The sequence below is a fragment of the Pseudorca crassidens genome, chromosome 2 (genome assembly GCF_039906515.1).
Source record: "Pseudorca crassidens isolate mPseCra1 chromosome 2, mPseCra1.hap1, whole genome shotgun sequence".
NCBI lineage: Eukaryota > Metazoa > Chordata > Mammalia > Artiodactyla > Delphinidae > Pseudorca > Pseudorca crassidens.
In genome coordinates, this window is record NC_090297.1 from 139,090,658 (window position 1) to 139,204,162 (window position 113,505).

At 37.7% G+C, this 113,505-nt stretch overlaps 1 protein-coding gene across 4 annotated transcripts; it reads right to left on the reverse strand.

Annotated features, from left to right (window-relative positions):
- Positions 1-6,644: 6,644 nt before the first annotated feature.
- EDEM3 (ER degradation enhancing alpha-mannosidase like protein 3) lies at positions 6,645-104,455 on the reverse strand. Of its 4 annotated transcripts, none has more exons than XM_067728904.1 (21): positions 104,083-104,455; positions 99,517-99,562; positions 86,385-86,485; positions 85,813-85,852; positions 81,411-81,523; positions 80,056-80,209; positions 75,255-75,389; positions 72,458-72,563; positions 59,889-59,986; positions 58,147-58,272; positions 57,860-57,943; positions 56,693-56,776; positions 56,029-56,153; positions 51,819-51,984; positions 51,412-51,566; positions 49,981-50,137; positions 47,734-47,925; positions 46,259-46,424; positions 43,992-44,177; positions 42,671-42,718; positions 6,645-10,606 (listed from the first exon to the last, which is right to left on the reverse strand). In XM_067728904.1, exons 1-21 carry the CDS (start codon positions 104,241-104,243, stop codon positions 10,197-10,199), a joined length of 2,853 nt encoding a protein of 950 aa, XP_067585005.1. In that variant the 5' UTR covers positions 104,244-104,455; the 3' UTR covers positions 6,645-10,196. The 4 variants fall into 4 exon arrangements, with proteins under 4 accessions (XP_067585005.1, XP_067585006.1, XP_067585007.1 ...); XM_067728905.1 differs by having other exon boundaries at positions 49,981-50,134; positions 104,083-104,454; XM_067728906.1 differs by lacking the exon at positions 42,671-42,718 and having other exon boundaries at positions 104,083-104,454.
- Positions 104,456-113,505: the final 9,050 nt, after the last annotated feature.

Here is a 113,505-nt window from a genome sequence, read left to right on the forward strand (position 1 = left end):
TTGGGATGATTTGTTGTTTATTCATGTATTCCACAGATGCAGGGTACATCACGTTGATTGTGGAGCTTTAATCCGCTGCTTCTGAGGCTGCTGGGAGTGATTTCCCTTTCTCTTTGTTCGCATAGCTCCCGGAGTTCAGCTTTGGATGTGGCCCCACCTCTGCGTGTAGGTCACCTGAGGACGTCTGTTCTTCACTCAGACAGGATGGGGTTAAAGGAGCTGCTGATTCAGGGGCTCTGGCTCACTCAGGCGGGGGCAGGGAGGGGTACGGAGTGCGGGGTGAGCCTTCAGCCACAGAGGGCAGCGTGACGTTGCACCAGCCTGAGGAGTGCCATGTGTTCTCCCAGGGAAGTTGTCCCTGGATCACAGGACCCTGGCAGTGGCGGGCTGTTCAAGCTCCCTGGAGGGGAGGTGTGGATAGTGACCTGTGCTCGCACACAGCCTTCTTGGTGGCAGCAGCAGCAGCCTTAGCGTCTCATGCCCGTCTCTGGGGTCCGAGCTTATAGCTGCGGCTCGCTCCCGTCTCTGGAGCTCCTTTAAGCAGCGCTCTTAATCCCCTCTCCTCGTGCACCAGGAAACAAAGAGGGAAGAAAAAGTCTCTTGCCTCTTCGGCAGGTCCAGACTTTTCCCTGGACTCCCTCCCGGCTAGCCGTGGCGCACTAGCCCCCTTCAGGCTCTGTTCACGCTTCCAACCCCAGTCCTCTCCCTTTGATCCGAGCGAAGCCGGAGTCTCAGCTCCCAGCCCCCGCCCACCCTGGCGGGTGAGCAAAGCTCTCGTGCTGGTGAGTGCTGGTCGGCACCGATCCTCCGTGTGGGAATCTCTCTGCTTTGCCCTCCACACCCCTGTTGCTGCACTTTTCTCCCCAGCTCCAAAGCTCCCCCTCCGCCACCTACAGTCTCTGCCCGCGAAGGGGCTTCCTAGTGTGTGGAAACCTTTCCTCCTTCACAGCTCCCTCCCACTGGTACAGGTCCCATCCCTATTCTTTTGTCTCTGTTTTTTCTTTTTTCTTTTCTCCTACCCAGGTGCGTGGGGAGTTTCTTGCCTTTTGGGAGGTCTGAGGTCTTCTGCCAGCGTTCAGTAGGTGTTCTGTAGGAGCAGTTCCACGTGTAGATATATTTCTGATGTATCTGTGGGGAGGAAGGTGATCTCCGCATCTTACTCTTTGGCCATCTTCTCCTCCACGTCTTGTTATTGAGCTGTATGAGCTGTTTGCACATTTTGGAAATTAATCCCCTTTTGGTTGCATCATTTGAAAATTTTTTCCCATTCTGTAGGTTGTCTTTTCATTTTGTTTGTGGTTTCCTTTACTGTACAAAAGTTTGTAAGTTTGATTAGATCCCATTTGTTTACTTTTGCTTTTATTGCCTTGGGAGACTGACTTAAGAATTAATTGGTACAATTTATGTAAGTTTATATTTTGCCTATGTTCTCTTCTAGTTTTATGGTGTCATGTCTTTAAGTCCTTAAGCCATTTTGAGTTTATTTTTTGTATGGTGTGAGGGTGTATTCTAACTTCATTGATTTACATACAGCTGTCCAACTTTCCTAACACTGCTTGCTAGTGATGGACTGTCTTTTCTCCACTGTATACTCTTGCCTTCTTTGTTGAATATTAATTGACCATAGGTGAGTGGTTTATTTCTGGGCTGTCTATTCTATTACATTGATCCTTGTCTGTTTTTGTGCCAATACCATGCGGTTTTGATTACTGTAGCTTTGTAGTATTGTCTGAAGTCTGGGAAGGTTATGTCTCCAGCGTTGTTCTTTTTCCTCAGGATTTCTTTGCCAATTCTGGGTCTTTTATCATTTCATATAAATTTTAGGACTATTTGTTCTAGTTCTGTGAAAAATGTCATGGGTAATTTGATAGAGATTGCATTAAATGTGTAGATTGCTTTGGGTAATATGCCCATTTTAACAATATTAACACTTCCAATCCAAGAGCATGAGATATCTTTCCACATCTTTGAATCATATTCAGTTTCCTTTATTAATATTCTATAGTTCTCAGCATATAAGTCTTTCAACTCCTTTGACCTAGACTGTTTTTATTTTTAAGACCATAATGTTCATTTTGGAAATTTATCCAAACACAGCTAGTTATAAATAAACAGAAATTGCCTATAATCCAGAGATAACCATTATTAATATTTTGGTTATTTAAAGGAGAATTGTTTGCTATGCTGATATCCATCACTATCCTCTCACTGTAAGTTCTTTTTCTTCATGAGCTCATTATCATATTTACTTACTACTTTGTTTTCTATCTTCTTTACTATGTTTAGCCCACTGCTGCAAACCCCAGGCCCTATAATAATGACTGGGACACGGGAGGTGCTCAGTAAATTTCTGTTGAATAAATGAGTCTCTTTTTATATATAGAACAGAGCTGAGGTCATACTTTACATACAGGTCTAAATTTTTATTCATTTAGCATTATATTTCATCATGCCACTGACTAGTTTAAAACCCTTCAGTGAAGGGTTTAAAACCCTTTCTCATTACCCTTAGAGCAAAGCCTAAAATCTTTACTACATCCTGAAAGATGTTGGTCTTTGGAAAGACACACAATCCTTATCTTTGGAGCTACAGCATCTCAAATCCTCAGAATCAACATAGCCCAGCTCCAGGCTTTCCTTCCCATTTTCTCCCTTCCAGCCATGCTGGGCTCCTTATAATTTCCACCAACACACCATACCCTCTCTTGTCTTGGGGCATATTCGTTTTCTAGTGCTGCTGTAACAAAAGTACACTGGGTGGCTTAACAACAGACATTATTTTCTCACAATTCTGGAAGCTAGAAGTCCAAGACCAAGGTGTCGGTAGGGTTCATTTCTTCCAAGGCCTTTCTTCTTGGCTTATAGATGGCTGTTTTCTTCATGTCTTCACGTGGTCTGTCCTCATGTGTATCTGTGTCCCAATCTCCCCATCTTATGAGGACACCAGACACTCTAATTACCTCATTTAACCTTAATTACCTCCTTAAAGATCCTGTGTCCAAATACAGTCACAGACTGACGTATTTGGGATTAGAACTTCAACATAAGATTTTGGGGTACATGATTCAACCCATAACACAAGGCTTTGAACTAGTTGTTCCTTCTGTCTCTCCTCTTATTTGAGATCTCAGCTTAAATTTCACTTTTCAGACAACTTTTCCATGACAGCAACCAGACTAGGTCCCCACTTTATATGCTCCCATAGCATCAGTGTCATCCCCTTTTAAAACCCTTATCATGGGCTTCCCTGGTGGCGCAGTGGTTGAGAGTCTGCCTGCCGATGCAGGGGACACAGGTTCGTGCCCCCGTCCGGGAAGATCCCACATGCTGCGGAGTGGCTGGGCCCGTGAGCCATGGCTGCTGAGCCTGTGCGTCCGGAGCCTGTGCTCCGCAGCGGGAGAGGCCACAACAGTGAGAGGCCCATGTACTACAAAAAACAAAAAAACAAAAAAAAAAACACAACCCTCATCACATTTGTAATTACTTGTTCCATGTCTGCCTTTTGGATTCGACTGTAAAATACATGAGAACAAGACTTGGAACTGTGTTGAACATCACCTTCTTCCCAGAGCTTAGTTCAGTGCATGGTGAATAGGAAGGGCAATAAATCTTTGCTCAATTAATCCAAATTGAAGAGCATGCTCTTACATATTAAAAAACTTTATAAACATTGTTTTAATGAATTCACATTATTTTTATTGATGGGCCCTACTGTTCTTAATATTTACTCCACAGACATCTATATTATATCCAAATTTTTACTCTTATTCACAATATTAGGATGGAAATCTGTATCTGTCCCTCTATTTCCTTAGATTCCTAGTAATAGGTAAACTGAGTTAAAAGGAAATAAACCATTTTAAGGCTTTAATGTATACTGCTGAGTTGATTTCTAAAAAGATTGAACGAACTTAATACTTCTGTTAGCAGTAAAAATAAAACAAAAATAAGCATAAACTAATGAAAAGTATATGGAAAAGAGCTTGTTAAATAAAATTTTGGTGAATATTTTATTGCCCAGTTTCTCAGAAAGGAATGTAAATCTGTGTTTTGTAGGTTTGGGGGAGAATTAGATTTCTGGATCTTGAGGCATCCCTGTGTATGTATGGTGTCCGATATTTATTTTCACAACTCCCAGTGATGGAGATAATTTAATGTTCCCTTCAGTATTAGAATACACATATGGGAGGGAATAGTAAGGCGGGGGTGGGTGGGAATTCCTTCACCTTTGTGTTCGAGTCTAGCGGCCTGATTCTTCTATTTTTCAGTACCTCTAGTTCGAGTCTGGGGGTTCCTGCTCTCCAATTATCAAAGTAGAAAAAGTGGATGATTGTCCTAGAATATGTGTAGGGAAATTTCCATCAAAATAAATGCAAATAAAGTCATGTGGATTCAGTAGGTAGAGAAGTTGGTGGAAGCTGAAGTCATTCTCATCTGCATCTATTTTCTCAATGAAATATATGTGGTGAGGTCATCACGTGAGTGACGGGAGGAGCATAGGATATTTGAAAAGAAAGGTGGTGTGAAACTGTAGTCTCAGAGTGGGAAAATAAATTAGCTAGAGAAATGTGGTTGGAATTGCAGGAAGTATTGAATCTCATTTGAGATTTGTGTTCATGATTTAAAGTCAGGCCAGTCAGCACTGGTGGTGTGATTTCATCCAGTTCCAACAGCTACTTAAGTTTAGGTGAAAATCAGTGAGTAGTTGGGTTTAATAAGATTTAAAGTTTTGCCAAGTTTGTTCAAAAGAAGAAGAGACATTAATGGTGGGTAAATTGGGAAGTGAGGTCATGGGGAGGGGTGATGGATTCTGAGAAACTGGAAGAATCAGTAGATTGGAGGTCCTGAAGAACTATCCAAGTGAGTGGACAAGACTGAGTTAAAAGTAATGATTAGAGACTGAGATCACAGGGCTTAAAAATATTTACATATTTTATTATTAATATTAATGTAATAAGACAATTGGGGCTGGAATTCTCTTAGCTTAAGACCTCACGTAATAAAGGACTAATGAACAGATTAGTCCTTCTAAAGGTAGCAGCTGTCTAGGACTGCCTTGAGAACTTCATCTACTCTACAGTGGAGGAAGCTGGATGGGAGAGTGGGGAAAGGTTTAGGACAAGCTAGCTGGCAGTGTTTGTCAGATTGCCTCTTGACCCAAGGTCAATGGCTTTTCCCAGAAATTGGGAAAAGATAAAGTAGGGGGTTCTTGTGTAGGATGTGCCTCCAGTTGCTGCACAACTCCCAACACCAGCGTGGTGGTGGTGGTGATGGTGGTGGGAGGGTAGCAGCCAGTCCCTTGGTGTTAAGTTCTTCTTCCTCTATTTAATGACTTTGGTTCTCTCCCTTAACCTGTGAGGAAGGTTTTCAATCTTTTAAGAAACCCCATCCTACTATTACATCCAAAGTATTTTTTCGTTATTACCTGCTGCTGCTATTTCTTAAGACAGTACCACTTCTTAGACAGCTGAGACTGAAATAAGGATAGAAATGCGCTCTAACACCATAGGACTTCTAAAGTTATTTCTCCCACTATCATCTGGGATGATGAGTGCATTCTTTTATGGATTAAGAGAATCACCAGGGTTCTATCAATCAGTGGCCTCCCATTGACTACTTCACTGTAAAGGATGGATAGAAACTATAGACCTCCAGGCTTATTAGCCTAAGTTAAGAGCAAGGCTTTGAGAAGTATAAACCTTCCTAGCAGGTAGATGCTGACACTTACTCGTTTCAACCCTTAAATTACTTAGCTTCTCTTAGTAGACAGACCTCTTAAAGCTTGCTTTACCCAGAAAAGAGAAGCAACCTCCCCTTTGAAATCTTCCAAGAGATACTCCTGGATCCTTTAACTCTTCCTGAAATAGCGGTGTTTTGTCCTAGAGGAATGGAGGCATGCTGAAACTGGAATTAATGCCCAGAGAACCTGAGAATGGATGCTAACATTTCTAAACTTCAATCCCAGGTGGGGAGAAAGTGGTCAGGTGGGAAGGTAGTGGCTGAGCAAAAGGTGAGCAGAAACTGAAATGGGGATGGAAGGAGGGGTGAGAAGGGCTGAGAAAGGAAGGGAGAGGGTGGCACACCGGAAGGAGCATAGGCTCTGGAAATAAACCAGGGCTCCTGTTCCATTGCCCAGGCACAAAATGTCGGACTTCATGTAAGATGCTTAGAACTTGTTCAACTCTCAGCTTGCTGATCTTAAAACAATTATCAATAAATAATAGTGATTATTATCAGATCTTTCAAGATATCTGTGTTCAGAAACCCTGAAACAGTACAGATGAAAAGCATAGTATCACAGTATCTGAAAGTGGCTGCTAAATGAAATGGTCTCACTGGAATTAACAAGAGAGGTCAGTATTACTCTTGATGACAATATTAAAAGGACAAGTGATTTTATTAAATATTAGTAAACTCAAAAAATAAACACGTTACCAATATTGACACTGTGAATTACTAACTCCACTCTGAGGGTCCTAGTTGAGTTGTGGAACTGTTCAACATATGTTTGCATGTCTATACTCTAAGTTGTCCCCCAAATTTACTCTCGTAGGGTAAAATGAAAATTAAAGGGAAGACAGTGGTGAAAAAAATGTAAAGATATCAAAGTATAAAGATATGCAAAATGATGCTAAAAATTAAAATTAAAACTAGACCAGGATATTTACATATTTTATTAATCTTTACAATCAGTCATTATAATCAAATACACAATTATATACAAGGATTATATACATTTTGCCCAGACTTTTACATCACAGTACATAGTTTCCCTTAGAAATATTGTATACATTTATCACCAAACAATAAAATCCAACAACAGTAGTGTTACAGCACCTGTTAGTACAGACATCTTTTTCATAAATTACATCATAAGAAAATATACGGCTGTAAATTGGGCTTTTAAAAATGTCTTTTATAAAATCTGAACATACAATATTTCATTCACAGAATGTTATTTTTTTCTATGTTCTGACTGAAGCCTTGTGCATAAAACGACCGGTTGGAATATTTATTAAATGCCCCCACCCCCGCCTCTACAATTATAAGCACTATTTGAATTACGGACGCTGAGCTTTCTTTATGATGAATTTGGCATGGGGTTTGGTGAGGGAACAAATGCTGGTTTTACTATTATAAGGGCTGTGAGATGGTAATTTAAATTTAAAAAATCTCGAGAGCATATTAGAGAAGTTAAAATCACAGAGTGCACAATTTTTTATTTTACCCTCTTAACACTGTGAAGAAAAAGGGAAAAGTATAATGTTAAAAAAAATTGTTCTGAAACAACTGTATTCTTGTTGGAAGCCTATTAAAAGTTAAAAAGAAAACCTACCCAACAAAATATCCCATCCCAAACATATCTGGTAAATTACAATTCTTTCACATCTAAAACTTTATGGGAAAAGCACTGCAAATTAGGGTATATCATTTTAATGGACCTTCCTAAGCAGAAAAAACTATAACTATTTTTAGTAGGTAAACAAGTGAAGTTTTAAAACTTGAAAATACCTGAATTAAATACTTTCTCTAATATCTAACTTTTAACTTTCAGATAAAATCCTTACTTGATTCCGGGTTTGTAAACACTGTATAAATCCTTCTTAGTCAATCAATCTTATGGCTGTGGTGATCACTTCAGCTCTATCTCTATGCAGTCAACATCTAACTGAGGTAGACCAGATGTTTCTAAAATTCAGGGTTACATAGAATCCCCTGAACCTTTAGGAAGTAAATAAAATGCTATAAAAGATTTAAAAACAAAACAAACATTTTTAAAAATGCCTAATGTTGAAATTTTTTAATGAAATAAAAAACTTTGTGGCAGTATGTCAATTAAGAATGGAGAGTCAATGACAATGTTGGAGTTTTGAAGCTGAACACTATACCTTCTTTTCCTAGCTAGGGAAAAATCACATATAATTCCTTCTGGGTATTAAGTATAATTTGTTAAATAATTTTTTTCCTTTCTTTTTTTTTAAGGATTCATTTTTCTAAACAAGCCAGCAATTTGCTTCTAAATCACAATGAATTGCAACAACTCCCCCTAATGGCCAAAGAAAGGGTAAGTGGCAGTAAGCTGGCTTTTCCTTGTATGCCACAAGATCTCTGCTGGAAATAAAATTATGTTGCTTTGATAACTTAGAAAATTTAGATTTAGACAACAATGGCTCTGAGATACAAAAAGAAAATCAAATAAATGTATATAAGGCTTCTGTAATCCAAGTCTTAAAAGGAACATCTCCTTTTCTCCAAGCCCCAGTCCTATAACTCAAGGCAAGTCAAGTAATTAAGCTTCAGCTATTTTGGCAGCTTTGAAACTAAGATGAACAAAGCACTATGTCTATCCTTCTGTATACTATATGTATTATAGTTCTATCTTCTTACACCAAATTTCACATGCAGAGAGACTAAAAATATCCATTTTGGTGTCAGGTTTAATTAAGGGCCAATAAAGGTCTGGTATACTACTCTTTTTTCCCCCCCTCAAAGTGAATTCTCTATTAGGTTTATTACTCACTGACCCAATTAAGTTTAGCTGGAATTTTTGAAAGCAGCTATTTATCCCCTTATAAAATAACATGTTTACCTGGGATCTAAGACATACTGTACATGAATATACACAACTACAATACAGCACTGCTGTTCTTTTAACAGCTCCATATACAGTTTAAGTTCATCAGTACCTCAAAAACTGTTTTAAGAAAAAGGGTTGTTATACAATGTCATGGTACAGGAAAAAGAAATTAAGTCTCAAATATTCCTTTAGAACTGGTTCAGGTAAGTTTAAAAAAATAAATAAAATGAGTAAAGCCATGATTTCAATTACAGGGCTGTCTACAGATATCAACAACAAAGTTTTTAAAACTTAAATGTGGCCAGCACCAGACTGCCACACACACACACACACACACACACACACTCAGGCAAAGGAAAAAAAATTCTCATTAAGCTATATGGCTATATGTTAGTTGCTACTGTGTGTTTTACACAGGTTACTGTAGACTAATTTTCAAGTCCATATCAAAAGGAATATTTGTTTAAACAAAAAGCAAACTTAAAAAAACCATGATTCAACAGAAAATGTGACAGACTCCTTAGGTGCAACTTTAGAAACTAGTTTCAAAGGAGGAAAATAGTAGTTACTCCAGAATTTTTAGATCACTACCACAGTTTTATCATGGCTCCCTAAGATAGAAAAATGGAACAAAATGTATTCAGCTATTGGCAACATAGGCCTTGTGGCTCAAAATGCATTCTAAACATGGGATGGAGTAAGGCTGATGGCTAGAGGTAATCACCTCCAATGAAATGAACTGGAAAAGATTTATAATTTACCCTACAAAGATATTAACTTTAAGTTCCATTTCAGAGTAGTCACAGCTTTCCTTACGGAAGGCCCAATGGCAAGTTCATATTGCAACGTTATAGTTTCTCCCTTGCTCCATTTTTCGAAAGTATTAAGTAACCAATTTCCACGATATATGACCTTTTTACCTGGTCCCAATGATTAGTCTTTATGCAGAGAACTCACTGAGAAAGTACACTGGCTTCACCTTTGGTTTAAATGAAAAGGACACTGTTAAAGAGGGAAAAAAAAATCAAGTCATCTTGATCATGTTACACAATGAAGCAAGTGAAAATGATGAGCAAAGACTGTTTTCACCATGAATGTATTTGCTTCATAACCACTTAGGTCACTTTTGAGTGTTTCTGTGAAGGCAGCATAACCAGAATGCCCAAAATACTCCTATGTGTTTTCCCCAAAGAGCCTCTAACCCCAGAACCAAGAAAACCGAGAGCTTCCTTCAATTAGAAAGTTGTACAAATTCGTATTCCCCACCTCACAGTTAACTGAATTTGTTTCTTATCTACCATCTAGAGAGTGCAGAAATCTGGTTCCTAGAAACGCCCAATAATCTTTTCCTGGCCTGAGATGCAGCAGGATGGTGCAATGCTGTCACCTGAGGGGGAAACTGTGAGTTTGCATTTTTGATGGGACAGTTATAAACAAGGTCAGTTCTAACACAGCATGTTCCAGATTCCTATGATAACTAACTCTCCCAGTCAGAACGTGGTTGTTCATCACCATACTCAGAGCCTCCCATGAGAGAGCCTGCTTAGTATCAGGGTATCTATTATCCACAGTTTACCTTTTCTTTTGAAATACCTACCACCAGGTAGACTTTAGTGAGTCAGAGCTCATCCTTCTCCATCATTTCAAATGCTTCTATATCTTCATTCCAGTCTGCTAATATGGAGTCTATAGGTTGGACCTTTTTACCCCAGCTAACATTAGGATTGGAATCCTCCTCAGTTTCTGATTGTTCTTGAAGTTGGTTATCTAAATCTGTACATTCACCATCAAGACTTGTAGTCTCATGGTTTTCCGTGGGATTAGAATTCTGTTCAGAAGGAGAAATGCTTGCAGCATTGTCCGTATCTGCTGGAGACAAAGATTCTGGGTGAGAGTTTAGAGAACTTTCCTCAGGAGACTCCTGACCAACCAAATCAACCTCCTGAGAACTTGATGCAATCTGTTCAGCACTCTGATTCTGAGAATCATTTTCAGAGGATGGTTGTTCTTCATTTTCCATCTCAGGATCTGTATATGAAAGAAACAAACTTCATGCTACTTTCCCCACAAAACATGTACTATCACATTCTCAAAACCATACTGGTTTTGATAATAAAAGTTAAAGAAAATCATGTTAATGCAGAATGACTCTAATAACTAATAAGACTGCCTTCAATGGGTATTAGTAAGTGCCAAGAAATATACTAAACAATAATACTATGAAAATGCATATAAATTTGTATTATGTCTCAGATTTATTAAATATTTAAGTTCAGGAAAGCCTGCACATGAGAACATATTAAATAGAATACATTTTATTTATTTTAATTATTTATTTTAAACATCTTTATTGGAGTATAACTGCTTTACGATGTTGTTAGTTTCTGCTGTATAACAAAGTGAATCAACTCTATGTATACATATATCCCCATATCCCCTCCCTCTTGCATCTCCCTTCCACCCTCCCTATCCCACCCCTCCAGGTAGTCACAAAGCACCGAGCTGATCTCCCTGTGCTATGCAGCTGCTTCCCACTAGCTATCGATTTTACATTTAGTAGTGTATATATGTCAATGCTACTCTCTCACTTTGTCTCACCTTACATTTCCCCTCCCAGTGTCCTCAAGTCCATTCTCTACAACTGCGTCTTTATAACTAGAATACATTTTAAACAGCACATGACATTGCTGTATTTTAAGATAATATTCTTTGAAAAATGAAATTCCCACTCAGTAAACCATGAAAATGCAGATAATACAAAACTTTGAATGATTCATGGATATCAATGTGATTGATCAAATACAATATTTTCATAAACACAAAACCAGTTTACAAAACTTCTATTTCATTATTGGAGATCTATGAATTCTAAGATATAATCATCAAATCCACTGGAAAGATGAAAAGCAGTTTAAACTTCTTGTAATGAATATAAAATAAAACCACTAGAGGCATTTTATTTAGGGTTCCTACAAGAAAGTGCTTAAATATTAGCGTCGACACCCACATGCTGCATTCTCAGACTGCAGTCAGTTGGTAAAGATCTCCCGAGTGTCCACCGTGTGGCAGACACTGTGCTAGGGATAAAACGAGGTGAAAACAAACATCTGACCTGCCCTTCTGAATCTTATAGTCCAGCTGGGGAAAACAACGTTTAGGAATAATCACACAATAGAAAACTCTGTGACACATGTCATGGTGTTAGGAAAGAATATGGAGATTTGAGGGCTTCCTTCAGAAAGTGATACTTAACTGTGATATAAAAGATAATCAGAGTTAATTAGTCAAAGAAGAAAGGGAAGATGGACTTATTATAAAACCAGAAAAACTGAAGGAAAATACAGGCATTCAGGGAGGTAGAGGAGGGTGTGTATACATATACCCTAATTAGGTAGGATTACCTGACTAGGGAAGTTTAAGATAGTTCTTAGGTGGGGTTTGTCAGGGGGAAGGAGGGCAAGGGGGAGGAGTCCCCACACATTCTCTCAGCTGTGGAAAGGGTACATTTTAATTTGACATCAAGGCAAACTATGGTGGGGCCCAAAGAAGAGAAAGCAGTGTCTGGCTGCTTAGGGCTCATTTATGCTAGGCTACCCTAAGTTTGAGGGAGAAGGGAGAAGAACCTTCAACTTTGTTTCTAGATTGCATTAATCTAGCTTAGAAGAATAGGAAAAAGTGTAAGGTTATTTCTTCTAGTAATAAAGACTGATTTTGGCAAAAAATCACTCTAGGGTTACATGTTATATAATATTATTTTGGAAATCTAGTTAATAAAATGGAATAAGAATAGTATAGGCTCCAATCAAGATGGCAGCAGTGAAGAACGTGGAACTCACCTCCTCCCACAAATACATCAAAAATACATCTACAAATGGAACAATTCTCACAGAACACCTACTGAACACTGGCAGAAGACCTCAAACACCTGAAAGGACAAGAAAGAGCTCTACGTAACCAGGTAGGACGAAGCGGGAAAAAAAAGAGGAAGTGGGACGGGACCTATGCCCCTGGGAGGGAGCTGAAAAGAGGAAAGGTTCCTGCACCCTGGGAAGCCCCCTCAGATCAGCTGGGACAGAAAGGCAGCTTCAGAGGCGCAGAGGAGAGTGCAACAACCAGTTTGCGGCAGGCAGGAGAGAGATCCACACAGACTGCTGTACCGCTACCCTGCGCGCCCCAGCCTGAGACATGTGCCCGCTGGTACAGGCAGGGGCCGAGTGCTGATACTCAGAGTTTAGAGGACAGACCTAGGGAGAGGACTACTGTTGGACGTTCAGAGAAAGCCTGAAGGGGCTGGAGCGTGGTATGGCTACAGCCGGGGGTGTCTGCAGAAGCCCAGACCTGCCACAGAACTGAAGAGCCATTGTCAAGTGGGGCACAAAGGGAAGGGTGCCATGGCAGCCCCTTTCTCCACATGCCAGCCTCTGCCTCCACAGACTCTGGGACACTGCACACCAGCCACAGCCTCAGGGGCTCCACACTCAGCAGATTCCTGCAACCCAGCTGCCGCCTCAGGCTCCCACCTGGCCGGGCTCAGGGGTCCCAGCCACCGCCTAGGCTGGCACCTGCACCAACCACCACCTCGGCAGGCCCCAGGAGCAGACACCAGTGAGCTGCCCACGCACAGAAACAGGCCTGAAACCACAGCTGAGCCCCAGGGGCCGCGTGACTTAGGATGCAGGGTTGCAATCTCTCCCTGCAGCCGTGTGAGCCGTGTATTTACACCTTCGCTGCTGGCTTTGTAAATTCAGCATCTGCAGGACATCTGAGTAGACCATAGGTGCTCCCATGCTGGGCTGGGTCTGGCCTTAGCAGCTGTGGGCTTTGCGGGCGCGTGCACATGGGGGCTGGGCTGGGCCTGGGTTTGAGCTGCCTCCATAGCTCCCACAGCAGGTCCAGGTGTGCAACTACTGCAGTCCTGGGACCCGGCTTTAGTGGATCTGTGCTGGTGGCCTTGTGAAAACAACACCTGAGGGACACCAGGGCTGACTGCCAGCATTCCCAAGGTTGAGATGGGGCTGAAGGCAGTATACTTTGTGAGCCCACACAATGGGTGACAGGTGACACAACAGAGCACACTCACTGGTGAACAGCTCTGGTAGAGGAATACTCAGTGGCTCCTCTCCCTGTGGGAACGCTCCAATCCCACCTACCTCACACTGCAGCTCAGAAACGGATCTGGGGGCTTCTACTCCAACAGCTAGGGAACAGACCCAGCCCCTGACAGGGAAGTAACAACCACAGAGCAAAAGAGGAGGCCCCGATCAATATCCAGTGCAGGCTCTGGTCACCACAACACCAGTCACACCTCCTATCAAGGGGATAACAGCCAGCATACACAGGAAAGAGGCAACAGGCATCCACACTAAAAACAGCCCTCACACCAAAAAATATTAAACCCACACAGGCTATACAGGGATGCTCCCACATAAAAAGAGCCCTCCAAGACCACACAGATAATTGTTTCTCCTAAACTCATAGAGCAAGAGAAGTATAAGTAAAATGAGGAAGCAGAGGAACCACTCCCAATTATTAAGATCAAGAGAATTCCCCTGAAAGAACAAACAATGAAACAGGCCTCTTCAGTCTAATAGACATAGAGTTCAAAAAGGAGATAAGAAGGACTATTGATAGAAAGATTACTATTACTATTACTAGAAACTATTACTATTTTTTTTTACTATTACTATTACTATTACTAGAAACTATAAAAAGGAACCAAGAAAAATTAGAGAACTCATTCACTGAGACAAAAGCTCAGCTAAAGGCAATGAATAGCAGAAAAAATGCAGAAGAACAAATAAGTGATCTGGAAGATAGAATAATGGAAATCACCCAGTCAGAACAACAGAAAGCCACATGAAAAATAAAATGAAAGCAATATAAGAAAGCAATATAAGAATAAATAAAGCATGCCAATGTACACTTAGTAGGGATCCCAGAAGAGAGAGAAAACAGGATTGAAGATGTCTTTGAAGAAATTATGGCTGAAAACTTCCCAAACCTAACAAAGGGAACAGATATCCAGGTACAAGAAGCACAGAGGGTCCCAAACAAGATAAACTCAAACAGACCTACACCAAGACATATTATAATAAAAATGGCAAAAGTTAAAGAAGATTCTAAAGGCAGCAAGAGAAAAAGAGTTAATTAGAAGGGAAACCCCCATAAGGTTATATATCAGTTGCTTTCTCTACAGAAATGTTGCAGGTCAGAAGGGAGTGGCAAGATACATTCAAAGTCCTAAAAGGGAAAAATGTGAAATGTAGGATACTCTGTCCAGCAAGATTATCAAATTTAAAATCAGAGAAAGAATTTCCTGGACAAGCAAAAACTAAAGGAATATAGCAATAGTAAACCTATCCTAAAGGAAACATTGAAAGGTCTTCTCTAAATAGAAAAAAAGTTAGAATCTTTACGGAAAAAAATCATAAATGGAAAGTAAATCATTTAAATAAGCCAATACACAGATTTTTAAAAATCACAATTAAAAAAAAATTTTCTGTGAAAGCAATGATAACCACAACGAACAGCAAAAGGATGAAGATGTAAAAGAGGACATCAAAATCATAAAATGTGGGGGAGGAGAGTAAGAAGATGTAGATTTATTTTTTCTAGAATGTATTTGAGCCTACATGACTACCAGTCTAAAGCAAGCAGATATAGGAAGGGGTTAATATACTTGAAAAACAGGGTAACCACAACTTAAAAACATACAATAGATACACAAAAACCAACACCAGATTTTATGAATCTATCACATACAACAGATTCATAAAACAAAAGAAAATCATCAGACCACAAAAGGAAAAATGGAAAGAAAGAGAAAGGGACAAAGAAGAAATATAAAATCAACAGGAAAACAAGGTTTAAAATGGCAATAGGAGATTTCCGGGAAGATGGCGGAAGAGTAAGACTCGGAGATCACCTTCCTCCCCACAGATACACCAGAAATACATCTACGCGTGGAACAACTCCTACAGAACACCTACTGAACGCTGGCAGAAGACCTCAGACCTCCCAAAAGGCAAGGAACCCCCACGTACCTGGTTAGGGCAAAAGAAAAAAATAAACAGAGACAAAAGGATAGGGACGGGTCCTGCACCAGCGGGAGGGAGCTGTGAAGGAGGAAAAGTGTCCACACACTAGGAAGCCCCTTCACGGGCGGAGACTGCAGGTGGCGGAGTGGGGGAGCTTCGGATGCGGAGACTGCGGGTGGCGGAGTGGGGGACCTTCGGAGCCGCAGAGGAGAGCACAGCAACAGGGGTGCGGAGGGCAAAGCGGAGAGAGCCAGGAGAGGACTGACGGCGGCGTTAACACAGCCTGAGGAGGAGGACTGTTGGCGGCGTGAACACAGCCTGCAAGGCGTTAGTGCACCGCGGCTAGCCTAGCCGGGAGGGAGTCCGGGGAAAAGTCTGGACCTGCCGAAGAGGCAAGAGACTTTTTCTTACCTCTTTGTTTCCTGGTGCACGAGGAGAGGGGATTAAGAACGCTGCTTAAGAGAGCTCCAGAGACGGGCGCGAGCCGCGGCTAAAAGTGCAGAGCCCAGAGACAGACATGAGACGCTAAGGCCGCTGCTGCCGCCACCAAGAAGCCTGTGTGCGAACACTGGTCACTATCCACACCCCCTTCCAGGGAGCCTGTGCAGCCCGCCACTGCCAGGGTCCCGGGATCCAGGGAAACTCCCCCGGAGAACGCATGGCGCGCCTCAGGCTAGCAACGTCACGCTGGCCTCTGCCGCCGCGGGGCAGCCCCGCACTCCGTGACCCTCCCTACCCCCGGCCTGAGTGAGCCAGAGCCTCCGAATCAGCAGCTCCTTTAACCCCGTCCTGTCTGAGCAAAGAACAGATGCCCTCCGGCAACCTACACGCACAGGCAGGGCCAAATCCAAAGCTGAGCCCCTGGGAGCTGTGAGAACAAAGAAGAGAAAGGGAAATCTCTCCCAGCAGCCTCAGAAGCAGCGGATTAAAGCTCCACAATCAACTTGATGTACCCTGCATCTGTGGAATACATGAATAGACAACGAATCATCCCAAATTAAGGAGCGGTGTGGATGAAAGGCTCTTGGTGCTGCAGCCAGGAGTTAGTGCTGTGCCTCTGAGGTGGGAGAGCCAACTTCAGGACACTGGTCCACAAGAGGCCTCCCAGCTCCACATAATATCAAACGGCGAAAATCTCCCAGAGATCTCCATCTCAACGCCAGCACCCAGCTTCACTCAATGACCAGCAAGCTACAGTGCTGGACATCCTATGCCAAACAACTAGCAAGACAGGAACACAACCCCACCCATTAGCAGAGAGGCTGCCCAAAATCATAATAAGTCTACAGACACCCCAAAACACACCACCAGACGTGGACCTGCCCACCAGAAAGACAAGATCCAGCCACATCCACCAGAACACAGGCACTAGTACCCTCCACCAGGAAGCCTACACAACCCACTGAACCAACCTTAGCCACTGGGGACAGACACAAAAAACAACAGGACCTACGAACCTGCAGCCTGCAAAAAGGAGACCCCAAACACAGTAAGATAAGCAAAATGAAAAGACAGAAAAACACACAGCAGATGAAGGAGCAAGATAAAAACCCACCAGACCTAACAAATGAAGAGGAAATAGGCAGTCTACCTGAAAAAGAATTCAGAATAATGATAGTAAAGATGATCCAAAATCTTGGAAATAGAATAGACATAATGCAAGAATCAGTTAACAAGGGCCTAGAAGAACTAAAGATGAAACAAACAATGATGAACAACACAATAAATGAAATGAAAAATACTCTAGATGGGATCAATAGCAGAATAACTAAGGCAGAAGAACAGATAAGTGACCTGGAAGATAAAATAGTGGAAATAACTACTGCAGAGCAGAAAAAAGAATGAAAAGAACTGAGGACAGTCTCAGAGACCTCTGGGACAACATTAAACGTACCAACATTCGAATTATAGGGGTTCCAGAAGAAGAGGAGAAAAAGAAAGGGACTGAGAAAATATTTGAAGAGATTATAGTTGAAAACTTCCCTAATATGGGAAAGGAAATAGTTAATCAAGTCCAGGAAGCACACAGAGTCCCATACAGGATAAATCCAAGGAGAAATACGCCAAGACATATTAATCAAACTGTCAAAAATTAAATACAAAGAAAACATATTAAAAGCAGCAAGGGAAAAACAACAAATAACACACAAGGGACTCCCCATAAGATTAACAGCTGATCTTTCAGCAGAAACTCTGCAAGCCAGAAGGGAGTGGCAGGACATATTGAAAGTGTTGAAGGAGAAAAACCTGCAACCAAGATTACTCTACCCAGCAAGAATCTCATTCAGATTTGATGGAGAAATTAAAACCTTTACAGACAAGCAAAAGCTGAGAGAGTTCAGTACCACCAAACCAGCTCTACAACAACTACTAAAGGAACTTCTCTAGGCAAGAAACACAAAAGAAGGAAAAGACCTACAATAATGAACCCATACAATTAAGAAAATGGGAATAGGAACATACATATTGATAATTACCTTAAATGTAAATGGACTAAATGCTCCCACCAAAAGACACAGATTGGCTGAATGGATACAAAAACAAGACGCATATATTTGCTGTCTACAAAAAACCCACTTCAGACCTAGAGACACATACAGACTGAAACTAAGGGGTTGGAAAAAGTTATTTCATGCAAATGGAAACCAAAAGAAAGCTGGAGTAGCAATTCTCATGTCAGACAAAATAGACTTTAAAACAAAGACTATTAGAAGAGACAAAGAAGGACACTACATAATGATCAAGGGATCGATCCAAGAAGAAGATATAACAATTGTAAATATTTATGCACCCAACATAGGAGCACCTCAATACATAAGGCAAATACTGACAGCCATAAAAGGGGAAATCAACAGTAACACATTCATAGTAGGGGACTTTAACACCCCACTTTCACCAATGGACAGATCATCCAAAATGAAAATAAATAAGGAAACACAAGCTTTAAATGATGCATTAAACAAGATGGACTTAATTGATATTTATAGGACATTCCATCCAAAAACAACAGAATATACTTTTTTCTCAAGTGCTCATGGAACATTCTCCAGGAGAGATCATATCTTGGGTCACAAATCAAGCCTTGGTAAACTTAAGAAAATTGAAATTGTATCAAGTATCTTTTCCGACCACAACGCTATGAGACCAGATATCAATTACAGGAAAAGATCTGTAAAAAATACAAACACATGGAGGCTAAACAATACACTACTTAATAACGAAGTGATCACTGAAGAAATCAAAGAGGAAATCAAAAAATACCTAGAAACAAATGACAATGGAGACACGACGACTCAAAATCTATGGGATGCAGCAAAAGCAGTTCTAAGAGGGAAGTTTATAGCAATACAATCCTACCTTAAGAAACAGGAAACATCTCGAATAAACAACCTAACCTTGCACCTAAAGCAATTAGAGAAAGAAGAACAAAAAAAACCCAAAGTTAGCAGAAGGAAAGAAATCATAAAAATCAGATCAGAAATAAATGAAAAAGAAATGAAGGAAACGATAGCAAAGATCAATAAAACTAAAAGCTGGTTCTTTGAAAGGATAAACAAAATTGATAAACCATTAGCCAGGCTCATCAAGAAAAAAAGGGAGAAGACTCAAATCAATAGAATCAGAAATGAAAAAGAAGTAACAACTGACACTGCAGAAATACAAAAGATCATGAGAGATTACTACAAGCAACTCTATGCCAATAAAATGGACAACCTGGAAGAAATAGACAAATTCTTAGAAATGCACAACGTGCCAAGACTGAATCAGGAAGAAAGAGAAAATATGAACAGACCAATCACAAGCAATGAAATTGAAACTGTGATTAAAAATCTTCCAACAAGCAAAAGCCCAGGACCAGATGGCTTTACAGGCAAATTCTATCAAACATTTAGAGAAGAGCTATCACCTATCCTTCTCAAACTCTTCCAAAATATAGCAGAGGGAGGAACACTCCCCAACTCATTCTACGAGGCCACCATCACCTGATACCAAAACCAGACAAGGATGTCACAAAGAAAGAAAACTACAGGCCAATATCACTGATGAACATAGATGCAAAAATCCTCAACAAAATACTAGCAAACAGAATCCAACAGCACATTAAACGGATTGTACACCATGATCAAGTGGGGTTTATTCCAGGAATGCAAGGATTCTTCAATATATGCATTTCAATCAACGTGATACACCATATTAACAAATTGAAGGAGAAAAACCATATGATCATCTCAATAGATGCAGAGAAAGCTTTTGACAAAATTCAACACCCATTTATGATAAAAACCCTGCAGAAAGTAGGCATAGAGGGAACTTTCCTCAACATAATAAAGGCCATATATGACAAACCCACAGCCAACATCGTCCTCAATGGTGAAAAACTGAAAGCATTTCCACTAAGATCAGGAACAAGACAAGGTTGCCCACTCTCACCACTCTTATTCAACATAGTTTTGGAAGTTTTAGCCACAGCAATCAGAGAAGAAAAGGAAATAAAAGGAATCCAAATCGGAAAAGAAGAGGTAAAGCTGTCACTGTTTGCAGATGACATGATACTATACATAGAGAATCCTAAAGATGCTACCAGAAAACTACTAGAGCTAATCAATGAATTTGGTAAAGTAGCAGGATACAAAATTAATGCACAGAAATCTCTGGCATTCCTATACACTAAGGATGAAAAATCTGAAAGTGAAATCAAGAAAACACTCCCATTTACCGTTGCAAGAAAAAGAATAAAATATCTAGGAATAAACCTACCTAAGGAGACAAAAGACTTGTATGCAGAAAATTATAAGACCCTGATGAAAGAAATTAAAGATGATACCAACAGATGGAGAGATATACCATGTTCTTGGATTGGAAGAATCAACATTGTGAAAATGACTCTACTACCCAAAGCAATCTACAGATTCAATGCAATCCCTATCAAACTACCACTGGCATTTTTCACAGAACTAGAACAAAAAATTTCACAGTTTGTATGGAAACACGAAAGACCCCAAATAGCCAAAGCAATCTTGAGAACGAAAAACGGAGCTGGAGGAATCAGGCTTCCCGACTTCAGACTATACTACAAAGCTACAGTAATCAAGACAGTATGGTACTGGCACAAAAACAGAAATACAGATCAATGGAACAGGATAGAAAGCCCAGAGATAAACCCACGCACATATGGTCACCTTATCTTTGACAAAGGAGGCAGGAATGTACAGTGGAGAAAGGACAGCCTCTTCAATAAGTGGTGCTGGGAAAACTGGACAGGGACATGTAAAAGTATGAGATTAGATCACTCCCTAACACCATACACAAAAATAAGCTCAAAATGGATTAAAGACCTAAATGTAAGGCCAGAAACTATCAAACTCTTAGAGGAAAACATAGGCAGGACACTCTATGACATAAATCACAGCAAGGTCCTTTTTGACCCACCTCCTAGAGAAATGGAAATAAAAACAAAAGTAAACAAATGGGACCTAATGAAACTTAAAAGCTTTTGCACAGCAAAGGAAACCATAAAGAAGACCAAAAGACAACCCTCAGAATGGGAGAAAATATTTGCAAATGAAGCAACTGACAAAGGATTAATCTCCAAAATTTATAAGCAGCTCATGCAGCTCAATAACAAAAAAACAAACAACCCAATCCAAAAATGGGCAGAAGACCTAAATAGACATTTCTCCAAAGAAGATATACAGAGTGCCAACAAACACATGAAAGAATGCTCAACATCACTAATCTTTAGAGAAATGCAAATCAAAACTACAATGAGATATCATCTCACACCAGTCAGAATGGCCATCATCAAAAAATCTACAAACAATAAATGCTGGAGAGGGTATGGAGAAAAGGGAACCCTCTTACACTGTTGGTGGGAATGTAAATTGATACAGCCACTGTGGAGAACAGTATGGAGGTTCCTTAAAAAACTACAAATAGAACTACCATATGACCCAGCAATTCCACTACTGGGCATATACCCTGAGAAAACCATAATTCAAAAAGAGTCATGTACCAAAATGTTCACTGCAGCTCTATTTACAATAGCCCAGAGATGGAAACAACCTAAGTGTCCATCATCAGATGAATGGATAAAGAAGATGTGGCACATATATACAATGGAATATTACTCAGCCATAAAAAGAAACAAAATTGAGCTATTTGTAGTGAGGTGGATAGACTTAGAGTCTGTCATACAGAGTGAAGTAAGTCAGAAAGAGAGAGACAAATACCGTATGCTAACACATATATATGGAATTTAAGAAAAAAAATGTCATGAAAAACCTAGGGGTGAAACAGGAATAAAGACACAGACTTACTAGAGAATGGACTTGAGGCTATGGGGAGGGGGAAGGGTAAACGGTGACAAAGCGAGAGAGAGGCATGTACATATATACACTACCAAACGTAAGGTAGATAGCTAGTGGGAAGCAGGCGCATAGCACAGGGAGATCAGCTTGGTGCTTTGTGACCGCCTGGAGGGGTGGGATAGGGAGGGTGGGAGGGAGGGAGATGCAAGCGGGAAGAGATATGGGAACATATGTATATATGTAACTGACTCATTTTGTTGTGAAGCTGAAACTAACATACCATTGTAAAGCAATTATACTCCAATAAAGATGTTAAAAAGAAAAATAAAATTTTTGGTGAAAATAAAATAAAATAAAATAAAATGGCAATAAATACATATCTATCAATAATTACCTTAAATGTCAATGGATCAAATGCTCCAATCAAGAGACAGAGTGGCAGATTAGATTAGAAAAACAAGGGCCTAAAATATGCTGTCTACAAGAGACCCACTTTAGAGCAAAGGACACACATAGATTGAAAATGAGCAGATGGAAAAAGATATTTCATTCAAACAGAAATGACAAGAAAGCAGGGGTCGTAATACTCTTTTATCAGGCAAAACAGACTTCAAGACAAAGGCTATAAAGAAAGATGAAGAAAGACACCATATAATGATAAAAGGATCAATACGAGGAGAGGTTATTACACTTATCAACACATATGCACCCAATATAGCACCCAAATACATAAAACAAACACTAACAGACATAAAGGGAGAAACTGATGGGAATACAATAATAGTAGGAGACTTTAACACCCCACTCACATCAATGAAAAGATCTTTGAGACAGAAAATCAATAAGGCAACAGAGATCCTAAATAATACAATAGAACAGTTAGACTTAATTGATATTTTCAGGACATTACACCCCAAAAAAGCAGAATACACATTCTTTTCAAGTGCACATGGAACATTCTCTTAAGATTGACCACATACTAGGCCACAAAACAAGCCTCAGCAAATTTGAGTATAAAAATTATTTCAAGCATCTTTACTGACCACAACAGCATGAAACTAGAAAACAATCACAAGAAAAGAAATGGGAAAAAATAATTACATGGAGACTAAACCACATGCTACTACAAAACCAATGGGACAATGATGAAAAAAAATTAAAAAATACTTTGATGCATTTCCCCAGTGGTCCAGTGGTAAAGAATCTGCCTTCCAATGCAGGGGACGTGGGTTCAACTCCTGGTCAGGGAACTAAGATCCCAAATGCTGTGGGGCAACTAAGCTGGGTGCCACAACTACTGAGCCCACGGGCCACAACTAGAGAGCCTATGTGCCACAACTACACAGCCCACACACTTTGGAGCCTGAGTGTCATAACTACAGAGAGAAAACCCACACGCCACAACTAGAGAGAAGACCGCGTGCCACAACTAGAGAGAAGCCCGTTTGCTGAAATAAAGATCCCGCGTGCCTCAACTAAGACCTGACACAGCCAAAAATAAAAAATAAAATACTTTGAGGTAAATGACAATGAAAACACAACCATACAAATAACATAGGATGTAGCAAAAGCAGCTCTTAGAGGGAAGTTCATAGTGATACAGGCCTTCTTTAAGAAACAAGGAAAGTCTCAAATAAACAACCTAACCCACCACCTAAAAGAATTAGAAAAAGAACAAACAAAACCTAAAGTCAACAGAAGGAAGGAGATAATAAAGATCAGAGAGGAAATAAATAGAGATTAGAAAAAACAATAAAAAAATAATCAGGGAGGAATCAAGATGGCAGAGGAGTAGGACGTGGAGCTTACCTTCTGCCACAAATACATCAAAAACTCATCTACAAGTGGAACGACTCACACAGAACATCTACTGAATGCTGGCAGAACTCAGACTTCCGAAAGGGCAAGAAAACCTCAACGTAAACAGGTGGGATGAAAGAAAAAAGAAAAAAAAAAAAGAGAGAAAGGAATCACGATGGGACTTGTGCCCCAGGGAGGGAGCTGTGAAGAAGGAAACGTTCCCCCACCCTGGGAAGTCCCCTCACCAGTGGAGAGATCAGCCTGGACAGAGGGGATGCTTTGGAGACTCAGAGGAAAGTGCAGCAACCAGTTTGCAGAAGGCAAAACAGACAGAGACCTGCACAGATGGTTGGTACCACCACCCTACGTTCCCCAGCCTGAGATGCTCATCTGCTGGTATGGACAGGGGCTAGATGCTGAAGCTCTGGCTTTGGAGGTCAGACCCAGGGAGAGGACCAAGGGTTGGCTGCAGGGAGACAGCCTGAAGAGGCTGGAGTGTGGCAGCTGAGGATACACTTGGAAGAGGTCTGGACCTGACAGAGAGGCAAGGCACCATTGTTGGGGGGCACACGAGGAGAGGTACGGGACTGCCATAGGAGCTTCTTTCTGTGCGTGTGGGCTCTCAGGCAACAGGACGCCACCTACACGAGCTTCAGGTGCAGGCACAAGCCACTGCTGCCATTGTGGGCTCCAGAGATGGGCATGGGCCATTGCCACAGCTAAACAACCTGTGAGCAGGCATCAAGTGCTGCCCCAGCTGTCCCGGGAGTGTGCCAGCCACCTCCACCATTGGGAAACCTGCAAGCAGGCGCCAATCACTTTCCCTGCTGCCCCGGGACGTCGCCACTGCTGGGAGACACAGCAGTGGGTGCCAAGCACTGCCCCTGCTGTCCTGGGAGTGCAAGGGCAGCTGCTGACACTAGGCGACCCAGGAGCAGGCGCCAGTTGCTGCCCCTGCTGTTCCATGGGTGCGTGGGCCGCCGCCACAGTTAGGGGACCCACGAGCAGACTGCAAGCACTTGCCCCTGCTGTTCTGGGCACTCACAGCCCACTGCCACTGCTGGGAGTCCCACAGGTGGGCACGAATTGTGCCCCGCCGTACAGGGAATGCACACAGGCCACCGCACCTAAACATCCCATATCAAGGGGTAATGGCCAGCACACGCTTAGGAAAGAAGCAGCAAGCATCCAAACCAAAAGCACCCCTTGATTCTGGACGTGATGGTGGAGTGGAAGGACTTGAGCTCACCTCTTCTCATGAAAACGCTAAAACCACAACTAACTGCTGAACAACCATCAACAAAAGACTGGAACCTACAAAAAAAGGTACATCCAAAGACAAAGAAGCAGCTACAATGAGATGGTAGGAGGAGCTTTTGCAATATAATCAAATCTCATAGTCACTAGGTGAGCAACCCACAAAACTGGAAAATCATTATATGGCAGAGGTACTCCCACAGCAGTAAGTTCTGAGCCCCTTGTCAGGCTCCCCAGCCTGCGGGGCTGGCATTGGGAGGCGGAGCCCCCAGAGCATTTGGCTTTGAAGCCCAGCAGGACTTGAGTGCAGGTGCTCCACAGGACTGGAGGAAACAGAGATTCCACTCTTGAGGGTGTACACAAGATTTCATGTGCACTAGAACCCAGCACAAACTACTGACTCCATAGGAGCCAGAGCTAGACCTACACGAGGATCTTGGAGGGTCTACTGGGGAGGTGGGGGTTGGATGTGGCTCACTGTGGGGGCAAGGACACTGGTGGTGGAGGCTCCAAGGAATATTGGTCGGCTGAGCTCTCCTGGAGGTCACCATTTTGGTACTGAGACCTGGCCCCACCCAAGAGCCTGCAGGCTCCAGTGGTGCAATGCCTAAGCCAAACAATCAGGAGGGGTGGAACACAGCTCCACCAATCAGCAGACAGGCTGCCTGAAGTCATACTGAGCTCACAGCCACCTCTATACACACCCCTTGACACGGTCCTGCCCACCAGAAGGACAAGACCCAGCTCCACCAACCAGTGGAGAGCCCCAGTCCCTCCCACCAGGAAGCCTGCACAAGCCACTGGACCAACCTTATCCACGAGGGGACAGGCACCAGAAGCAAGAGGAACTACAATCCTGCAGCCTGTGGAAAGGAGACCACAAACACAGTAAGTTAGACGAAATGAGACGGCAGAGAAATATGTTTTAAACTAAGGAACAAGATAAAAACTCGGAAGAACAACTAAGTGAATTAGAGATAGTCAATCTACCTGAAAAAAGAATTCAGAGTAATGACAGTAAAGGTGGTCCAAGATCTCAGAAAAAGAATGGAGGCACAGACCAAGAAGATACAAGAAATGTTTAACAAAGACATAGAGGACTTAAAGAACAGAGATGAATAATACAATAACTGAAATGAAAAAATACACTAGAAGGAAACAACAGCAGAATAAATGAGGTAGAAGAACAAATAAGTGTGCTGGAAGACACAGCGGTGGAAATCACTGCCGTGGAACAGAATAAAGAAAAAAGAATGAAAAGAAGTGACGACAGTTTAAGGGACCTCTGGGACAACGTTAAACACACCAGCATTCACATTATAGGGGTCCCAGAAGGAGAAGAGAGAGAGAAAGGACCTGACAAAATATCTGAAGAGATGATAGCGGAAAACTTCTTTAACATGAGAAAGGAAACATTCACTCAACTCCAGGAAGTGCAGAGAGTCCCATACAAGACAAACCCAAGGAGGAACACGGCAAGACACATATTAATCAAACTGACAAAAATTAAAGACAAAATATTAAAAGGAACAAGGGAAAGCAACAAATAACATACAAGGAAACCCCCATAAGGTTATTAGCCGATTTTTCAGCAGAAACTCTGCAGGCCAGAAGAAAGGTGGCATGATATACTTAAAGTGATGAAAGGAAAGAACCTTCAACCAAGAATACTCTACCCATCAAGGCTCTCGTTCAGATTTGATGGAGAAATGAAAAGCTTTACAGACAAGCAAAAGCTAAGAGAATTCAGCACCACCAAACCAGCTCTACAACAAATCCTCAAGGAAGTTCTCTAGGTGGAAAAGAAAAGGCCTACAACTAGAAACAAGAAAATTATGAATGGGAAAGCTCACCAGTAAAGACAAACATTAAGTAAAGGTAGGAAATCATCCACACAAAAATATGATATCAAAACCAGCAATCATGAGAAGACAGTACAAATGCAGGATACTGGAAATGCATTTGAAATTAAGAGAACAACAACTTTTAAAAAGTCTTGTGTGTAACTATATATATATATAGACTCCTACATCAAAACCTCATGGGAACCGCAAACCAAAAATCTACCATATATACAAACACAAAAAAGAAAAAGCAACCCAAACATAACACTAAAGATAGTCATCAAATCACAAGAGATACACACACAAAAAAGAAAAAGCAATCCAAACATAACACTAAAGACAGTCATCAAATCACAAGAGAAGAGAGCAAAAGAGGAAGGGCAGAAAACAGACCTACAAAAACAATTCCTAAACAATTAACAAAATGGCAATAAGAACATACATATCAATAATTACCTTAAATGTAAGTGGATTAAATGCTCCAACCAAAAGACATAGACTGGCTGAAGGGATACAAAAACTAAACCCCTATATATGCTGTCTACAAGAGACCCACTTCAGATCTAGAGACACATACAGACTGAAAGGGAGGGAATGGAAACAGATATTCGCAAATGGAAATCAAAAGAAAAGTGGAGTAGCAATACTCATATCAGACAAAATAGACTTTAAAACAAAGATTATTACAAGAGACAAAGAAGGACACTATATAACAATCAAGGGATCAATCAAAAGAGAAGATATAACAATTGTAAATATATATGCACCCAACATAGGAGCACCTCAATACGTAAGGCAAACGCTAACGGCCATAAAGGGAGAAATCGATAGTAACACAATAATAGTGGGGGCATTTAACACCCCACTTTCATCAACAGACAGATCATCCAGACAGAAAATCAAAAAGGAAACACAGGCCTTATATGACACATTAGACCAAACAGACTTGGTATTTACAGAACATTCCATCCAAAAGCAGCAGAATACACTTTCTTCTCAAGTGCACATGGAAAATTTTCCAGACTAGATCACATCATGAGCCACAAATCAATCCTCAGTAAATTTAAGAAAATTGAGATCATATCAAGCATCTTTTCAAACAGCAACACTACGAGATTAGAAATCAATTTCAAGAAAAAAACTGTAAAAAACACAAACACGTGGAGGCTAAACAATATGTTACTAAACAACCAATGGATCACTGAAGAAATCAAAGAGGAAATCAACGAATACCAAGAGAAATGACAATGAAAATATGACAATCCAAAACCTATGGGATGCAGCAAAAACAGTTCTAAGAGGAAAGTTTATAGTAATCTTACCTCAGGAAACAAGAAAAATCTCCAAAAAGCAACCTAACCTTATACCTAAAGCAACTAGACAAAGAACAAACAAAACTAAAAGTTACAAGGAAAGAAATCATAAATATCAGAGCACAAATAAATGAAATGGAGATGAAGAAAACAATAGAGAAGATCAATGAAACTAAAAGCTGGTTCCTTGAGAAGATAAACAAAATTGATAAACCATTAGCAAGACTCATCAAGAAAAGAAGGGAGAGGGCTCAAGTCAATAAAATAAGAAATGAAAAAGAAGTTACAATGGATACCACATAAATACAAAGGATCATAAGAGACTACTACAAGCAACTATATTCCAATAAAATGGACAACCTAGAAGAAACGGACATCATAGAAAGGTACAACCTTCCAAGACTGAACCAGGAAGAAATAGAAAATATGAACAGACCAATCACAAGTACTGAAATTGAAACTGTGATTAAAAAACTTTCAACAAACCAAAGTCCAGGACCAGATGGCTTCACAGGCTAATTCTATCAAACATTTAGAAACTGAAACTCTTCCAAAAAACTGCAGAGGAAGGAACACTCCCAAACTCATTCTATGAGGCCATCATCACCCTGATAGCAAAACCAGATGAAGATACCACAAAAAAAGATTACAGGCCAATATCACTGATGAACATAGATGCAAAAATCCTCCAAAAATACTAGCAAACTGAATCCAACAATACCTTAAAAGGATCAGACACCATGTTCAAGTGGGATTTATCCCATGGATGCAAGGATTCTTCAACATACGCAAATCAATTATTGTGATATACCACATTAACAAACTAAAGAATAAAAACCATACGATCATCTCAATAGATGCAAGAAAAGCTTTTGACAAAATATGACACGAATTTATGATAAAAACTCCAGAAAATGGGAAGAGAGGGAACCTACCTCAACGTGATAAAGGCCATATATGACAAACCCACACCTAACATCACTCTCAACAGTAAAAAGCTGAAAACATTTCCTCTAAGATCAGGAACAAGACAAGGATGTCCACTCTCACCACTTTTATTCAACATAGTTTTGGAAGTCCATAGTTTTGGCAATCAGAGAAGAAATAAAAGGAATCCAAATTGGAAAAGAAGAAGTAAAACTGTCCCTGTGTGCAGATGACGTGATACAATACATAGAAAATCCTAAAGAGGCTACCAGAAAACTACTAGAGCTCATCAATAAATTCAGTAAAGTTGCAGGATACAAAATTAAAACATAGAAATCTCTTGCATTCCTATACACTAACAACAAAAGATCAGAAAAAGAAATCAAGGAAACAATCCCATTTATGATCACACCAAAAAGAATAAAATACATAGGAAAAAACCTACCTAAGGAGGCAAAAGACCTGTCCTCTGAAAACTATAAGATGTTGATGAAAGAAATCAAAGATGACTCAAACAAATGGAAAAATAAACCATGTTCTCGGATTGGAAAAATTAATATTGTCAAAATGACTATACTTCCTAAAGTAATCTACAGATTCAGTGCAATCCCTATCAAATTACCAGTGGCATTTTTCACAAAACTAGAACAAAAAAATTTGAAATCTGTATAGAAATACAAAAGACCCCAAATAGCCAAAGCAATCCTGAGAAGGAAAAATTGAGTTGGAGGATTCAGATTACCTGACTTCAAACTATACTACAAAGATATAGTAATCAAAATTGTACGGTACTGGCACAAAAACAGAAATACAGATCAATGGAACAGGACAGAAAGCCCAGAAATATATCCACACACCTATGGTCAATTAATCTATGACAAAGGAGGCAAGAATATACAACAGAGAAAAGACAGTCTCTTAAATAAGTGGTGTTAGGAAAACTGGACAGCTATACATAATAGAACGAAATACGAATATTCTCTAACACGACCCAAAAAAAACCCCTCAAAATGGATTAAAGACCTAAATGTAAAGCAGGATACTGTAAAACTCTTAGAGGAAAACACAGGCAGAACACTCTTTGACATAAATCGTAGCAATATCTTTTTGGATCCACCTCCTAGAGTAATGAAAATAAAAACTAAAATAAACAAATGGGATGTAATTTAACCTAAACACTTTTGCACAGCAAAGGAAACCATAAACAAAATGAAAAGACCACCCACAGAATGGGAGAAAATATTTGCAAATGATGCTACTGATAAGGGATTCATCTCCAAAATACACAACCAGCTCATGCAGCCCTATACCAAAAACCAAACAACCCAATCAAAATATGGGCAGATCTAAACAGACATTTCTCCAAAGAAGACATACAAATGGCCAACAGGCACATGAAAAGATGCTCAGCATTGCTAATTATTAGTGAAATGCAAATCAAAACTACAATGAGGTGTCACCTTACACAGGTCATAATGGCCATCATCAAAAAGTCTACAAACAATAAATGCTGGAGAGGGTGTGGAGAAAAGGGAACCCTCCTACACTACTGGTGGTGCAGCCACTATGGAGAACAGTATGGAGGTTCCTTAAAAAAACAAAAATAGAACTACCATATGATCCAGCAATCCCACTCCTGGGCATATATCTGGAGAAAACCATAATTCTAAAAGATATATGCACCCTGGGAAGACCTTCAAGATGGTGGAAGAGTAAGATGTGGAGATCACCTTCCTCCCTACAAATACATCAGAAATACATCTACACGTGGAACAACTCCTACAGAACACCTACTGAATGCTGGCAGGAGACCTCAGATCTCCCAAAAGGCAAGAAACTCCCCACGTACCTGGGTAGGGCAAAAGAAAAAACAGAGACAAAAGAATAGGGACGGGACCTGCACCAGTGGGAGGGAGCTGTGAAGGAGGAAAAGTTTCCACACACTAGGAAGGCCCTTCACTGGTGGAGACGGCGGGTGGCGGAGAGGGGTAGAAGCTTCGGAGCCACAGAGGAGAGTGCAGTAACAGGGTGCAGAGGGCAAAGCGGAGAGGGAGAGATTCCCGAGGTGCTGACCAGCACTCACCAGCCCAAGAGGCTTGTCTGCTCAACCGCCGGGGCAGGTGGGGGCTGGGAGCTGAGGCTCCGGCTTCCGAGGTCAGATTCTAGGGACAAGACCGGGGTTGGCTGCGTGAACACAGCCTGGGGGGGTGGCTAGTGTGCCACAGCTAGCTGGGAGGGAGTACGGGAAAAAGTATGCAACTGCCGAAGAGGCAAGAGACTTTTTCTTGCCTCTTTGTTTTGCAGTGCGTGAGGAGAGGGGATTAAGAGCACCGTCTAAACGAGCTACAAAGATAGGTGCAAGCCGTGGCTATCAGCAAGGACCCCAGAGATGCGCATGAGACACTAAGACTGCTCCTGCAGCGACCAAGAAGCCTGTGTGCGAGCACAGGTCACTCTCCACACCTCGCCTCCCAGGAGCCTGTGCAGCCCGCCACTGCCAGGGTCCCAGGATCCAGGGACAACTTCCCTGGGAGAAAATATGGCGTGCCACAGGCTGGTGCAACATCACGCCGGCCTCTGCCGCCGCAGGCTCACCCTGCATTCCGTACCCCTCCCTACCCCCTGCCTGAGTGAGCCAGAGCCCCCTAATAAGCTGCTACTTTAACCCCATCCTGTCGGAGTGGGAACAGATGTCCTCAGGTGACCTATATGCAGAGGTGGGGCCAATCCAAAGCTGAACCCCAGGAGGTGTGGGAACAAAGAAGAGAAATGGAAATTTCTCCCAGCAGCCTCAGGAGCAGCAGATTAAATCTCCACAATCAACTTGATGTACCCTGCATCTGTGGAATACCTGAATAGACAACGAATCATCCCAAATTGAGGTGGTGGACTTTGGAAGCAATGATATGTATATTTTTTTCCTTCTTCTCTTTTTGTGAGAGTGTATGTGTATGGCTTCTGTGGGTGATTTTCTCTGTATAGCTTTGCTTTTACCACTTGTCCTAGGGTTCTGGCTGTCCATTTTTTTTAGTATAGTTTTTAGCGCTTATCATTGGTTGATTTGTTTTTTGGTTTGGTGGTTCTCTTCTTTCTTCCTTTTTTAAAATTACTTTTTAATTTGTAATAATTATTTTTTATTTTAATAACTTTATTTTATTTATTTATTCTTTCTTTTTTTTTTCTCTCCCTTTTATTCTGAGCCATGTGGATGACAGGGTCCTGGTGCACTGGCTGGTGTCAAGCCTGTGCCTCTAAGGTGGGAGAGCTGAGTTCAGGAAATTGGTCCACCAGAGACCTCCCAGCTCCATGTAATATCAAATGGTGAAAATCTCCCAGAGATCTCCATCTCAACGATAGACCCAGCTCCACTCAAGGACCAGCAAGGTACAGTGATGGACACCTTATGCCAAACAACTGGCAAGACAGGAACACAACCCCACCCACTAGCAGAAAGCCTGCCTAAAATCATAATAAGGTCACAGACACCCCAAACCACACCACCAGACGTGGACCTGCCCACCAGAAAGACAAGATGCAGCCTCATCCACCAGAACACAGGCACTTGTCCCCTCCACCAGGAAGCCTACACAACCCACTGAACCAACGTTAGCCACTGGGGACAGACACCAAAAACAACGGGAACTACGAACCTGCAGCCTGCAAAACGGAGACCCCAAACACAGTAAGTTAAGCAAAATGAGAAGACAGAGAAACACAAAGCAGACGAAGGAGCAAGGTAAAAACCCACCAGACCAAAAAAATGAAGAGGAAATAGGCAGTCTACCTGAAAAAGAATTCAGAGTAATGATAGTAAAGATGATCCAAACTCCTGGAAACAGAATGAAACATTGAACATGGATCCAGAAGAACTAAAGAGCAAACAATGATGAGCAACACAACAAATGAAATTCAAAATTCTCTAGAAAGAATCAATAGCAGAATAACTGAGGCAGAAGAACAGATAAGTGACCTGGAAGATAAAATAGTGGAAATAACTACTGCAGAGCAGAATAAAGAAAAAAGAACGAAAAGAACTGAGGACAGTCTCAGAGACCTCAGGGACAACATTAAACACACCAACATGCAAATTATAGGGGTTGCAGAAGAAGAAGAGAAAAAGGGACTGAGAAAATATTTGAAGAGATTATAGTTGAAAACTTCCCTAATATGGGAAAGGAAATAGTTACTCAAGTCCAGGAAGCACACAGAGTCCCATACAGGATAAATCCAAGGAGAAACACACCAAGACACATATTAATCAAGCCATCAAAAATTAAATACAAAGAAAAACAATTAAAAGCAGCAAGGGAAAAACAACAAATAACATACAAGGGAATCCCCATAGGTTAACAGGTGATCTTTCAGCAGAAACTCAGCAAGCCAGAAGGGAGTGGCAGAACATATTTAAAGTGATGAAAGGGAAGAAACTACAACCAAGATTACTCTACCCAGCAAGGATCTCATTCAGATTCGATGGAGAAATTAAAACCTTTACAGACAAGCAAAAGCTAAGAGAATTCAGCACCACCAAACCAGCTTTACAACAAATGCTAGAGGAACTTCTCTAGGCAGGAAACACAAGAGAAGGAAAAGACCTACAATAAGAAACCCAAAACAATTAAGAAAATGGTAATAGGAACATATATATCAATAATTACCTTAAATGTAAATGGACTAAATGGTCCAACCAAAAGACATAGATTGGCTGAATGGATACAAAAACAAGACCGGTATATATGCTGTCTACAAGAAACCCACTTCAGACCTAGGGACACATGCAGACTGAAAGTCAGCGGATGGAAAAAGATATTCCATGCAAATGGAAATCAAAAGAAAGCTGCAGTAGCAATTCTCATATTAGACAAAATAGACTTTAAAATAAAAACTATTACAAGAGACAAAGAAGGACACTACATAATGATCAAGGGATCGATCCAAGAAGATATAACAATTGTAAATATTTATACACCCAACATCGGAGCACCTCAGTACATAAGGCAAATGCTAACAGCCATAAAAGGGGAAATGGACAGTAACACAACTACAGTAGAGGACTTTAACACCCCACTTTCACCAATGGACATCTTCCAAAATGAAAGTAAATAAGGAAACACAAGCTTTAAATGATACATTAAACAAGATGGACTTAATTGATATTTATAGGACATTCCATCCAAAAACAACAGAACACACTATCTTCTCAAGTGCTCATGGAACACTTTCCATGATAGGTCATATCTTGGGTGACAAATCAAGCCTTGGTAAACTTAAGAAAATTGAAATTGTATCAAGTATCTTTTCTGACCACAACGCTATGAGACTAGATATCCATTACAGGAAAAGATCTGTAAAAAATACAAACACATGGAGGCTAAACAATACACTACTTAATAACTAAGAGATCACTGAGGAAATCAAAAAATACCTAGAAAAAAATGACAATGAAAACACAACGACTCAAAACCTATGGGATGCAGCAAAAGCAGTTCTAAGAGGGAAGTTTATAGCAATACAATCCTACCTTAAGAAACAGGAAACATCTCAAATAACAAACCTAACGTTGCATCTAAAGCAATTAGAAAAGAAGAACAAAAAAACCCAAAAGTTAGCAGAAGGAAAGAAATCATAAAGATCACATCATAAATAAATGAAAAAGAAATGAAGGAAACAATAGCAAAGATCAATAAAACTATAAATTGGTTCTTTGAGAAGATAAACAAAATTGATAAACCATGAGCCAGACTAATCAAGAAAAAAAGGGAGAAGATTCAAATGAATAGAATTAGAAATGAAAAAGGAGAAGTAACAACTGACACTGCAGAAATACAAAGAATCATGAGAAATTACTACAAGCAACCCTATGCCCATAAAATGGACAACCTGGAAGAAATGGATAAATTCTTAGAAATGCACAACCTGCTGAGACTGAACCAGGAAGAAATAGAAAATATGAACAGACCAATCACAAGCACTGAAAGTGAAACTGTGATTAAAAATCTTGCAACAAAAGCCCAGGACCAGACGGCTTCACAGGTGAATTCTATCAAACATTTAGAGAAAAACTAACACCTATCCTTCTCAAACTCCTTAAAAATATAGCAGAGGGAGGAACACTCCTAAACTCATTCTATGTGGCCACCATCACCCTGATACCAAACCAGACACAGACGTCACAAAGAAAGAAAACTACAGGCCAATATCACTGATGAACATAGATGCAAAAATCCTCAACAAAATACTAGCAAAGAGAATCCAACAGCATATTAAAAGGATCATACACCATGATCAAGTGGGGTTTAGTCCAGGAATGCAAGGATTCTTCAATATACGCAAATCAATCAACGTGATACACCATATTAAGAAATTGAAGATGAAAACCTTATGATCATCTCAATAGATGCAGAGAAAGCTTTCGACAAAATTCAACACCCATTTATGATAAAAACCTTGCAGAAAGTAGGCATAGAGGGAACTTTCCTCAACATAATAAAGGCCATATATGACAAACTCACAGCCAACATCATCCTCAATGGTGAAAAACTGTAACCATTTCCACTAAGATCAGGAACAAGATAAGGTTGCCCACTCTCACCACTCTTATTCAACATAGTTTTGGAAGTTTTAGCCACAGCAATCAGAAGAAAAGGAAATAAAAGGAATCCAAATCGGAAAAGAAGAAGTAAAGCTGTCATTGTTTGCAGATGACATGATACTATACATAGAGAATCCTAAAGATGCTACCAGAAAACTACTAGAGCTAATCAATGAATTTGGTACAGTAGCAGGATACAAAATTAATGCACAGAAAACTCTGGCATTCCTATATACTAATGATAAAAAAATCTGAAAGTGAAATCAAGAAAACACTCTCATTTACCACTGCAACAAAAAGAATAAAATACCTAGGAATAAACCTACCTAAGGAGACAAAAGACCTGTATGCAGAAAACTATAAGACACTGATGAAAGAAATTAAAGATGATACAAATAGATGGAGAGATATACCATGTTCTTGGATTGGAAGAATCAACATTGTGAAAATGACTCTATTACCCAAAGCAATCTACAGATTCAATGCAATCCCTATCAAACTACCACTGGCATTTTTCACAGAACTAGAACAAAAAATTTCACAATTTGTATGGAAACAGAGAAGACTCTGAATAGTGAAAGCAATCTTGAGAAAGAAAAACGGAGCTGGAGGAATCAGGCTCCCTGACTTCAGAGTATACTACAAAGCTACAGTAATCAAGCCAGTATGGTACTGGCACAAAAACAGAAATATAGATCAGTGAAACAGGATAGAAAGCCCAGAGATAAACCCACACACATATGGTCACCATATTTTTGATAAAGGAGGCAAGAATATAAAATGGAGATAAGACAGCCTCTTCAATACGAGGTGCTGGGAAAAGTGGTCAGCTACATGTAAAAGAATGAAATTAGAACACTCTCTAAGAGCATACACAAAAATAAACTCAGAATGGATTAACAACCTAAATGTAAGGCCAGAAACTATCAAACTCTTAGAGGAAAACATAGGCAGAACACTCTATGACATAAATCACAGCAAGATCCTTTTTGACCCACCACCTAGAGAAATGGAAATAAAAACACAAATAAACAAATGGGACCTAATGAAACTTAAATGCTTTTCCACAGCAAAGGAAACCATAAACAAGATGAAAAGACAACCCTCAGAATGGGAGAAAATATTTGCAAATGAAGCAACTGACAAAGGATTAATCTCCAAAATTTACAAGCAGCTCATGCAGCTCAATAGCAAAAAAACAAAAAACCCAATCCAAAACTGGGCAGAAGACCTAAATAGACATTTCTCCAAAGGAGATATACAGATTGCCAACAAACACATGAAAGAATGCTCAACATCACTAATCAGTAGAGAAGTGCAAATCAAAACTACAATGAGGTATCACCTCACACCAGTCAGAATGGCCATCATCAAAAAATCTACGAACAATAAATGCTGGAGGGGTGTGGAGAAAAGGGAACCCTCTTGCACTGCTGCTGGGAATGTAAAATGATATAGCCACTGTGGAGAAGAGTATGGAGGTTCCTTAAAAAACTACAAATAGAACTACCATACGACCCAGTAATCCCACTACTGGGTATATATCCTGAGAAAACCATAATTCCAAAAGGGTCATGTACCACAATGTTCACTGCAGCTCTATTTGCAATACCCAGGACATGGAAGCAACCTAAGTGTCCATCGACAGATGAATGGATAAAGATGTGGCACATATATACAATGGAATATTACTCAGCCATAAAAAGAAACGAAATTGAGCTATTTGTAATGAGGTGGATAGACCTAGAGTCTGTCATACAGAGTGAAGTCAGAAAGAGAAAGACAAATACCGTATGCTAACACATATATATGGAATTTAAGAAAAAAATGTCATTAAGAACGTAGGGGTAAGACAGGAAAAAAGACACAGATCTACTAGAGAATGGACTTGAGGATATGGGGAGGGGGAAGGGTAAGCTGTGACAAAGCGAGAGAGAGGCATGGACATGTATACACTACCAAACGTAAGGTAGATAGCTAGTCGGAAGCAGCCGCATAGCACAGGGAGATCAGCTCAGTGCTTTGTAACTGCCTGGAGGGGTGGGATAGGGAGAGTGGGAAGGAGAGAGACGCAAGAGGGAAGAGATATGGGAACATATGTATATGTATAACTGATTCACTTTGTTATAAAGCAGAAACTAACACACCATTGTAAAGCAATTATACTCCAATAAAGATGTAAAGGAAAAAAGAAGATGTGGCACGTATATACAATGGAATATTACTCAGCCATAAAAAGAAACGAAATTGAGTTATTTGTAGTGAGGTGAATGGATCCAGAGTCTGTCATACAGAGTTATGTGAGAAAGAGAAAAACATATACTGCATGCTAACACATATATATGGAATCTAAAAAAATAAAAAGGTCATGAAGAACCTAGGGGCAAGACGGGAATAAAGACGCAGACCTACTAGAGAATGGACTTGAGGACATGGGGAGGAGGAAGGGTAAGCTGGGACTTAGTAAGAGAGTGGCATGGACATATATATACTACAAAATGTAAAATCGATAGCTAGTGGGAAGCAGCTGCATAGCACAGGGAGATCAGCTCAGTGCTTTGTGACCACCTAGATGGGTAGAATAGGGAGGGTGGGAGAGAGGGAGATGCAAGAGGGAAGAGGTATGGGGATATATGTATATGTATAGCTAATTCACTTTGTTATAAAGCAGAAACTAATACAACATTGTAATGCAATTATACTCCAATAAAGATGTTAAGAGAAAGAAAATATATATGCACCCCAATGTTCATTGCAGCACTATTTAAAATAGCCAGGACATGGAAGCAACCTAAATGTCCATCAATAGATGAATGGATAAAGAAGATGTGGTGTACACACCATTGTAAAGCAATTATACTTCAATAAAGATGTAAAAAAAAAAAAAAAGGTGTGGTGTGTGTGTATACACACACACACACACACACACACACAATGGAATATTACTCAGCCATAAAAAAGAAATAATGTCATTTGCAGCAACATGGATGGACCTAGAGATTATCACACTAAGTGAAGTAAGTCAGAGAGAGAAAGACAAATACCATATGATATCACTTAACATGTGGAATCTAAAATACGACACAAATCAACATATCTACAAAACAGAAACAGACTCTCAGACATAGAGAACAGAGTTCTGGTTGCCAAGGGAGAGGGGAGGTGGTGGAGGGAAGGACTGAGAGTTTGGGATTAACATATGCAAACTAGTATATATAGGATGCATAAAGAAACAACAAGGTCCTACTGTATAGCACAGGCAACTATATTCAATATCCTCTGATAAATGATATTGGAAAAGAATATATATATATATATATAACTCAATCAGTTTGCTGTACAACAGACATTAACACAACATTGTAAATCAGCTATACTTCAATTTAAAAAAGTAACAGTGTAATATAGGAAAAGGAAAGATCAAGTGTATTTTCAGATTGTGTTTTATACTTAAACTCAAAGCAACTCAATTTTTAAAAACACTATCAAGATAAAAGAATTTGATAAGGAGGGTAAAAATAAGTAGGCAAATACAAATAACACCAATAAAATACAAATAATGCTAATAAAATACAAGTAACCCCAATAAAAGTAGAAGCTACAACACAGAATTAAATTTATTAAGAAATCTTATTGCTTAATACTATAAAATCTCAATGAAAACTTAAAACATGATCTGATCCAATTTACAGGTAAGTGTATGTTCCTGGATGGAAAGTCAATATTTAACAAAATTTTCCTGTTTACATGTAAGGTGTGCAATTATACAATTCCAAAATGAATCCCAATTCTACTTCTTTTTCTTTTCTTTTGGGACCAGACAGAATTATTTTTAAATTCCTATGGAAGAGTATACATCACAGAGAAGTCAAGAAATTCTGAAAAGTATTAGTGACAGGAGAGTTGCCTTATCAGATAATAAAATTTATTCAAAATAGCAAACTTTTATTATTGGCACAGGAATAAACAGATTAGTGGAAAAGAAGAGCAAGTCCAAAAACAGATCGAATATATAAGAATATCTGATATATAGCAAAGTGGCAACAACCAGCTAAATAAAAATGGCAGTTGGAAAAGTACAAAAAGGAAGAAAGAATCTACCACACCATTACAAATCTTCATTCTAAGGTGCCTGCTGTCACAGTATGGAGTATCATAGTCCTAAGAGTGTAATGACTACATCATTACATTCAGGAATGGTGTATCAGAAACACAGGAAGCAAAAAGAAAAAAAAGAATGAAAAAAATCTCAAGATACCAAAAAAAAAAAAGAAAAGTACTAAGTTTTAATAATGAGAGGACAAAGGAACCTTGGCAAAGACTTCGAAACTGGATGTTCTACAATCATTCATTCATCCACACAACCAGCATTTACTGAAAGCAAGGAATACAGAGCTGACGCACAGGTAAAGAAGTACAATGTAATATAAATGTCAAAGTATCTGTGCAACCATATTAAGAAGATGTCCATACATTTTATCTATGAAAATAAGAGAAAAGTTCATAGAAAAGATAGCATTTAAAATACTTGGTATTTAGAATGACTGAACGTTTTTAAAGAGGAAAAGGTTGTGGGAGTGGGATAGGGATTAACAAGGCGTCTTTCCAGAAAGACGGAAGAGATGAGCAAATGCAAAAGTGCACGAGAAAACACGCGGTGGTTGGAGAAGAGAAGCTGGGGTAGGTAAGTATTGATTCTGCTAATGTTTCAGTTGCCCCTTTCCAGGCAAAGATGCCATCTGTTTGCATACTAGATTTGTCTCCTCAGAATCAAATTCCTTCCAATAGCAATCTAAGTTCTACAGATCAACCAAAGGACAGATTCACTGCAATCAAGTTGAGTGGAGGATAATCTTAGGAAAAGTAACACTGCCACACTTAAATCTTGAGCAGTTCAAACCATGAGACCTTTCTTTTATTTCCTGTTTTCTCTGTCTGCCTCTTTACCAGACAGACACAAATATAGGAGTAGCCCTGAGAATATCTGTCTATAGCTCTTAAGGCATTGGAATTCTACACTATAAACTATAAGTATGACAATGTATTGAAATTTTTAAATGCTGATGTTTTTTTCCCCATTGAGAAATACTACTGGGAAAAGTCAATTGAATCTCAACTGTAAATTGTTTCAATTTGGATCTAAGGGTAAACAACACAGTGTCCTTTGTTTGTGGGCACAGGGTGGGAATTATTATTAAGTACCTTTACAAATTCTTGAAATTTTGGAAACGGACACATGACAGACACGATATTAACACTCCTATGGATAACTTAATTTTTAGAAGTGTGACTGGTTTGATCTGAGGAAGCAGCATTTCCACTTGATAAATTAATAATGCTTTATTTCGGAAGAAGAATGTGTAGTAAGTTATCTGGACATTTTTGCTAGCAGATAGGACTGTTGCAGATACTTCTATATTAATAGCTGGGACTTATCAGAATTAGAAGGTGGGAGTAGGGGCTTGTTCTGGGGTTTCTGTTTTCTGTCTTAATACGTGGGAAGAATGCCTCAATCACAACTGTGTGACTTTTTAAGGGAAATACGTATCTGTGGAATGAGGTTTTTAGAAAAGCCAATCTGGATGACATGTGATCGTTCGGATTTAAGGCTGCTATGATTTGGTGTACTTATATAATCCCACCTAGTACCCCTGATGGCACAATACGGCCAGATACACAGCTAGGAGATAAAAAAAAGAGGGGCGTGGGGTGCCTTCTTGGTCTTGTTTAGTGTTTCTCAAAGTATAGCTGTGGGCAATTAACTGGGATGCTTGTTTAAAATTTCAGATTCTGATCCCCCACTTTCAGAGAGTCTGATTCAATACTCTGGAGTAGGACTCAGGAATCTACACTTTTAACTCCTACATCAGCTGATTCTGATGCAGAAGAGAAACACTGATGCATGCAGTAATGGCAAAGGACAAATTAATGATAACCACTACAGACGTTAACTTAGAGTATTTTCCTAAGTGAATAAAGCAGTTGATTTAATAAAACTATTATCATTGACTTTAGTTACACTGATAAATATTAACAATTATACTATAACTCATTGCTGATAGTTAATAATGCCGTACAGTTCTTTAAAAAGCTATACCAAAAGGGCAATTTTTCAAGACTTTTTGTCAAAATATCACTCTATAACAGAAATACAGTTCAAAAAATTGACTATCAAAACTTAAAAATATATATATAATTTAAATAAAGCCCTTTTATTTCAAGGTCCTTAAGGGAATACTGTTACGCTGTTCAGACTTTTTTTAAATAGTAGAACTGATCTTTTTTCATAATTTTTCTCTGGTATAAGAAGCACATGCTTTACCAGTCTTCCAGTCCTCACCCCACACACTCCTACACATATACGGGTTTTTTAAACAAGTCGCTCTTTTAAATATTTTACACTGCATTCAAATAAAAAGTAATCAAAAATAACACATGCCATACAACGTCTTTGTTAGAGTGACTCTTGCATTGGTATGGACTACTGAATTCACCTATTAGATATTTCATTTATACATACATAAACTGATTTATAGATCAATAAAGAATCATGATTATGGGGGCTTCCCTGGTGGCGCAGTGGTTGAGAATCTGCCTGCCAATGCAGGGGACACGGGTTCGAGCCCTGGTCTGGGAAGATCCCACATGCCGCGGAGCAACTAAGCCCATGCACCACAACTACTGAGCCTGAGCATCTGGAGCCTGTGCTCCGCAACAAGAGAGACCGCGACAGTGAAAGGCCCGTGCACCGTGATGAAGAGTAGCTCACCGCAACTAGAGAAAAGCCCTTGCACAGAAACGAAGACCCAACACAGCCATAAATAAATAAATAAATAAAGAAGAATCATCATTATGGGACGGACAGCTGACTAGACATGAAAATAATCTAATTACTTTAAACCAGATACTATCATGGTAGCCACTGAAATATATATATGTGCACACACATGTGTGTATATACATGTATATATACACATATATATATGTAATTTAAGGCTTATTAAAGATACTTACTACTATTAATAATGTAGCTTGGAATCATTTTACCTTTTAATATTGCTGCTGAAATTCCAATGGTAGCACAAAATAGGGGGGAAAAAAGCAAAGGCATTAAAGAGTTATATGGAATAATATTTTGCCTGTGTTTGACGTGATTAAATGCATGTATATAGGAAAGAAGATCTGAGTTGGAAAAAAGGGCTCAGAAAAAAAAAAAAACAGGCACATAGGCGGATTTAAGAAGATCAGAAATCCTTTCTACTGTTTCTATTTATACATCCTTACATACATCCTACTCACTCCACAGTCCTTAAATAGTTGACATCTCAATGAATCTCAAAGAATAAAGCAATACAAGAAGACAAAACACTAATTTGGCTAGCACTAGATTATTGCTAAACTTTTTTTTTTTTATTGTTCCACTTGGAAGATATACTGAATTGAAATGAATAAGTTTCCTACCTATCTACCAAGCAAACATCCCAACATCAACAACCCTGTGCAGATTATACAACTTTATCCATTTAAGGCGGGGTGGGAGGAGTACTGCTCTCTCTATAGGTATCTCCAGTGGATAAGAAAGACTGCTGTTATAAGCAGGATTTCAGTCTATATCTGATGGTTCACTTTCCCTCATTTCTCCTCTATTCCTAGATGTGAAACTATGAAAGAATACTAGTTAAGACCTTGCATTTATACAGCAATTTGGGTTTCAAAGAGCTTTCAAGTTACTAACAAACATTTTGGCCTAGAGAGGACTATATCATGAATTAAGGCATGCTATCTTGTTCTTCAGGCATCAGCCATGTATAACTCTTGTAACTTATAAATACCTATGTGATGAACTTGGATCTCAATGGAAAGAAGCTGCTAGATTTCTATTGCCTTCATCAAGACAGTGGTCATTTGATTATAGGTGGCCTGGTAAAACCCCACTACTATTATATTGTATACAACACCCTTCTATACAATCTCTTATTATTCCTTATTAAAAAAATAGAAGATGTAGTATCAGTGAAATTGAATGGTGAACATCTGTGGATATTAAAAATGACTCAGTGTAATCTCTTGTATTTTTATCACTGGGCAGAATTATAGCAAAAATTATAAATTACATACAAAAATATAATTCTAGAAACATTCTAACTCAGCGAACAAAGCAAAATAAGCATTTTACTACCCTTTTTTCCAAAAGAAAAATATATTTTGAAACCATCTTCTAAAAAGTTTACTTCTTTTAACCAGTGAACCATAAATAATCTTTTTGTAACTCATTTTTGTTATCAAGTTAGGAAAATTAATGCTAAGCTGAATACAAATGATTTTTTACCCTTACCTCGATCTTTTGCTTTGTCAGAAAGGAGGACCTCTACCTCCTCATATTCCCGGATGGCGTCCAATATGATACTTCCTTCTTTACTGAATAAGAACAGCATGGGAATTGTGATGTCATCTGTGTCCTTTCCATCACCTGCCATCTGGAACAGAGGGGCAGTATCACTGCTGCTCCCCTCATTGTCATCTAGCCAGAAAATGAATACAGCAAACATAAAAACGTTCATCCATTAAAAAGGTCTAGCTACCAATCTTTACTGTTGTTTACCTGTTGACAGCATTAATTTTCTGCATCAAGAACCACAGAAACACTCATACTTTTGGGGCCCACTAATTCTACTCCTAGAAATCTATCCTGAGGAAATAATTCAAAAGAAGCAAAATGATCTATGCCTGAAAAAGTTTACTGGAGTGCTTTTTGTAACTGTCAACAACTGTAAACTATTATAAGTAAATTATAACGAACTACCTGAGGGAACACACAGAAAAACAAAATGTTATTATTACATAAAAAAAGTAGAACACAAAATTCTAGGATTATGACTATAAAGATTTCACATGCTTATGAAAAAGCCTAAAAATGGAAAAATTCAAAGACTTGAATTACAATGATAGAACTATGAAATTGTATTGTTGTTTAGGATTTCTTCGAATGGCATTATATTGTTTTACCAAACTACAAATTGACAGTTCTTTTTAAGATACTGTGCACAAGGAATAATTATGACTATACTGTTTTTTCCTCTGTAAGTTGAATGAAACACTATTGTTACTTTATGCCGGCTAAATAATAGGAGTACGACTGCTAAATACTGTTTTACTGGTGATGCCAGTTATGTCCAGCCCTAATCTTACATGCCAGTCTCCCTGGAGAACTTGCCCATCCCTTCACAGACGGCTTGCGTGGATAGGCCCTTCTAAGTGGAGAATACCATGTAGAACCCATCCCCTTAGCAGTAACTGACTAGACAAAGGATGGTTACCTGACCTTCAGTCTCTCTGCTGCTTGTCACTGTTACAACCACTCAACTCCACCACTGTAGCTTGAAAGTGGCTATAGATGACATGGAAACAAACTGACATGCTGTGTTCTAGAAAACTTTCATTTACAAAAACAGGCAGTGAGCTGAACCTGGCTTGCAGGCTGTAGTTTGCCAACCACTCATTTAAGTTATGAAGCAGAATTTCTCCTAATACTTACTTAGACTAATGAAATTCATGCATTCATTAAATTAACACTGGCGTGCCGATATGAGATAAGCAAATGGCATAGTAAACAATGTTTCACTGAAATAAATCCTACTGTTTTATTTTAAATCTCTTAATGTTTATTTACCCTGAGTTCAAAAAGGAAATCTATCCTAATTAGAAAGAACAAATTCAAAATGGAGTTCCCCTGGGAGACAATCTATACAGAAGAACTAACTTCACAAATAGGATGTGACCTCAGGTTTTCCAGTTCTTTCTGAATGTAAACTCATATTTACTGAAAGCATAGAAAAATTTATATTTTCCCTGATAGTCATGCCCTGCTTGTCACGATATCAGTGATTTTTCTGTGGAAAATGAAAAGGCAAACACACTGGTTGAAATACATGCGTAAAATAATTTGAAGTTTGTAATTTCAGTGGAAAAAGACCCAAGGAGATAAAAACTTGCTAGCAACTAGTGCTTATACCCATGATATGTCAGTTATTTTAGGAAATTTTATGTATACTATCTTCAAACCTTACAACCACCTAAAAGATATTTATTACCATTTTCACTGGAGCTAAAAAATACGCTATGGAATAAACAGATAAAGAAACTAAAGCTGGGCCAAGGTTACACCATGATTTTGTGGTAGAGCCAGGAACTACAACCCCACGTGTCTGACTCCACAGCTGGCACCTATGTGGAGTCATGGATACTTTCAGTGACTCCCCACTGGAGGTGGCAGGGTGTAATTCTTGCTCCTAGGGGGCTTTGGATCTCATGGGCCCATTTTTTTATCCGTGGTATTGGGTGTTTTTAGCACTCACTCCTACTGCACCTTCACACCGGACCCCAAGTACTTTTATTGGCATTAATATACAGAAACCCAAATCTAGACTTTCAAACAAGATATGAGATATATACACATTCTTAAGAGAGTTATTGGATTACCTATCCATTATGCCAGCTAGTGAAGTAAAAATAATGCCAAACTCTGATAAAAGTTTGGAAAATGAAAGGAAAAATCCTAAAAATTATGTCTTAGTCAACACAATGACATGGAGGCTTACTTACCAATAACAATGCCACCAATGGCTCCAGCATTCTGGATGTTGCGTGCCTTTTCTGCAAACATGCACTGTCCTCTTTGTATCAAAGCAATCTTTCCCATCACTGCCTCAGGGTTAGTAAGCTCTGAACAACCATTGTACGGTTTACTGCTTGCAACAAATCCTCTTGTCTGGCAGAAATAAAAGTAACTTAAGTAATCTTTTATCTTCTCCAATCACTACCTAGTCATTAAAATTCAATATCTAGAGCTTTAAGTAGACCTCACTTCTTTTCTAATGATAACATATACAATATATATTTAGCATAAATTTTTGTTTTGAACAGTTTGTATATTATAGTACCCAACCAATATTTCTACTGTGCTTTGCAGTTTATGAAGCATTTTTACGTAAATTACTAAACCAGATCTTTATAATGACTCTGAGTGAAGTAATACAGATGATATTTCCATTTTACGTATGGGAAAACGGAGATTCAGTTTACATAATTTGCTCAAAGTCACTATGTTAGTAAGTGGTAAAGTTGGAACCTCAGGCTGACTCACTACGTACCCATACCTACACTTACAAGAAGCTGGGAACCATTTTTAAACCATCACTGGTAACAGGAAAAATTTTTGAAAAGAGGGGAAAAATGGATTTAATCTACATGAATCTGCAAGCAGTTCTTCTTCCTAGAAAAATTAAATCCACCAGAGAACTGATTTTAAAGATGTGAGTGTAAAGATGTTTTAAGATCCTTCTCTCTCTTAGAAGGTAAACTCCATGAGGGCATAAATCTTCACTGGTTTTTGTAAACTTGATACATAGCAAATATCTAAAATACTACCTAGAATAAGAGTTATTGAATAAATGAATCAACTATAAACCTACATAGCTTTAAAATATACACTAGAAAAAGTTTAAATTGGGGGTAACAGAGTTCAAAGGCCACTGGCTTTAGATGATCAGAATACTTGGGTTCTGGTCTAGTGGCTAGCTTTGCTACCAGTTAGTCAGACAGTTGAACCTGTGAACTTCATTTCCTACAGTAAAACTAATAGGATAGACTAGCTTAATGGCCTTCCAAATTTGCTCAGTGGAACCTCAGTGTCTGATGCTCTCCACAGCCACTTGTCCGGAAGCACCTCTGCTTTAGCTGTTCCCTACATTAAGCCTCTGAGTTAGATTTTTGTTCAAAGAAAGGTTTCAGTAGTTAAAAAGTTTGAAAACCATTTTTAGATAAGTTAAAGGCATTGAATTAGAGAACAATATCTGAACATTTTAAGTAAAATTCTATAACCATACTGCATACATAAATTATGACTCAATATTTTCAAGATACACTTTTAATTTTAATCTACTTTAATCTGGGAGATTAAATATTTAGGTGTTTTAAATAAGTTAAAACTACTAAATTAGAAAAGAGACTAAGAAATTAGACAATACTTAAATAATATTTGAGTTCAATTTCAACAAGCATATTATAGGTGTACATACCTCTTTATGTTTAGACAGATCTAGCCCAAACTGAGCTGGACCAGCAGTTAACACTACCCGGCCAAAAAATGGGTGAGAAACAATTTGTACAGCTCGTGGAGGCAGCTGCTGCTCTTTTTGTTGTTGACTTGACAATTCAATCATCTCCTGCATAAACCTCAACCCATCTTCCGCGTCAATTGAACTAGCAGCCTAGGAAAGAAACAAATTAATTTTATCCTTTCTTTCTGGAAACTTTCAACTTTTTGATTTCTTAAATACTACTGCACTACAGTTTTCTACTCTAAAATTTATCCTATCAGTTTTGGTCTCTACCAAATGTTTATGGCCTTATTTGTTCTCAAAAATATTACTTCTGGAAATATTTTCTGAATATAACATCTGTAATTTTTATTAATGTCTCTTTCACTGTCCTATAAACCACTTTTGGTATAAATTGAGAAGTGCACTTCCACTAAATGCTCACTTTGCTTGTTCTCTCCTCTGGTTGCCCTTTTAAGAAATAAACCTCATAACTGACCCATATTCCCCACCTTCTTCGAAATTATGAACCAACAACCAGATTAAATTCAAAACATAAGTATCAGGCACCTATTACATCTCAGTACTTGACTAGGCACTAGGGACATAATCTTTTACTTTAAGAAGTTTGTATCTAGAGGAGAGAGACATGTAAAATTAGCTATGAAAAAATTTCTCGAGTGGGAAAGTGGACTAGTAACATAGACAAAGGAAGGACTGATTCTGTCAGTGTGTATCTGGGAAATATTTGGAATGATTCAAATTGAATCTTAATAGAGGAAAAGTTGAAGAGTGCCTGACTACAGGAGGAAAAGGATGAATTCCTAACACCTTATAGAAAAAGTCAATGGAACCTGACAAGGGATAGAGGATAGAGGAGAATGGAAAGGAGCTGGGAGAAAGAAATGCAAGCCCATTCTGAGATTTCTAGTTTTGGTGACGTAGAGAATGATGATAGGGTTGACTGAGATGGAGAACGAAAGGGCAGAGAGACAGACTGTAGTGGGAGCAGGGAGAGAGAACAGGTTTGGACAGATTGAGATTGAGTTGCAGAAATGTATGACAGGTAGATTATAGCTGGGTTTAAAAAGTAAAGTAAAGTTGGGTTTAAGAAGTAAAGTAAAATCAGGATTACATACATGTATCACGTGTACAAAGATGACAGCAGAGCCTGTAGAAATAGATGACACTATTGAAGAAGAGTATAGTAAGAAAAACATACGATCCAGATTCTTTGGTAGTGCCTACACTGAGTCGTGCCGAGAAGAGCTGCAAAGGAATCTACAAAATATTGCACAGAGTATTTGGAAAGGTGTTGCTGGAATACCCTGGAAGCCAAGAAAGGGGTAGGTTTTAAAAAGAGGCCAGCCAATAGTTACATAAAAGTTCAATCAGAGGAGGACTAAGGGGCTACTGGCTGGCAATTATGTCACTGGTGACCCATGTGAAAGCAATGTCATCAGGGATGTCATTCCCACCGCTGGGGAGTGAGGATGAGTGAAACGTAAGGAAGCAGACAGAGTCTTGTTAGGGAAGGAGGGATGACGTGGCAAGAATAGGGATGAGACAGAAACCTGAGGGGAAGGCAAAGTGAGGAGAAGGCAAGGTGGTGGGAAGGCTGAATCCGAGATTATGGGGTATCCGAATATGGTTCTACGTTGAAATTATTTCTCAAACTGTAGTTTTCTCAGAATTAATGCAGTAATAAGGTGAATAATTTAAAGCCCTCGGGTTATGAAAGCTTTTAAAGCAAAAATCAATAAAAATTTCCCAAAGAGGTATGTTATGTTTCCTAGGCATAGATAAATAAATGCATATTTTGATTTCTATAATGAATAAAAGTATTTAAATTCAGCTCTTTGGAAACTAAAATAGTATAAAATAGAGATATAAATATTAAAATGAATTATTAGCTTTTAAGATTATGTTCTAAATAAAATAGTGGAAAGACAAGCGACTGAGAAACAGAAAACTTAGATCTGAGTCCTATATTTGACCATATTAACGTAAGCAAATTACTCAACCTACTTGTGACTTGATTGATTTATACTACAAAGGGGTTGAATCAGATGGCTTTCCAAAATACTTCCAAGTCCTAAAATTCTGATACTCTGACTTTGAACCACACACTGAAGGTTTTTAAAAAGCCAAATGTCATTATCTTATTAAAGCTACTGAGACCAAAGAGGACAGAGATGGTAGCTAATTAGTACAGCAATGTCTTACTTGGATTGCATGTTGAACCAACTGGACTCTCCCATCTTTGAGGTGAATCAAACTCACCCCCATCTTCTTCAAGATTTCTAAATGCTCAGGGTTAGTGGCCATGAAATCTCTGGCTCTCAGAGGGGGTTTAGCTCCACTCCTGAAACTCTCCTCTCTGCTAAAAGTAATTATAGGCAAGGCTTAAAAAACCCACAAGTCAGAACTGGGAAAAAAAGCATAAGGCAAACAAATTGCTAGTTTTAAACTAGTGAAAAATGGAATAACTAGAAAGAGTTACTTACCTACATATAACTTAGGTTTTTAATAAGTGGTATAGCTTTCAAATATATTTTACAGTTACAAAAGCTTGTATATTATCTATAAGGCAGTATTAATCAACAGCATTACAATTATTTGAAGGTACACAATAGGTTGGCTTAGAGATTTATTACTATTTATTTCTCCCTCAAAAATCAGATGTTGGGGCTTCCCTGGTTGCGCAGTGGTTGGGAGTCTGCCTGCCTATGCAGGGGACCGGGTTCCTCCGGTCCAGGAGGATCCCACATGCCGCGGAGCGGCTAGGCCCATGAGCCATGGCTGCTGAGCCTGCGCGTCCGGAGCCTGTGCTCCGCAGCGGGAGAGGCCACAACGGTGAGAGGCCCGCGTAACGCAAAAAAAACACAACCCCCCCCCAAAAAAAAACAGATGTTTCTCTCAATATTTTAAAAGCAAAACAATACTTATATCAGTGAACAATAACATTCACTTAAGAAAAATAATTTTTTAAAATTTCCTAGTAATGGTTTTTCTAATGTAACTATTTGGAAGAAAATGCACTCATTAAGGCAAAAAGCTTTATTCAACAACCAAGAATAAGTACCTCGTCAAAAAAGTCAAATCAAAACACTGTTATTTTTCCTATACAGAAACTACAGATGAAAGGAAAAATATTTTCTACATATATAAAACGTGGAAATATTTGATGAAACTGTTGTGTAAAAATGTGCTCTGGATCTAGAGGGGTGGGATAGGGAGGGTGGGAGGGAGATGCAAGAGGGAGGAGACATGGGGATATATGTATATGTATAGCTGATTCACTTTGTTATAAAGCAGAAACTAACACACCATTGTAAAGCAATTATCCTCCAATAAAGATGTTAAAAAAAAATGTGCTGTGGAAGTTACAAACTATCATACGCTGCCATTATTACTTGGTTCATTAAACAAAAGATACACAGAAAATTTCCATAATAATAAAAAGACATTACTGCAGAATAAACTTTGCTATCTAACTTTACTCACCAATTTTTAATTTTAATCAGTGATAAGTACATACTCAACATTTTTTAAATCTAAATGAATGTCTTCTTGGCTGTTATATGTTCTTTACATTCTCTGTCATTTACTAAGAATTAATTTTGATATTAACAAATATAAAATAAGACATCTTACACTCTGATGACGCCTCTAGGACAGCTCTTGTCCACCACATTTTTCAAGGGTTCACGAATGCTCTGAGCATACAGTGGGTCATTAGGGAAGAGAATCTGAGTGTTTGGACAAGTCCAATCAAAATTACTGTCATCCAGTTCTGTATATTCTGAAGTCTAAAAATATAAAAGAATGTTATGTAAATAATTATTTTACTTTATAGTTTGTTCAAAGGAAACATTAAGTGAAATGTAAGTATACACAGGATGTAATACAAGAAAACAAAATAAGAAAACATCAAGGGTACTTCTCCTACCACACTATATTTATAGAATTCTAGTCATGGATTACTTTTTCCTTGGAAAAACAAAACAAACACACAGGAGTAAAAAAGAGAGTAAGACATTTAGTTGAAAAACATAACCTACTGTGTTTTTTTTAGAGATTCTTTGATTTGTAGTAGAGAGCCAAAGAGGTAACAGATGAGCTTCTGTTGTAAAAATGTAATCTTCTATGTCAAAAATAACGTCTTCTTTATCCGCGAATAACAGGTAAAGATATTTAAACATTTCGGCCAAGAAGAAGGAATCCATTCTAAAATAAAAGGTTACAAATAAATCTAAGAACATAAAAATATCCAAATGTCAACTATCTGAAAGCCACAGAATCAAGGTCAATAAACCTGTCTACACCAGTACAGACATCCAAAGAACTATAGAATGTATCTATCCCCTGGTGGTAATAGCCTTGACTCCAAGCATATTCCAAGGAAATGAAAAAGACCAGAAGGGCTGCCTACCACACAGGTGCACTAAATCTTGTCAATACTGCAGACAAGGTTTTTCTATGGACCTTCTGAGGGAGTTTTCCATTTCTTCTACAGGGAACCAATAGCAGGGAGGTAACACAGATGATCTTTACTACTGAGGACCATATAAGAATCTTCAATTAATATTAATTGAACTGGATAAAGTAATACGATTTTGATGCAGCCATTTAAGTGATAATCAAGAAGGCTTAAAAGTAATCATTTACAAAAAGTTACATGAAAAAAGTACAACACAAAATCACATGGACTATGATGATAACTTTGTAAACATTTAAATACCTGCCCAGTGTGACTTTACAAATGATTTAATGTTGTAACGTTTTAATAAACACTTTAAAGGAAAGCTTTTATAAAAAGTATAGGAAAAGAGCACAGTCGTTAGATGGAGTTACAATAACAAGGAATTTAATTATATGTGCTACTTCCCAAAGCATCCTAGCTTTTAGCAGTTACTAGACAGGCTGCATAGTTTCGTAACTGGCCAAGCACAATTCCTGGCACACAGCTGGCACTTGATAAATGTTTGCGAATGCAAGTTTAAACAGCATTACTAAAGAATGAACTGGAGAGGCAGCTGGACATAGCGGTAAAGAGCTGGGGCTTTGGAAATAGAAAAGAACTTCTGATGACGAGCTATGTGACCAAGGGGGATATTATATAAGGACTGTGAGCTTCAGTTTATTCTGAAAGGACATAATAACAATACATGCCTAACAGTGGTGCAAAGACTAAATGACATACTATAACGTCAACTATTTAGCATAGCACCCGGCATGCGTATGAGCTCAAAAACAGCGCTATCATTATTTTTCCCAGACGTAAATGATGTTTTATTTTGGAACAACAACTGTAATGTTTCAACACTTCTTTGAACATTTTGGATGTTAATCATTTTATAACGGATAAAATACTTCCCTGTCAATCCGCAATACACTTACGGTAATTTAACTTTTTCTGGAGGACTGACGGTTATTACCATAAGCAAATGTTAGCTTAAGAACTGTAAACTGATGTGCAAGATTTTGATTTTTGGCAAATTCCACAAGTGATTCTGAAACAGATGATTTGTAAATGTTTAGAAAAGACTAGAGACGTGGTAAGATCACTGCAGTATGAGTTGGGTAGAGCTAGCAAGTTTGGGTATCGTATCACATAATCTATTTTGTACTTTAAAACCATAAATATGTACACAAATGCAAACACACAGGCATGAAAAATGTCTGGAAGACTGTTTCTAAAACTGCCAACAGTGATTATCTTAGGATGGCAAGTAGGGAAAGTATCGTAGGGAAGATTTTCATATTTTTTTTGCCATTTAAATTCTTTAACTGATCATTTATTATAAGAAAAATACAGATATTTCTTTTTTGAAAACTGTGTGTGGGGGGCCAGGGAATGGAGACACTGGTGAGCCAGACAACAGCACTGGTAGCTCCGTAGGGGAACAAGCAACCAAATGCAAAGAGCATTACATGGAAAATTTTAAGGCATAATTATCTAAACCCCAGATCCCTGAAAACAGTAATTTAGCTAATACATTAGATGACTGAGATGAAATTTAAGCCTTCTTTTTGGTCTAGAAACGCATACACACACACAAAAAACCCCAACAAAATGAAATTTTGCTGGGATGAGTATTAAGTTCTAAGTTTGCACTTTCAAAAAATCAATCAGTTTCTTAAGAGCAGGGTAGAGAACACCCATTTGTCAGCAAGTCATTGTCAAGTATCTGAGGTCAACTGGCCATAAGTTCACTGTCTGTTAAACGTAAGAAAGCTGCTAAAGCACATCCAAGGACGTGGTCAGACAAGGATTAGGAGTCCTCAACCTTTTGTTGGGCCAACTGCATGGGAGAGACGCAACACTACCACGAGGAACAGTGAGCAGACCCAGTGGTGATCCTCAGGTGGAGAAAGGCTGTAAGCCCACCAGCCCCTCAGAAGATGACCCGTCTTGCGCCTGGACCCAGACGGCAACAGCGCTGCTGCACCAAGTGCACCTCGGGCATCGTTAACTCTGGGCGTGATGCTTCAAGGGGCACTCTGCACACTGGACTGCGCAACCTGAGTGCGGCATGGGCCGTCAGAGATCCAGAAACAGCGCCGCGGGAGGGACACTCAGCAGGAGGAAGAGGAAGGAGGCTGAATTTAGAAACACGGAACTCTGAACAGAGCAAATCATGTCTTCCTCTGTAATTCCTCCACCTGCTACGTTTCCTTCTGCTCTAGCGCTCGTCACGTGGCTGTGATTACTTCTTTACATACCTATCTTCTTCACTGACCATAAGTCACAGGCGGGCAGGGACTGATTCTAATTTATCTTTTCATCCTCTTACCCAAGTGCAGCGTCTGGCGCACAGCGGGCGATTAATTTACTGTTCCTTGAATGAGCTGCCAGTAGAGCATATAGTCAAAAGCCTATCTGCCTTGATTAGAATTAACCTTACTAACTGTGTGACCTCAGGCAAGCTCCCCAACTCCCTGTGCCTTGGTTTCTTCATCTATAAAATGAAGATAATAATAGAAATTATACTTCAGAGGGTGGCTGTAAAGAATCAAATGAATTAAACATAGAAAGTGCTTAATTAGAAGAGTGCCTGAAATGTAGGAAGCAGCCAGTAAATGTTACAGATAAATACAAAAGCTATCTGCTTTCATTTCTTGCTGTTTTCTGTGTGTCTGCTTCCAGAAACCTATCCATTTCTTATCAGCTGTGGTCGGGGAAGGAGGTCCCAAGCCTAATTAACTATTATCTAAATGCTCCAAGAGAAGGACTGAGGGTCAATTCTGTGAGTAGATAATGAGTGTTGTATTTCACCTGTCCCTAGTTCCTCTGCCGGAAACTCCTTTTACTACTTTCCTTTTTCTAGTTTTCTAGTCCTGATCCTTCAGGACACAGGACGCTCAAGTGACTGTCATATCCCAATCTGCATTTCACGTCCCTTTAGTATGTTTCATAGCACATATACAATGCTTTAAAGCCTGTTTATCTGCCTGCCCCCGTGACTCAATGATAGAAAAGACATGTCTTTTTATCTTTAATCTTCAAAACCTAGTATAACTCTGGCACATAAGACACCTCAGTAAATATTTGTGGAATGAACACTTGCTAACCAAATGAACAAACTTTAGTGTTCATTTAGAAATGTGTTGCTATGTTCTGGACAGTTAAAATAACAGAACCAAATGATCTCAGAATAAGTGGAATGTTAGTGAATATCGTATTAACCAAAGGGTGCTTTTCATATCTTGAATATTCCATGTCGACTACATCTATCCAGTATCCAATGAAATAGAAACTGCCACTGGGCCTCCCCAGCTCTCCAAATCAGCAACACAATAAGAATATACACATTAACCACGACAACAGAATAAGAATATACACATTAACCACGATATTGCTTTTGAGGAATTCTTGACTGAACAGGAATCATAATCCAGATCATTAGTCATCATCTTGATAATTTCTAACATTTTACATAATATAAAAAACTATTAACAAAGAAGAAAACTCCAACTTTCCTAAAACTCCAAAGACCAAGGTTCTGAAGTTTAACAATCATTTATTCATCTATTTAAAAATCATTTGAGCACCAACTATATGCCAGGCACCATGGTAAAAACACAGACTTTTCAAACAATTTAAAATAAGCCTATTCAAGAGAGTTTAAAAAATAAGCACAATGAACTAAGGTTTGCATCTTCAAATACCCTTTGTAAAAGCATTAAGCTGATCTGAAATCTGACTCATAATATTTTGTGTTGTTTCAGAGTTACCCTGAGGAAAGGGGAGGTTAGGAATTGTTTTACCTGTCCTCATGACTTCCAGTACGAACATCCTTCATGGCAGCAAATCCGCAAGGCACTCTAGCATATTTATTTAAATTTTCAATAAGTGTTTTCCCTACTTCAAGGTAGTAAGGATCTCCTGTAGCCTATTAAAAAGGAGAATATATGTATACATATACATAGCTTACATAGTACCATATAACCATTTATTTATCAAATATTTATTGAGTACCTACCAGGTGCCAGGCATTATATCAGGCACTAGAACACATGTTACATAGAACCTAGCTCTGAAAGTAAGTCATGGATCTGCTTTATGAATTTCTTAAATACACAGCTGGAAAGCTGCACAACTGTACATCTTAGGCTTTGGATGAAATTTCTAATGCCCAGAAAGGTTGCCTGATTAAAGGAAGGCAAGAGACATGCTTTAGAAAGCAGCTCTAGAATATAAAATTTCTCTTTAAAGAAATGCTTCGTAAGTATTTTGAAAAGGCATAAAACTTAGATGTCAGTTCTTGCATCTTTCAATAACTCTATGAACTGGGTGAATAAGAACCATGATATATCCAATCATTATAATATTAAACAAGAACTTTGAAAGCCGATACTATTACTATAAGATAGTGAGTTATCCAACAGAGAACAGGAGCTAAATAGCAAAAAGAGAGTTAAATTAGCTTACTTTATACAAGAAGTAGGTACTTTCTGCAAATTCTGGCCTTAAAGGATGTTGAGCCCAATGCACCCTGAAATCTGTGGTAAATGCCTAGACAAAACAACACATAAATAGGCATAAAAATGTGATTTAAAAAAGTATGTAGTTGTAGAATATATAGTATATAAATTAGATCACAAACAAGAAAAAATAGTTAAAATATTGATAACAATTTTCATATATAAAATGAAAATTATCACTGCTTAAAATCACAATTCATTTTTGTGAAGGCTGTTATTTTTACCAATTAAATGGAATTCCTTTTTTAAATGATCACTTTGGCTTATTAGGAAGCTTAGGAAAAGCTATGACCTCATTAATGCCACTACACAGGTCCTCATTGTCTGCATAATAGTGTTCTCTTCTTTTTTCTTATCTCCACTTTTTTCTCTTAATTATTAAGTCTCTCACTCTCCTATTTCTATTTTAGCATATGCTTTTTTATGAGTCTCAAATCCTCTGTGGCTTGAAACAAACACTTTAGGAAGCCTTCTAAATTGGTGAGATGCTTAGGCGATATCTCACAGAGGGTAGTCAATAAGTAGGGATAGAACAAGGCCATACACAAATTTGGAAATTTTTAATGGTACATTTCTGGAAAGCCAAAAGGTATGCTATTAAAATCTTATGGTATCAAGCTAGCAAGAATACTTATTACTAACATATAAAAACCAGGGAGAATAATTCTTAAGCAGCGTGAAGAAGAGCTAACATTTCCAAATTTCCAGGGAGCATGTGTAATCAGCAAGAGTATGTTCAATGTATACTGTTTTCATAAAATAAGCTTTAGAAAATAAAAAGTACAAAAGTCTCCCTAGCTGGTGGATAAGTGTAAAAGTTAGAATGAGACACTATGCAATGGCATGGATTAGAAAAGGTTGAGAAATACCAATTTGGGATTTTTTTTAACATTAAATTAGTAAACTATCAGCATTATCCTAAACTAGACTTCTCTTAATACACGAGGAAAAGGAAAAACATATACAATACTGTGTAAACCAAAAATATATTAAATAAGCTATTTAACCAGGAAAAATGAAAAAGAACAAACCAACCTTGAAGATGGCATTTTCTACCTTTAAATTAGCAATCTATAGTATATGTAAACTAGAATTCCAAAGATGATTTGCTTACCTCTGGTAGAAAATTATGTTTTTTAATCACCTGATACAACATTTCATGAGTTTCAATAGCAGGTCTAATATCCCCCTTTAAGACCTAGAAACCAACAATAACAACAAAATTATCCAGTAAAATATGAGTTGACTTTATCTATAATCATTATATAAACAGAAAAATGTAGATTAATACAATTTTGAAGTGTGACTCTGTTTTGGTAATTCAATTTTAGAGATCACAAATGCACTGAATTATAATCATTTTACTTTAATATTAAGAGAAATAAAAGAGGGTTTTTTTACCTGCAAACCTGGAAAAAAGGCAAGCAAAGCGTCCATCCAAGTCCGAGCATTCAGCATTGGCTTGTGGATATGCACATCAAGTAGAAGAGGTGGCTGGCTTATGTACCTCATTATGGCATCGTAGTGCTAAAAAAGATCACAATATGTGTTCATGAAAGTAGATGAAAAAAGCTGTACTATTCTAAACACAGCATATCATTAAATATATGAAGAAATGAAACCCGAATTTACATATGAATAAATTTACTAAGTAACTGTTAATTAACTATGGAAATAGTTAAATTCCTTTAGATGGAAATCTTTGTAAAATATACTATATATACTCCCCTGTGTTCTTAAACTCTGATGCAGAGTACTAAAAACTATAGATAAAATGGGACCTTCTGAAGGGTATAGACCTGAACATCACTATCCTGCAGGACTGTGGCCCAAGGATGCTCTTACGTCCTCTTGAAATATAGTTACAGGCTTCTATATCACAGAATTAGATTCATTTTCTCCTTTGTCTAGGAAGTTTGCTCCCTAGGCAGCTAACATAACATTCTGGTGCTTGTCTACCTAAACTAATGAATCCCATCACTGTTGCCACTCTTACGGTCCACTACCTCTGCCTTTTATGGTCTTAAAAACTCTTTTCCCCTTCTTTTATCTTCTCCTAGATATTTCTCAGCCTTGACAACAGGTTGAGCTGTCAGAGTCAATGACTGATAAAAAAAAACCAATAAAAAAAAATCTGTCCTCATGCACCTCAAGAAAATCTTGTTATAATCTAATAAATGATATATTAAATGATATATGTAATAGTGTTTCTACAAGTATTCAGTGATGACTTATTAGGACTTTTACCAGGTTTTTCCCCTAACTCATCTATTATTTATTAACTATTATTGAGTACCTGACAGATCTTAAAGCACTGTTCTAATCAGTTCATATGCATTAGCTCATTTAATCCTCCCAATAAATAGTACTAGCATTCCCATTTTGTGGATAAGAAATAGAGGAAAATATCTAAGTTCCTTGCCCAAAGCCACAAAACCAGTGGCACAACCAGGATTTAAACCCACACAGGAGAACTCTCATACTTTTAACCACTATATTGTACTATCTCACAATAATGTGGGTGAACTCATGGGTGGGCAAAGAAATGGTAAATTATTTTGAAAAGAATGTACTGACACAGCTGATGAGTTTACTACAGTTAATTTCAATTTGCTTTAATTACAGACAAATGTGATCCAATAGGGTTCAATAATCTCTCCCTTCTCCCCTAAAAACATGCCTGTGAGTCTGATCCACACTTAAGACTTAACAGACCTTCTTTTGAAATGAATTCCCACTGGTTTGTTCAAGTCTCCAAAGCCCTGCACACTTGGTGTGGTCAAGGACTAGGCCAAACTTCCAAACTATTCCAAAAAGAATTAGAATCCAAAGGAGAAGGCTTTGGATTTCAATAAATTCCCTTCCTTGTGTAAAAGATTAGGTAAAACTCAAATCTACATATTACTCACTGGAAAATCTTGAAAACTTCTGATAGATGAAAATAAAACGACTTTGTAATCTAGTTTTTGCAATGTACGTAGTGTTTACCCTGTCCCTGTCCAACATCATCAGGGAATACTGACCAAAAAACTACTACACATTTAAAAGTAATTTTTCAGAATGTCACTTAGATGATTGAGTTTCTATCAAAATCTGGCAAATTAAATTGGCTCTAAACTTAATACAAAATTGGAACAACTTACTGTATTAAATCTTTCCAGAAAGCTGTCATCTCCAAGCAAGACGTAGGCTTTCAACAGATATTCATAATATGAATCAATCCCTGCTCCAACTCCACTATCTATGGAAAATACATATAAATGTAATTTTTTTATTAAACAAGTCTTAAAAATTCTTCATAGAATATAGTAAAGGTACCAGTACACTAAGAATGAAAAATTAGTCTAAACATGAAATTGTTGAAAGTAAAAGTTACACATTTACAGAAATATTAACCTTACTACATGAGTAATAGTTCCTTTGTTGACAATAGTTTGTATGTTAAAAAAAAATCTTGCTTTGCAAAATTGGCTACAGAAGTCTTATTTTAAAGTCTTATTTAAAAGCAGAAGATACTAGTTTTAAGAATATTTTTAAAGCTTACTTTCTTAATGAGGAACTTCAAAGAGAAAGCACTAGCAGGTATTATTATGCAATTACTGGATCCTTAATCAGTTAGACATCAATCTTTACAGTTATAATATATATGAAAACAACACTGCTGCTGTTTGAAGGTGACAGTTCTAATTGCTGAAGCTAGCACAACTGCTGGCTTCTTCCTCTAAGATCATCATAGAGGACCAAAGAAAGAAAATAACAAGAAGAAAACTGTTAAGAACTTGGTGGGGGATGGAGGGGGAGGGCTTTGTACTGGAGCAGAAGCAGCCAGGCATAGCTATGGAAGGATCAAACAGTAGAAAAACTGCTGGAGCTTTGCTCCTGCCTCTCTCCTACCACTGCCTTAAGATACAAAGTCTCCTCCCATGCCTGCTACAACTCAGATCTATGCTCCAGGTAGCCTCAGGAATAAAATCAGGGCACCACAGAAGTCCTGTGTGAGGAACTGAACTCAGAAAGAGGTGGGAACTAATTTTAGACATTCTCTTCCCCACCCTTTCCCCTCCAAACTCTTAAGGCTGGTGAATCACAATCTAAATTATAATTACAATCTTAGAAATCCCTATACTCAGGGCACACTCCAGGCCAATCAAATCAGAATCTCTAGGCATCAAGGCATTGGTATTTTTAAAAACTTCTTAGAATTCATCCCTAAGATAACTGGGGCTGATAGGGATTGGAATTTGACCTCCCCACAAAGTAGGTGACAAGTGAACATGAACTTATAGGACAAAAACATTTAAGATGCATGACTTTTTGAAAAGAAGAAGAAAGTACTGGAGTAGGAGTTTATCAGAGGAAGAAAATATTAGAACAGGCAAACCAAGAATTTAAAATTAATCTAATGGGGGGACGAGGGGAAGATGGCTGAAGAGTAAGACGCGGAGATCACCTTCCCCCCCACAGATACACCAGAAATACATCTACACGTGGAACAACTCCTACAGAACACCTACTGAACGCTGGCAGAAGACCTCAGACCTCCGAAAAGGGAAGAAAGTCCCCACGTACCTGAGTAGGGCAAAAGAAAAAAGAATAAACAGAGACAAAAGGCCAGGGATGGGACCTGCACCAGTGGGAGGGAGCTGTGAAGGAGGAAAGGTTTCCACACACTAGGAAGCCCCTTCACCGGTGGAGACTGCGGGTGGCGAAGGGGGAAAGCTCCCGCGCCGCGGAGGAGAGCACGGTAACAGGGGTGCGGAGGGCAAAGTGGAGAGATTCCCGCACAGAGGATCGGTGCAGACCAGCACTCACCAGCCCGAGAGGCTTGTCTGCTCACCCGCCAGGGTGGGCGGGGCTGGGAGCTGAGGCTCTGGCTTCGGAGGAGCGCAGGGAGAGGACTGGGGGTGGCGGCGTGAACACAGCCTGCAGGGAGTTAGTGCGCCACGGCTAGACGGGAGGGAGTCCGGGGAAAAGTCTGGACCTGCCGAAGAGGCAAGAGACGTTTTCTTCCCTCTTCTCGTTTCCTGAGGAGGGGATTAAGAGCGCTGCTTAAAGGAGCTCCAGAGATGGGCGTGAGACGCGGCTAAAAGAGTGGACCCCAGAAACAGGCATGAGACGCTAAGGCTGCTGCTGCGGCCACCAAAAAGCCTGTGTGCGAGCACAGGTCACTCTCCACACCCCGCTTCTGGGGAGCCTATGCAGCCCGCCACTGCCAGGGTCCCGGGATCCAGGGACAACTTCCCCGGGAGAACGCATGGCGCGCCTCAGGATGGTGCAACGTCATGCTGGCCTCTGCCGCCGCAGGCTCGTCCCGCACTCCGTACCCCTCCCTCCCCTCGGCCTGAGTGACCCAGAGGTCCCGAAGCAGCTGCTCCTTTAACCCCGACCTGTCTGAGTGAAGAACAGATGCCCTCCGGCGACCTACACTCAGAGGTGGGGCCAAATCCAAGCGGAGCCCCTGGGAGTTGTAAGAACAAAGAAGAGAAAGGGAAATCTCTCCCAGCAGCCTCAGGAGCAGCGGATTAAAGCTCCACAATCAACTTGATGTACCCTGCATCTGTGGAATACATGAATAGACAACGAGTCATCCCAAATTGAGGAGGTGGACTTTGAGAGCAAGATTTATGATTTTTTCCCCTTTTCCTCTTTTTGTGAGTGTGTATGTGTATGCTTCTGTGTGAGACTTTGTCTGTATAGCTTTGCTTCCACCATTTGTCACAGGGTTCTATCCGACCTTTTTCTGTTGTTTTTGGGGGTTTTCTTTTTTCTTTAAAAAATTTTTTTTCTTCTTAATAATTATTTTTTATTTTAATAACCTTATTTTATTTAATCTTACTTTATTTTGTTTTTTCTTTCTGCCCTCCCTCCTTCCTTCCTCACTCCCTCCCTCCTTTTCTTTCTTTCCTTTCTTTCTTTCTCTCTCTCTCTCTCCCTCCCTCCCTCCCTCTCTCCCTCCCTCCCTCTCTCTTTCTTCTTTTTCTCCCTTTTATTCTGAGCCGTGTGGATGCAAGGCTCTTGGTGCTGCAGCCAGGAGTCAGTGCTGTGCCTCTGAGGTGGGAGAGCCAACTTCAGGACACTGGTCCACAACAGACCTCCCAGCTCCACATAATATCAAACGGTGAAAATCTCCCAGAGATCTCATTCTCAACACCAGCACCAGCTTCACTCAACGACCAGCAAGCTACAGTGCTGGACACCCTATGCCAAACAACTAGCAAGACAGGAACACAACCCCACCCATTAGCAGAGGCTGCATAAAATCATAATAAGTCCACAGACACCCCAAAACACACCACCAGACGTGGACCTGCCCACCAGAAAGACAAGATCCAGCCTCATCCACCAGAACACAGGCACTAGTCCCCTCCACAAGGAAGCCTACACAACCCACTGAACCAACCTGAGCCACTGGGGACAGACACCAAAAACAATAGGAACTACGAACCTGCAGCCTGCAAGAAGGAGACCCCAAACACAGTAAGATAAGCAAAATGAGAAGACAGAAAAACACACAGCAGATGCAGGAGCAAGATAAAAACCCACCAGACCTAACAAATGAAGAGGAAATAGGCAGCCTACCTGAAAAAGAATTCAGAATAATGATAGTAAAGATGATCCAAAATCTTGGAAATAGAATAGACATAATGCAAGAAACATTTAACAAGGACCTAGAAGAACTAAAGATGAAACAAGCAACAATGAACAACACAATAAATGAAATGAAAAATACTCTAGATGGGATCAATAGCAGAATAACTGAGGCAGGAGAACGGATAAGTGACCTGGAAGATAAAATAGTGGAAATAACTACTGCTGAGCACAAAAAAGAAAAACGAATGAAAAGAACTGAGGATAGTCTCACAGACCTCTGGGACAACATTAAACGCACCAACATTCGCATTTTAGGGGTTCCAGAAGAAGAAGAGAAAAAGAAAGGGACTGAGAAAATATTTGAAGAGATTATAGTTGAAAACTTCCCTAATATGGGAAAGGAAATAGTTAATTAAGTCCAGGAAGCACACAGAGTCCCATACAGGATAAATCCAAGGAGAAACATGCCAAGACACATATGAATCAAACTGTCAAAAATTAAAAACAAAGAAAGCATATTAAAAGCAGCAAGGGGTCTTCCCTGGTGGCGCAGTGGTTGAGAATCTGCCTGCTAATGCAGGGGACACAGGTTCAAGCCCTGGTCTGGGAAGATCCCACATGCCGCAGAGCAACTAGGCCCGTGAGCCACAACTACTGAGCCTGCGCGTCTGGAGCCTGTGCTCCGCAACAAGAGAGGCCGCAATAGTGAGAGGCCCACGCACTGCGATGAAGAGTGGCCCCCCGCTTGCCACAACTGGAGAAAGCCCTCGCACAGAAAGGAAGACCCAACACAGCCCTAAATAAATAAATAAAGAATAAAAAAATAAAAGCAGCAAGGGAAAAACAACAAATAACACACAAGGGAATCCCCATAAGGTTAACAGCTGATATTTCAGCAGAAACTCTGCAAGCCAGAAGGGACTGGCAGGACATATTTAAAGTGATGAAGGAGGAAAACCTGCAGCCAAGATTACTCTACCCAGCTAGGTTCTCATTCAGATTTGATGGAGAAATTAAAACCTTTACAGACAAGCAAAAGCTGAGAGAGTTCAGCAGCACCAAACCAGCATTACAACAAATGCTAAAGGAACCTCTCTAGGCAAGAAACACAAGAGAAGGAAAAGACCTACAATAACGAACCCAAAACAATTAAGAAAATGGGAATAGGAACATACATATCGATAATTACCTCAAATGTAAATGGACTAAATGCTCCCACCTAAAGACACAGATTGGCTGAATGGATACAAAAACAAGACCCATATATATGCTGTCTACAAGAGACCCACTTCAGACCTAGAGACACATACAGACTGAAAGTAAGGGGATGGAAAAAGATATTTCATTCAAATGGAAACCAAAAGAAAGCTGGAGTAGCTATTCTCATATCAGACAAAATAGACTTTAAAATAAAGACTATTAGAAGAGACAAAGAAGGACACTACATAACGATCAAGGGATCGATCCAAGAAGAAGATATAACAATTGTAAATATTTATGCACCCAACATAGGAGCACCTCAATACATAAGGCAAATACTAACAGCCATAAAAGGGGAAATCGACAGTAACACATTCATAGTAGGGGACTTTAACACCCCACTTTCACCAATGGACAGATCATCCAAAATGAAAATAAAAAAGGAAACACAAGCTTTAAATGATACATTAAACACGATGGACTTAATTGATATTTATAGGACACTCCATCCAAAAACAACAGAATACACATTTTTCTCAAGTGCTCATGGATAGATCATATCTTGGGTCACAAATCAAGCCTTGGTAAATTTAAGAAAATTGAAATTGTATCAAGTATCTTTTCCAACCACAACGCTATGAGACTAGATATCAATTACAGGAAAAGATCTGTAAAAAATACAAACACATGGAGGCTAAACAATACACTGCTTAATAACGAAGTGATCACTGAAGAAATCAAAGAGGAAATAAAAAAATACCTAGAAACAAATGACAATGGAGACACGACGACCCAAAACCTATGGGATGCAGCAAAAGCAGTTCTAAGAGGGAAGTTTATAGCAATACAATCCCACCTTAAGAAACAGGAAACATCTCGAATAAACAACCTAACCTTGCACCTAAAGCAATTAGAGAAAGAAGAACAAAAAACCCCTAAAGTTAGCAGAAGGAAAGAAATAATAAAAATCAGATCAGAAATAAATGAAAAAGAAATGAAGGAAACAATAGCAAAGATCAGTAAAGCTAAATGCTGGTTCTTTGAGAAGATAAACAAAACAGATAAACCATTAGCCAGACTCATCAAGAAAAAAAGGGAGAAGACTCAAATCAATAGAATTAGAAATGAAAAAGAAGTAACAACTGACACTGCAGAAATACAAAAGATCATGAGAGATTACTACAAGCAACTCTATGCCAATAAAATGGACAACCTGGAAGAAATAGACAAATTCTTAGAAATGCACAACCTTCCAAGACTGAATCAGGAATAAATAGAAAATATGAACAGACCAATCACAAGCACTGAAAGTGAAACTGTGATTAAAAATCTTGCAACAAACGAAAGCCCAGGACCAGATGGCTTCACAGATGAATTCTATCAAACATTTAGAGAAGAGCTAACACCTATGCTTCTCAAACTCTTCCAAAACATAGCAGAGGGAGGAACACTCCTAAATTCATTCTACGAGGCCACCATCACCTTGATACCAAAACCAGAAAAGGATGTCACAAAGAAAGAAAACTACAGGCCAATATCACTGATGAACATAGATGCAAAAATCCTCAACAAAATACTAGCAAACAGAATCCAACAGCACATTAAAAGGATCATACACCATGATCAAGTACGGTTTAGTCCAGGAATGCAAGGATTCTTCAATATACGCAAATCAATCAATGTGATAAACCATATTAACAAATTGAAGAAGAAAAACCATATGATCATCTCAATAGATGCAGAGAAAGCTTTTGACAGAATTCAACACCCATTTATGATAAAAACCCTGCAGAAAGTAGGCATAGAGGGAACTTTCCTCAACATAATAAAGGCCATATATGAAAAACCCACAGCCAACATCGTCCTCAATGGTGAAAAACTGAAAGCATTTCCACTAAGATTAGGAACAAGACAAGGTTGCCCACTCTCACCACTCTTATTCAGTATAGTTTTGGAAGTTTTAGCCACAGCAATCAGAGAAGAAAAGGAAATAAAAGGAATGCAAATCGGAAAAGAAGAGGTAAAGCTGTCATTGTTTGCAGATGACATGATACTATACATAGAGAATCCTAAAGATGCTACCAGAAAACTACTAGAGCTAATCAATCAATATGGTAAAGTTGCAGGATACAAAATTAATGCACAGAAATCTCTTGCATTCCTATACACTAATGATGAAAAATCTTAAAGTGAAATCAAGAAAACACTCCCATTTACCATTGCAACAAAAAGAATAAAATATCTAGGAATAAACCTACCTAAGGAGACAAAAGATCTGTATGCAGAAAATTATAAGACACTGACGAAAGAAATTAAAGATGATACAAATAGATGGAGAGATATACCATGTTCTTGGATTGGAAGAATCAACATTGTGAAAATGACTCTATTACCCAAAGCAATCTACAGAATCAATGCAATCCCTATCAAACTAACACTGGCATTTTTCACAGAACTAGAAAAAGAAAATTCACAATTTGTATGGAAACACAAAAGACCCCGAATAGCCAAAGCAATCCTAAGAACGAAAAACGGTGCTGGAGGAATCAGGCTCCCTGACTTCAGACTATACTACAAAGCTACAGTAATCAAGACAGTATGGTACTGGCACAAAAACAGAAAGATAGATCAATGGAACAGGATAGAAAGCCCAGAGATAAACCCATGCACATATGGTCACCTTATCTTTGATAAAAGAGGCAGGAATGTACAGTGGAGAGAGGACAGCCTCTTCAATAAGTGGTGCTGGGAAAACTGGACAGGGACATGTAAAAGTATGAGATTAGATCACTACCTAACACCATACACAAAAATAAGCTCAAAATGGATTAAAGACCTAAATGTAAGGCCAGACACTATCAAACTCTTACAGGAAAACACAGGCAGAACACTCTATGACATACATCACAGCAAGATCCTTTTTGACCCACCACCTAGAGAAATGGAAATAAAAACACAAATAAACAAATGGGACCTAATGAAACTTCAAAGCTTTTGCACAGCAAAGGAAACCATAAACAAGACCAAAAGACAACCCTCAGAATGGGAGAAAATATTTGCAAATGAAGCAACTGACAAAGGATTAATCTCCAAAATTTATAAGCAGCTCATGCAGCTCAATAACAAAAAAACAAACAACCCAATCCAAAAATGGGCAGAAGACCTAAATAGACATTTCTCCAAAGAAGATATACAGAGTGCCAACAAACACATGAAAGAATGCTCAACATCGTTAATCATTAGAGAAATGCAAATCAAAACTACAATGAGATATCACCTCACACCAGTCAGAATGGCCATCATCAAAAAATCTAGAAACAATAAATGCTGGAGAGGGTGTGGGGAAAAGGGAACACTCCTGCACTGCTGGTGGGAATGTGAATTGGTACAGCCACTATGGAGAATAGTATGGAGGTTCCTTAAAAAATTACAAATAGAACTACCATATGACCCAGCAATCCCACTACTGGGCATATACCCTGAGAAAACCATAATTCAGAAAGAGTCATGTAACCAGAATGTTCATTGCAGCTCTATTTACAATAGCCCGGAGATGGAAACAACCTATGTGTCCATCATTGGATGAATGGATAAAGAAGATGTGGCATATATATACAATGGAATATTGCTCAGCCATAAAAAGAAACGAAATTGAGCTATTTGTAATGAGGTGGATGGACCTAGAGTCTGTTGTACAGAGTGAAATAAGTCAGGAAGAGAAAGACAAATACCGTATGCTAAGACACATATATGGAATTTAAGAAAAAAAAATGTCATGAAGAACGTAGGGGTAAGACAGGAATAAAGACACAGACCTACTAGAGAGTGGAGTTGAGGATATGGGGAGGGAGAAGGATAAGCTGTGACAAAGTGAGAGAGTGGCATGGACATATATACACTATCAAACGTAAAATAGATAGCTAGTGGGAAGCAGCCGCATAGCACAGGGAGATCAGCTCGGTGCTTTGTGACCACCTAGAGGGGTGGGATAGGGAGGGTGGAAGGGAGGAAGATTCAAGAGGGAAGAGATATGGGAACATATGTATATGTATAACTGATTCAGTTATAAAGCAGAAACTAACACACTATTGTAAAGCAATTATACTCCAATAAAGATATAAAAATAAATAAATAAATAAAATAAATAAAAAGAATAAAATTAGTGTAATAAACACACTAAAGAGATAGGGAAGATATCAGCAACACAAAAGGAGAATAAAATAAATCATTAATTGAGAAGAAATTATGGAATAAAAATATAACAAAATTCCATAATAGATGCGATACATAGAACAAATTAGCAAACTATAAGACTGCATGTAATAAAAGGAATTGCAAAAAAGAGATATATAAAAATGAAAGAGATAAAATAACTTTTAAAAAAAGATCAACTTTCAGCAATTAAAAACACCAATTATATATTGAAAGGGCCCACAGAATACCAAAAGGAGAGATAAAGAAAATTCTACACATAAAATTATTGTGACATTTTCAGAAATTTCTCTTTGTCACTGATATTCTTAATTTTCCAGAGAAAAAGATCACAAATAAGGGCATAAAAATCAGAATAACAGATTTTTTAACAGGATGTAAGAAAACAATACAGTTATATTTTCAAAGACTTGAAAGAAAAGAACTTGAACAGAAAATTATTTACAGCCTAACAGTCTCTCAAATATGAAAGCATAATAAAATTATTGTTAGACATGTAAGGCCTCAGAAGAACAGTTTGGGATAAATACTTATATAAGAAGAGAGGCAAATCTAAGAGATGTTGCAAGAAATATACAAAGTACAGGTGACAAAACACCTTGTTAAAGTTTATTATCTTAAAGAAAGAGGGAGGGGGCAGCACTAAGAGCAAAAGAAAAAAAAGAAAACATTCATAATCAAAAAGAACTAAATATCTATATGATATCAACATAACAGAGGATGAGGGTTTGAACAGAAGGAAACAAAAGGATGGGAGAGCATGCTAAAGTTCATGTCTCACTAGAAGGTAAATATAGCTTTCAATTAAAAACAAAAGGATTAAAAGGAAACAGAAAAGGTGAGACACACTGAAATAATAAGGTAGTATAAATAAACCCAAATATATTTAAAATACCAATAAACAAGAATGGACTAAATTTACCAATTAAAAGACAAAGACTGACAAATGGATTTTTGTCAGTAAATCTGTAAAATCTATAAATTTTACAGAAGTTACACTTATGGCATGAGCCCCTGCAAAAATTGAAAGTAAAAGGACAGAAAAAGTCTTATCAGGCAAATATTAAGCAAAATAAAGCCAGTGTAGCTGCACTACCAACATATAAAATAGACTTTAACACAGTATTATTAGAGATGGTCACTGCATAATGATGAAAGGTTCAACTAAGAAGAGACAGCAATTTTAAATGAATGCACCCAATGTATAAAGCAAAAATACAACTAAAAGGAGATATTAATAGGTCCACAATCATTATCAGAAATTTTATCCACCTTCTTTAATTCTTGATATGTCAAGCAAACAGAAAATCAGCAAGGACCTGCACAGCATTATTAACTGAACAAACTGACATATATAGAATTTTATAACCAAAAATTAGAAAATATATATATTTTTTCTTAAGCACAAGTGAAAGCTGACCATGTTCTAGGGCAAAAAGATAACCTTAATAAATTTCAAAGGTATAGGTATCACAAAGATCATAAGTATCATATAATATCAATAATATTTTTTAAAAGCACAAGTAACCCAATAGAAAATGGACAATATATAAGAACATCCACGTTAAAAAAAAAAAAAGGAAACATATATAGCCAATAAATACAAAGAAGTGTTCAACATCATTGGTGATCAAAGAAATACAAATCTAACCACTATGGGAAATCATTTGTACACCCATCTGATTGGCAAAATCTTTGAGTATGACAATGCAAAGTGTTGGGAGAAGATGCTGATCCACAGGATCTCTTTTATGTTGCAGGTGAAAGTGTAAAGTGGTGAAACAACTTTAGAAAACAATTTGACATGTCTCCTGAAGTTGAACTTTAACTTATCCTATGACCTAAAAATTCTAGATATACAGACAAAAGAAACTTTTATACATGTATAACAGAAGAAACAAAAATATTCATGGCACTAGGGTTCACAAGAGTAAAATCGTAGAAACAATCTAAATGCTCATAAATAATGGTTTATTCACACAATAAAATATTATGCAGCAGTCAAAAAGAAAGAACTACATGCAACAATGTGCAAGAATTGTAGCAATATAATTTTAAGTGAAAAGTCTCAAAATGTCTCATACGACATGATGCCGTTTTATAAGTTAAAAACAAAACAAAAAATATATTTTTAAGGAATACATATAGATGCAATAAAACTGTACTAAAAGGAAAGCAAGGGAATGATCAATACAATATCAGAATGATGGTTATTTCAGTTAGAGACAGAGGTATGAGATTACAGAGGTATGGAGAGTCAAGGACCATATGCAGAAGTAGTATGTTATCAAGTTAGTTGCTTTTATAATGGATGGTCCATCTGTGGGTGGTTACTACATTATTAAAAATGACTAAATAAAACAGGCCATGCATGGGCCAATGAGGAGAGTGAAATAAGAATTAACAAAAGAAATTATAAAATTCTGAAGCCAGGATTCAGATCAGTTTCAGGAAGGGACCATTTAAATAACACTTTGAAAAATTTTAGACAATATTGCCTCTATTAGTGAATAGAGGCAATAATTTTATTTTAATATGTTCAAATTAATATTTATATCATTTTCATTCATTTAAATATATGCAGTTATTTATTTTATATATAACATAAGCCTTTAGGAAAACAGAGAAATGTGTAAATTAGACAATCAAATCTCATTAGGAATAGTCTAGTATATTTCCATTTGTCTATGCCTGTTTTATAGGAGTGTCTTATAAAGATAAAATATTTTTTATATGATCTTACATCCTGTTTGTTCATAAAACATTGTTATATGCTTTGTCCCCTGATCCAATTCAATTTAAAAACTTACTGTTTCAACACTGATGCGAAATAATTCTCAAACACTGATGTTATTCTTTACTGGTGATCACTTAGACTGTTTCCAAGTTTTCCACTACTACAAATAATTTTATGTGATTAACATCTTTGGGAACAAATGATTTTCTACCTTTTATATTGTTTCCTCAGGCTAGATGTCCAAAAGTGAAATTCTTAATCAAAGGAACTAACATCGTGAGCACTTACTTCATAGTAAGTGTAGCATATGCCAGGCACTGTTATAAGTTCTTTACATTAACTCATTTAATCATAATTCTAACTGATTCACTTTGATGTATAGCAGAAACTAACACAACATTGTAAATCAACTATACTCCAATAAAGATTATATAAAAAAACAAAACAAAAATCATAATAACTCTATGAAGTAAGTACTATTATCCTCATTTTACAGATACAGAGGCACACAGAGGTTAAATAACTTGCCCAAGATCACATGGCTTCAATTCCAACAATATGAATCCAGGGTCTATGCTCTTAGCTACCATGCTATATACTACTTCTGGAGGTAGGAAGAAAAAACATAAGGGTTGGTGATAACATTATTAAATACAGATTTCCACTTAATTACACCTTGATATGAGATGGCTGAGGTATTCTGATCCTCTAATCTTCAAAGAAATTAGTTCTATTGTTTCATCTATAATGCTATAAGGCATGAAATAGTACACTTAGCCATCTAGATTAAGTGTGCTATTATTATTTGGCACCAAGGAAGAAAATTTGGCTACACTGGTTAAAATTCTAGCAATCTTGTTGAGAAACTATGCTTTATACTGTCATAAAGACTATTTTAACAAATAAAAATCCTTTATTTCCCAACCATTTTGAGGATGACAAGGCTTAATTTGAAAAGCCCAACTTACATACCTTTTCGTACCCAATCTCCAGTATGAATATTTATAGTCACGCCCACTAAATTACTACTTCGCTGTCTTTTCTCCCAGAGAAAATCAAGAGCTTTTCTTGCATATTCCTATAATAAAAAAAGAAAAGTATACTTGAAGAACTGCATATCTTTGGCAAACAGGAAACAAAGAAACAAAAATCAAAGTCCCATAGTATATTTCAAGGATTAAGAAAAATTCCAAAGATACTTATAACATACATTAAATTTCCTTGCAAGTCAAAACTACTGGCTCTTTCAGCCAATTGAGTTTAGTTAAAAAGAATGACTCTAAAAATGCTATTTAGTGCCAATGGTCTCACTTTGAGACCATCCTCGTTCATCTACTCTTGTAGTACAGGTCTGCATTCACACACATGTATTATTAAAGTAAAAAGAACTGGCATAATTAAATTAACTTATTAAAATAATTTCTATCTTTTATTTTTTTTTTTTGCGGTGCGCAGGCCCAGCAGCCATGGCTGACGGGCCCAGCCGCTCCGCGGCATGCGGGGTCCTCCCAGACCGGGGCACGAACCCACATCCCCTGCATCAGCAGGCAGACTCAATTTCTATCTTTCAAATGCAAAGTAAAAATCTCCTTAGATACTCTAAACTGGAAGAGAATTTCAAAGTTGGTATGCCATCTTTGAAACAGAATAGACATTTCAAATCCTACATTTTAAACAGCCAACAACTTCATTAGTGAAGAGTAAGTAAATCAACTAGTATTCATTTGACAATACCAAAATTATAACCTTATAATAATATTTTTCTCTTCTTTTTTCATTTATTTTTGTCACTTAGACACTAAATTAAAATTATTTCTGGTCAAATTCTTGGCTTTGGATGAAAAGATGTTACAAAACAAAAGCAAAGAACATGTACAAAAGAGTTTCTAAGTTAAAATTAATTTCAGAGCATGAATCTACTCAGCATTGCAGAAGTACTTCTATAAAAGAAATCATTAAACCAATTTGTCACTCTGCAGATTGAAGAATAGGATGTAAAATAGTCTTAATTCTTGACTATTTATGCTGAATTTTTTAAACAAAGGCAGATTGCAACTTTACTTAATGGTATAATTTCAGAGCTGGAAAGTTTCATAAAGATTACATTTCCCTATTCCTATCTTATAGCTAAGGAAAGAGGCCCAGTGAAATCAAAGATTTAACAAAAGTTTAAAACCGAATAATAGGACAACTAATATGAGAATTCAGATCTCTTTATATAGCAATATATTAGACCAAAAAGTCAACAAACTTTTTTCTGACAGGGGCCAGACAGTAAATACTTCAGGCATTATGGGCCATTCGGTCACTGTCACAATTACTCAACTCTGCCACTGTAGCATAAATACAGCCATAGACAAAAATAAATCAATGAGTGTGGCTGTGTTCCAATAAAACTTTATTTACAAAAACAGGCAGTGGCTGGATTTCACCTCAGACTGTAGTTTACCAGCCCTGTATTAGCTTGAGTCTCTGTCAACTGCATTAGGTTGCTTCTCTCATAATAAATCACTGTACATTCAAGAAGTTAAAGAAAAATCACAGTTTTAAAATATAAAATAACCCAGTGAAAAAAGGTTGGGCTTTGAATTCAGAAAGGCATGGATTCTAATTCTGGTTCCACTCATTCACCCTTTAGTCAAATATCTTTGAACCTCACTTTCCTCACGTGTAGATGCATCAGTATCTCAGAGTCTGTAGATCAAATTAAATTAGAAAGTATGCAAAAATGACATTTTTGTAAATGAAGGGAAAATATCACAGCAAGTTATAGAACAAAAATTAAACCAAACAAGATAAACTTGTCCTTAAGATACTTTGAACATACAACCACACAAAGACCATTTAACTTGCTTTATTTACACTCAGATCCAAGGTCTCTAATGCTAGTATATAGTCCCTATTTCTGATTGTTCTATGTGTACCATTTGCTGAATTTAAAAAAATTCTTCTAGGCCTTCCCTGGTGGTGCAGTGGTTCAGAGTCCGCCTGCCGATGCAGGGGACACGGGTTTGTGCCCCGGTCCGGGAAGATCCCACATGCCGCGGAGCGGCTGGGCCCGTGAGCCATGGCTGCTGAGCCTGCGCGTCCTGAGCCTGTGCTCCGCAACGGGAGAGGCCACAACAGTGAAAGGCCCACGTACCGCAAAAAAAAAAAGAAAAAAAAAAATTCTTCTAAGTTAAATGTTTTAAAAATTGGCTGTTACTATTGCACTCCAATGACATGGTTAAACAATTAGCTAAAATAAAAACTGCAAGACATAGCTAGTCCACAACAAACTATTTGGGGGACATTAAGTCTTTGGATGATGAATAATATTTCCCCTTGGAGTAAACAAACTTACAGATGAGACTTAAGTGCAAAAAACAAACTCAATGAGACTTAAGTGCGAAAATTTCACTATGTTTTAGAAGATAAGTGAAGTTTTCAGAAATGAAATAGACCATCTAGAAGTATAACAATAAAACACAGATAGTATTTCATGTAAGACATTTGTGATATCAAATTTCATATAGGTAATATGGCTAAAACATTTTGTAAGAATAAATCTAAAAATTTACTTTATAGTTCGTGAACAAAAAGCAAAGTTGTACTTAATATAACTTCTATGTTTTTCAAAATTAAAAACTATGTGCTGGAATTTAGACAAAAAGTTCACTAAAATAACAGAAATCATCCAGTTCATTATCTTAATACTTGATCAATGAAGAAAAGCTATAAAGTTAGTTATGCCCAATACTCAGGAAATCAAAGACTATGAAAAGCAAACCTCAAATATTGTTGCTCCCGTGAATCGACTTAAAGCAGCAAACTCAAGGATCAAGGTACCTGCACAAGCTGTACAGGTATCTGTTTCAGTTCCTGTCCGAGCTTCTGGTTTTCTGATACCAAACTTTAAATTAATCTAAATAAAATCAGAAGATTATCATTAGCAATTATCAAGAGATAATGACTTCTGGATAAGAAACCATTTTTCAAACAAGACTTTTAATCAAGTCATGAAAATAACTGATAAAATAACTAAACACTGAAATTTTATCTGATGATCACTGTGACCCAATTAACATCTAGGGAAGTACATTCTAAGCACATAATATTCATGGGATAAATAAGTTTTCACTTAGCTCCTTCCTCAATGATATCAAAATTCAATATCATTATAATAATTACACAGAGGAAATACCTTCAATTACAATCCTGTTCTCTGGACAGTTTGAACTAGTTAGTACCAGAATAGAAACCATACCAGTCCTAAAAGAAATTAGGTTTAATTCAGAATTTGTGAAAAAGCAGTACTATATTAAATAGTCTTTCACAGAGAAAAACCTAATTAAGTTATAGTATATATTTAAAAGGAGATTAAAATTTTATTTACAGGTTTAAATAATTTTGAAATATAGAGTATATTACCTTGCTGATAGACTAACAAATAACACAAAGAAAACTTTTTCAGCCGGCCAAATAATACCACAATATAAACCTGGATTAACCAAAACCAACCTGACCAGAAACTAGCTTTAAGGTTTTATGTGAGTTTTAAAAATGACTATTGACAATTACAGTAGCATTTCTATCCAGCAAACACTTCTGAGTTAAACCCATTAATGCAAATGCTATCAATTATGTATTCATATCCAAGAGGTTGATTGTACAAATTTTCATGAGCAAAAGAAGTATTTCCTAAGCGTGTTTAAGAAAGGATGGGAAGGCAGTTATATTCTACCTGTAGTCCTCTTCTAAGAAAGTAAGCTTTAAAATTTTCTTGAGAAGAATCAACATTGTGAAAATGACTCTACTACCCAAAGCAATCTACAGATTCAATGCAATCCCTATCAAACTACCACTGGCATTTTTCACAGAACTAAAACAAAATATTTCACAATTTGTATGGAAACACAAAAGACCCCGAATAGCCAAAGCAATCTTGAGAACGAAAAACGGAGCTGGAGGAATCAGGCTCCCCGACTTCATAGTATACTATAAAGCTACAGTAATCAAGACAGTATGGTACTGGCACAAAAACAGAAAGATAGATCAATGGAACAGGATAGAAAGCCCAGAGATAAACCCACGCACATATGGTCACCTTATCTTTGATAAAGGAGGCAGGAACGTACAGTGGAGAAAGGACAGCCTCTTCAATAAGTGGTGCTGGGAAAACTGGATAGGGACATGTAAAAGTATGAGATTAGATCACTACCTAACACCATACACAAAAATAAGCTCAAAATGGATTAAAGACCTAAATGTAAGGCCAGACACTATCAAACTCTTACAGGAAAACACAGGCAGAACACTCTATGACATACATCACAGCAAGATCCTTTTTGACCCACCTCCTAGAGAAATGGAAATAAGAACAAAAATAAACAAATGGGACCTAATGAAACTTCAAAGCTTTTGCACAGCAAAGGAAACCATAAACAAGACCAAAAGACAACCCTCAGAATGGGAGAAAATATTTGCAAATGAAGCAACTGACAAAGGATTAATTTCCAAAATTTACAAGCAGCTCATGCAGCTCAATAACAAAAAAACAAACAACCCAATCCAAAAATGGGCAAAAGACCTAAATAGACATTTCTCCAAAGAAGATATACAGATTGCCAACAAACACATGAAAGAATGCTCAACATCATTAATCATTAGGGAAATACAAATCAAAACTACAATGAGATATCATCTCACACCAGTCAGAATGGCCATCATCAAAAAATCTAGAAACAATAAATGCTGGAGAGGGTGTGGAGAAAAGGGAACAGTCCTGCACTGCTGGTGGGAATGTGAATTGGTACAGCCACTATGGAGAACAGTATGGAGGTTCCTTAAAAAACTACAAATAGAACTACCATATGACCCAGCAATCCCACTACTGGGCATATACCCTGAGAAAACGATAATTCAAAAAGAGTCAGGTACGAAAATGTTCATTGCAGCTCTATTTACAATAGCCCGGAGATGGAAACAACCTAAGTGTCCATCATCGGATGAATGGATAAAGAAGATGTGGCACATATACACATTGGAATATTACTCAGCCATAAAAAGAAACGAAATTGAGCTATTTGTAGTGAGGTGGATAGACCTAGAGTCTGTCATACAGAGTGAAGTAAGTCAGAAAGAGAAAGACAAATACCATATGCTAACACATATATATGGAATTTAAGAAAAAAAAATGTCATGAAGAACCTAGGGGTAGGACAGGAATAAAGACACAGACCTACTGGAGAACGGACTTGAGGATATGGGGAGTGGGAAGGGTGAGCTGTGACAAAGTGAGAGAGTGGTATGGACATATATACACTACCAAATGTAAGGTAGATAGCTAATGGGAAGCAGCCGCATAGCACAGGGATATCAGCTCGGTGCTTTGTGACCACATGGAGGGGTGGGATAGGGAAGGTGGGAGGGAGGAAGATGCAAGAGAGAAGAGATATGGGAAAATATGTATATGTATAACTGATTCACTTTGTTATAAAGCAGAAAATAACACACCATTGTGTGTTATTATACCCCAATAAAGATGTTAAAAAAATAAAAATAGATAAATTGAGTTTCATAAAAAAAAAATTTTGATACTTCAGAGGATAAGAAAATAATACAATTTTCTTTGTTTTACTATAGTGCTCTTAGTAGCTTCTGTTTCAATTTCTTGTCTGCTTCTCGTGTTATGGCAAAAGTGAAGACATGCCAGATTCTTCAAAATTCAGTGCCTCCATTTATAACAAAAACTAAATATATTTACTAAAAGTAAATTTAATTAAATAAACATCAGATGGTTTAAAATAACTTTGCTTTCAATTTTAATATGCTAAGAAAACAAAAAGATTAACAAGTTTAAACCACACTAATAAGCAAAGAAATTTCAAATTTTAAACCACACAAGCAAAGAAATTTCAAATTAGAACATGTTTCCATTTTTTTCCTCCTTAAATTCGCAAAAGAATGATAATATACAGTGCGGGCAGCAGTACGACACATGCACTTTTACACAACACAGGAAGTATAAAAGTAGAACCTTTCTGGAGAGCAACTGATCAGTAAGTACACAAAGCCTTAAAAAGCTCTCCCTGTTTTATGACTTGTTATTTCCTCTTCTAGTAATTTATCCTAAGGGAGAAATAAGTTAAAAAGATGTATATAAGGATATTCAAAGAAGAGCTGTTTAAAAATATCACAAACTAGAAATTTAAATAAGAAATTTAATACTAGTCTGTTTCTTAAAAAAAATAAAAAATGGTGTTGGTCACGATCCACTAAATCAATGGGTAAACGAATGAGCTGTGACCTCCCCGTTTGAAAAGCACGCTATATCATGCTGGATCTCCAGTCAGAGATTTCTTGATGGAGGAAATGAGTCTTATTTATATTGGTAGAGAAGTTACTCCAGCAAGCCAAAAGGCATGGAAATGAAAACAAAAACAAAAACAAAAAATCCCTAGGTGCTTTGGGGAACACAAATAGATTATTCTGGCTGAAATGGGACATTCATTTCATTGGAGTATGGGGTATGAAAGAACTTCAGAAAGAAAGTCTATTGTCAAACCATAAAGAAACCTGAAAGCTAAAGGACATTCAGTGCAACAGGCAGAGTCAGTAAAATTCTGAGAGTAGTGTAATTTGATAAAAGTTATGTTTTAGTAAGATTAATTTTTTAAGTCTCTGAAGCAAAAACCAGAGAGAAAAGAGTAAAATAGGTATTTATAATAGCTTAGGAATAAAATTATATTAGTTTCAACAAGCATAGCAGCAGTAAGAAGAGAAAAAAATTAATAGAGCTTGGTAATGGCTGAGGTGTCTGGCCTGGATAAGAGGGAAAGAGTAGTAGTGTTAATAAAGAATGAAATATACCAGGAGAGCGTTCTTTCCATCTCAATGGCTTCTTTCCCTCTGCCTTAAATATACAATTTTCTTAGGGAGAAAACAACAAAACTCCCTCAACTGACTCTGCTGCCAACTCTCTTTAACTACCAACATAGAGGAAATCTCAAAATGAGATTCCACCTACTTTGAATCCTTCTTCCCCCTTTATTCTGCCACATTATATCCTTCAAGGCTCTGTTTGCACCTAATTCTCCTAATGTTTGCTGGAACATCTCCTTTTGAAACTCTCTTTTTAGGAATTTATAATACCTTACACTACTTTGTGGTTCTCCTCCTCAGTCTCTGAACAATCTCCTTTTCGCTGCTCTACTTCCTCCTCATTCCTCTCTGTTCTATATTCTCTTTATACCCTCTCCTCTGGAGAGTTAACACTTACTCTTACGCTTCCACCGTATCTCCTGCACAAATAATTCTGTGCCCAAATTCCAGTCTGGCATCTGTTTCTTCCTTCTGCAGAATAATCTATTGTGTTATGCAATGACACATAAAAGGCTTTAACTAATCTAAATTCTCACACCATTCAAATGCAAACTAACTGAAATGTCAATATAAATTTCTTATATAGCTTGAAGAATTTTTTTTCCAGCCTCAAGCAGGTGAGGAACAATGGCTGCATCACAAAAATTGATTTTTTTACAATAGTGAAGAAGGATACAAAGACTGCTATATTTTTCAGAACTACTTACTCTTGGATAAGGAAGGCCACTGGTAGTATTGAAAGCTGGTAAAAGTTTGTAACCCAATTGCTTTGCCATTTGGAGAAGTTCATCATTGTACCACTGCATGTACTCGCCTTTTTCTTTCAGCATGATGGCCAATGAGTGTCCACCCAAAAGACCCCTAAAATCACAGAGGTGAAACATTAGCCACATTGTACAGATACTTAAACATCATCACCTAAAAAGATGTGGGTATCTTACTATCAACAATTTAGAGTACATAAGCAAAGATCACAGAAGAACTTAACTTTTCCCCTAACTCTGGCTACTCATTTTGTGGCAAACCATATTACATAGCCAGTATTAAAAAAAAAAAAAAAAAAAAAAAAATCAGATGTTTTATCTGTTGTAAAGTGTTTGGCATTCTTAAATACCTTAAATTTTCTTAAAATAAAAAACATCCTAGGGCTTCCCTGGTGGCACAGTGGTTGAGAGTCCGCCTGCCGATGCAGGGGACGGGGGTTCGTGCCCCGGTCCGGGAAGATCCCACATGCCGCGGAGCGGCTGGGCCCGTGAGCCATGGTCGCTGGGCCTGCGCGTCCGGAGCCTGTGCTCCGCAACGGGAGAGGCCGCAGCAGTGAGAGGCCCGTGTACCGCAAAAAAAAAAAAAAAAAAAAAAAAAAATCCTAGAAATCATTTATCTTAACAAATTTAACAGATTTGATTTTAAGAAATTTTAAATTTAATTATAGTATCATGAAATCTCTGACTCTTAGCATAACATTAAAAAAAAAAACAACTCCCCACTCTGTATTAAATGTAATAGACTAATACACTCTGTGAAAAACTACAAAGCTATTTCTTAAATTTAACTGAAGAATAGATTCACTTTGTCTGAAAAAGGAAATGAGTTACAATAACACAAAAGTAACCATTAAATATAAAACTACATGTTGAAACGTGAATTAATAAATCCTGTAATTCCTGTGTTCCAAGAATATTTCAAACTGTTTAGTTCAAAGGTAATCCTATAAATTCAGTTTCATTTGGCTTGAAGAGGTGCTGCTTAAGGTTAGTAAACTAGATAATCTGGCAAAAAACCTGCGACGTAGCTAATACTCAAATATTCCACCTATAGTCAGTCATTTTTTAACAACAAACAAAGATTGCCTTTGATTTGAGTCTACAACTATTCCCAAAGCCTGTTGCTCTCTGTGCCTCATATAATGCAGGGTCATCCCACAGCCTCTGTGTTTTATAATACCCCAACTTTTATCATTTAAACATAAGAAATTTCTTGCTTTATTACCATCAAGAAATAAAGAGTGTACCCTTGGCTTTTCTGTTATTAAAATTAGAGCTTTAGTGTCTCACATACTTACCCAAGAACTCTGATGTTTGTTTCAAAGACTGATACAACTACATCATTATCTAAATTAACATCTCTCAAAACTTTTCTCACCGCATCTTCAAATTCTTTAGTTTTATTTAATACCTAGGAGAAGAAAATTATTGAAAACAAAGTCCTTTTCGACCAAGACATAGAGAAATATCCTCAAAATGAGCTGCTAATAGCAAGTTAATACCTTAAGACTCTAAAAAGTAACACATACAAAAAACTTTTCTCTTAAACCTATTATAAAAATGTGATACTATTGAAAACTGAAAAAAAATTAAATGCTTATTTATATTGCGAGGAATCTTTATTTAGACACACTTCTTTTTTTAGACACACTGAAATATCACTAGGACTTTAAAACAATCATCATCTGAACTGTCAGCTGGTGTGTATGACCCATGACTTAGAGCTACAAGAGGTGAGCTCTACTGGGATTTGGCTTCCAAGTCAAAACAAAACAAAACAAAAACCGCCCTATTCACCAAACATCATTTAAAAAGTTGCTTAGTCTCAGAAGAAAGCACATCCTTCAACTGATCCTAAATCATACACCACTTGCCGTCTTCACCCCATGGATGCCGCAGCCCCTAACTAAGGAGGCAGTGCAATGTTGGGGTCAAGACCAAGCCCTGATTTGAACTGTGGTTCTTACTTCTATCTCTGAGCCTATTCCTTCATCTACAAAAAGAGGGAACACCTACTCTCATAGGTTTGTTTTCCTAAATGAGGTAAGGTATGTAAAGTACTTTTAGTAGAGCACCTGACTTAGTTAAGTGCTTGATATCATTACTATTATTACCATTATTACCATGAGGGTCTACAATCCTAAGAACTCTGAATGCTTGCAATGAGCTCCATGAAGGTGGGGTGGGGGTGGGGGGTGGGGGGGGGTCACTGTCATTACACAGGTTGCTTTAATTTTTCAGTCTAAATTAAGGCTGCACAAGTAGATGTTACTTAGATCCCAGGTCCATTAAAAGTGGTTTCCCTTTACTTGACTGTTTAATCTTTTTGTTTGATAATATTTTATAGTGATTTCTCACTTGATTTGATACTTCACTAAAAATTCTAATTTAAGTATTAAGCATTCCATAAGAGCATCTGACTAAAATTCAAGTAAAATTTAGGGTAAGCCTTGAGTAAAATATAATACAAAACCTGATTTTAAATTGAGTGCTTTCCCTTCTTAATCTCAAAGTCCGTGTAAATTTTGCAGCCACAAATGCAGATGCGCACAGCCCTCTATCACTTCTAGAAGGAAATACAACTGTTCTACTCACTCCTTACACACACACCCCTTCTTAGTATCATTTTGTTCATTTTATTCTTCCAAAGTCTATCTCCCGAGAACTGTTCCCAAGAATAGCACCAACGCTATTTGTTTCAAAGGAGAATAAAAATGGAAAGAGAGTTCTTTGTCCATAATTAGCTAAAAATTCATTCTAACATCTCCATTAGTTGATGAGTTTCTTAAGCACCTAGTTGATAACAAAGAACAAATTCAGGTCTCTTCCCTTCCCCCATTATCTTTAATTTGTTCAATATCTTTCTTTCTGTAGATTTCATGGCCATGTTGAATTTAGCGGTAAATTTAAAGTTTTAGTACTTGACTTCATTACAATCAATAGAAACTAGATGGCTAGAATTATGAACAAGAGTTTAAACTGAAAGATCAAACTATGACAAGAGAAGTTCTACTTTACATATTATGGTATGACCAAAATAAAAACAATAAGGTTGCATCCTGTCCCAAGTGATATGTCCTCTAAGATTTTCAAATAAACAAACCACAAATCAAAAAATGATCACAGGGGCTTCCCTGGTGGCGCAGTGGTTGAGAATCTGCCTGCTAATGCAGGGGACACGGGTTCGGGCCCTGGTCTGGGAGAATCCCACATGTCGCGGAGCAACTAGGCCCGTGAGCCACAACTACTGAGCCTGCACGTCTGGAGACTGTGCTCCGCAACAAGAGAGGCCACGATAGTGAGAGGCCCGCGCACCGTGATGAAGAGTGGCCCCCGCTTGCCACAATTAGAGAAAGCCCTTGCACAGAAACGAAGACCCAACACAGCAAAAATTAATTAATTAATAAAATCCTATACCCAACATCTAAAAAAAAAGATCACAAAGTAAATTAGAAATATTAATAGTTGTATTGATAAAATGTACAAGATAACTTTCCTTCTAAACGTAGGAAACAACTTCCAAACTACTTTAATTTCTTCTACTATTTCTGTTTAAATAGGTATCTATTGATAGATATCTTAGATATCTAATCTAGGTCCTTCTGAAGTGAAAACAGGGGCCCAGAGAAGCTAAATAATTTGGCCAAGGTCACATATCAATATTAGGTGATCACTTCTTGGTACTCCCGGCTACGAGGAGTTAGAACTCAAGTTACACCAAACATTACTGAAAGTGTGGTCCACGGACCAGCAGCAACAGCACCACCAAGTGGCAACTTACTAGAAACACATGTCCTTGGGCCCCATCTTCAGTCTACTGGATCACAATCTGCATTTTATTTTAGCAAGATCCCCAGATGACTTGTAGTATACTGAAGTTTAAAAAGCACTGCATTATTACACAGTGGTTCTCAAAGTTTGGCATACGTTAGAATCATCTGGAAGCTTGTTAAAAAAACAGACTGCTGGGCCGTACTCCCAGACTTTCTGATTCAATGTCTGGGATGAGGCCCTACAATTTGCATTTCTAACTAGCTGCCAAGTGATGCTGATGCTGGTGGTGCTGGAATCATATTTTGAGAACCAATGTCGAAGTGGTATAACTTCAAAGCAGAATAGAACCTTTATAATAATGGCTGCTCTATTAGAGACCAATAGGTTTCTAAATATAGGAAAGTTAGGCAGCCTAGAACCACATTTTCTCCTTCATTTCTGATAAAAATTTTAAAAACACAGAGAATATCTGAGGTCCATGTTCATAAAAATCAATGAGAGCTTACAGAGAGATGATGGAGAACCTACTGTATATAAGGATAAAGCCAAGATGACAGAATGAGAAACAAACTTAAGTCCACCTATGGTCTTTCCTAATACACAGCTACTGCTCCTCGCTCACCCTACCATATCAAGATCGAGCTGATGTGCACCATCCAGCTATACTTATAAATAAATAACACCACTTAGTTTCTCCCAGGGTGGTAATTTGTGCCTCCTGGGATACTTGTTTATCTTTTTCTCTTCTATTACAGCAGAACACTATACCAAAAATAAGACCACTAAACCAAAAATAAGGTACACAATATTCTCTCTCATTCTCATAGCCATTATAACATGGTTCACACATTCCTTTAATCTCTGAAAAATGAAGTCACAACTTTCAAAACCCTGATACAGCTAGAAAGGTCTAAACAACCACAGTCTTCTCAACAAAAAAGGTCTTCTCAACCATGGCTGAATTTTATAAGCAAGAAGAAGCTTTAGAGGAATAAATAATAATGCCCAGTCCCACTCCAGGAAAATTAAATCAGAGTAACTTGGGAGAGAAGTATATTTTTTAAAACTTCACAGGTAATATTTCCAAGGTGCTGATATAGTTGACAGTCTCTGGTTAAAAAAGAAAAAGAAAAAAGAATCACCCAGTGAAAGAAGAATGTAGAATCAATACTGGGAAGAAAAGCCAGGTTCTGAAAAATTTCTGCCACCACAAAGGTTTTTTGTCCTTTTAAAAAAATATTAATCAATACTTCAGACATTAACTCAAAGTTGAGAACTATGCCTTAAGGAAAATCCTGAAACAAGCCTAATTTTTATACCATAAATGATCTGAGAGTGAAGAACTAGAAAGATACTACCTTTAGAAATCATGACATCTGGAATTCAATCATTCCCCTCTGCCATCACAAACTGTCCCCAACTAGAATTAATTTAAATGATTTTGTATCCCATGAGGTTTAAAAGGAGTGCCAAGTAGTGATCACTTGGTGCTAAAAATCACTTCTGATAAAAAATTTAATTTTTAATGAACATAACACATAAGAATTCTAATTTAACAATTTTAGTATGATTGTGGCACGTCTTTCTGGAACAAGAATATCAAGGGTATCTTCTAGAATTACTTTCTTCCAATATCATCAACCTCCTTGTCCAAAGGGAAACAACTTTCCTGATTAACGGGCCATCACATAAACTGACAATACTTATAAATTATTTGAGTATCTCCATGATTCTACATAATTTCACTTGACATTCACATGACGTTATCAATTCAAGAGTGTGAAAGATTTATTTAGAAGCAAAGATCAAATCATCTTAAATTCTGAAGGCTTCTATTTCAGACTTACTGTGTAACGATTATATTCGTAATACTTGAGTGCACATATTAAGAAATATATAAAATAATTCAAGAAGAATCAAACCTACCACAAGAGTGTCCAAAGAATCAATCAGTGTCAGGGAAAATCTAAGAAACAAGTATAGTAAGATATACATTAGAATTCTGAATATCTTATCCATGAATGTATAAGCAGACATATCTACATCCTACTGACTGGAAGCTTCCATTAACTAGGACTTCCATGCATCTACAGTACCGTGTAACTTGTAAAACACTGAAAGAACCTGAAAAGCCTTAACATCACATTTATGTTCAGCATAACTACATATCTTTCAAAATGAATAAAAATATTCATTAGCTCTTTTAAAAGCAAATAAAAATACTAAAGCATCAACATCTTATAACACATCAGTGACTTTATATACATTCTAAAAGTTACATCCATCTTAACAAACTACTCAACTTTTCACTGATCTAAGAGGTAAACTGATTAATATTTTAAAAAAGGTAACAGAAAGGAATAAAGGAACTTAATGTAATACTTAAAGCAGTCTTTGAAATTTAACCAATCCCCAGATATACAACTGTACACTGCCTCTGAGATGTCTTAAGACTTGGGAACTCTCAGATGCCTTGCCATCCCTTTGTTAATACTCACTTTCCCAAGGCATCATCAACATCACCCCGACTTGGCTCTTGGCCTCTAACTCGACCTCTGCAGGTCAAAGGCATGAGTTCATCAGCTGGGTACGCATGTTCCTGCAAGGAAAATCTCAGTGAGTCACTAAGGAAAACAAGAGAAAGCACCCATCATTTAGAGAACACAACTTTTCACAGGTTTTTTTTTTTTTTTTAAGTAAAATAAAAGTTAATCAAAAATTCTACTATCCTTACAGTGTATGGAACCTTAAAAGAAAAAAAAAACTTTTTAGCTATAAATACAATACATGCTTGGAAAAAAAATACAGGAAAATATTTCTTTGAAAATCTGACAATCCGTTTCCCCTCCACCCAATCTCACTCCCCAGAGATAATTACTGTTACGATTGGCATTTATCCTTCCAGATTTATCCACACACACTGAAATACATGCACATATATCACTGAAAAATTTCATTTACAAATAGGTACTCATGCCATATGCACACACTGTCCTAAAATTTGTTTACTTAAATCACTATGGGGTTTTCCATGCTGGAATTTTACAGATGTATTTTATTCTTTTTAATAACTGCAAAGTGATAATTTAATATTAGTTAGTATTATTGAGTACTTATGTTCTAAGCACTGTTCTATATACTTTATTTATCACACAACCCTCTGAAACAGATTCAATTATTTCCATTTTATAGATGAGAAAACTGAGGCCCAGAAAAGTTAAGTAAGCCTATGTTATGCAACTAGCAAATGATGGATCCAGAATTCGAACCTGGCAACCTGACTCCAGAGCCTATACACTTACTTCATAGTACTTGCTCCTCATATTCTATTCCAAAGAATGAATATGCTAAAATTTATTTATTTATTCCTCTATTGATGAATGTGCAGGTTGAACTCAATTTTTCACTGTATAAAAAATGCTTCAATAAACAGCTATATGCCCATGTCTTTTGTACATATACTTGTATTTCTATGGATTAAATCCCTAAAGCCAGACCCAATGGGTCGAAGGTATGGATATTTAATTTTTGATAGCTACTATCAAACTGAAGACACCGATTTACACTCCTACAATACTCTAACATAGGAGATGATCAATAGTTTACATTTTGCCAATAGCGTGGATAAAAAATGATATCTCAAGTTTCATTATTAATGAGGATAAATATCTTTTTGTATTAGCCATTGCTATTTCTTTTTTTGAAATGTCTGTTTATACCCTTTGTTCATTTTCTATTGGTTGTCTTATTAGCCAAGAGACTCCTTATACACTGTTATACACAGTAAGCATTTTTCTCCCGTCTTTCATTTGGCTTTTAACTTTGTTTATGGTACTTTTTACTTTAAGCTTTATATATGTAGTTATATCTATTAGTCTCTTTCTTCATAGTTTCTAAATTTCAGGTATGGTTAAGAAGGCTATGTTGAGTCTCTGAAAACAGTACTCTTATAATTTTATTTTTATTATGTCTAGATATTTACTCCACCTGGAATCTAATCTTGTTTATGATGTGAAATAGGGATGTAACTGTATTTGTTCCCCCAAATAGCCAATTTCTTACATACCACCTTTTAAAATATTCATCCTTTCCTTAATTGCTTGAAATACAGCTTATTAGTTCAAAAGTGTCTACACAAACATACAGTTGTGTAGCCTCTACTTTGTTCCACAAACCTACTTCCTGCTTCAAAACCATTATCTTAATCATTCTATCTTTGCAACATGCCTTGCTACTTGGTTAAGCAGTTCACTCCCCTCAATTATTTTCTTCTAAATTTTCTTAATGACTTTTTCAAGTTTACTCTTCTGGATAACTTTAAAATTTCCTTAAAATTCCACTGAGAGTTTAATTGGAAGAGCTTAAATTGGGGAGAATTGATATCTTTACCAATTAAATCTTCCAATCTAGGAATACTACATCAATGTATTAATTCAGATCTTCTTTTATGAATTCAGTTTCCTCATATAGGTCTCACATATTTCTTAATAGGTGCTTTTTTATTGAAATAGGTTGATGTACAAAATTATGTCAGTTTCAGATGTACAACAGTGATTCAACTAATAGGCACTTTATAGTCTGGCATACTATTGAATAGATTTTTTTAATGAATGATCATGACACAGTATTTCTAGTCTAGGTGATAATGAAGCACATGCAAGAATCCTCCCTCCTGTCTACTACACACAGTGAAATGTTGTATAAATTTTTAAAATTCTTTTTAATACATAGCTGAGCTTGAGAATGAGGAAAGAAATGTTCAAGTACTAAAACTGAATAGCTGAGTGTAGAAGGTGAAGCTGCACTGACCACAACATGGGCATTAGGAATAAAAAGACAGGCCTTAGTGGGAAATATGTTAATGCCCAAAGGGTATGAGATTTGATGCTGTTGGCCCTGCATGCATGGCCATAAGCCAGTGAAGTAGGTTCTTTAAGTTGGGTAGGTGCTTCAATGAAACTGGACTAGAATATCTCCACCTACTGGTTGAGGGTCTTAACAGAAAAGGAGGGAAATAAGAAAAACCTGCTGAAGTTTGTATTTTCTTCACCACGGGAGTGTCCCTAAAAGGTTCTTCTAAAATTAATAAAATGTGACTATGAGAAACATTTAGAAGCTAGAATCACTGTATTTACACATTTCAACTTTAGACAATATTTACTGACTACTTGACAAGAATAATAGGATTAATATACTAACTTTCCCCAATTAAACTCAGGATTTTTATCAATTATATTATTATAGGCAGTTTTCACTTTGCATGTTTTCACTATACACTTAAAAATTGAGATCCACAATTTACTTAAATAAACTCTCAAAAACATAGTTCAAATCTCAGGTACCACTGTATTATTAAGTAATTGCACAGAATGCAAACCTTGATGCTTGTTCTTCAATCCACAGATCACTATGTAAATAATCAGTGATCAATCACACAACTCCTTTCAAAGTGGAATTAGTGACTGATCACTGTGTATCTACTGTTTAGTTCACAGACAGCAAGCATGAAGTTATGTGCCTCCTTGTCACCTAGTGATAATCCTACATGACAGTTTGACAATTTATAAAAATAAACAAGCAAAAGAGGAAATTAACCAACGAGGATGGAAGTTCACAAAGAAATGAAAAGTGATAACACTGTAAGTGAAATTCAAATTGAACATAAAAGGGGTTATAGAAGAAACAGCTGACCATGGAATGTTGATACTGCTGCCATTCAAACAGTATCTAGATATGCAGCCAGAGGAATTTAGTGAAGGCCAAATTATCCACGTAGATGAAAAAACTGGTTGTGACATAAAAGGATAAAGACATTGCAGAGGAAATATTGCCTGCAGAAAACTCCCCATTAAAGGAATTCCCAGAGATATTTCATGACACAGAGGGCAAAGGATAAAATTTTTGAAGCTGATCCAAATATTGAAATTTTTATACCTTCTATACAAGGTATAGCAGAGATGTATGGTCCATATCTTGAGTTATACAATGAGAAGAAGGCAAGCAAGGCAAGCACTGTTCTAACTTAGTGAAGTTTTTGCAAAGAAATAACATTTTAAATTTCAAAGTCTCTAATATTTTGAATTATGGTATACTAAATAATAGTTTCAGCTATTTAAAAAATTTCTCTGTACATTTATATTCATCAGAAAGAAAATTTTTAATGTTTGACAAAGATTTTAAAAGGTTTATAACATTTGTATTCTGGTCTGGAACTATAATTCCCACAGTTGCTAGTGTTAGAATTCTACTTAAATGGAGTCAACACACACCATTTTTCTTTGGCTTCTCCATTCTTGAGTTTTTATTTTGATTCATCTCTTGGTTGCCTGAACTTTGTTCTCATGTAAGTTATTTTTGTTTAGTTATTTTAAAATAGTGTCATCAGTACTGTTATTTTTCTGGTCCTTCTGGGTTAGGCTGGCTCTTGCCTTATACCTGAAGAACAATCTGAATGGTTATAAAATGCCTGCAACATATGTTCTTTGCTTCAGAAATTTGAAAATACTATTCCACAACCTTCTTGTTCATTAAGTATCACCTTGGCAAAGTTTCTAAGACTAGTCTGATCTTTTGTACCTTGAAGATGACTTGTTCCTCCTATACCTGTATGTCCACATGATTCTTAATTCTTAAAATTCAGCAAAAATATTCCTGATTCCCAATGTCCAACTCTATCCTACTGCCTCTCACTAAACTCGATTATCTAGATTCCAAACTCACAGCACATTAGCAGCAGAAAAACAGAACAGAGGTCAGGAACACTAAACACATGGTGAACACAAAGGGAAAGATCAAAAATAATTTTTTTAAATTAAAGGGCTTCCCTGGTGGTGCAGTGGTTAAGAATCCGCCTGCCGATGCGGGGGACACGGGTTCGAGCCCTGGTCCAGGAAGATCCCACATGCCACGGAGCACCTAGGCCCATGTGCCACAACTGCTGAGCCTGCACTCTAGAGCCAACGTGCCTAGAGCCCGTGCTCTGCAACAAGAGAAGCCACCACAATGAGAAGCCCGCACACCACAACGAGGAATAGCCCCTACTCGCGCGACTAGAGAAAACCTGTGCGCAGCAACAAAGACCCAATGCAGCCAAAAATAAATTAATTAAAATTTTTTTTAAATTAAAGTAGACTAAATACAAAAAGCACCGCAGACTTCAATCCTTCAGGTATTTTAAAAAGTTTTGTGCTCTACAATGATTTATTTCCTGAGGAAAGGATTCCAGGCAACAAATGTTTTGATATAATTAGAATCCACATGCAGCTACTAAATTCTGAATTCAATATTTCATAATATTAATACTATATATATATTTTTAGTATAAATTCCTAATTACTTTTACATGTGTCTTTTAGATGTCAAGTTCCTAACTACTTTTTCAGTTAATTCCAATAGGACCGTGATTTATCAGAATGCACAATGTTTTTATTGCTTTATAGTTTTGTTTTTGTTTTTAACATCTTTATTGGAGTATAACTGCTTTACAATGGTGTGTTAGTTTCTGCTTTATAACAAAGTGAATCAGTTATACATATACATATGTTCCCGTATCTCCTCCCTCTTGCGTCTCCCTCCCACCCTCCCTATCCCACCTGCTTTATAGTTTTATATCTAACACATATAAACAACACTTAGAAGTAACTCAAGATAAGTAATATGTTTTAAAACTTGCTGATATATTTTGCAAGGTACTTTGTAAGAGATCATTCAAATGTTAATCTGATTGTAAAGAGCTCTTGACTTTTTAAACCGCTGCTTATAAAGCTTAATACTACTACCTTTAGGGTTTTGCAAAACACTCACAAACATACACAAACACCTTTGTCTGAAATAAACTCAAACCCGAAGCTCATCCAGGTAAGAAAAATATTAATAGCAACTGCAAACCAGAATAATCAAATAAGGGAGTTTTGAACCAGGTGTAAAAATACTTTATGTCCCTGTTTCAACATTAACGATAGAAACAAAACCACAGCCTTTTCTTTGGGTTAACCACAAAGCTAACTACAGTTGGTTTGCATAAATTCAGAGAAATGCATACATGGCACATAAACAGCTGTATTACACTTCAAACATCCTGGCTATTTGAGGTTACAGTAATGCCTTCTCTTCACAATGTATTGCCAAGACAAAGGATAAGAAATTCATACTGCTATGACTCAAAGCCAGAAAAAAAAAAACCTTTAAAAATTATCACTCAAAATAAAACTCAGGTGATAAAAGAGTCCTATATCAATTAAGTAGAACAGGTGCCTAGCTAAAAGTAAGAGAAAAAACATAAAATAAAACAAAACATAGTAGACTCTCCACATCAGATTCTAAATTTACTGCCACTTTGATATAACTCTGCTTCACAACACTCAAATCAAAGTGGCATCCAAAACTGACTTTTTAGTAAAACCAATTCCAAAAACTAGGCAAAGGGAAGAGACTTTATTCTACTAATAAACAAAAGTATTATTTATAATAGTGAGTTATTGAAGATATCAAATCTATTTAATTTCCCATAAAGTTACATACATTTCAAATGGTTTATTCCAGATCCTTATTGTTAAACACCTCCCTCCTTGAGGCAGGTAAGGTATTCCTTCCTAAAATAAAAACTAAATGATACTTAATAAAAGATAGATGTATCATATATTGATAGCATATGCTAATTACTGATTGAACTTGCATAATTTCTCAGTTCTCTTTTCACTCCAAGTCAAATTTTCCTTTTTCCTTTTGTTCACTATTTATACTCACTTATTAAACCATTTTTCAGGTGTTAAGGATTCCATTTATCTAAACTATTAAATTATTAATACTTCTACATTGAACATATGATCCTTGGAGGTAACATATTTTCTGGAATGTTTCTCAGCGCTGAGGAGAAATAAGTAACAAAACTGCAGTTGTCTCATAAAATTTTAAATTAATCACAACAGAGTAGAGTGTTAGCATGCTTTAAAAGTTTCTAATCAAAATACGATGAGAACAAAAGTTTCCAAATTCTTCAATATATGTTAATCAATTTGGTTTTGATCAATGATAAAGTTAATTGAACTTATGAAATAATATTATATGAAATAAATAAATGATAATAAATAATGTTATAATGAAATAAAGTCCTGCTACCAACAGATTGTTTTAGGAAGATTGTTATCAATAATGCAGAAAAAGCATTTGGCATAATTCAATAAATACCCTGTGATGATGAAAATTCTCAGCAAACTAGAAATAGAAAGGAACTTAATATAGAGCATCTATGAAAAACCTACAGCCAACATCATACTTAACAGTGAAAGGCTAACTGCTTTCTCCATAAGATTAGGAATGAGACAAGGATCTCACCACTTCTTTTCAACATAATACTGTAAGTACTAGCCACTGCTATAATAAGAAATAAAAGGCACATAGTTTGGAGGAAGGAAGAACGAAAAGTCTTTGTTTGCAGATGACATGATTGACCATGTGGGAAATCCTAAGGAATCTACCAAAAAAGCTACTAGAAATAAGTGAATTTAGCAAGGATCTAAGGTTATCAGAAAAAAGTTGTATTTCTGTATAACATGGACAATTGGAAATTAAAATTTGAAAAACTACCATTTACAATTGCATAAAAAATCTGAAATAATTATGAATAAATTTAACAAAAGATGTGCAAGACCTGTACACTGGAAAGTACAAACCATTGCTAACATTAAGAACTAAATAAATGGACAGAGACATCATATTCATGGATTGAAAGACTTGATACTGTTAAGAAGTCAATCTCTCCAAATTGATCTATAGATTTCAACATAATCCCAATCAATAGCTCAATAGGCTTTTTTTTGTAGAAACTGACAACGTGATTCTAAAATTTACATGGAAATACAAAGAACCTAAAATACTCAAAACAATTTTGAAAAAGAACAAAGCTGAAAGACTTACATTGCCTGATTTCAGGACTTAATATCACGTAACTCAAGACAGGGTGATATTGATGTACAAATAGATATTTACCAGTGGAAAAAAATACAGAGTCTACAAACAGATCCATGCATATACAGCTAATTGATTTTACAAAGGTGCCAAAGTAATTCAGTGGGGCAAGGAAATACTTTTTTCAACAAATAGTGCTGGAATAATTGGATATCCACATACAAAAAATATATAAAGAAACCTTTACCTCACATCATATATACAAACATTAACTCAAAATGGGTAATAGATCTCATTGAAAAAGCTAAAATTATAAAACAGCTAGAAGAAAACAAGAAAATCTTTGTGACCCTGGGCTAGGCAAATATTTTTTTAGGTAGGCTATAAAAGAGATGAATCATAAAAGAAAAAGGATAAATTGGACTTGGTCACAATTTAAAACATTTGCACTTCAAAAGACATTAAGAAATTAAAAGGCAAAGTACAGATGGGGAGAAAATACCTGCAAAACACATATGTGATAAAGGACTGATATCCAGAAAATATATATCTCTTATGACTCAGTTATAACAGGACAAATGACCTGATTTTAAAATGGCAAGAGATCTGAACAGATGTTTAACCAAAAAAAGATTTACTAAGCACATGGAAAGATTTTCAACATCATTAGTCATCAGAAAAAAATCAAATTAAAATCACAACAAAATACCACTACACACCCACTAGAATGGCTAAAATTAAAAAGACTGAAAATACATAGTGTTGGAGAAGGTGTGGAGCAACTAAAATTCTTATAATTGCTTGTGTGGAATGCAAAATGTTACAGTCACTTTAGAAAAGTTTGGCAGTTTCTTATAAAAAGTTAAACTTAACCTTCCCATATGACCTAGCAATCCCATTCCTAAGTATGAAAATGTATGTCCACATAAAAATTTGCATTCACAGGTTCACAGCAGTCTTTTAGTAATAGCCAAAGACCAGAAACAAGCTAAATATTTATCAACTGGTGAATGAATAAATAAACTGTGTTCTATCAAATCAACGAATACTACTGAGCAATAAATAGGAACTACAATATCTCCAACAACATGGACAAATCTCAAAAACAGCACGCTACAGGAAAGAATGTGAACCAAAACACTACATACATATTTTAAGATGCCACTGAAATGAAATCCTAGAAAAGGGAAAACTAGTGACAAAGAGCCAATCACAATGGTTGCTAGAGGTCAGAGGTGGAGAAAAGGAACTGACTGCATAGGAGCATGAGGAAGCTTTTTGGGGTGATGGAAATGTTCTAGATCATAAATGTGGTGGTGGTTAAACAACTATATACAACTGTCTGACTCAGAACCATGCATTTGAAATTGGAAATCTTTTTCTCTATAAATTCTACCTAAATAAATAGAAAGACCTGGTTCTATTAAAATCCTACATGGAGTATCAGAGTGTGATTTAAAAAAACAAAAACTATGAGAGGATACTAGAGAATTTCTTAAGTCATTTTGGCAGATTTTTAGGATGTTCTATAAGTAGAGGCCAAGGAACAATGGTTAATAAAAGGTAGTCCTACAATCGTCTATGCAAAAAAATGTACATACATTTATATCTTCCCTCCTCCCAACTATTAATATCACTTCTAAACTACTTTATTTACAGAAGTACTCTTTTTGATGAAGAAACTATCAAAAAGAAACATTAGGTACACAGTTTCAAAAAGGAAATATGAAAGAGTTCTAGAGATGGATTGTGATATTTACACAACAATGTGAATGTAATTAATGCCATAGGACTGTACACTTAAAACCGGTTAAAATGGTAAATTTTATGTTATGTATATTTTACCACAATAAAAAATGTTTTTAAAAAATTAGAAAAAAATAATTCTAAGAAAACTTACATAAATCTAGAAATCCACAAGAAAGTTACATTTTAAAACAGTTCCTTTTATTTAAATGATAAAGACTGATCTCTTTCTCTGAACTGTGCACTCACAAAATCAAGCTTAAAAGTGGTTATTGGTATGATGCTACTAGTTAAAGGAAACTGTGCTTACCAACGATTTTAGAGTTTATTTATAATGTTTAGGGCTCTACCAAAGTAGTTTCTGCTTATAACAGTGAATAATTGAGTTATCTACAGTAGACAGGAAAAACATTACAAGACAAAGATCAGATCAGAGAGCTCAGATCCAAAATGGTTATTTGGTGGCCTAAATACATTTATTTTGTCATCTAAATTAATCTGCAAACAGACCTCAGTACAAATACTAAAAACATGCTAATAGAAGCCCTAAAGTAGCTGTGGTCTAAGGTATTTACCTTACTCAAGAACTGCCAAAACAAACATCTAATTTCATGCTATTTGGGGAAAAGAGAAAGCCATCTGTGCAATTCATTGTGGATAAACTGCAGTCTAATTGGGGCTAGAGATCTGTCAAGTACAGTTGTTACGATTGTCGGTACTTATGCTATTAATTGATAAAATCAGAAAATTCCTGGATGTAACACCAAGAGATGGTAGAGATGCAGTAATCTACCTAAGGCTGGCAGGGCACTGTTATTGAAAAACAGCATTAATAGAACCTGGGGAGTCATTTAAAAAAAAAAAGCTCAAAGGCTGCATGCCTAGAACAAGGAAAGAATGAGTGTGTTTGCAGAAAGTTCTATGCACAATCTGGGGAATGAGTTCTGAGTTAAAGCCTCGACAAATTTTAGGAGGGCAATTTCAATCTCAGGTAGAGAATGAATTACTAGTAGCAGTGATGGTAGCAGCAGCAGTTGGTAGCAGTAAACTCTTACACAGTGCTTCCTATTTGCTGGACACAAGTTCTAAGCACTTTAATTGTATTAACTTGTTTAATCCTTACAACAACATTGTGAGGCAGGTGAACCATTGTAGAGAGATGAAGAAATAGGTTCAGGGAGATTTGGTAACTTTCCCATTGTAACCCAGCTGGTAGGTGGCAGAGCCACCTCAGGGTGTCCTGCTTCATTTCCAGAGTTCTTGCTCTTAATCTTTGGAAAATAACAGTGTTTTCCCGGGAACCAAGAAAGTTAAAAGGAATTGCTGTAATTGTATACTAGACTGGAGAGAAATATTTTTAAAAACTAGTAAGAAATGAAAAGTTTTCAACATTTATTAAATGCCTACCATGTGCCAGGCATTTTACATTTTAGCATACTAGGCAACTGACTACACCAAAGTAAACAGAGTTATAGATCCCCAAATTTACCATTAACTTGTATTTTTAATAAAATTTACTAAATGATTTCTTTGATTTTAAAAGGCAAAGATATATCACAATAATCAAATGCAAAAAAAAAAATCTGATTACACCTTCACAAGAATTCAATTCAGTTCTTTCAAAACCAAAAAACCAAAACATAAGACATTTATGTACCAGGCATGATGCTAGCTAGGCACAGGCACAGAAGATGAATTTATTAAAAACTAAAGAAAATGGTCTCTTGTTCTCAAAAATCCTAGAATCTACAATAATCCTTTGTACTTATCCCCATTTTACATAGGAAGACACTGCTCAGGGGGATTAAATGATCTGTTTAGGGTCCAAGCTAAATAGCTGAGATAGGATTTGAACTCAAACCCGTCTCACTATAAAACCTATATACACTTTTACTCTACAGCAAGCTAACAGTGTTTCTGAGTATAGGAACTAGAAAAAATTTTCAGCTGACTTCATATAACAAGTACAGGGCACCTGGTCTCTGTTTAATATTTTAGAACTGTTTCATGTTAGTTGAGAACTTGAAAAGGGGAAGTGTGAATTCTAGACTAAATCTTGGGTTACAAACCTCACATAAATTGAGTATAGCACAAGCACATTGCAAGAGTCACTCATGTTGTAAAACAGTTGAATATTTTAAAATACATATTGCAGTAGACTGCAGATGGGTGTGACTTCACTGGAAAAATGGAGAGGGGTGTTAATTCCAGGAGTTTCCAGTCTTTGGAATTGAAATCCCTCTCTTTTAGATCTTGTAGGCAGGTAGGTATAATAGAAAGTTACCCAGTTAGGGTCCAATAAATAGGAATTGGACCAGGAAGTCCTCTGAGGGCTGCCCTTGGTAGCTGCTCTGTCAGAAACCCATTTCTATAGTAGGGAAAAATGTACTGATATAACTTTCAGCTGTTTACCTAATAAGGAACAAGATGTTAAAGATACCGTGCTTTACAAAGAGAGGACCCTATTCAGAGTGAGATGTATTGAATTAATCCAGCTGTACACCACTGCATTCAACTTTGGAACGAAAAGTACGCATTTATGACATGGCTTAGGTTTGAGGGTGTATCCTGGACCCACTTGGCCGCCTTAAAACTACTAGCTTAGGTTTGTTAAATTATGCTTTGCCCAAACTGAATTAACCAGGGATAAATGATTTTGAAAGAAATGTTAAGGGAATGGCTGAGTCTTGAGAAATGAATTCAAAACTGTGTTTTCAACATGGTTAAAAATACCTGAAACTTCATCTCCATCATGTCCTAAAAACATTTAAGAACTCAGTATGTACTCTTAAAAACTGTACAGTATAAAAGGGAATAAGAATTATCAAATATAAGACATGTTTAAAAAATACAAAAATGCATAAAAGCATATGTACTTACATGTTCATAAAGATAATGTCAATATATAAAGATTTTTGGGTAACAGAAAAATAGACTCAGAATCAGTTGAAAAATTCTTAAAGCAGAATCAATTAAAGTTAGTTCTCTGCCAAATTTTTCCCAACTACATTTTATAGGCCTTAATCATAAAAGAAGATCTGCTGACATAACAAGGCTTAAGAAGTAATTCTCAGAATAATTTGATTAAACTCTTCAAAATTATTACACAAATTTACATGTAAAATTATGTCTTGAACTCTAAAATTTGCTGGCTAGTTATCTTTTAAAAATTATTAGCACTATGTTTTTGCAGTTTAAGATCATTTTATTGAGTGGCAAGAGGTGGCCAGGGCGGGGGAGCAGCTACAGATGTCCTTCCCCACCTCCTACCCCTGTACTATAGGGGGATTAAATTTTTAATTGTGGTTCAAAACATGTAACAGAAAATTTACCATCTTTAAGTGTAAGTTTAGCAGCGTTAAGTATATTCACCATGGCACAACAGGTCTCCAGAACTTTTTCATCTTGTAAAACTGAACTTGCTACTTCATCTCAAGTGAGCACTAAGACATTTTAAAACAATATGGATCAGCATATCTAGAAAGCAAAATATATTCAAATCAAGGCACACTATGAGGATATAATTTGGACAGAAACTAGGTGACAGTTTGACTCTCTTAAGCAATTGTTTTTTTCAGAGTGAATAAAGTAATTTTGTAAATAGTTTTTTTTTTAATTAAGAGAATCATTTTCCTTAAGGCCAGAGATAACATCTTATTCATGTTTACATCCACCTTAACTATATATTTAATAAACACTGTTGATAGCATCAAAGGAAACTATTTAAATACAAAGTTTCATAATCTAATTCAATTTATTCTTACCTATTCAATAAATTGGTTCTCTAAGAACCAATATCAGGAATACTCTGTTAGCCTATGTTTGTACTATTTTTTAAAAACTTCCTTTAAAAAAATTAATAACAATTTTTTAAAGGAAATAAAACTTATTAATTCAGGTTTTAAAATTCCCAGTTGACTGTGCTCACATAATAATCAGCTCTCATAAATAGTATATAAAGATAAGCTTTCTACTTACCATGTAGTTACCGTAAGCATGATCAAACATTTCCAGTACTTGATTCCTAATTTTAAAAGAGCAGAAATGGGAAAAAGTTAAGTATATTCTATTTATTGTCTTTCAAAAAGTTAATGCTCCTTCATAAACTTATACCAATAAAAAACAAAAGAAAAATTTAGTTAGGAAGGAACATAAAAAGGGTCAGGAAATACACCTATGTTAGTAGACAAGCTTTCATGAATCACGCAGAGATGAGCCAAACTTTTTCTATTCTAGCAATTTATGTAAAAGTCATTTTATAATATTTCCTAAGAAAACTGCTGAATGATACATGCCATGCAGAGAGAAGAAAATCTGATGATGAAAAACAATTACCTCTTAACAAGATTATTTAACATAAATGTCTTGAAAGGGGAAAATATTGAAGAGACCCAAAAGAAATAATTGTTACCATTTATTGCTTATACTATACATTCTACCAAAAGAAAGGGGTTGGTGTGTGTATTGCTATGAAATAACGATACTCTATGAAGCCTCTGCCTTTCCCCTTAAATGAATAAGATCACTAATGCCTAGTTTAACACATTTCTGTTAATGTTTGTCGTATTTCCAAAAGATACATTTTATGATGTACCTTTGGCTCCTTTAAAAAACTCTGTCAAAAGTCAAATAAACAATATTCACCCCTGATATGAGAAAACTAATCCTCGAAAAGAGATCTGTGTATTTTGGCTAACTCTGTTTCTCAAAATCCCCAAAATGACTGTGTAAAATGTAAATTTCTGATCCCCACACCAGATTTACTAAGTCAAAACCTGCAAAATTGGGACCAAGGAATCAGTCTTTCAATTAAACACTCAAACTGGGGGAGTGAGGGTTATAGGAAAAACTGCAAAAAATGTTATGGCCAGGAAAGGCCAAGTCTCTCAATAATTAGCAGAAGAAAAATATTTTAATAATCTTTTATTAATTCTTACTATTATTCCCAAAGTTCCAATCACTAATGGCAAGAATTGAAGAGAATATTAAGAGACTATTGAATATTAAAGTATATTTTTACTTTACCTCCGGTTATATTGCAATTATCATTTTAAAAATTGTAATCATGGATGATGAAATGCTGGTAATAATATAGCTAGCAGACAGAAAAGGACTTATTTCCAGATCCTGGCTATAATAACCAGCAGAATCAAGTACACTCAAACTTGTGAACTGAACAAGCTAAGTCCTGACAACTTTTTACAAATAATAATCATTTAAAAACACCTAATCATTAACAAGGTGATAAGTCACTTTGCCAAAACACTAATTCTTTATATGTTTATATGTATGATAGACTATGGATCAAGTTATCTCAGAAAATTACAGAGTATCTCAAAAAATCCTTCTAGACTTTTTTTTTATTATATTGCAGGTGATAAAGAGCTCTCAAATTAGCTAATAAACAAACAAAAAAAAGGAGCTAAATTTTCCCTTCAAGCACTGATATCAATAAATGGAATATGGAAATTCTTTTTTCCTTCCCCTGAAACAGAATACAAAATTATTGTCAAGAAGTAAATTTCTGTAACTGGTAATAGTAGTGCCTAGACACGTGTATTACAGGTAACATAAGCTTTAACTTGTGAACCCAACTTTGCAAGCATTCAAGCTTCAAGACTATGAATAAATCACGACTGCAAACAAGGACACATTATTTTCCAATCCTTACACTTATGTAGAACATGATCATCAAATTTCACAACAAATACTTCAAAGTGGAGGTATTTAATATCCAGTTGAGCTCTCTCTCTCTCCTAATTACACATATAAGTCCTAACACTCATTTAAATACAGAATGGTAGAATAATTACTATATTATACAGAGATTTTTTTTTCTATAAGGTTTTATATCTATTCAACAACTGGATAAAAATGTATTGGAAATTAGATCTATAAATCAGCTTTTTCTATAGTTACATTGCTTGCCAACATGCTACAGAAATTGAACTGTTTTATACTTCATTTTTTAAGTAAAAACATTAACAACTTTTGTAACATTTAAAAAACAAAAAATGAATTCCAGGAAGTATAAGACTACATATAACCAGGTAAATAATTCCATAAACTATAAACTGCAAGCAACCGAGCAATTGCTATTACTATTCATGATAATTTCAGTCTTTATCATCAGTTTAGTTTGGGCGGGGGGTAGGGAAAGGGATAGGCATTTTCTGTTTTTTATCATAAATCATTATTTGGATTTTCAAAAAAAATTGTACAGGTAAACCTAATAAATCATAGTTTCGTTTCCTGAAAATTCCTGGATGAGAAAGCAGTCAAGCAATGTGTATTTGTGGTTTGTAGCTATAGACTCTTATTCTACTCTTACCCTAGAGTAAGGCAATCTAAATTAACAAGCCTAAATAATTGTAACTTCACTTTCATAAATGATCTCAAAATTTGAGCTGAAATCTCAAGCCAATTTGGTTGGAGCTCTACAGTTAAAAATTTATTTTGGTCAAAAATGAGTTATCCAATGACTTTTCTTCAAACAAACATTTTTAACAAAGAAAGGAGAAAGGGGAGTCGTGATCAAATAAAAATACTTGCTGTCCTTAACAGACTTGAAGCTTCTCTCTCCAAGTCTTATAGAAGTGTAGCAGAGTGGAGTGAGCACAGGCTCTGAAGTCATACAGACCCGGGTTTGAATACTGGCTCCACCATTTACTTAGCTCTGCAACGTTGAACAAGTCAACCTTGAGTCTCAATTTCCTCATCTGCAAAATGGGGATCGCATCCACCTCATTAAGAAGTAGAGAGGATTACAGAGATAGTATATGTGAAGTGCCTGGCACAGAGTAGGGTATTCAGTAAAGCAGTTATCAGTGATACATTAAATTCACAAAGAGAAAATTTAAGACACTTATTAGAGTTTACTGGTAATTTTGTTTTGATAACTGACACTTTAAATTTTCCAACAAGTGTCTGTTATTGCTGTTTTATTTAAAAACTAAGACGGGCTTCCCTGGTGGCGCAGTGGTTGAGAGTCCGCCTGCCGATGCAGGGGACACGGGTTCGTGCCCCTGTCCGGGAAGATCCCACATGCCGCGGAGCGGCTGGGCCCGTGAGCCATGGCCGCTGAGCCTGCGCGTCCGGAGCCTGTGCTCCGCAGCGGGAGAGGCCACAACAGCGAGAGGCCCGCGTACCGCAAAAAAAAAAAAAAAAAAAAACTAAGACAAGACTCTTGCAACAATTTAAACAATATGGAAGTCTGTATATGTCGATAAAATAAAACCTGATGGTTTGACCTCACCTCCATTGTAACTCTGGGAGGTAGTCATCTTCCCATGTTTTTCTGAGCTTAAGCAATTTCTTCTCCGTTTTTTTGTTTTTTTTTAAACATGGGATACTACATATAGTATTCTACAGCTTACATCTTTTTGGCCTTGGGAGTATATTCTGGGTAGCCTTCCGACGACCTAACTCCTCCTTAATATCTGAATATTATTCCGTAATATGGATGCTCCAAGGAACAGCTCTGTTCTTTCAAAATGCAAATCCCTGTACACCTATCTCTACTTTAATAGTGCTTTTATTTCTGTAGGATAGATTCCCTGAGATGGGATTAATGAATCAAAGAATACATACAATTTAAATTTTAGGAGACTGTCAATAAATTACAGCAATTTACACTCCCACCAAGTTTCTTCTCACACCTCAACTATCCAGTCAGTACTCCATCCATGTATTGTGTTTTGTATTTACCAGCCTGATGGCAAAAAACCCAGCTATTTCATTGTTTTAGTCTGCATCTCTCACATTTATGAGGTTGAGTAACTTCATGTTTATTGACCATTTGCATTTCCTCTTGTGTGAATTAACTCTTCACGCCCTTTGCCCATTTTCTACTGGTTCTTGGCTTTTTCCTTATTCATTTGTGGGACCTGGTGTGTATTAGGAACACTTACTCTAAATTAAATGCTGTACATATAACGGATGATTTTATGACTTTCAAGACTGATAAAACTACTTTGAGTAAAGTGAATAGGTATATTTAATTGAGGCTTTTGAATACTACCATCAAATATTGTTCTACTATGAAAATGCAGTGCAAGGAAATGGTAAATTGTGTAAAGTTCAAGTTCCAATGAACGCCCCCTATTCCGTAACAGGTGTAAACATGATTTCCTTAACTGCTGGGAGATCAGCAACATTTCCCACCTGGGAGCTCACTTGTGCAAGAAATCTAACCACGTCTCTGATGAAAGGCAACCTCGGAACTCTCGCGCGCAGGGAAACGGTGTGTAGCCCCCTTCACGGGCCAGTGACATGGCAGCCGCGTTGACACACCGCGGCTGGCCTTAAGGAGCCTGCACGTGTCACAGACGGCCCGGGCGACACCCCGACAGTCCCGCGAGGTAGCATCGCGGGCGGCGACCCCCATTTTCCCGGACCCTGTCCACCCCGCCAGGGTTCTTTCGAGGCAACAGCCGTCCCAATCGCGACAGGAGAGGCCACTGGGCGCCCGGGTCGCAATGACAGGCACCTCGCCCGTGGTCAGCCTCACGAGGAAACCCACCCCAGGCTTCCAAGCACCCTTACCCAAGCTTCTGTTTCTCCTCCCTACTCATGGGCGAGGCCCCCGCCGTCCACACGGACGTGGCCGACACCAGGCAGAGCGCGGCCGTCGCCGCCACCAGGCTCCATGGCGCTCGCTGGGGGACCGAGTACCCAAAGCCCCGGCCGCCGCCGGCTTCGCTCATGGCCCCGCGGTTCCGCGCACGCGCAGCTGCTACGCCCGGCCGGTGGGACACATTGCCGGACGCCGGTGGCAAAGGAGCTGCGAGCCGTGTCGAGGCCGGGATGCGGAGGAACGCGAGCGGCCGCCGTCGCCGAGCTGCTTCCCGAAGCCACTGAGCCGGTCCCCAGCGCCAGCGCTGCCACCGCCCTCCGCTCTCAGCAGCCCAGAGCGCCTCCCCCAGCTTTCCGGTGTCGTAGTCTAGGAAACCACCTCCCCAAACGCTACTTCCGGGTAGGGCCCAAGACGCTGAGCCTCAAGGCCAATGGGGGCCGGATCGGAGAGGGGCTGGCCCGGGGGAAAGGAGAGAGCATTGGCTGGGAGAAGTGAGACGTGGACAAAAGGCGGGACCGGGGAGGGACCTTTCGCCTCGGCCATCCTCCGACCCGTGAACTTGAGGCCTGAAAACTACCGCTCCCAGCGTGCACTGCTTCCTCCGCGGCTCTCTCGCAATCCGACTCCACCGGGCTAAATTTCCACCCTGGGTGGGCGCGCTGCACCCTGTGACGTGTGGTCCCCCAAGGGGCTCGGGCGGTTCCTGCGATCCCTCCTCCTCCAGCTCCCTGCAGCCAGCCGCCCTACTCCGTGGGCTGCCGAGTCCCGGAGAGCCCGTCAGCTCTTTATCCCTCTTCCTACGTGTGCGTTTCGCTGAGGGCTGGCAGGATGAGGCTCAGACGGCCTCAGATCAGTGCTGCACACCTTAGGGAAAAGTAGTCCTATTGGAGTAGTCTTCTACCTTCAGGGAGATTTCAATACTGTAACAGCAAAAATGAATTGAGCCTTTGACGGCAATGTGCTGAGAGTTTTACTTGCATTCTCTCATGCACTCTTCTCAACTCTAATAGGTGAGTACCACCGCCCCCATTTTGCAAACGAGGAAACCGAGGCCAGAGAAGTTAGGTAATGAGCCTCGTCACACTGCTGCGTTAGATTCCAGCCAGCCTCTGTGACTTGGAAGCCCTTGCATGTAACCATAAGAGTGAAGGAGGGCACGGGGGGGCCTCGTACTTGATTAATAATAGTCATCTAGAAAGCTCAATGTAAGGAAGCTAGTGTGAGCTGCAAAGAAAGTTTAATGAAAATTGGTACTTGCAATTAATTTTGATGGCCGAGGGAAAATGAGGAGTAAAATCCTCTTGAAAAACCACACTGTTTTTCTTGTGTAATAATTCAGTAGGTAGGTGCGGAGTTTAGGAGCTTGGTCGTGACCTCTGTGACCACAGGAAATCACTTACTCTTACCCTCAGCAGCTCAGCTGTTCTTCCTTGATTTCTATCATCTTACATCCTCTGCTTCCCTCTCAGACCGACCATTCAGGTGACACCAATGACTCCTCTACCTTTATTACCCCTCTCTGTCTTAAAATTTTAAGGTTTTCTTTTCGTTGGTTTCTCTTTGTACCATCATATCCCTGTGGTTGATTTCTAACTCAGTGTCTGTCCTGATCTCCAGACCCACATTTCCACCTCCCCACTAGAAATTCCCGTATGTCTGGCCCAAGGGTAAGCTCAAATATAATAATGTTAACTGACTCAATATGTCAGAATCATCTTCAACTCATCCTCCTCCTTCACAGTCTATGCCCAATCACTTGACAATTACATAGATTCTACTTCTGCTATCACTACCTTTCTTTCTACTCCTGCTTCTTTTCAGTTCAAGCCTCCATTACCTCTTCCCTGAACCATCACAATAGCCTCCTAAATTATCTCCTTGCCACCCTAACTTTTCTCTACATTGCTACCAGAGTTGGCATTCAAGGACATCTACAAATCCTCTGAACATGTTATCTCCCTTCTACCCCTGCCCTGCACTCAAGTCCTATGAGAAAACTAACAGATTCTCATACTATATCCTTTCTATGCCTTTGCTGTTACCATCCCCTCTGCTGTCCCACCATCTTTGTCTGTAGAATACTCACTACCCATTAAGTCTCTGCTCAGATTCCACCTCAACAAAATCCTTCCAAAACCTTCCAGCCATTAGACATCATCCTCCCATTGTATTCTGTGTCCTTATTATTGTGTTTTTCACAGTCAGCCATGTCCACTACATTGTGACTGCATGGAGGGTATTGACCTTACCTTATTTATATGTATGTTCCAAAACTCAGCACTGTGCCTCTCATATTACACATGCTCAATAAATGTTGGGTATACTTACCTGTTTCCTTATCCCTTCAGTTTCCGTATCTATAAAGTAGGAATAATAGTTCTTATCTACTTACATGGAGGCTGTGAAAACACATGAGGTCACTTATGTACAATATTTCATTTTATCCTTTGTACAGACCTGCAACCCTATGTTGGTTCCATCCTGGATCCTCTTTGGCAGCTTTAATGATGAAGTTAGCTAAGTAAATAATACCTGTGAATTGTTCTTGGCTCTGGCACAGAGAACATGGCAAGCTAAAGGTCAACACGAATCATTCAGAATTTGAAAACTAGGAACAAAGAAAACAGAAAAACAGTCAGCGACCTTCAATTATATTGAAATGTGGTCAATTTTCTTTGCCTTCCTGATGTTCCAATCCTTTATAAGAAGTCAATATTGACTAGTAACTGTCACTGAGAAACAATGTTCTCAAAAAGAAAAAGTACTGGCTTTTAATGTGTAGCATTTTCTGGGATTTTTTTTTTCCCTTGGCTTATTTGTTTTTAAGCTAACACTGCACTTTAAAGGTGTATAATGATAACACAGAACATATTCTTTGTTGACTTGCTAAATAATAAGCATCTTTTTCTCTCTTACTCAAATTCAATTTCTAGCCAATGGTTGAGTCCATTTTTCACTAATCTCTGCAAAACCATAAGGATAAAAGCTGTGGCCTAAAAAGCATTGCAAGTTAATGTATCTAAAGTGGAGCCTGTGGAAGTGAAATAAAAATATATTCACAAAGTGCATTTCAAAAAAGAACCCTTACTGGAAATAATAGAAATTCTTAGCTAACTGGCAATTTGTGAACACCAGGAAAGTTTGACATTCATTATTTCAAAACCTACACACAGTATTTTAGAACTTATATACTTAGTGATAAAATGCATATAGGAAACACAACCTTCCGAGACTGAACCAGGAAGAAATAGAAAATATAAGCAGACCAATCACAAGCACTGAAATTGAAACTGTGATTAAAAATGTTCCAACAAACAAAAGCCCAGGACCAGATGGCTTCCCAGGCAAATTCTATCAAACATTTAGAGAAGAGCTAACACCTATCCTTCTCAAACTCCTCCAAAATATAGCAGAGGGAGGAACACTCCCAAACTCATTCTACAAGGCCACCATCACCCTGATACCAAAATCAAAGATGTCACAAAAAAAGAAAACTATAGGCCAATGTCTCTGACGAACATAGATGCAAAAATCCTCAACAAAATACTAGCAAACAGAATCCAACAGCACATTAAAAGGATCATACACCATGATCAAGTGGGGTTTATTCCAGGAATGCAAGGATTCGTCAACATATGCAAATCAATCAATGTGATACACCATATTAACAAACTGAAGGAGAAAAACCATATGATCATCTCAATAGATGCAGAAAAAGCTTTTGACAAAATTCAACACCCGTTTATGATAAAAACTCTCCAGAAAGTAGGCATAGAGGGAACCTACCTCAACATAATAAAGGCCATATGTGACAAACCCATGGCCAACATCGTTCTCAATGGTGAAAAACAAACCATTGCCACTAACATCAGGAACAAGACAAGGTTGCCCACTCTCACCACTATTATTCAACATAGCTTTGGAAGTTTTAGCCCCAGCAATCAGAGAAGAAAAAGAAATAAAAGGAGTCCAAATCGGAAAAGAAGAAGTAAAACTGTCACTGTTTGCAGATGACATGATACTATACATAGAGAATCCTAAAGATGTTACCAGAAAACTACTAGAGCTAATCAATGAATTTGGTAGAATAGCAGGATACAAAATTAATGCACAGAAATCTCTTGCATTCATATACACTAAAGATGAAAAATCTGAAAGAGAAATGAAGGAAACACTCCCATTTACCATTGCAACGAAAAGAAGAAAATACCTAGGAATAAACCTACCTAAGGAGACAAAAGACCTGTATGCAGAAAATTATAAGACACTGATGAAAGAAATTAAAGAAGATACAAACAGACGGAGAGATATACCATGTTCTTGGATTGGAAGAATCAACATTGTGAAAATGACTCTACTACCCAAAGCAATCTACAGATTCAGTGCAATCCCTATCAAGCTACCAATGGCATTTTTCACAGAACTAGAACAAAAAATTTCACAAGTTGTATGGAAACACAAAAGACCCCGAATAGCCAAAACAATCTTGAGAAAGAAAATGGAGCTGGAGGAATCAGGCTCCTGGGCTTCAGACTATACTACAAAGCTACAGTAATCAAGCCAGTATGGTACTGGCACAAAAACAGAAATATAGATCAATGGAACAGGATAGAAAGGCCAGAGATAAACCCACACACATATGGTCACCTTATCTTTGATAAAGGAGGCAAGAGTATACAATGGAGAAAAGACAGCCTCTTCAATAAGTGGTGCTGGGAAAACTGGACAGCTACATGTAAAAGAATGAAATTAGAACACTCCTAACACCATACACAAAAATAAACTCCAGGGGTCTCCCTGGCGGCACAGTGGTTGAGAGTCCGCCTGCCGATGCAGGGGACACAGGTTCGTGTCCCGGTCCAGGAAGATCCCACATGCCGCGGAGCGGCTGGGCGCGTGAGCCATGGCCGCTGAGCCTGTGTGTCTGGAGCCTGTGCTCCGCAACGGGAGAGGCCACAACAGTGAGAGGCCCGCGTACTGCAAAAAAACAAACAAACAAACAAAAACTCCAAATGGATTAAAGACCTAAATGTAAGGCCAGACACTAAAATTCTAGGAGGAAAACATAGGCAGAACACCCTATGACATAAATCACAGCAAGATCCTTTTTGACCCACCTCCTAGAGAAATGGAAATAAAAATAAATAAATGGGACCTAATGAAACTTAAAAGCTTTTGCACAGCAAAGGAAACCATTAAAAAGACAAACCTCAGAATGAGAGAAAATATTTGCAAATGAAGCAACTGACAAAGGATTAACCTCCAAAATATACAAGCAGCTCATGCAGCTCAATATCAAAAAAAAAACCCAATCCAAAAATGGGCAGAAGGCCTAAATAGACATTTCTCCAAAGAAGCTATACAGATTGCCAACAAACACATGAAAAGATGCTCAATATCACTTATCATTTGAGAAATGCAAATGAAAACTACAATGTATCACCTCACACTGGTCAGAATGGCCATCATCAGGAAATCTACAAACAATAAATGCTGGAGAGGGTGTGGAGAAAAGGGAACCCTCTTGCACTGTTGGTGGGAATATAATTGATGCAGCCACTATGGAGAACAGTATAGAGTTTCCTTAAAAAACTTAAAATAGAACTACCATATGACCCAGCAATCCCACTACTGGGCATATACCCTGAGAAAACCATAATTCAAAAAGAGTCACGTACCACAATGTTCATTGCAGCACTGTTTACAATAGCCAGGACATGGAAGCAAGCTAAGTGTCCATCGACAGATGAATGGATAAAGAAGGTGTGGCATATATATACAATGGGATATTACTCAGCCATAAAAAGAAAGGAAATTGAGTTCTTTGTAGTGAGGTGGATGGAGCTAGAATCTGTCATACAGAGTGAAGTAAGTCAGAAAGAGAAAAATAAATACCGTATGCTAACACATATATGGAATCTAAAAACAAATGATTCTTATGAACCTAGGGTCAGGACAGGAGTAAAGACACAGACATAGAGAATGGACTTGACATGGGGAGGGGGAAGGGTAAGCTGTGACAAAGTGAGAGAGTGGCATGGACATATATATATACTACCAAATGTAAAATAGATAGCTAGTGGGAAGCAGCTGCATGGCACAGGGAGATCAGCTTGGTGCTTTGCAACCACTTAGAGGGGTGGGATAGGGAGGGTGGGAGGGAGACGCAAGAGGGAGGGGATATGGGGATATACGTATGCATATAGCTGGTTCACTTTGTTGTACAGCAGAAACTAACACCACACTGTAAAGCAATTATACCCCAATAAAGATGTTTTAAAAAAATGCATATAGGAGTTAAACGAGAGACTTTGGTGTGTTATACAGGAAAAACACTGGTGGAAAGCATTAAGGAGAATAGGGATAAGGACTTTTAAAGACTATGGAAGAGATTTTAGATGCATTAAGCCCCTTAAAAATGGTAGGAAATAAGAGCCATTTATAAAAAGCCCTTTAATTGGATAAGAGTTTGTTTGCACAGCCTTGCAGCTTATGTAAATATGTATGCTCACCTGGTGTTCTCATTACTTGCTTGCCTGGGTGAATCAGGAAATAGGGAGGGGTTGAAGCCCTGGTTAGAATCAGGAAGTAGGGAGGGGTTGGAGCCCTGGTTAGAATCATATGGATTCACACACCTAAAGGAGAGTCTCCACTTTAATATTATGGCTGAGAAATTGTCCCAGGAGGCTGCGACCAGCTGTGTGAGACTGACCGATAGCAGCAGGTCCTAAATGACTTGAATTCTTTAGTATGACAGATCTAATTACTCCTAAAACTCTAGTGTAGAATTTGGGAGTGGTGATTTTGTCATTCTTCAAATTGCTTTTCCTGTTATTCGAGAATGTATGGAATTTACAAGAACATTTTTCTTCCTGAGAACTCAGTCTTGCAAACGTTAAATAAATGAAGACAGTACTTATTCTACATTTACAACCAAAGAGTACTTCATGAAAAAGGTACTCGGTGAATGTTGTGGCCTGACTCCATTATTGGCTCTCTGACTGAGGTTTCTAAATTCCAAGAAAGAGAATGGGAAATTTGAATGATTCACTGCCCCCAGAGATGTCCCCAGGGCTTTTTCCGCCTCTCAGTCAGAGTTGAGATCTTCCACATTGCTTCAGCTTTAGATTATTATCTCGCTTCTCTCAGTGGCACCTGCACCAGCTCTCTCAGGCAAGAAGGTTTTTCTCCCACGGCATGTTTAAGGTTGATCTCACCCTTGTGCTTGTGTCTCTCATTCTGTAGCCATTTTTCATGTACTTCATGTATCAGAAACAACTCCAAGTCACATGGCTCTTCACAAGCAAGTGCATCTTGCCTCTGGCCCCTCTCCTAAGTCCACATTTTGTACTACCAATTTAGTTTCTACTTCACGTGTTAGTCTGGCCACAAGGTTTTAAGTCAGTACCATTCAACAACATTCTGCACAGCTTGCATTGGTAGCTTAATGGTGACTCTGAGCCAGCTCTGCTGCTTATTAGCCATGTTATCATATGCAAATTACACAACTTTTTGTGCCTTCGTTTCCTTATTTGTAAAATGGGAATAATAGTACCTACCCCTGCATTTTTTAGGAGGATTTAACTGTTTAATTGTTGTAATACCTTCATTATCGGGGTGTTGTGAAGATGTTAAGATGATGAGTGTAAAATATTTAGCACAGTCTGAAAGAGCTCAATAAATAATAGCTATTGATATTCTCATTATTATGCAGTAGAAAATTTGCCATTTTCAGAGTAGGATTCAAGGGTGCAAATGAACTATTCTTAGTCCACGGCTGAAGATTAATGGACTTTGTAATTTTAAAAAAATTTTATTTTATATTGGAGTATAGTTGATTTACAATGTTGTGTTAGTTTCAGGTGTACAGCAAAGTGATTCAGTTATACATACACACGTATCTATTCTTTTTCAGATTCTTTTCCATTATAGGTTATTACAGAGTATTGAGTAGAGTTCCGTGTGCTATACTGTAGGTCCTTGTTGATTATATATTTTATTTATAGTAGTGTGTATATGTTAATCCCAAACTCCTAATTTATCCCTCACCTCCATCTTTCCTCTTTGGTAACCATAAGTTTGTTTTCTAACGGACTCTATTATTATTTATAGAACTAGTTCTTGAACAAATATCTTCAGAGCTTTCCTATCCCGTCTTTGGGGGCTTAAACTCAATTTTAGCACCCTCTTTGGGGTCCCAGGGCACCGCATTCTAATGTCTAATTTTTTTCTGGTTTTTCTCCATGTCCCCTCACGTCACTTCCCTTTCCTTCCTATTCCTTCTCTTCATCTGACATGGATGTGTGTGTCTCACACACACACACACACACACACACACAAACACACATTTGTTTTGTGCCCACTGCTGAGCATTGAACTTCAAATCACATGACTTGAGTTCTCGACCTGGATCTGCCATTTACCATTCTACGCACGTCAGTTTCTCTAAGACTCAGTTTTTCATTTTGTTTTGTTTTTTCATTCCATATGGCCAACAGAGATAGGCTGAAGTTCTAGCTGTGGAATCACATTAGTGGTCAGTGGTTAAGAAGGAGCAAATAACTTGCAAATAATTTAATTATGCAAAACTGCCGGCTTATTGTTGGTAGATAGTGATAGCAACCAAAATACAGGAATCAGGATTTTGACAACCTGTTTGTTTGATCCAACAACCTCATAACCAGTTTATAATTAAACCAAGTCTTAGGCCAGTTTCTGTCATACAGACATTTGTTAAACATTTGTTTAGCAAGCAGAGACAAGTTAACATATACCACCTGTTCTGTGAGTCTGATGAAATGCCAGGTGTTGGTCCTTTTGGATTCTGTAATCATGACCTTGCATGAAAGATTCACTGGGGGCATATGAACAATATTCCAGAGCCAGGATTCTATCATCCTTTTAGTAAGCATCAAGGAATCCCTTCATCCCCCACACCATTTCTAATGGTCCAGCTTTTTACAACTTGTTCATGCCAGGGTGGGAGTACCTCTAAAATATTTTAGCTAGTCCGTATATCTTGGAAATCACAAATTCTATCAATGAGAGACTATTTCTAACATTCATTATGATGACTAACCATTAATTTCAACAATGAAAATTCATTTTTGACATTTGTTATATTAAATAAAATGATCTTTGATGTTAATAGAGATAAGATGGAGAAATGTACTTGTAGTACCCACCTCTACAGGGAGTCTCCCTGATGAGATCTCTGGCTGCCATCCAGGAGCGGGGATTTGTGATGGGGCAGCTGACTGCACCTCAAGTGCAATTTAATCCATTCATAATATCATACTGCCTATGGTAAAGAATTTTAGATATACAGGCAGACATCATTATGATAATATTTACAAAGGATATATAGTACGCCAGGTACATGCCCCTGCCCT

Coding starts and splice junctions, on each gene's coding strand:
- EDEM3 (XM_067728904.1), bottom strand. CDS start 104,243: ATGAGCGAAGCCGGCGGCGGCCGGGGCTTTGGGTACTCGGTCCCCCAG. Junction 51,985..56,028: donor ACTGGAAGTCATGAGGACAG/GTAAAACAATTC, acceptor CTTTTATTTTAG/AATGGATTCCTTCTTCTTGG. Junction 42,719..43,991: donor TGACAAAGCAAAAGATCGAG/GTAAGGGTAAAA, acceptor TTGGAATTTCAG/CAGCAATATTAAAAGGTAAA.